Below are 144179 nucleotides of genomic sequence, written 5' to 3'. Positions count from 1 at the left end.
AGTTGCTGCCCCAGTGACGCTATCTGCCCAGCAACCTCCGGCAGCCTCGGGCTGGATCTTACAACAGCAGTGAGCATCACCTTGATTGACAACCGCCCAGTCCCTATTGCCACCTCCATGAACGGCCCATTAATGATAAATGGCAAGCCCACTGGCGCATTACTCCTGGGAAGATCTTCTGCCGGGCTGAAGGGACTGATGATCGTTCCCGGGGTGATTGATGAAGACTACACCGGAATCATACAAATTGTTGCATACACTAACAGCCCACCTATCGTGGTGCCAGAAGGCAGTCGCATTGCTCAACTGGTGCCCCTGACCAACCTGCTACAGGACGTGGCCCGGGGCCGCGCCTTACCACAAAGAGGAGATCAAGGTTTTGGATCTACGGGTGGCCTAGCCATGCTGACCCTGTCCTTGACTAAACTACCACTTACATCAGCTATCATTAGTAATGGTCAGGACACAATAACCATGGACATTCTCCTGGATACAGGTGCTGATATGACCATTTTTTCCATACCTGCATGGCCCTCACACTGGCCAGCAAGCCCAGCTAAAGGCGGTATTGAAGGTGTTGGTGGAGTATCTCAGACTCTGACAAGCTCACAGCGAATCAGTATAACCATAGATGGGAGGACAGGCCACGTCTTTGCAACCATCGCGCCTCTCCCGCAAGGTGTAAATGCGCTGATTGGTAGGGATGTCATGACACAGATGGGAGTCGTGATAACTACTCCGCAGGTAATTTTTCAGCAGCAGCCACTGGATGGCAGCCGCCCATAATCAAACTCCAGTGGCTTTCTAATACACCGATCTGGATAGATCAGTGGCCGCTGCGAAAGGAATGGCTACAAGAAGCACACAAGCTCGTCGAAGAACAACTTGCTGCAGGCCATATTGTACCTTCAACCAGCCCATGGAACACCCCGATTTTTGTAATACCAAAAAAGTCAGGAAAATTTCGCCTCCTACATGACCTTCGAGCTATTAACGAACAAATGCAAGCTATGGGTGCTCTTCAACCGGGCCTGCCTTCGCTATCCGTGATACCAGAGAACTGGGAATTACTTGTCATAGATCTAAAAGACTGTTTCTTTACAATTCCACTACACCCTGCAGACTGTCAGCGTTTTGCCTTTACCTTGCCAGCCATTAATAAGCAGCATCCAGCACGCCGCTTCCACTGGGTGGTTGTGCTAGTTTGAAGCAAGCTAGAATGTTTTGGTAACAGAACTAGATAACGGGCAGTGAAATGAAAAACAATTGATGTCAACTTCTCTCACAGTCACGCTGAGAACTCTGGGAAGAAGAAAGACTTTTTCTCCATTTTGTTTCTCACTCTTGCTTTTGCCTTAGACCTGGTCACATCTCATTAACCCTGCTCCTACTAACCTTGCTCCCTAACCTCTTGGCTGCACCTCTCTTCTTCCTGAGAACTGGGGTAAGGTTGAGAGGGCCGGGGGGAGGTGTTGGGGTGGTTTGAGAGCCCCTCCTGGGGACTCAGGTTTCTGGGAGGGGAGTTGTGCTTTTGTATTGTTTATCCTTTGTATATTTCTGTATATAATTGTATATAACTGTATATATTGTAAATAGCTGCTTGTAAATTCTGCTATCTATATTCCCAGGGTCCGTCTGAGTTAGCCGGGGCAAATTCAAAACTGTGGGGGGGCGGGGTAACCCCCAAACCATCACATTTTTTTATTGGCTTTCCCAACGTGGGGCTAGATATTTTGGAGTGAGTGGAAATTAGCTCTGGGAATTAAGATGAAGCTAATCAAGCAGCTATTGTATTTGGTTGGTGCATTGCTCTGGTCTGGTTTTGTTTACTTGGCATTTAATTGGATAAAAGCTCAAATTGTTGCTTATTTCATTGATCTGGCTTATAATAAGGCTAAAGCTAAGGTTTCAGATATGTTCTGGAGCTGGGGTGATTTTATTCTTGGTTATGCTGGTTTTAATATCTCTGAGAATATTACCAAGGACATTACAGGAGCTCTGGTCAATAATGTGACAATCAATGGAAATTCTGCTTTAAATATGGCTCTAATGAGAGTTATTCAGCCTAAGACAGGAATCCCAACTGTTTGCATAGGCACATGCTCGTGTAAAACTGTTTTTCTTCTCACAGTTTTTAATATTTGCCTCATGATTTTGATATTCATATTAATTTTGGCATTATTGGTGAAAAATTCAAAACCAGCTTCTGTAAGAGCTAGGAAAAATTCTGTGTCTCAGAAGCAGTCTCTTTCACAGCAAAACAAGGGAACACAGTTATCGGCTTCCCCCTTGCCAGCCTCTGCCCCTCCTTCTCCAGGTGCTGGGAACACAGCCAGTGTTCCCGCCGCTAACATAAACACTGATAACAAAAACAACAACAATCCACAGAGTTCGGTAGGAGCCTCAGGAGCACAGGCAGGTACCCAAAATCAGAATGTTCCCAGCAAAAATGATAACACCTCAGGGTTGGCAGGCATCCCAGGAGGACAGGCAAACAATCCCACTAATGCTAATAATACTACTAATGCTGGTAACGCTAGCCCAGTCAGTCCAAATCCTAATGACACCAGCTCAGCCAATTCGAACCCCCAGCCAGCAGACCAGAACCAAAATCCTCCTGTTAAAAGCAAGGCAGATTTGAACTCACAAGCTCCAAGTCAGACCTCCAATAATTCAAATGCTCCAGGTCAGACCCCTAAGGATTCAAACCCTCCAAGTCAGACTCCTAAAAATTCAAATCCTCCAGCAGACACATCCAAGTCTGTTGCTGCTCAGGCCCTTCTGGCACCTGCTAAGGCAAAAGCTAAGACAAAGAGTGGTTCACAGGAGGATGTAAGAGAGGGGACCTCTGGTGATCAGCAGCAAGAGGAGGAAGAGGAGGCAGTTAGTCTGCGAGACCTTGTAGATGTGCTGAGACAACAATACTCAAGTGAGAGGAGCGCTGTGAGGTTAGCTGCCAAGAGAGAGGATGGTTCCAATGAGTTTAGGAATGCTATGAGGAAGATTGTGTTAGGCCAGGCACCACCAGAACAACAGGAAGAGGAGGAGGAAGATGACATCCAAGGCTCCAAGGATCCACTCAGAGAGGTCAGGGAAGTTAGGAAGGAATACACAAGGGAATCAGGTGAGCCAATCTTAAGCTGGCTAGTGAGATGCCGTGGCATTGGTGCTAATGCCCTGCAGGTAGGAGACAAGTCTGCCAAGCAGCTGGGACCACTCACTAAGGAGAGTGGAGTGGACAAACACCTGGCAAGTCCTCTTGGTAGGGTTAGCTTGTGGACACGCCTTTTGTTGGCTGTGGCTATGAGATATCCTTCCCGAGATGATTTGCCATGGGTTGCCAAGAAGTGGAACACCGTTGAGCAGGGAATTAAGCTTCTGAAGGAGTTTGCTGTGAAGGAAGTCCTTTATGGAGATCATGGCACTCATGAGCCTGATGATATTCCTTTGGGAACAGGTCTCATGAAGAAGCTGATTAAGCTTGCTCCTTCATCCTATGCTAACATCTTGGCCAGTAAGTTCCTAGCAAGGAGTGATAATGGAAGATCTTTCACTGTTGGTGAATTCACTGATCAGCTCAGGCAGATTGAGGACAGCTTGTCACATTCTGGTATAATCTGTGCCATAAAGACTATGACTACAGAGATGAAAGATAGTATTGAGAATGGCATTAGAAATGGCATGAAAGAACTGAAGGAGGATCTTGCAACCTCAATTTCCAATCTGGTAAAGGATACCATTCCTGCATCATCTGAATGGGTGCATGTTTCTGCAGTCAGGAACAGACGCCCACCTCCTGCAAGGCAATTCCAGCCCAGGAGGAGACAAATTCCACCCAGACAGCAGCAATCACGTGCGTCACTGTGGATACTTCTGCGTGACACATACGGTGAGAACATGAACAAATGGGATGGTAAACCTACTTCAGCTCTTTCAAAGAGAGTCAGGGATCTGCAGAGTGGCAGAAACAGAGGCAGCAATGCCCGAAAAGTAGCTGTCACTTCTTCAGCTCCCGAGAGCAACTGCAATTACTCCCGCAATTGCAGTTTCTCTCACAACAACACCAATCATTGTGTACACCCTACATGCCATGTTCAGCATTAGGGGTGCCCTGCCTCCAGCCAGGAGGAGGAAAGGGATAGTGGAGAGAACCGAATCTATTGGAATGTATTCATTAGGTGGCCTGGCAGTTCAAGAGTTCGGAAATACAGGGCTTTAGTTGACACAGGTGCTCAGTGTACTTTGTTGCCATCTAATTGCAAAGGGACAGAGTCCATTTCTATTTTTGGAATCACTGGTGGATCTCAAGACTTAACTAAGATACAGGCTGAGATCAGTTTAACTGGTAAAGAGTGGAAGACACATACTATTGTAACTGGTCCTGATGCGCCTTGCATTTTGGGAATTGACTTTTTGAGACAAGGTTGTTTCAAAGATCCTAAGGGTCACAAATGGGCTTTTGGAATAGCATCTGTAGAGATTGAGGATGATAAATTGAAATTGTCTGTTAGACCTGAACTTTCTGATGAATCTGCAGTTGTGGGACATCATGACATAGAGGACCGGGAAGTGCCAATTGCAACTCAAACCGTTCATCATAGGCAGTACAGAACTAACCGTGACTCTTTGTTGCCCATTCATCAGCTGATTCGTCAATTGGAGAGTCAGGCTGTCATCGAGAAAGCTCATTCACCTTTCAACAGTCCCATCTGGCCTGTGCGCAAACCTACGGGCGACTGGAGACTCACAGTTGACTTTCGTGCCCTCAACGAGGTGACACCACCCATGAGTGCAGCTGTGCCGGACATGCTGGAACTCCAGTACGAGCTGGAATCGAAGGAGGCTAAATGGTATGCAACCATAGACATTGCTAATGCTTTCTTCTCTATTCCTATAGCAAAGGAGTGCAGGCCTCAGTTTGCATTCACCTGGAGAGGAATCCAGTACCAGTTCAACCGTTTGCCTCAGGGGTGGAAACACAGCTCAACCATCTGTCACTCAGTCATCCACAATGCACTGGAGAAAGGTAAAGCTCCAGAGCACATCCAGTACATCGACGACATCATTGTGTGGGGCCAAACTGCTGAGGAAGTCTTTGAGAAAGGTAACAAAATCATTGACATTCTGTTGCAAGCAGGTTTTGCCATTAAGAGAGACAAGGTCAAAGGACCTGCCAAAGAAATTCAGTTTCTGGGAGTGCGGTGGCAGGATGGTCGCCGTTACATTCCTCAGGATGTGATCAACAAAGTCTCTACCATGGCAGTTCCCACCAGTAAGAAGGACACACTTTCTTTCCTTGGTGTGGTGGGATTTTGGAGACTACACATTCCTGGTTTCAGTCAGATTGTCAAACCTCTGCATGATGTGACTCGTAAGAGAAACAATTTCGAGTGGGGACCTGAACAACAAGCAGCCTTTGATCAGATCAAGCGAGAAGTAGTCCATGCAGTGGGCTTGGGACCTGTGAGATCTGGTCCGGACATTAAAAACATTCTGTACACGGCTGCCAGTGACAATGGTCCAACTTGGAGTCTTTGGCAGAGAGCTCCAAATGAGACACGTGGTCGTCCACTTGGTTTCTGGGGACGTTGCTACAGAGGTTCAGAGACAAATTACACTGCAACTGAGAAAGAGATTCTAGCAGCCTATGAGGGAGTGAAAGCAGCTTCTGAAGTGATTGGAACTGAATCACAATTGCTTTTAGCTCCTAGACTGACAGTTCTTAACTGGATGTTCAAGGGCAAAGGTTCATCACCACATCATGCCACAGATGCAACCTGGTCTAAATGGATGGCTTTGATAACCCAACGAGCACGAATGGGTAATCTTGACCGACCTGGTCTAGTGGAGGTGATCACCAACTGGCCGGAAGGCACAGACTGTTCCAAACCTCCAGAGGAGAAAATAACTTGTGCTGAGGAAGCTCCTCCCTATGGTGATCTCTCTGATCAGGAAAAGAACTATGCTTTGTTCACAGATGGTTCCTGTCGTCTTGTTGGGAACAAGCGAATATGGAAGTCAGCAGTTTGGAGTCCAACCAGAAGAGTTACCGAAACGAAAGATGGCGAAGGAGAATCCAGTCAGTTCGCTGAGGTAAAAGCTGTTCAACTTGCTCTTGATGTGGCTGAACGTGAGAATTGGCCTATCCTTTACCTCTACACCGACTCGTGGATGGTAGCCAATGCTCTATGGGGTTGGCTGAAGGACTGGAAGAAGCATGGTTGGCAGAGGAAAGGAAAGCCTATTTGGTGTGCTGATCTATGGCAGGACATTGATGCACGGCTGGAGAAAACTCCAGTGAAGGTGCGGCACGTAGATGCACACATGCCTAAGAGCAGAGCCAATGAGGAACATCACCACAACCAGAAGGCAGACCAAGCTGCTAAGATTGCTCAAGTTGATACCAACTCTGAACTTGACATTGACCTTGATTGGAAACATCGAGGTGAGTTGTTCTTAGCTCGGTGGGCCCATGACTCATCTGGACATCAAGGCAGAGATGGAACATACCGATGGGCTCGCGATAGGTCAATTGACTTGTCCATGGATGCTATCACCCAAGTCATCTATGACTGTGACATTTGTGCTGCTATTAAGCAGGCTAAGCGAATTAAGCCCTTATGGTATGGTGAGAGATGGTCAAAGTACAAGTATGGTGAAGCCTGGCAGATTGACTACATCACTTTACCTCGATCTCGTTCTGGTAAGCAGTATGTGCTGACGATGGTAGAAGCCAGCACTGGATGGCTGGAAACCTATCCAGTTCCACATGCTACTGCACGTAACACCATTGTTGGTTTGGAGAGACAGATCTTGTGGAGACATGGAACTCCAGAAAGAATCGAGTCAGACAATGGCACTCATTTCAAGAACAATCTTGTGAAAAATTGGGCCAAAGAGCATGGTATTGAATGGATCTATCACATACCCTACTATGCACCAGCTTCAGGGAAGATTGAACGCTACAACGGTTTGCTGAAAACCACCCTAAAAGCCATGGGGGGTGGAACTCTGAAAAACTGGGACAAACATTTAGCACAAGCTACCTGGTTGGTAAATAGTAGAGGTTCAGTAAACAGAGCAGGACCTGCACAATCAGATTTGGTCCAAACAGTAGACGGTGATAAAGTTCCTGTTGTACGTGAAAAGAATCTGTTAGGGAAAACTGTTTGGGTATTTTCTCCTTCGGGCGAAGGGAAACCTGTCTGAGGGGTGGTTTCTGCTGAAGGTCCTGGTCACACCTACTGGGTAATGCAGGAGAATGGTGAAATCCACTGTATTCCACAGAGAAATTTAACCCTAGCTGAGAGAGTTTAAATTCAGAGTGTCTAATATAAGCTGTTAGGAGTTTTCTGTTCTAGGTAACATCGGCGCCCAACACTGAGAGAAATCTACAGTACGTGAGCACGAACCCAATATCATCTGGGAGTCCCTGTTCTGAGCTTTTGAATCACCTACATCTGATTGAAGTGTGAACTGAACTTGTGTATATTGTTTTAGTGTAAATATTGGTTTAGATTAGATTGGATAATTCTCAGCGATACTCTGAGCGAAGTAGACAAGGGGTGGATTGTGCTAGTTTGAAGCAAGCTATAATGTTTTGGTAACAGAACTAGATAACGGGCAGTGAAATGAAAAACAATTGATGTCAACTTCTCTCACAGTCACGCTGAGAACTCTGGGAAGAAGAAAGACTTTTTCTCCATTTTGTTTCTCACTCTTGCTTTTGCCTTAGACCTGGTCACATCTCATTAACCCTGCTCCTACTAACCTTGCTCCCTAACCTCTTGGCTGCACCTCTCTTCTTCCTGAGAACTGGGGTAAGGTTGAGAGGGCCGGGGGGAGGTGTTGGGGTGGTTTGAGAGCCCCTCCTGGGGACTCAGGTTTCTGGGAGGGGAGTTGTGCTTTTGTATTGTTTATCCTTTGTATATTTCTGTATATAATTGTATATAACTGTATATATTGTAAATAGCTGCTTGTAAATTCTGCTATCTATATTCCCAGGGTCCGTCTGAGTTAGCCGGGGCAAATTCAAAACTGGGGGGGGGGCGGGGTAACCCCCAAACCATCACAGTGGTCTTGCCCCAAGGAATGAAAAATAGCCCAACAATGTGTCAACTTTACGTCGACTTCGCACTGCGTCCCATTCGACAGATGTGGAAAACGGCCATCATCTACCACTATATGGACTATATCCTGATAGCCCAGCCGGAGCCCTTCCTCGATACTCATCTGCAACAACTCGTGACGGAACTCCAGGCTGTAGGACTTCAGATTGCCTCGGAAAAGATCCAGAGGGAAGCTCCATGGAAATATCTAGGCTGGCACATAGCCAAAAACCTCATACATCCCCAGAAATTACAGCTGACCACCAATATTACCACACTTAAAGATGCTCAGACGTTGATGGGGGACTTGCAGTGGTTACGTCCTGTTATAGGGTTCACAAACGATGACCTACGACCCTTAAAGCCACTGCTACAAGGCACAGACCCCGCCAAAAGGGTCGAACTCTCTCACCTACAACAGGAGACTACACAGAAACTTAGTGACATGATCACCAGCAGATGGATAGAACGAGTGGACCCAAGCGTGCCTATCGACTTATCTATTATTAAGGGCGAGCACTGTATCTTTGGGGCTATCACACAGTGCAAATCTCGATCAAAGGACCAACTATCTGTTCTGGAGTGGTTGTTTACTACCATGCAGCCGCAAAAAACAATAGAGACACAGACGTATACAATAGCCCGGTTGATCAAGAAGGGCAGGAGACGGCTATTGGACATCGCCGGAACAGAACCCGATTCCATAAGACTACCTATCAAGCGGGACGACCTGGAATGGTTCTTATGCCAATCAGAGGAGCTGCAGACCAGCCTCCTGAATTTCCCAGGCCGCATTTCCATACAGACGTTGAAGTCCAACACACTCCGATGGATAAGTCAGCAAAGCTGGATAGTTAGGCCAAAGCAGTCTCTTTCCCCTTTGCAGAATGCGGTTAATGCATTTACAGATGCAGGACGGAACTCACATAAGGCTGCTGTAGTATGGCACTCAAAGACAGGGTGGCAAAAACACATTTTGCAGGGGACGGCCACGGACTCCTTACAGACCCTGGAGTTAACCGCAGTGGTATGGGCTTTAGTTAACTGGCTCAACGCCCCCTTAAATGTAGTAACTGACTCAATGTATGTAGCTGGAGTGGTGCGAAGAATTGAGGACTCTTCTATCAGAGAGGTGAAGAATCAGCGCCTATACCAACTACTATGCTCACTGTATGCAGCTATAGCCCAGAGAACGGCTCCCTACTGCATTATCCATATTCGTAGTCATAAGTGGGAGATAGGTCTGGGGGAAGGCAATGCTAGAGCTGACAGGTTAGTGGCACTGCCTGGACGGCCTGCCCCACTTGATCAGTTTTCCCTAGCCAGAGAGGCCCACGCTACTTTTCATCAGAATGCAAAAGGACTAAAACACCAATTTCAGATCTCTAACAATGATGCCAAGGGAATTGTACGTTCCTGCCCAGTCTGCAGTCATATGGGGCCAGGATTAGGATCGGGTGTGAATCCCAGAGGACTCAGGGCCTTAGAATTATGGCAAATGGACGTTACTCATGTTCCCTCCTTTGGCAGATTGCATTGCCTCCATGTTACTGTTGATACCTATAGCAAACATATGTGGGCAACGCTGCTGCCAGGAGAGAGAGCCACTCACGCTATTAAACATTTGACAGGATGCTTTGCGGTGATGGGTGTGCCAGAAAAAATTAGAACAGACAATGGCCCTGCGTACACCAGTGAGAAATTTCGGAGGTTTGTGCAAAAATGGGGCATTACTCACACCACTGGCATAGCCAATTCACCCACGAGCCAAGCTATTATCGAGCGTGCCCATCAGGTGATAAAAGGTTACCTTGAAAAGTTTCAGGACATACCCGACCCAGCTGAGCGCGTGAGCAAAGCCCTTTTTGTTATTAACCATCTGTGTATTTTTGGTGATGATCCAGGACCACCTGCAGAGGTGCATTCAGGTTTGGTACAGAAAGGAGCGCCTCCAGTGCAAATGACAGTTATGTATAAGGACCCCAAGACCGGACTATGGGGAGGCCCAGCCTCTGTAATTTATCTGGGACGAGGATACATGTGTGTCTCTACCCAGTCAGGTCCCTTCTGGGTTCCTTCACGCTGGACCAAGGCTGTACCTGGAAATTGCGATAGTGGCAACCCCCCGCCGAGTCAGACGGATGGACAGCAAACACAGCCTGGTTGATTTCTCGAGATATAGACTGGGGTCTTGATGACTATGTCGGACTCTGGGACTCTACCGTTGTTTTGACTTTAATTGTAATATATTTTGTATTTTGGACATTTGTTGGATAAGGTACTGATGCTTATTAATAGTATTGGATTTTTAGGATAACGTTAATAACGCAGTAATTCTTAGGCAGTCATGATAGAGTATAATTAGCATTTGATAGATATTATACTGATATACTATGGTAAGGCATTATATTTTATATTCATAAGTCCCTACTCACTTTTCCTATACTAAAGATAATATGGTACCATATTCTCTTTTACACACACACACACACACTTTTTTTTTTTCTTTTCCTTTTCCTTTTCTATTAGGCTTATAAGTTAAGACAGTATTATAGTTATAAGATTTTTTCTTTAACGTATAGAAATGTAGAATTTTGTCTTTTATATAGTTGCTCAAAAAAAAAAAAAAAAAAAAAAGGGGGGCGAGGTGGAAGAGGAGATAGAAAGATAAGAAGAGAGGCATGGAGAAACACTACAGCTTCTTTGGACACATCATACAAGTAAGATCAGTGGATTTATCAGCTTAGATATTGAATATGTTTGTATTATGTTTTATCACCTGTCTGTACAGGCCCTAAGGTGGATACCAACCTGAATATGATTGGTCTGTCCTTTTATGAAGTGAGCAGAAAATCTTGCTCAAATGGCAGAATTGTGGTAAGATCTTGGGAGAATCATTGAGATGATGATTGTGAGTATTTGGATTATAAGGCATTGGATCTTGGCTAATGAATTTGGGTATTTTCATGAGCTTCGGTGATTGTAGCTTAATGGAATAGATTCGGTCTGGTCCCTTTGGTGAAGGCCAAAGCCCACTTAAAATTGGCATAAGATGGCAAAGTGATTTCTTTATCTCTTGCAAGGGCCCTGCAAGGGATGAAAAAACACTGCCCCAAATTCTTGAAGTGAATCGAGAGCTGTGGGAAAAGGCCTAAGCAGAATACCCTGAAAGCAACATCTAAGACGCACTCTTGTATTGTATTTGGGGGTTGGTAGTTCCTAAGCACAATCGTCAGACGCAGCTCATAGCCGAGGACTGCACTGGGAACATCAAGATCTCTGAGAAGTATGAAGTGAACTTAAAGCTATGGAGAGATACTGAACAATTCACTCGCCCACAACATCGGCTACCACGGTGAGCTAATGAAGACGTGACAGACTTGCACTCTCCAGAAGCTGTGATGTTCGTCTGGACTTTTGGGTTTTTGAACATTTGACTCACTGTCGCTTGCAGAAATAGCTTTTGGGATCATTAGCTAAGCTTGGTGTTGGAGGTCGGAGACCGGTGCGGCGAGAGATCGGGGCACTGAGAGTCGACTCTGTGGCTTCTGCGCAGCAGTGCAATTTATTAGGGCGATACAGCGACCTTTATAGCCCCCAAAGGGGGTGTAGACAACTGACTTAGTTCAAGATTGGTACAAGTGGAGGATACAGATTGGCTCCAGGTTAAGTGTAAGGCAGAGATAGGTTAACTTACAGTAAACACCTTAAGGATCCCACCCAGGGGGGGTGGCCAGAGTCAGCCCCCTGGGCTGTGCCCACCTCAGAGGCGGGCAGATTCCACCCCCTGACAGCTGTGCGTGGGTTGCTCATAGTTGCAGGCTCAGGCCCCTGGGAGCCTCAAGGCTCCAAGGACACTTCTCATCACAGGGTCTGATGTTTACCTTTCATGCTCCGCTGCGGGAGGAAGCTTCCCACAGCTTGGGTGGCTGGTTTGCCAGATTGTTGTCACTAGCAAAATTCTTAACAAATGTATTCTCTTTACTTTAGCACCATTGACCTGCGCTCCCACCGAGCACAGCTCGTTTAAAATCAAACGTGGGTTGCTCAAAGAAAAGAAGGGGGTATTGTGGGAAGCTTTCTCCCGCAGCGGAGCATGAAAGGTAAACATCAGACCCTGTGATGAGAAGTGTCCTCGGAGCCTTGAGGCTCCCAGGGGCCTAAGCCGGCGACTATGAGCAACCCACGCACAGCTGTCAGGGGGTGGAATCTGCCGGCCCCTGGGGCGGACACGGCCCAGGGGGCTGACTCTGGCCATCCCCCCTGGGTGGGATCCTTAAGGTGTTTACTGTAAGTTAACCTATCTCTGCCTTACACTTAACCTGGAGCCAATCTGTACCTTCCACTTGTACCAATCTTGAGCTAAGTTAGTTGTCTACACCCCCTTTGGGGGCTATAAAGGTCGCTGCATCGCCCTAATATATCGCACTGCTGCGCAGAAGCCACAGAGTCAACTTTCAGTGCCCCGATCTCTCGCCGCACCGGTCTCTGTCCTCCAACATTGCCCTTGTGGGGGCAAGCAGCAACCTGGTTCAGGAACGAGACGGTGAACAGTTCTTGGCCACGCGTGACCACGGCTCACATACACTGATATGGTGGAGAACAAATGGCGTTTATTCATGTTCAGTGCAGGGTTATACAGTGTGGAAATATGCATCATTTCCATCTTCTTACATCACTACTAAATATTATTGGTTATGGCCTTATGGAGAAGGGCCCCTGTCTTTCCATACATCCCATTATCTTCCGGACACCGGGCCCTAGCTACCCACATCTCCCCCCTCCCTATGCTCAATAAGACTAGCTAAAACATAACATTTTCTTAAAAAGTATAAAATTGTAAAAAAGGTATAAAATTCTATATAAAAGAGCACAGAAAAATAGTCACAGTATCAAAAGATCTTAACAGTAAACTTCAGTAGTAAGGCACTTTAAATGAGGTACCATTGAGAACAATGTAGTGTAGTTAGTGTATAAGTATGAGATGAGAACATTCTTCACATTATCATTAGTAAAAACCCAAAGTGCTCATACCCATCAAACATGAAAATTCCCTAAATATATTTCTAAGTCAGCTGCCATATATTGTACTATCCCTATCTTCTATAACTATTTTCTTCACAGTATAACATTCTTTGGTGCAAACCTAAGCTACATTGTGCAAGATAGTAGTAATACTGAAGGTATCTTAGAGCAGATCTCACTGCTCTACAAGCATGATGTCTATTGTCTGCAACCTACTTCTAACAAATGATACAAACTTGTTCAGTAAGCAGGGTCCAAAAACTAGAGTCAACACGATCATCGTGATCGGTCCCATCAGGGAGGATTACAGGGTGGTTAGCCATGGTGATCGATTATACCATAATTCAAACCATCCTTGTTGGGCTTCCCTATCCTTTTTCCTTTGGGCCAATCTCTCTCTTAATTTAGCCATCGAATCTCTAGCTACTCTGGTGTGATCTGCGTAAAAGCAACACTCCTCCTTCAAAGTGGCACAAAGACCTCCTGACTGTGTGAACAGAAGGTCTAACCCTCGTCAGTTCTGTAAAACAACTTCTGAAAGTGATGAGAGAGATTCTTCTAGGGAGGTCATGGAATTTTCTAGTCTTTGCAGGTCCTCATCGATGACGGTCTGTAGGTGGGATAGGCCCTTTTGTTGGGTTACCAAGGAAGTCGCTCCTGTTGCTGTACCGGCTATTCCCAGACCGAGTAGGGCTGCTATCGTCACTGCTGTTAGAATCTCCCTTTTGTGACGTTTGCCGTTATCTTCTCCCCAATAGTAATACATCTCGTCTTCTGGATGGTATAGGACCCTGGGAACCATTACAATCTGAACACAAAGATCAGCAGAAGCATTAAAGCGTTCAAGGGATACACAAGGTCTTACTCCTAACTGATGGCAAATCCACATTGCAGGTATAGATGGGATAGCCCATTTGTGTTTTTTATTGACCTTGGTGGTTTTCACGCAAACTTCCTTTCCCCAGTCGAATAGTGAGGTGTTACCAAAACATACTCCCTGACCCCTTACCTGAGTGCGGCCATTTGAGCTGATTCTCTAGCTCAGACATAGGGGAAAGACGAACATTCCAGGGATAGGCCACATAAATGGCAACAATAGATAAATTAATATAATTTCATTGGAGCATCAAGAGCTTAATGTCTAGAAGCACAGCTTGTTCTCCCCCTTCTCCCGCTGGCTTCTGCTGCTTCAGCTTCGCCTGTCTTCCCCGGCTGCTGTTTTGGCTGCTGCTGCTTCTGCTGCTTTGCCGCCGCTTGACCCCTCCCCCATCTCCCTTAAGGTTATTGTATTGTTTTTTTTTTCCTTCCTTCTCTAGTTATTATCTCTCTTTACATATACTATAAGAAATACAATTTCATCTTTCCCTGACTTTTCAAAAATGGTCTGTGTTGTGGTGAGTTTATTTCTCCCCGGGGGAGGGATCTGCCCTAACCCGGTGTGCTAGTTTGAAGCAAGCTAGAATGTTTTGGTAAAAGAACTAGATAGTGGGCAGTGAAATGAAAAACAATTGTGTCTCCTTCTCTCACAGTCACGTTGAGAACTCTGGGAAGAAGAAGTAAACATTCTCCATTTTGTCTTTCATTCTGCCTTTGCCTTCAGACCTAGTCACATCTCATTAACCTTGCTCCCACTAACCTTGCTCCCTAACCTCTTGGCTGCACCTCTCTTCTTCCTGAGAACTGGGGTAAGGTTGAGAGGGCAAGGGGAGGTGTTGGGGTGGTTTGAGAGCCCCTCCTGGGGACTCAGGTTTCTGGGAGGGGAGTTGTGCTTCTGTATTGTTTATCCTTTGTATATTTCTGTATATAACTGTATATATTGTAAATATCTGCTTGTATATTTGCTGCTGTAAAATAAATTGCTTCATTTATATTCCCAGAGGCCGTCTGAGTTAGCTGGGGCAAATTCAAAAGTGTGGGGGGGCAGGTTAATGCCCAAACCATCACACTTTCCCATTCCCTTCCATGCGCAGGCCTCAGGCCAGACCCCCAGTAATTCAGACCCACTACAGCGAACCTCAGCCCGGTTTTTCCTGGCCCCAGTCAAAGCCTGGTGTGCTAGTTTGAAGCTAGCAAGAATGTTTTGGTGAGAAGAACTAGATTGTTTGGAATGGTAGGACTTCTAGTGCTGTACAGCTGCTTGATCTTGACACACTGGAACATAAGCCATGGGTTCAGAATGTATAAGTGGAAAAGTACTGAGTAAAGAAAAACAGAGGGTCGAAAAGACCTAAGAGAATGTTGCAACAGATGAAACAGATGAAATGTAAAGCATGATCTTGCGTTTTTTTGTTAATCCTTGCTTATCTAGTTGCTAAGATACGAGGTCTGTCTTGATGTCTGTATTGAGGTCTGTACTGAGGTCTGTCTGTAATGGTTTGGGTGTTCCCCACCCCCCCCCCACTTTTAGAAATCACCCAGACTAGACTCAGCCGTCTCTGGAAATATGAAGCTTATATTTACAGCTAGCACAATATACAAACAGATATTTACAGTACGTACAGTTAAATACAGAAATATACAAGATATAAAGGTAATACAGAAACACAACTCTCCTCCCAGAAACCTGAGTCCCCAGGAGGGGCTCTCTACCGCCCCTTCACCTTCCCCCTACCCCTCTCAACCTTACCCCAGTCCCAAGGAAGAATAGAGGTTTGGCCAGGGGGTTAGGAAGCAAAGTGGATTAGTCCAAAATGGAGGGTGAGGTTAGAGAATAAGATGTAGCTCAGCCAGCAGCCCCAGTGAGAGTGATTATCTAATGTTTTTATTTCTTGTTGCTATACATCTCAGCAAGCCTGTAAGCAAAGTAGACATCACCATTGACTTCCTTCCACAGTGTGTAATCTAGTTCTTCTCACCAAAACATTCTAGCCTGCTTCAAACTAGCACACTGTCTTAATGACCAATTAGGATTTGGCACGATCTTTTAGCTTGTGTGTTAAGGTATATAACCAAGTGCTGAAAGTGCAATAAACAGAACTTAGCTTGCATCAATTTGCTCCCTGTCTCTTCATCATGGGAAATGGTGATCCCAAAGTGACATGGGAAAGAAGACCACCTAAGCTAGGCACCCGGCCATGAGTCCCTTGGAACTTGGAATCAGCTGCTGAAAGGATGCAGGATCGGACCCGAATTCATCGCCTTTCCAGGAGAGGAAGGTGAGCCGAGGGAAACTATGGGTAATCAAGCCTCCTCAACAGAAAGAGACGTTTATCAACTTATGAAAGAGTCTCTTAAAAAGCATGACAAAGCTCTTTCTGGACATGACTTGAAACTGGTCATGAAGTGGGTACAAGTTAAGACCCCTTCCATTTCTGCCTCTAATATCTTCGCTACAGAGATATGGGATCAGGTGGGGGTAATGCTGTGGGATGCAGCCACAAAAGGTGATATTGAGGCACAAAAACTTCTCCCTGGGTGGTGAATTATTTTTGTAACATTGAAAACCCAAGAAGGGGGAGGGAGAACAGAGGGGACAAAGGACTCAGATGAGTCATCCACAACACCTGCAGCCCCCTCTCTGCTCCTGGAATCTAAACTGCAGCCACAGTGCTCAAAGTTGTGCCTGAAACCTAAGCCTCATTCAAAGATTGTTGTTACTGCTGTGAAAAGATGCCCCCCCTGAGGAAGATCCCTTTGATCTGGGTACCTTTGATCCTGCAAAGGAGCCTGATCATTATCCCCCTGAGCCACATGAAGCATGGGCAAACATTAAACGACAGGCTCTTAAGGAAGGAGATATGGAAATAGCTAATCTGATTGTCGCTCCGGTAATATACCCTGGGCGAGGGGGTAACCCGAAATGGGAAGCCCTCTCGTTTTCAATTGTTAAGGAGCTCCGTCGCATAGTGATGGAACATGGTCTCTCATCTCCCTACTTCATGAGTCTCCATACTTCTGTTTGCGATGTGCATATTATGACTCCCTATGATCTTAGATCCTTGGCTCAGCTCCTCCTTACGCCTACACAATTTACGTTGTGGGAATCACAGAGGAGACAGGGACTCCAGGCGTTACACCTTACTTTTGTGGGTCACAACAACCCAGCGATGCAGGCTTTAACGTTAGACCACCTCTCTCTCAGAGAGTATGCACGTCAGCGGGGACAGTGCCGCGTCCATTTCCATTGTGGCCGTACCTGTTCACTCAGAGTGCCCAGCCGTGGCACTGAGTTTCTGGCTATCGCCCCCCTTGGGTGACACCCTCTGGTCCGGTGTCATCGGCTGACATTACTTTTCGGCAAGAAAATGTCCACAGGGTGGTCGGCCCATTTGCCAAACCCAGCTCTCTTGAACGCGGTCCTTCCTGCTGCCTGCCATGGTCTGACCCGCATGCCTGATTCACTGTTCAGGCGCCATTTAATAATGCCGGTGGAGCACCTGGGTACAATGACTCTTTGTTCACCAATATGGTTAGATGGTCATAGTCCGCTTTATTTCCGTGATGCAGAGACTTAAATGCATTCTTGCAAGAGGCATGCTCCACCAAGATTGGTTACATATAGAGGGTACAGGGTTACATGTAAGGCATGGATAGGTCAGTATACCATAACAATCTGAGGGTCAGCCTCTGGGGCTGGCTAACTCTGCCCACATGCAGCTGGCACTCCACCCCGTGCAGTGGCATGTGGGGGGTTGCTACCCAGTGCCTGGTATCTTAACTCCCAAGATGGATTCAAGGATGCTCCCAGCACGGGTTGCTCATGTTTATCATTTTCTGTCCTCTGCTAGCAAGAATCTCTCCAACAATTCACCTCTGAACCTCTGCAGCTTCGACCCCAGAAACCAAGTGGACGACCACGTATCTCATTTGGAGCTCTCTGCCAAAGGCTCCAAGTTGGACCATTGTCACTGGCAGTCGTGTACAGAATGTTCTTAATGTCCAGACCAGATCGCACAGGTCCCAAGCCCACTGCATGGACTACTTCTCGCTTGATCTGACCAAAGGCCGCTTGCTGTTCAGGTCCCCACTCAAAATTGTTTCTCTTATGAGTCACATCCTGCAGAGGTTTGACAATTTGACTGAATCCAGGAATATGTAGTCTGCAAAATCCCACTGCACCCAAGAAAGATAGTGTCCTTCTTATTTGTGGGAACTGCCATGGTGGAGGCTTTGTTGATCACATCCTGTGGAATGTGACGTCAACCAAACTGAATTTCTCTGGCCGGTCCTTTGACCTTGTCTCTCTTAATGACAAAACCTGCTTGCAGCAGAATGTCAATGATTTTGTTGCCTTTCTCGAAGGCTTCCTCAGTAGTTTGGCCCCACACAATGATGTCATCGATGTACTGGATGTGCTCTGGAGCTTTACCTTTCTCCAGTGCATTGTGCATGACTGAGTGACATATTGTTGAGCTGTGTTTCCACCCCTGAGGCAAACGGTTGAACTGGTACTGGATTCCTCTCTAGGTGAATGCAAACTGAGGCCTGCACTCCTTTGCTACGGGAATAGAGAAGAAAGCATTAGCAATGTCTATGGTTACATACCATTTAGCCTCCTTCGATTCCAGCTCGTACTGGAGTTCCAGCATGTCCGGCACAGCTGTGCTCATGGGTGGAGTCACCTTGTTGAGGGAACGAAAATCTTCTGTCAGTCCCCAATCTCCGTTAGACTTACGCGCAGGCCAGATGGGACTGTTGAAAGGTGAATGAGCTTTCTCGATGACAGCCTGACTCTCCAGTTGACGAATCAGATGATGAATGGGCAAAAAAGAGTCACGGTTAGTTCTGTACTGCCTGTGGTGCACAGTTTGAGTAGCAATTGGCACTCCCAGATCCTCTATGTCATGATGTCCCACAACTGCAGATTCATCAGAAAGTTCAGGTCTAATGGACAATTTCAATTTACCATCCTCAATCTCTACAGATGCTATTCCAAAAGCCCATTTGTGACCCTTAGGATCTTTGAAACAACCTTGTCTCAAAAAGTCAGTTCCCAGAATGCAAGGCACATCAGGACCAGTTACAATAGCATGTTTCTTCCACTCTTTACCAGTTAAACTAATTTCAGCCTGCAACTTAACTCTTGAGATCCACCAATGATTCCAAAAATAGATATGGACTCTGTCCCTTTGCAATTGGATGGCAACAAAGTACACTGAGCACCTGTGTCAACTAAAGCCCTGTATTTCTGAACTTTTGAACTGCCAGGCCACCTAATGAATACATTCCAATAGATTCGGTTCTCTCCACTATCCCTTTCCTCCTCCTGGCTGGAGGCAGGGCACCCCTAATGCTGAACATGGCATGTAGGCTGTACACAGTGATTGGTGTTGTCGTGAGAGAAATTGCAATTGTTGGAAAAATTGTTGGGGAGCTGAAGAAGTGACAGCTTCTTTTCTGGCATTGCTGCCTCTGTTTCTACCACTCTGCAGTTCCCTGACTCTCTTTGAAAGAGCTGAAGTAGGTTGACCATCCCAGTTGTTCATGCTCTCACCGAATTTGTCTCGCAGAATTACCCACAGTGACGCACGTGATTGCTGATGTCTAGGTGGAATTTGTCTCCTCCTGAGGTGGAATTGCCTTGCAGGAGGTGGGCATCTGTCCCTGATGACAGAAACATGCACCCATTCAGATGATGCAGGAATGGTATCCCTTACCAGATTGGAAATTATGGTTTTAAGATCATCCTTCAGTTCTTTCATGCTGTTCTTAATGCCATTCTCAGTGCCCTCTTTCATCCCCTTTATCTCTGCAGTCATAGTTTGTATGGCAGAGACTAGGGCATAATGTGACAAGCTGTCCTCTATCTGCCTGAGCTGGTCAGTGAATTCACCAACACTGAAAGACCTTCCGTTATCACTCCTTGATAGAAACTTGCTAGCCAAGATGTAAGCATAGGATGAAGGAGCAAGCTTAATAAGCTTCTTCATGAGACCTGTTCCAAGAGGAATGTCATCGGGCTCATGTGTGCCATGATCTCCATAAAGCACTTCCTTCACAGCAAACTCCTTCCGAAGCTTAATTCCCTGCTCAATGATGTTCCACTTCTTGGCAGCCCATGGTAGATCATCTCGGGAGGGATATCTCATAGCCACAGCCAACAGAAGGCGTGTCCACAAGCTAACCTTACCAAGAGGACTTGCTAGGTATTTGTCCACTCCACTCTCCTTAGTGAGTGGTCCTAGCTGCTTGGCAGACTTGTCTCCTACCTGCAGGGCATTGGCACCAACGCTACAGCATCTCACTAGCCAACTTAGGATTGGTTCACCTGATTCCCTTGAGTATTCCTTTCTTACTTCCCTGACCTCTATGAGAGGATCGTTGGATTCCTGGATGTCATCCTTCTCCTTTTCCTCTTGTCGATCTGGGTGTCCCTGGCCTAGAAACAGAACCTTCCTAAAAGCATTCTTAAACTCATTGGAGCCATCCTCTTTCTTGGCAGCCAACCTCACAGCACTCCTCTCATCCAAGTACTGGGATCTGAGCATGTTCGCCAGGTCCCGAAGACTAAATGCCTCCTCTTCCTCCTCTTGCTCACAAGAGGTCCCCTCTCTTACATCCTCTTTTGAATCACACTTTGTCAAAAGTGTCATTTTAGCTTTCGCTTTAGCAGGTGCCTGTGGGTAGCTAGGGCTCAGTGTCCGGAAGATAATGGGATGTATGGAAAGGCAGGGGCCCCTCTCCTTAATGCCATGACCAATAATATTTAGTAGTGATGTAAGCAGACGGAAATTATGTATAATTCCACACTATGTAACCCTGCACTGAACACCAATAAACGCCATTTTTTCTCCACCGTATCGGTGTATGTGAGCCGTGGTCACACGTGGCCAAGAACTGGTCACCGTCTCATTCCTGAACCAGGTTGCTGCTTGCCCCCACAAGGGCAACAAGTGGTGCCGAAACCCGGGAAAACACCTGTGTTCCAGGAACGGCTGTTGGAGCTGCTGGACAAGCTTGGCAGGTGGAGGAGAAGGGGGGACTCCCCTGGGACCCGCAAGAAGGATGGAAGCTCTTGTGAAGGTCATATCTCAATTACATAAACAGTGGCATATAGATTGTAAGGTTAAGGATTTTACTCTCGCCATTGCAAGACTTTTACAAATTGGGGTCATTGACCAGCTGGTGGAGATTCTCCACCCAGAGGTGTGGGCTAAATGCACCGTGGCATTGGCGGAAGAAACAAAATCCGCCAGGTGTGCAAAACATCTAAAGGCTTGGGGCAGAGTCGAGCAGGTTCTGAAAAAAGCCATACAGCTGAAGGAAACTTGGAAGGTGGCTAAGGAATATCTGTTAGTCACTCTGAAAGTTGGAGTCGGGGCGATCACGCAGACCTCAGACCCCCTGGGAGAGAGCAGTCTTGCTGAGACAAAAGATCGAGAGGGAAATGTCCCTCCGCATCCCCCCCCTCAACCTCCAGACCCACCAAAGGAGGAACAGGTGCCAGCAAAGTCCCTCTGGGGCGAGCTGATCTGGGAGGCAAGAAAAGTGGCGGCGGCGGGGGGGGGTTGGAAGAAACCTGGACAAAGCTGCTGCCACCCTATGCACCTAAAGATGGCGCGGAGTGGCAAGTTGAAGGGCGGGGTGAAGGTGCGCGCGGCGGGGAGAAAGGGGAGGCAGATGAGTTGGAGTCGGACAATGAGAGTGAAGACATGGGGGGAGCACACACGGGCAGGAGGCAAAAAGCCAATCAGAATACACACAAGTGGGACACCCCATCCCGCATCAGGTGGAGCGAGTCGGACAAAGAGAAGGCATCCACCTGTAAGAAGAAGGGGTGGAAACAGAGCCTGAGCAAGGGGCGGGGTGGGCAGAGAAGGAGGGAGCTGGCAAACAAAGAAAGAGGGCGGGCTCGGAGCTCAGCGAAAAGCAACCGAGACCAGGAAGCGAGCAGTCACTCGGCTTCCAGCTTGGCATCAGACAGCACCAAGGGAGAGTGGAATGGCGATTCGAGCTCAGAGGAGGAGGAGATGGAAGCAAATAAAAATAAACAGCAAGAGACTTTTAATAAAAATAAAAAAGGGTTGTTAGGGAAACAACTCTCTCTCACAAACTGGAGAGAAGTGAACGCGGCATGTGCCGAGTGGGTCCCACCGTCCAAGCTAGCTTACCCGGTCCAAGCGACAGGGGAGGGGGAAGCGACATACTCTCCGGTGAATCCCAAAGAGGTGCAAGCGATTGTTAAAGCGATCGCGGGAAAAGGGCTTAACTCGCCCTTGGTGTCCACCCTCTTAGACAGTCTCTTTGGGAATGATAATTTGATTCCATTTGACATCAGGCAAATTTGTAAAATGATGCTTGATGGATCAGAGATGATTGTTTTTAGACAAGATTGGGAGGAAAACTGTACAAATAAAATAGCTGAAATAACAGGGGCAGACCACCCACTACATGGCTCCAGTGTACTAAGGCTGATGGGCAAGGATCCAGCAATGCTGTCCCCTCTGCTGCAAGCTGCAGGCATGTGGCCTCATGAAATCCTGACAACTACCCATTCAGCCAGAGCTGCTCTCCGCACAACTTTTGCAGCTGTCACAGAACCACCACCATGGACCACAATAAAGCAAAGTGAAAATGAAAGTTTCAAAAAATTTGTGGATCGCCTGCAAACTGCAATCGATTCCTCAGCCCTACCCACAGAAGCAAGAAGTCAAACAATGACAGAATGCATGTGCCAACAGTGCAATCCAGCAACCAGAGAGATACTGCGGACACTGCAAAGAGGAGCAGGCATTGCAGACATGATCAGGCACGTTGTGAAAGAAGAAGACCTTCCAATCCAAGAGGTTGTCTGCTCTGCAATGGCTAAGACACAAGAAACAGTGAATGCTATGCATACCACAGTAGCCAATACAGATGTGGCCTGATGGGTCATCTAAAAGCAAACTGCACCCAAAAAAGGGAAACACCAGCAGCACCTCCCCCATGCACTAGCTACTTTAGGGGGATATTCTGGGTCTGTGGAAAGAAGGGACATTTTGCTAAAGACTGTAGATCAAGGAACTCAGGAAATGGGGGAGGGAGGGGGCACCCAGGCTGCATCCAGCCTTCTCCCAGTTGGAGTATGAGGCGGCCCAACTACACCTACCCAGCATGGGATGAGACATATCCCAGCTCACCTATCACATACCCGCCCCCCAAGAAGCAACCAGTTTCACAGCTCAGCCAACAACCCAGCCAGATCTGCCCTCACACCAGAGGCAGCCAGAACCACAAACTGGGGGAGGGATCCTCGGGTGGCATTGGTAATAAAATGTAATAATCGACCAGTGGTCTGGGGAATGTGTTCTCTTCACAACACTCCGAACAGTGTTACCACCAATGTCCCTTTCCTAATCCATACAGGAGCAGATGTTATGGTCATCCCAGAAGCAAATTGGCCACCAGATTGGAAATTAGTAGAGGCCCCCATGTTAGGAGGAGTGGGGGATGTATCAAAAGCTAGAAAGAGCGTGGGACTGATAGCAATAACGCTTTACACTGAGACAGGGCCAGAGAAAACTATCACCCTCTTTCCATATGTCATATCTGGAACCCCACCTTTGCTGGGAAGAGATGCCCTAGTTTTGCTAAAAGCCAGGGTGACAAATTTACTGTGAGGGCCACTGCCGCATTACCACTCCCACCAATCAGGCTAACATGGAAATCATCAGATCCAGTGTGGATTGAGCAGTGGCCCCTATCAAAGCCTTGAATGGATGCTCTTTTTGAATTAGTCGATTGTGAACTGCAACGAGGCCATAGAGAGCCCTCTACCAGCCCATGGAACACCCCAGTTTTTGTAATATCAAAAAGGAGTGGCAAAGGATTTCACCTTCTGCATGACTTGTGCGAGGTAAATAAAAGAATACAGCCTATGGGACCTGTCCAAACGATGCTGCCTATGAATTCAATGATTCCAAAAGAACAACCCTGTGCCATCCTCGACATCAAAGACTGTTTTTTCTCAATATTAGCATTAAATCAGTTCCCGAGAGAGGAGGAGATGAACAGCCCTTCCCAAAAACATTGGGCCACTCAGGCATTAGAAGAGGGCCCGTCATTCATAGTTAGAAATGAGTTAGGAGAATGGGAATCAGGATGGAAACTAGCTTTAACAGGGCGTGGATATGCCGCAGTCAGAAAAGATGGCAAGGTCAACTGGTGTCCACTTAAGTTTATTAAACCAGACCTCCAGAATAAAAACTGATGAAAACTGTGAGTTTTTGTCCACAGGACCTCTTGATTGGATGCCCTCGTAATGCATACTTCCCAGTGGCAGAGGATGATGACAACCCGAAAAGCACTTCACCACCACACATGGCGGAAAGCGTCACGCCAACAAGATCCAAGCAATGGCAAGAAGGCCCTTGAAAGGGAGGGTTGCGATGTCTCTGTGTGATTCTGATTCTGGGTATGGTAAGACCGTCCAATGCCTTGTACGAACACCAACCATGGGAATGGGTGCGGATGAGGTGGGAGGATCAAAAGGTAATACAGAAGAGGATTACCTCAGGATCCCCTAGCTTTCATGTTAATTTGTGTGAGTTAATTCACAGTATCACAGTATCACCATGGTTGGAAGAGACCTCACAGATCATCAAGTCCAACCCTTTACCACAGAGCTCAAGGCTAGACCATGGCACCAAGTGCCACATCCAACCTTGCCTTGAACTGCCCCAGGGACGGCGACTCCACCACCTCCCCGGGCAGCCCATTCCAGTGTCCAATGACTCTCTCAGGGAAAACCTTTCTCCTCACCTCGAGCCTAAATCTCCCCTGGCGCAGCCGGAGGCTGTGTCCTCCTCCTGGCCACAACCACCCCTCAGGTAGTTGTAGACAGCAATAAGGTCACCCCTGAGCCTCCTCTTCTCCAGGCTAAACAATCCCAGCTCCCTCAGCCTCTCCTCATAGGGCTTGTGCTCGAGACCTCTCACCAGCCTCGTCGCCCTTATCTGGACACGCTCAAGCATCTCAACGTCCCTTCTAAACTGGGGGGCCCAGAACTGAACACAGTACTCAAGGTGTGGTCTAACCAGTGCAGAGTACAGGGGCAGAATGACCTCCCTGCTCCTGCTGACCACACCATTCCTGATGCAGGCCAGGATGCCAATGCCTCTCTTGGCCACCTGGTGTCATGAAGAGTAGCAAAAGCTCTCTAAGCTTTTGCTATATTGTGTAGTTTCTAATGCCTCACATTAAAAGCCAGGAGCATCGAAAAACCAAAACAATCTTTCAGTCCCATGGGAAGATTTCTCCCTAGGGTAAGTGAAAGGTAAACACTGGCCATGTTTCCCTTTCACTTGGCCTTGCTTTCCAGACAACAGGGTATTGTTTTGGTTAGTAGAAACGACTATCTTAGGCCTGCCCAGCACCTGCAGGTGGGCTGGCCTGAGGAGTGGTCTTTATATTGTTTAGGTAATGTTATCCAATTGTATAAGTTGCTTACTGTTTTTTACCAATGTATGTGAACAACGTAAAAGTGGTCCGAATTGTGGGCTAGTCCTATTTTGGAACATTATAAAAATGGTGGACAGGCCAGGATCGAGGCCCTTGCGCCCTTGCGCCCTTGCCCTTGCCCTTCTGGGTTTTTCCAGCCTTTCTGGTTTTTTTTTCCCTTCTGGACCTCACCCTCGTCTTGTCCTTCCTCGGACTTCTAACGACAACAAACTGCTTGCCGATTTAGCCTTGCCTCGGGCAGACACGCTGAGCCGCAGAGGCTGGAAGCCTGCATATACCTGGACCCTCACCGGGAGAAAGGGACTCCCTACCAAGCTACAGACTGTGAGTAGCTGACGAACTGTTAACTCAAACCTCAGAGACACAAAAGAACTCTCTTTAAACATCATAGACTCTTTAATTTGCCATTCTCTGAAATGTTATTTCGACCTCAATCAAAAGAATTCACAGTGGTGGTGTAGTTTCGGGAAGAGGGAATTCGCATTCTTTGCAATAAATCACTTGATAAAATAGTCAACGCCTCGCGTATTTCCCCCATAAATTCTGCCGCGAAACTGCGTTCCACGACACCTGGGCACACTGCTGGCTCATGTTCAGGCGGGTATCAATCAGCACCCCCAGATCCCTCTCTGTCTGGCTGCTCTCCTGCCACTCCGACCCCAGCCTGTATCTCTGCATGGGGTTGTTGCGGCCAAAGTGCAGCACCCTGCACTTGGAGTTGTTGAACCCCATCCCATTGGACTCTGCCCATCTGTCCAGGTGGTCAAGGTCCCGCTGCAGAGCCCTTCTGCCTTCCAACTCAGTCACATCTGCCCCCAGCTTGGTGTCATCTGCAAACTTGCTGATGACTGACTCGATGCCCTCATCCAGATCATCTATGAAGATGTTAAAGAGGATGGGGCCCAGCACTGATCCCTGAGGGACACCACTAGTGACTGGCCGCCAGCTGGATGTGGCACCATTCACCACCACTCTCTGGGTCCGGCCCTCCAGCCAGTTCCTAAGCCAGCACAGAGTGTTACCATCCAAGCCATGGGCTGACAGCTTAGCCAGCAGTTTGCTGTGGGGGACAGTGTCAAAGGCCTTGCTGAAGTCCAGATAGACCACATCCACAGGCCTCCCCACATCCACCAAGCGGGTCACCTGATCATAGAAGGAGATCAGGTTAGAAAGGCAGGATCTGCCCTTCCTAAACCCATGCTGGCTGGACCTGAGCCCTTTGCCATCCCTCAGGTGCGCTCTTCTCACCCCCAAGATAACCTGTTCCATCAGTTTCCCTGGCACTGAGGTCAGGCTGACGGGTCTGTAGTTCCCAGGTTCCTCCATCCGACCCTTCTTGTGGATGGGGACCACGTTGGCCATTTTCCAGTCTCCTGGGACCTCTCCGGTGAGCCAGGACTGCTGGAAAATGATGGAGAGAGGCTTGGCCAGCTCAGCTGCCAGCTCTCTCAGCACCCTGGGATGGATCCCATCTGGTCCCATGGACTTGTGGGTGTCCAGATGACTCAGCAGGTCCTGAACTAATTCTTCATGAATTTCCAGGGGAACACACCGCTCCCCGACCCCATCCCCCAGTTCAAGAGGCCACTTGCCCTGAACTCCTCCCTCCTTACTGTTGAAAACTGAGGCGAAGAAGGCATTCAGGACCTCAGCCTTTTCTACATCATCAGTTATAGTATTCCCCTCCTGGTCCAGTAAGGAGTGGAGGCTCTTCTTGCCCTTCCTTTTAGCATTGATAAATTTATAAAAGTGCTTTTTATTATCTTCCACGGAAGTGGCCAGCCTAAGTTCTAGCTGGTCCTTAGCCTCTCTCATTTTTCTCCTGCATAATCTGGCTATCTCCTTAAACATGTCAGGAGAAGCCTTCCCCTCCTTCCAGAGGTGATACACCCTTATTTTTTCCCCCAATTCCAGTTATACCATGTCACCAAGAGACGAGCTTCTGTTTGTCCCAGCTCTAATCCAGGAAAACCCTATTGTAATCTTCCTGAGCATCACTTTTGTGCTCTCTGGGGGTGTGAGACTATAGCTACAGATTGGGCACCGGGATCGGGACCGGATAGATTCTTGATAATAGGCCGAGGACCTCATGGATGCACCCCTCCTCCTAAACGTTTCTATAGAAGGTGGAGAGTTGCGTCAGCCTATGGCGGACCCAAAAGCTGGTGTGGGTACCACACATTAAATGTGACCAGAGAGGATGACCTGAGATGGACCATTGACAAAATTTGGGGTCTAAGATTCTGGGAGCCAGGCCAAGATAGAGGAGGACTATTCTTTATCAAAAAACAGGAAGTAAAGAGCAGTATACCGATTGGCCCTAATGCTGTAATTAAGAGTGACAATCAGCAGAAAAAGGAAAGTGTACCTCTGTGGTGGTCTGGGTGTTATCTGCCCCCCCACACTTTAGGAGCACCTAGCTAGACTAAGTCGGGCTCTGGGAATGTAAATGAAGCTATTTATTTACAGCTAGCACAATATACAAGCAGATATTTACAGTATATACAGTTATATACAGAAATATACAAATGAAAAGGTAATACAGAAACACAACTCGCCTCCCAGAAGCCTGAGTCCCCAGGAGGGGCTCTCAACCACCCCTGCACCTTCCCCCTGCCCCTCTCAACCTTACCCCAGTCCCAAAAAAGAATAGAGGTTCAGCCAAGAGGTTAAGAAGCAAAGGTGAGTGGCAGGTGAGGTTAAAGATATGCAGCTCAGTCAAAGCCCAGCCCAAAAGTGTAGGCAAAAATGGCGAGAGAGTTATCTAATGTTTACATTCTTCTTCAGCGAGACTCTGAGGGAAGTAGACATCACCATTGTTTTCCTTTTTCACAGCCTATGGTCTAGTTTTTCTCACCAAAACATTCTACCCTGCTTCAAACTAGCACAAAACTCGCAACGAGTCTCAAACAATAAAACACGAGCCCCACAAATAAACTAGATGTGAAACTTGACCACCCATCGGAGCAATTGTTCCTTGATGTGCTAAATGCATCCTTTACGTCCCTGAATCAGTCAAGCCCAAATCTCACCAAAACTTGTTGGTTATGCTATGATGTGAATCCTCCTTTTTATGAGGGTGTTGCCCTCAACACCTCTTTTGGCTATTCTTCAAATAGTAATCCAACACAATGTTGGTGGAACACACCGCGAAAAAGAATTACCCTAACTCAGTGTCCCGGGTTAGGGCAGATCCCTCCCCTGGGGAGAAATAAACTCACCACAACACAGACCCCTTTTTTGAAAAGTCAGGGAAAGATGAAATTGTATTTCTTATAGTATAAGTATAGCAACGTAAAGAGAGCTAATAACTAGAGAAGGAAGGGAAAAAAAAACAATAAAATAACCTTAAGGGAGATGGGGGAGGGGTCAAGCAGCAGCGAAGCAGCAGAAGCAGCAGTAGCCAAAACAGCAGCCGGGGATGATAGGCGATGCTTGAAGCAGCAGAAGCCAGCGAGAGAAAAGGGGAAGAACAAACTGTGCTTATAGACATTAAGCTCTTGATGCTCCAAAGAAATTATTGTCGCTGTTAGGCGCTGTTAGCATGCTGACTGTTCCCAAAGTTGAGGAAATGGACTTACAGAATCCAATATGGATTGTAAATGTAAGACGTTTAATACACAAATCAGAAGGCTTTTTATACTATTACAGGATTACATGTCGATTTCTAATTGGTCCATGCAATACATTTTTGTGGTTTAAAGCATAATCATTAGTAGATACAAAAAGGTATTTTTATAAGCAGTACGTGTGCTCATATATCAAACCCTACATTTCCAGATGTGCAGATCCTTTGTTCTAAGGTATATTCATGACTGATTCATTACTTGTTTTACTTTGCACAGCTGTATCACAAGGACGCAACATCCTCAGGCCAACTCTGCTTTTTTTCATAGAAAGCACGAAGCGGACACAGTGTCCTTGGGCTGACCGGTGTCTTACCCGCTGTGTTCCAATCGCCTACATATCGATTGCAAAGCAACAGCCCCTACAAAATTCCCCACATCTCCCCCTTTCTTTTCAAACACTGTAGCAGCAATCCGATGCATCTGCCAGGATAGACATCGGAAGATGCAGGGTCCTAAAAATAACACAACAATAACAATAAGTAATACTATTCCTACAGTTTTGATTAACTCTTTTGCCCAAGCTGAAATTCCCCATGACATTAGCCAATCATCAAAGGGGTTATGATTCGTTGTAATTTTCTCTGTATGATGCTGAAGCCAGTCTACCTTTTTATGGATTGAATCACTATGATCAGACAAGTTAAAACAACACATTCCTTCTACATCTTCACAGCCTTTTCCTTGTACTAAAAGCAAGTAATCTATAGCTGCTCTATTTTGCAGGGTAGCCTTTCGCAAACTATTTTGATCTACTGCAAGCTGAGAAATAACACTAGTAGTAACATTAGCTTGTTTTGCTGTCCAACATGCTAATCTCTGAATGGCTGACAAGGCATGTGCTGTTCCTATAGGAGGAAACAATGCTCCAAAAACTCTTGCTGTATGAGACCAAAGTTCCACTTCATCACTACAATCAGAGGTTAACATTTCTACATTTCTACGATTTCTTAATAGAGTTGCACTACTTGCAATATGATTTCGGATAAATTCTGAAGTAGGAGTTAGCAAAGAAAGGTGACCAATGTAACATGGCCCTCCGTTACTTTCTTTTGGGATTCCGGGCCACGCTCTTCTACCACAAATCAGGAACACATTTCTAGGCAATCTTAAGGCTTTGGTAATGTTAAGGCACATACCATTTGTGTTCCAACCATAAACCGTGTCTTTAACACAAAAATCAGAGGTACTCCAATAAGGAAAATGATAGGATGTTAGATCTGTTATTTGACGATTCGTCAGATTGTACGAGCCAAATATCAGACATCCTGACTGATTTGGCATTCTACTTCCTAACAGGTTGAACTCTTGAGGATCCCATGGTAAAGGGTCATTGAGGCTTGCAACTATTAATGCCATACAATGACTTATACTTTTTGCTGTAGAACAATCTTGATGTGTGAGAGATGAAAAGGAGGCTACCAAAGTGCGTTGATCATCAAATGGCAACCCTATCAGGCATGTTTTAAATGGGTCTGTGGCTGCTGATAAGTGTAAGCAAAAGGATGGGTTATTTGTCTCCTTTGCCCAATTCACCCAAAAGTTGTCTTCACTACCCCACCCAAAATTCTCCTGCACCACAAAAATAATTACAATAGCAGATAACCAATACATATTGTTCAACATTTAGCTCAGATCAGTTGTCTCTGGTGACGTTGTGTGCAGCTTCTAAGTCAGCAATTTCTTCTATTGCCGTTTGATCATCCTCCTTGTTTTCCTTGGTTTCAGCATGTAGCCAGGGTCGCACCCACTTGGCTGGCAACCACCGCTCTCCGTCCTCACCTCATCGGCTTTCGCGTTTCCTTGACCAAATCGAGGCCAGCGCTTCCTCTGGTGGCGGCGAGTAGATCGTCGAGGCAGCCTCCGTTGTGGGGGGTCCGGTCGCTTAAGATGAGGTCTGAGCCGCGCCCCCCACGCGGCCTCCCCCGTTTCCCTGCTGGGGCACAAGAGGTGTTCCATCCTTCTTAAATCGGGATTTGCAGTCTGACGCTCTGTGTCCGAACTTGTCACACTTGTTGCAGGTTCCTGCGAATGGAGAACTCATCGGCGATACTTGGTTAGTAACAGCCTTAATTGTAGGACAATGCTTTTTAAAATGTCCCGTCTGTCCACATTTAAAACATACAGGATTTGAGCCCTTGTCCCCCTTTCCTTGTGGCGAGCATTTGGACAATGCAGCTGCTAATGCAGAGGCATGAATTCGAGCCTTTTCCTTCTCTTCTTCCATCGGGGCTCGAGAACATTGTTCTACCATTTGCAGTAAAGAAGCAGCAGGGGGTAAAGTGGCAATTAACCTCCGACATGCAGCATTGGCATTTTGCATAGCAATCTCTTTTACCAATGTCTCTTTCATGTTGGCTGGAATGTCAGGTGCCATTTCAACACCTTCTGTAATTCTGTCAACAAATGCCATAAATGACTCAGAGTCTCTCTGTTTAATTTGCAAGTATGGTTGTTTTGGAGTGCCGACCTGTGGCAAACTGGCAAAAGCTTCAAGGGCAGCCACTTTGCTTTGAGCCAGAATCCGCAAGTCTAGCGCAGCTTGCCGCTGTGGGTCAACGTACTGACCGTTCCCCATTAATTGCTCTAGGGAGGCCACCCGTAAGGGATCTCCGTGCGGCAGTGTCAAGTTATCAAGCTGTTTCTGCTCTAATCTTTCCTGCCACTTGTTAACAAACATCATATAACTCGTAGGTCCCAGCATCAGTTCAAACAGATGTTTAATGTCTGTGGGTATTAGTGTCTGATGTTTTATAAATGTTTCCATCTGTCTTCTGACCAGTCGATTGTCTATTCCATAATCTAAAATTGCTTTCTGTATTTTGGCAACTGTGGTCCAATCTATAGGCTGCCAGTTTCTCTGTCCATTATTATCAATAGTTACTGGTGCAGCTGTAAACTGAAAATCCCCAGTAATTTCAGCATTGGTTACAACTCCCTTCCACCGGTTTGACATGTCAAAGTTGGGATCTTTTGGAATGTAATCAGAATTTCTCTGTTTAGGAGTCTCCTTTGACTTTTCCTCATTCGCTTTCCCTCTCCACCACTTCCAGACATCATCCACCATTCCACTTGCTGAATCCTCTTTCCTTTTATACTGAGGATACAATGCAAACCAATCTGCAAGCTTTCTCTTATCCTCCGCAGACAGTCTCGCTTCTGAACCATACTTAGACCGCAAATACCAATCGCCCTCCTCTATGTCCATTTCACCATCTCTGATACTTTGTAACACCCGTTGACGAGCCCTTTCCACTGACATTTTACCATCTGTATTTTTCTCTTCAGTAACAGCAGCAGGGTGAACACAATTACCAGACTCAATCTTTGTTAATTGTTTCTCAATATTTTTCAGACCTTCAACAATAGACTTATGTGCCTTGCGATAACTCTCTTTAACCACCCTTGATTTGGAACCTTTATCCAACCGTTGCATCTCATTCAATAGTTTAGTCATTGCATCTGCCTGCTCATGTAAAAGAGTCTTTAACTCCTCTTCCTCAGGAGGCAGAGGGACAGTTGCAGGATCTATTTGCGGAGCTGATGGTACCGCTTGTCCCACTTCCATAGGCTCGGGGACTTGTGAACCTCCCGCTCCCTTATCGGGGTCCCAATCAGGAATAAGATAATCGTAAGGACCTTGGGTAGCAGGGCAAACAGTTTTCGTCTCAGTTTTTATCTCAGTTTTTGTCTCCGCGGCAGTTTTTGTCTCCGCCCCCGATCCCGATGTTACTTTATTTTTAGCGTCTTTCAAGATGGTCTGAATTATTGCTTCAACTTCTGCCTCCGCTCCTATTTTTTGTACTAAGAGACTGATCTGTCGATAGGTTGAAGCAAGTCTTTTTGCTTCTTTATTATCAGTCTGGACAGATTCCCATATTTCCTCCCCTATATGCTTCCACGTCTCGTCTTTAAAAACTTGTGCAGTTTCCTTGAGTAAGCCTCTACGGCGTGCCCAAGACAACAAATCTGTCACTAGAGCCCGATCCAGCGGGTCTCCAGCTTTCTGTCCAAATTTCAACAAGGCTTCAACAGAAGCTTTTTCTATTCCCGGGGCCGTATTCCCCATTCCGCGCCTTTTCCTTGCTCAAGGCAGCCGACTCACCCGCTGAGTCGAAAATCCGTGGTACCACTCACGCCTCTCTCGGACGTCCGGCCGCAGCCGCCGCGGAATTTCTTTTCTTTTTCCCCGCTTTGCAGTCAGCTCAGCTCTCTTCCCGGGTATCAGGTCTCTTGCTGATCACGTCGGGGGTCACCAGATGTCGCTGTTAGGCGCTGTTAGCATGCTGACTGTTCCCAAAGTTGAGGAAATGGACTTACAGAATCCAATATGGATTGTAAATGTAAGACGTTTAATACACAAATCAGAAGGCTTTTTATACTATTACAGGATTACATGTCGATTTCTAATTGGTCCATGCAATACATTTTTGTGGTTTAAAGCATAATCATTAGTAGATACAAAAAGGTATTTTTATAAGCAGTACGTGTGCTCATATATCAAACCCTACATTTCCAGATGTGCAGATCCTTTGTTCTAAGGTATATTCATGACTGATTCATTACTTGTTTTACTTTGCACAGCTGTATCACAAGGACGCAACATCCTCAGGCCAACTCTGCTTTTTTTCATAGAAAGCACGAAGCGGACACAGTGTCCTTGGGCTGACCGGTGTCTTACCCGCTGTGTTCCAATCGCCTACATATCGATTGCAAAGCAACAGCCCCTACAAAATTCCCCACAAATTATATTAATTTATCTATTGTTGCCATTATGTAGCCTATCCCTGGAATGTTCATCTTTCCCCTATGTCTCAGCTAGAGGATCAGCTCGAATGGCCACAGCTTGTTTTACAGCAGCACAGATATGACAGTCATGTATAACTTGTGTTATAGCGTCTATGGATATGTTGATTGCTCTATCCCGTGCCCACTGGTAGGTAGCATCTCTGCCTTGATGTCCTGAGGAATCATGGGCCTACTGGGCTAAGAACAGTTTACCTCTGTGTTCCCAATCTAAATCCAAATCGCAATTCACATTGGTTTGAAAACACCTTGGCAGCCAAATCTGCCTGAGGGTTGTGCTGATGTTCCTCAGCCGCTTTATACTTGGGCATGTGAGCGTCTATGTGTCGTACTCTTACAGGGATTTTCTCTAGACGGGTAAGCAATGTCCTGCCATAAGTCTGCAGCCCAAATTGGCTTTCCTTTCCGTTGCCAATTATTTCTTTTCCAGTCCTTTAGCCAACCCCATAAGGCATTAGCCACCATCCACAAATCAGTATAGAGGTAAAGCATGGGCCAGTTCTCACGTTCAGCCACATCGAGGGCAAGTTGGATAGCTTTTACCTCTGCAAACTGGCTCAACTCACCTTTTCCAGCTTTTGTTTCAGCCACTGCTCGTATAGGGCTCCAAACTGCAGCTTTCCATTTTCGCTTGTTTCCAACAAGGCGACAGGAACCATCAGTAAAAAGAGCATAGTTCCTTTCTTCTTCAGACAAATCACTGTAAGGAGGAGCTTCCTCAGCCCGATTTATTTGCTCCTCTGGAGGATTTATACAGTTTGTGCCTTCTGGCCAGTTGGTGATCATCTCCACTATGCCAGGTTGTTCAAAACTCCCCATGCGTGCTCGCTGTGTTATGAGAGCCATCCACTTAGACCAGGTAACATCGGTTGCCTGATGTGGCGATGACCCCTTTCCCTTAAACATCCAGTTCAAAACTGGCAATCTGGGAGCCAAAAGAAGCTGAGAGTCTGTTCCTATTACTTCTGAAGCAGCTTTTACACCTTCATAAGCAGCAAGGATCTCTTTCTCTGTTGGTGTATAGTTTGCTTCTGACCCTCTATATCCTCTACTCCAGAAACCAAGTGGTTGACCACATGTTTTTCCTGGCGCTCTTTGCCATAGGCACCAGGTTGGACCATTATCACTTGCAGACATATACAGAATGTTCTTAATGTCTGGACCAGTTCAAACAGGCCCCAAACCCATTGCATGAACTACTTCCTGTTTTATCTGATCAAAGGCTGCTTGTTGTTCAGGTCCCCACTGAAAGTTGTTCCTCTTTCGAGTTACATCATGCAAAGGTTTTACAATTTGGCTGTATCCAGGGATGTGCAGCCTCCAAAATCCAACTGTTCCCAAGAAAGACAATGTGTCCTTCTTACTTGTGGGATTTGCCATGGCAGAAACTTTATCACATCCATTGGAATGTGATGGCGACCATCTTGCCAACGAATTCCCAAGAACTGAATCTCTCTAGCAGGTCCCTGCACCTTAGAAACATAGAATCATAGAATCAACCAGGTTGGAAGAGACCTCCAAGATCATCCAGTCCAACCTATCACCCAGCCCTATCCAGTCAACTAGACCATGGCACTAAGTGCCTCATCCAGTCTTTTCTTGAAGACCCCCAGGGACGATGCCTCCACCACCTCCCTGGGCAGCCCATTCCAATGGGAAATCACTCTCTCTGTGAAGAACTTCCTCCTAATATCCAGCCTATTCCTACCCTGGCACAACTTGAGACCGTGTCCCCTTGTTCTATTGCTGGTTGCCTGGGAGAAGAGGCCACCCCCCACCTGGCTACAATGCCCCTTCAGGTAGTTGTAGACAGTAATAAGATCACCCCTGAGCCTCCTCTTCTCCAGGCTAAACAGGCCCAGCTCCCTCAACCTCTCCTCACAGGATTTGTGTTCCAGGCCCTTCACCAGCCTTGTTGCCCTTCTCTGGACATGTTCCAGCACCTCAACATCTTTCTTGAATTGAGGGGCCCAGAACTGGACACAGTACTCAAGGTGTGGCCGGACCAGTGCTGAGTACAGGGGAAGAATAACCTCCCTTGTCCTACTGGCCACACTGTTCCTGATGCAGGCCAGGATGCCATTGGCTCTCTTGGCCACCTGGGCACACTGCTGGCTCATCTTCAGCTTACTATCTATCAGTACCCCCAGGTCCCATTCCTCCTGGCTGCTCTCCAGCCACTCAGTCCCCAGCCTATAGCGCTGCTTGGGGTTGTTGTGGCCAAAGTGCAGAACCCTGCACTTGGCCTTGTTAAATCTCATCCCATTGGCCTCTGCCCACCCATCCAGACTATCCAGGTCCCTCTGCAGGGCTCTCCTACCTTCCAACAGATCAACACCTGCTCCTAGCTTGGTGTCATCTGCAAACTTACTGATGCTGGACTCAATGCCCTCGTCCAGGTCATCAATAAAGATATTGAACAGGACTGGGCCCAGTACTGATCCTTGGGGAACACCACTTGTGACTGGCTGCCAACTGGATGTGGCACCATTCACCACCACTCTCTGAGCTCTGCCATCCAGCTAGTTCTTGATCCAGCACAGAGTGAATCTGTCCAAACCATGAGCTGCCAGCTTGGCTAGGAGCTTCTTGTGGCAGACAGTGTCAAAGGCTTTGCTGAAGTCCAAGTAGACTACATCCACAGCCTTCCCCATATTCACCAGGCGGGTAACCTGATCATAAAAGGAGATCAGGTTGGTGAGGCAGGACCTGCCCTTCCTAAACCCATGCTGGCTGGGCCTGATCCCTTGGCTATCCTGTAGGTGCTTTGTGATGGCACCCAAGATGACCTGTTCCATGACCTTGCCTGGCACTGAGGTCAGGCTGACAGGTCTGTAGTTTTCTGGCTCCTCCTTACGACCCTTCTTGTGTATGGGAATCACATTGGCCAGCTTCCAGTCTTCAGGGACCTCTCCAGTGAGCCAGGACTGTTGATAAATGATGGAGAGTGGCTTGGCCAGCTCAGCTGCCAGCTCTCTCAGCACCCTAGGGTGGATCCCATCCGGTCCCATGGACTTGTGAGGATCCAAATGACGCAGCAGGTCCCTTACTGCTTCCTAATGGATTAGAGGGGGACTCTACTGGTCCCTGACTCCATCCACCACTTCAGGAGTCCAGCTGTCCTGGAGACAACCTGTCCCACTAGTGAAGATTGAGGCAAAGAAGGTGTTAAGCACCTCTGCCTTTTCCTCATCCTTTGTCACTATGTTCCCCTCTCTATCTAGTAAGGACTGGAGGTTGTCCTTGGCCCTTCTCTTGCCATTCATATATTTAAAGAAACACTTTTTATTTTCCTTGGCAGCCGTGGCCAGCCTGAGCTCCAAGTGGGCTTTTGCCTCTCTAATTTTTCCTCTACAAGACCTAGCAACTTCCTTGAACTTCTCCTGGGGCACCTCCCCTCTTTTCCAAAGGTGATACACTCTCTTTTTAATCTTTAATTCCTTCAGCAGCTCCCTGCCCATCCAGCCTGGCTGCCTCCCTCGTCAGCTTGTCTTCCGACTCAGTGGCACTGCCTGCTCCTGTGCCTTCAGGAGTTCTTTCTTGAAGTAGGTCCAACCTTCCTGGACCCCTTTGTTTCTAAGGGCTATTTCCCAAGGAACTTTCTGAATTAGTTCCTTAAATAGGCTGAAGTCTGCCCTTCGGAAGTCCAGTGTGGAGGTTCTGTTGATGCGCCTCCTGGTTTCTCCATGTATTGAAAACTCTATAATTTCATGGTCACTGGACCCCAGGCAGCCTCCAACCACCACATCCCCTACCAGGCCCTCTCTATTTGTGAGCAGCAGGTCAAGCAGGGCTGCCCCCCTAGTAGGCTCATGTAACAGGTGGGATAAGAAGTTGTCTTCCACACATTGCAGAAACCTTCTAGACTGCTTCTTCTCTGCAGTGTTTAAGTCCCAGCAGATGTCTGGTAGGTTGAAGTCGCCCACCAGAACAAGGGCAGGTGATCTTGAGGCAGCCTCCAGTTGCTTAAAGAGTAATAAATCAACCTCTTCTTCCTGGTTGGGTGGTCTGTAACAGACTCCAACCAGGATATCAGCCTTGTTGGCCTTCGCCTTAAGTCTCACCCATAATGACTCAACTTGATCATCTTTGATTTCTACCTCCATGACATCCAGAGCATCCCTAATATACAGAGCCACTCCCCCGCCCTTTCTCCCTTGCCTGTCTCTCCTGAAGAGTCTGTAGCCATTGATTACAGCACACCAATCATGTGAGCCATCCCACCTCGTTTCAGTGATGGTGACAATATCATAGTTTTCCTCCAGCACCAGAGCTTCCAGCTCCTCTTGTTTATTACCCATACTGCGTGCATTAGTGTACATGCACTTCAGCTGGGCTGCTGCTTTTACTCCTAGCTCTAGCCTACCATCCTCAATTCCCTTTGATTTATCTCTGGTGCTGTCATGTTTAACCCCCTCCCCCTTCCATTCTAGTTTAAAGCCCTCTCAACAAGCCCAGCCAGCTTATGTGCCAGGGTCCTTCTCCCCTTCTGTGATAGTTGTATCCCATCTGCTGATTGCAGACCTGTGGCAAGATGAAGTTCCCCAAGATCAAAGAATCCAAAGTTATGTTGGATGCACCAACCTCTGAGCCACTTGTTCATCAAATACGCTTTCCTATTCTTCTCTGTATTCCAGCCTGTAACTAAGGGTATAGATGAAAAGATTACCTGTGCCCCTGCTCCCTCAACTGCTTTCCCCAGTGTCTTAAAGTCCCTTTTGATAGCTTTTAGCCCTCTGTTATTAATCGCATCATTCCCTGCCTGTATAGCTAATAAGGGATAGTAATCAGAGGGCTGCCCTACACTAGGCAGCCTCCTGGTAACATCCCTGACCCGGGCTCCAGGAAGGCAGCAGACCTCCCTGTGGAAGGGGTCTGGCCGGCATATGGGGCCCTCTGTTCCCTGCAGAAGGGAATCACCAATAACAATTACCCTCCTCTTTTTCTTCTGGGTACTTGTTCTGATGCGAGGGGGCAACTGATTTGTCTCAGTTGCCCTCCCAGCCGGTGATGCTTCTGCCTGCTCCAGGATCACCTCATCCTCAACCTCTAGTGCCCTATATCTGTTATGTAAGGGCAGCTGGGGATGTGAAGATGGCTGGAAGGGTTTTCCCTTGCCCCTTCTGGCAGGCACCTGCATCCATTCTTCTTGGTTGCTCTGTTCGTCTCCCTCTGGCAAGGGGGACTGCAGAGCATGTTGCTCTCTTTTACATTCCCTTTCAGCCTTCAGTCGTTACACCTCTCCCTTGAGTTCAGCCACCAGGTTAAGCAGACTATTAATCTGCTCACACCGAATGCAGCCAATGCCTGGGTCTCCCTCGACTTCGAGTGCGAGGCTCCAGCACTCCTCACATCCAGACGTCTGGACGCCTGCATTCCTACAGGTGGGCTCTGTTTGGGTGCCCACAGTTTTTTTGGGTGTCCACAGTTTTACTAGTATTATACAGCCGGGACCTAGTTCGAACCATGTCTGCTATCCTGAAGGTCCGATTTTTTTTTTTTTTTTTTTTTTTTTTTTTTTTTTTTTTTTGTCTCGCTTTATGGCAAAACCTGCCTTCAGCAGAATGTCAATTATTTTGTTACCTTTCTCAAAAACTTCTTGTGCCGTGTTCCCCCAGACAATGATGTCATCAATGAACTGCAGATGCTCTGGAGCTCCACCTTTCTCCAATGCATCATGGATCACTGCATGACAGATCGTTGAGCTGTGCTTCCACCCCTGGGGCAAATGATTAAATGTATACTGAATCCCCCTCCAAATGAAAGCAAACTGAGGCTTGCATTCTTCTGCTATTGGAATAGAAAAGAAACCATTAGCAACATCTATGGTTGCATACCATTTGGCCTCCTTGGATTCCAGCTCATACTGAAGTTCTAACATGTCTGGCACAGCAGAACTCATGGGCGGAGTCACTTCATTTAGGCCACGGAAATCAACTGTCAGTCGCCATTCTCCATTTCCCTTTCGCACAGGCCATATGGGACTATTGAAAGGTGAAAGGGATTTTTTAATGACGTCCTGGCGCTCCAGGCGACGAATCAGATCATGTATGGGCACCAAAGAGTCACGGTTTGTTCTATATTGCCTGTGGTGTACAATTTGAGTGGCAACTGGCAACTTCACATCCTCCACATTATGCTGCCCAACAACTGCAGACTCATCTGAGAGCTCAGGCCTAGCAGACAACTTCAGTTTATCTCCAACAGCTTCTACAGTTACTATTCCAAAGGTCCACTTAAACCCTTGGGACCCTTAAAGCGCCCTTCTCTCAGAAAGTCAATTCCCAAGATACAAGGTGCATTTGGACACGTTACAATGGCATGCCTTCGCCAATCACTCCCAGTCAAACTCATGTATGCCTCTAACCTTGTCAATTCTTGAGAGCCTCCTGTAATTCCAGAAATAGTAATAGATGCTTGAAGCCTGGAAAATGACCATCTACATTACTGATGTTATCCCGAGTTACATGGAATGACTTGAAGCTGCAATGGTAAATTATTTTAAAGGGGTGGATTGTGGCCATTTGAGCTGATTCTCTAGCTCAGACATAGGGGAAAGATGAACACTCCAGGGATAAGCCACATAATGGCAACAACAGATAAATTAATGTCCCGGGTGTGATGGTTTGGGCTCTTACCCGCCCCCCCCACACTTTGTATTTGCCCAAGCTAACTCAGACGGCCTCTGGGAATATAAATGAAGCTATTTATTGTACAGCAGCAAATACACAAGCAGCTATTTATAATATATACAGTTATATACAGAAATATACAAAGGATAAACAATACAGAAGCACAACTCCCCTCCCAGAAACCTGAGTCCCCAGGAGGGGCTCTCAAACCACCCCAACACCTCCCCTTGCCCTCTCAACCTTACCCCAGTTCTCAGGAAGAAGAGAGGTGCAGCCAAGAGGTTAGGGAGCGAGGTTAGTGGGAGCAAGGTTAATGAGATGTGACTAGGTCTGAAGGCAAAGGAAGAACGAAAGAAAAAATGGGGAATGTTTACTTCTTCTTCCCAGAATTCTAAGCGTGACTGTGAGCGAAGGAGACATCAATTGTTTTCATTTCACTGCCCACTATCTAGTTCTTTTGCCAAAATATTCTAGCTTGCTTCAATCTAGCACAATCCAACCCTTGTCTACTTCGCTCAGAGTATCGCTGAGAATTATCCGATCTAATCTAAACCAACATTTACAATAAAACAATATATACAAGTTCAGTTCACATTTCAATCCGATATAGGTGATTCAAAAGCTCAGAACAGGGACTCCCAGGTGACGTTGGGTTCGTGCTCACATACTGTAGATTTCTCAAAGTGTTGGACGCCGATGTTACCTCGAACAGAAAACTCTTAACAACTTGTATTATACACTCTGAATTTAAACTCTCTCAGCTAAGGTTAGATTTCTCTGTGGAATACACTGGATTTCACCATTCTCCTGCATTACCCAGTATGTATGACCAGGACCTTCAGCAGAAACCACCCCTCGGACAGGTTTCCCTTCGCCCGAAGGAGAAAATACCCAAACAGTTTTCCCTAACAGATTCTTTTCACGTACAACAGGAACTTTATCACCGTCTACTGTTTGGACCAAATCTGATTGTGCAGGTCCTGCTCTGTTTACTGAACCTCTACTATTTACCAACCAGGTAGCTTGTGCTAAATGTTTGTCCCAGTTTTTGAAAGTTCCACCCCCCATGGCTTTTAGGGTGGTTTTCAACAAACCGTTGTAGCGCTCAATCTTCCCTGAAGCTGGTGCATAGTAGGGTATGTGATAGATCCATTCAATACCATGCTCTTTGGCGCAGTTTTTCACAAGATTGTTCTTGAAATGAGTACCATTGTCTGACTCGATTCTTTCTGGAGTTCCATGTCTCCACATGATCTGTCTCTCCAAGCCAAGAATGGTGTTGCGTGCAGTAGCATGTGGCACTGGATAGGTTTCCAACCATCCAGTGCTGGCCTCTACCATCGTCAGCACATACTGCTTGCCAGAACAAGATCGAGGTAATGTAGTCAATCTGCCAGGCTTCACCATATTTGCGCTTTGACCATCTCTCACCATACCATAAGGGCTTGATTTGCTTAGCCTGCTTAATAGCAGCACAAATATCACAGTCATAGATGACTTGGGTGATAACGTCCATGGACAAGTCAATTGACTTATCACGAGCCCATCGGTATGTTCCATCTCTGCCTTGATGTCCAGATGAGTCATGGGCCCACCGAGCTAAGAAGAGTTCACCTCAGTGCTTCCAATCAAGGTCGATGTCAAGGTCAGAGTTGGTATCAACTTGAGCAATCTTAGCAGCTTGGTCTGCCTTCTGGTTATGTTGATGTTCTTCAGTAGCTCAGCTCTTAGGCATGTGTGCATCTACGTGCCGCACCTTCACTGGAGTTTTCTCCAGTCGTGCATCAATGTCCTGCCATAGATCAGCACACAAATAGGCTTTCCTTTCCTCTGCCAACCATTCTTCTTCCAGTCCTTCAGCCAACCCCATAGAGCATTGGCTACCATCCATGAGTCGGTGCAGAGGTAAAGGATAGGCCAGTTTTCACGTTCAGCCACATCAAGAGCAAGTTGGACAGCTTTTACCTCAGCAAACTGACTGGATTCTCCTTCGCCATCTCTTGTTTCGGTAACTCTCCTGGTTGGACTCCAAACTGCTGACTTCCATATTCGCTTGTTCCCAACATGACGACGGGAACCATCTGTGAACAAAGCATAGTTCTTTTCCTGATCAGAGAGATCACCACAGGGAGGAGCTTCCTCAGCACGGATTATGTTCTCCTCTGGAGGTTTAGTACAATCTGTGCCTTCCGGCCAGCATGAGCTCACCTCCGTGAGACCAGGTTGATCAAGATTACCCAATCGTGCTCATTGGGTTTTCAAAGCCATCCATTTAGACCAGGCTGCATCTGTGGCATGATGTGGTGATGAACCTTTTCCTTTCAACATCCAGTTTAGAACTGGCAATCAGGGAGCTAAAAGCAGTTGTGACTCAGTTCAAATCTCTTCAGAAGCTGCTTTCACTCCTTCATAGGCTGATGGTATTTCTTTCTCTGTTGGGGTGTAATTTGTCTCTGAACCTCTGTAGCTACGACCCCAGAAACCAAGTGGACGACCATGTGTCTCGTTTGGAGCTCTCTGCCAAAGACTCCAAGTTGGACCATTGTCACTGGCAGCCATGTACAGAATGTTCTTAATGTCGGGACAAGATCTCACAGGTCTCAAGCCCACTGCATGGACTATTTCTCGTTTGATCTGAACAAAGGCTGCTTGTTATTCAAGTCCCCACTCGAAATTGTGTCTCTTACGAGTTACATCATGCAGAGGTTTGACAATCTGACTGAAACCAGGAATGTGTAGTCTCCAAAATCCAACCACACCAAGAAAAGAAAGTGTGTACTTCTTATTGGTGGGAACTGCCATGGTACAGACTTTTTCAATCACATCCTGAGGAATGTAATGGCGACCATCTTGCCACCGCACTCCCAGAAACTGAATTTCTTTGGCAGGTCCTTTGACCTTGTCTCTCTTAATGGCAAAACCTGCTTGCAACAGAATGTCAATGATTTTGTTACCTTTCTCAAAGACTTCCTCAGCAGTTTGGCCCCACACAATGATGTCATCGATGTACTGGATGTGCTCTGGAGCTTTACCTTTCTCCAGTGCATTGTGGATGACTGAGTGACAGATGGTTGAGCTGTGTTTCCACCCCTGAGGCAAACGGTTGAACTGGTACTGGATTCCTCTCCAGGTGAATGCAAACTGAGGCCTGCACTCCTTTGCTATGGGAATAGAGAAGAAAGCATTAGCAATGTCTATGGTTGCATACCATTCAGTCTCCTTCGATTCCAGCTCGTACTGGAGCTCCAGCATGTCCGGCACAGATGCACTCATGGGTGGCATCACCTCGTTGAGGGCACGAAAATCAACTGTGAGTCTCCAGTCACCATTAGCTTTGCGCACGGGCCAGATGGGACTGTTGAAAGGTGAATGGGCTTTCTCGATGACAGCCTGATCCTCCAGTTGATGAATCAGCTGATGAATGGACAACAAAGAGTCACGGTTAGTTCTGTACTGCCTGTGATGAACAGTTTGAGTAGCAATTGGCACTTCCAGATCCTCTATGTCATGATGTCCCACAACTGCAGATTCATCAGAAAGTTCAGGTCTAATGGACAATTTCAATTTACCATCCTCAATCTCTACAGATGCTATTCCAAAAGCCCATTTGTGACCCTTAGGATCTTTGAAACAACCTTGTCTCAAAAAGTCAATTCCCAGAATGCAAGGCGCATCAGGACCAGTTACAATAGTATGTGTCTTCAAACTGATCTCAGCCTGTATCTTAGTTAACTCTTGAGATCCACCAGTGATTCCAAAAATAGATATGGACTCTGTCCCTTTACAATTGGATGGCAATAAAGTACACTGAGCACCTGTGTCAACTAAAGCCCTGTATTTCTGAACTTTTGAACTGCCAGGCCACCTAATGAATACATTCCAATAGATTCGGTTCTCTCCACTATCCCTTTCCTCCTCCTGGCTGGAGGCAGGGCACCCCTAATGCTGAACATGGCATGTAGGGTGTACACAATGATTGGTGTTGTTATGAGAGGAACTGCAACTGTTGGAACAATTGCAGTTGCTCTCGGGAGCTGAAGAAGTGAGAGCTACTTTTCTAGCATTGTTGCCTCTGTTTCTGCCACTCTGCAGATCCCTGACTCTCTTTTAAAGAGCTGAAGCAGGTTTACCATCCCATTTGTTCATGTTCTCCCCGTACGTGTCACACAGAAGTATTCACAGTGACGCACGTTATTGCTGCTGTCTGGGTGGAATTTGTCTCCTCCTGGGCTGGAATTGCCTTGCAGGAGGTGGGCGTCTGTTCCTGACTGCAGAAACATGCACCCATTCAGATGATGCAGGAATGGTATCCTTTACCAGATTGGTAATGTTTTTAAGATCCTCCTTCAGTTCTTTCATGCTCTCTTTGATGCCATCCCTAATACTATCCATTATCCCTTTCATCTCTGCCATCATAGTTTTTATGGCAGAGATTAGGCCAGAATGTTACAAGCTGTCCTCAATCTGCCTGAGCTGGTCAGTGAATTACAGTATCACAGTATCACAGTATCACCAAGGTTGGAAGAGACCTCACAGATCATCAAGTCCAACCCTTTACCACAGTGCCCAAGGCTAGACCATGGCACCAAGTGCCACATCCAACCTTGCCTTGAACTGCCCCAGGGACGACGACTCCACCACCTCCCCGGGCAGCCCATTCCAGTGCCCAATGACTCTCTCAGTGAAGAACTTTCTCCTCACCTCGAGCCAAAATTTCCCCTGGCGCAGCCTGAGGCTGTGTCCTCTTGTTCTGGTGCTGGCCACCTGAGAGAAGAGAGCAACCTCCCCCTGGCCACAACCACCCTTCAGGTAGTTGTAGACAGCAATAAGGTCACCCCTGAGCCTCCTCTTCTCCAGGCTAAACAATCCCAGCTCCCTCAGACTCTCCTCATAGGGCTTGTGCTCGAGGCCTCTCACCAGCCTCATCGCCCTTCTCTGGACACGCTCGAGCATCTCAGTGTCCTTCCTAAACTGGGGGGCCCAGAACTGAATGCAGTACTCGAGGTGTGGTCTGACCAGTGCAGAGTACAGGGGCAGAATGACCTCCCTGCTCCTGCTGACCACACCATTCCTGATGCAGGCCAGGATGCCACTGGCTCTATTGGCCACCTGGGCACACTGCTGACTCATGTTCAGGCGGGTATCAATCAGCACCCCCAGATCCCTCTCTGTCTGGCTGCTCTCCAGCCACTCCGACCCCAGCCTGTATCTCTGCATGGGGTTGTTGTGGCCAAAGTGCAGCACCCTGCACTTCGAGCTATTGAATGCCATCCCATTGGCCTCTGCCCATCTGTCCAGGCGGTCAAGGTCCCGCTGCAGAGCCCTTCTGCCCTCCAACTCAGTCACATCTGCCCCCAGCTTAGTGTCATCTGCAAACTTGCTGATGACTGACTTGATGCCCTCATCCAGATCATCTATGAAGATGTTAAAGAGGATGGGGCCCAGCACAGATCCCTGAGGGACACCACTAGTGACTGGCCGCCAGCTGGATGTGGCACCATTCACCACCACTCTCTGGGTCCGGCCCTCCAGCCAGTTCCTAACCCAGCACAGAGTGTTGCCATCCAAGCCATGGGCTGACAGCTTAGCCAGCAGTTTGCTGTGGGGGACAGTGTCAAAGGCCTTGCTGAAGTCCAGATAGACCACATCCACAGGCCTCCCCACATCCACCAAGCGGGTCACCTGATCATAGAAGGAGATCAGGTTAGAAAGGCAGGATCTGCCCTTCCTAAACCCATGCTGGCTGGACCTGAGCTCTTTGCCATCCCTCAGGTGCGCAGTTATTGGCCCCAAGAGAACCTGATCCATCAGTTTCCCTGGCACTGAGGTCAGGCTGACGGGTCTGTAGTTCCCAGGTTCCTCCATCCGACCCTTCTTGTGGATGGGGACCACGTTGGCCATTTTCCAGTCTCATGGGACCTCACCGGTGAGCCAGGACTGCTGGAAAATGATGGAGAGTGGCTTGGCCAGCTCAGCTGCCAGCTCTCTCAGCACCCTGGGATGGATCCCATCTGGTCCCATGGACTTGTGGGTGTCCAGATGACTCAGCAGGTCCTGAACTAATTCTTCATGAATTTCCAGGGGAACACACCGCTCCCCGACCCCATCCCCCAGTTCAACAGGCCACTTGCCTCCTCCTCCTCCCTCCTTACTGTTGAAAACTGAGGCGAAGAAGGCATTCAGGACCTCTGCCTTTGCTTCATCATCAGTTATGGTGTTCCCCTCCTGGTCCAGTAAGGAGTGGAGGCTCTTCTTGCTCTTCCTTTTAGCATTGATAAATTTATAAAAGTGTTTTTTGTTAACTTTCACGGAAGTGGCCAGCCTAAGTTCTAGCTGAGCCTTAGCCTCTCTAATTTTTCTCCTACATAGTCTGGCTACCTCTTTAAACACATCAGGAGAAGCCTTCCCCTCCTTCCAGAGGCGATACACCCTCTTTTTCTCCCCCACTTCCTTCAGGAGCTCTTTGCTCATCCAGGCTGGTCGCCTCCCCCTGCGGCTCATCTTTCGGCACGTGGGAACTGCCAGTTCTTGTGCCTTCAAGAGCTCCTGTTTAAAGTAGGTCCAACCATCCTGGACCCCTTTGTTCTCAAGGACTGCTGCCCAGGGGACATTGGAAATAAGTTCCTTGAGCAAATTGAAGTTTGCCCTCCTAAAGTCCAAGGTGTAGGTTTTGTTGAAGTGCCTCCCTACCTCCCTGTATATTGAAAACTCCACTAACTCATGATCACTACTCCCCAGGCAGCCTCCCACTATCACATCTCCTACCAGCCCTTCTCTGTTGGAGAGCAGCAGGTCAAGATGAGCTTGACCCCTAGTAGGCTCGCTTAACAGTTGGGTCATGAAGCAGTCCTCCATGCACTCCAGAAATCTCCTGGACTGCCTCCTCTCTGCTGAATTAAGTTCCCAGCAGATATCTGGCAGGTTAAAGTCACCCACAAGGACAAGATCTGAAGATCTTGAGACAGCCTCCAACTGTTTGTAAAATATCTCATCTATTCCCTCATCCTGGTTGGGTGGTCTGTAACAGACTCCAACCAGGATGTCAGATTTATTACTCCTACCTCTGATTTTAATCCACAAGGTCTCTACCCCTTCATCCCTCACCTCAAGCTCAGTGGCATGGAGTGACTCCCTAATATACAGGGCCACCCCTCCTCCTCTTCTCCCTTGCCTATCTCTCCTGAAAAGGTTATATCCCTCCAGTATAACAGCCCAGTCATGCCTGTCATCCCACCAAGTTTCTGAAATGGCAACTACATCGTAGTCCCCCTGGTGGACCAGGACTTCCAATTCCTCCTGTTTGTTACCCAAGCTGCGTGCATTGGTGTAGATACACTTCAGCTGGGCTCTCGATTCAATTGTCCTTAGTTTCCTTCCATCTCTCTCCTTCTCAGGGAGAGTAATTTCCTCACCCACCCCCTTCAGACCTAGTTTAAAGCCCGCTTAATGAGCCCTGCCAACTCCATTGCCAGGACTCTCCTGCCCTTCCTGGATAACTGCACCCTATCACAAGCCAGCAGGTCCGGCGCAGTAAAAGTTCCCCCATGGTCAAAGAACCCAAAACGCCGCCGCTCGCACCATCCCTTCAGCCATTTGTTGATATCGTAGGTTCTGCTATTCCTCTCTGTGAACTCCCTTGCCACAGAGGGAACTGAGCAGAACACCACCTGCGCTCCCGCCCCATCTATAATTCACCAACAGTGAAAGACCTTCCATTATCACTCCTTGATAGGAACTTGCTGGCCAAGATGTTAGCATAGGATGAAAGAGCAAGCTTAATAAGCTTCTTCATGAGACCTGTTCCCAAAGGAATATCATCAGGCTCATGAGTGCCATGATCTCCATACAGCACTTCCTTCACAGCAAACTCCTTCAGAAGCTTAATTCCCTGCTCAATGGTGTTCCACTTCTTGGCAGCCCATGGCAAATCATCTCGGGAAGGATATCTCACAGCCACAGCCAACAGAAGGCGTGTCCACAAGCTAACCTTACCAAGAGGACTTGCTAGGTATTTGACCACTCCACTCTCCTTAGTGAGTGGTCCCAGCTGCTTGGCAGACTTGTCTCCAACCTGCAGGGCATTAGTACCAATGCTACAGCATCTCACTAGCCAGCTTAGGATTGGCTCACCTGATTCCCTTGAGTATTCCTTTTTAACTTTCCTCACTTCTCTGAGAGGATCATTGGAGTCCTGGATGTCATCCTCCTCCTCTTCCTCCTGTTGATCTGGTTGTCCCTGGCCTAACAGAACCTTCCTCATAGCACTCTTAAACTCATTGGAACCATCCTCTCTCTTGGCAGCCAACCTCACAACACTCTTCTCCTTTGAGTATCGATGTCTCAGCACATTTGCGACGTCTCGCAGACTAATTATCTCCTCTTCTTCCTCTTGCTGATCACCAGAGGTCCCCTCTCTTACATCCTTCTGTGAACCACACTTTGTCTTAGCTTTTGCCTTAGCAGGTGCCAGAAGAGCCTGAACAGCAACAGACTTGGATGCGTCTGCTGGAGGGTTTGAATCATTAGGGGTCTGACCTGAAGCTTGTGAGTTCAAATCTGCCTTACTTTTAGCAGCAGGGCTCTGATTCTGGTCTGCTGGCTGGGGATTCGAATTGGCTGAGCTGGTGTCATTAGGATTTGGACTGACTGGGCTAGCGGTACCAGCATTAGTGGGATTATTTGCCTGTGCTCCTGGGATGCCTGCCAACCCTGACATGTTATCATTGTTGCTAGGAACATTCTGATTTTGGGTACCTGCCTGTGCTCCTGGGACTCCTGCCAAACTCTGTCCATTATTATTTACATTCCCTGCGGGAACATTGGCCGTGTTACCAGAATTTGGAGAGGAGGGTGGAGAGGCTGGCAGGGGGGAAGCAGATAACTGTGTTCCCTTGTTTTGCTGTGAAAGAGACTGCATTTGAGACACAGAATTTTTCCTAGTTCTTACAGAAGCTGGTTTTGAATTTTTCACAAATAATGCCAGAATTAATACGAATATTAAAACTACAAGAGCCAGGATAATGCACAGCAATCCCGCCACGATTTGTTTTGAGTAAAAATCCTTGCAGGGATCTGGCATTTCAGTTTGGGGCTGGATGACCCTCTGTGATGGTTTGGGGGTTACCCCGCCCCCCCACACTTTTGTATTTGCCCCAGCTAACTCAGATGGACCCTGGGAATATAGATGAAGCAATTTATTTACAGCTAGCAGAATTTACAAGCAGCTATTTACAATATATACAGTTATATACAATTATATACAGAAATATACAAAGGATAAACAATACAAAAGCACAACTCCCCTCCCAGAAACCTGAGTCCCCAGGAGGGGTTCTCAAACCACCCCAACACCTCCCCCGGCCCTCTCAACCTTACCCCAGTTCTCAGGAAGAAAAGAGGTGCAGCCAAGAGGTTAGGGAGCAAGGTTAGTAGGAGCAGGGTTAATGAGATGTGACCAGGTCTAAGGCAAAAGCAAGAGTGAGAGACAAAATGGAGAATGTTTTTTTCTTCTTCCCAGAGTTCTCAGCGTAACTGTGAGCGAAGGAGACATCAATTGTTTTCATTTCACTGCCCGTTATCTAGTTCTTCTACCAAAACATTCCAGCTTGCTTCAAACTAGCACACCCTCATGAGAGCAGTAGATAAAGCAGAATTTTGATTGATTGTAACATTATTGATAAGTGCTCCTGTAATGTTACTTGTAAGGTTTTCAGTGACATTAAAACCAGCATAACCAAGAACAAAATCACCCCCGGCCCAGAACATACTTGAAACTTTGGCTTTAGCCTTCTTATAAGCTAAATCAATAAAATAAGCAACAATTTGAGCTTTTTTCCAACTAAATGCCAATAAAACGAAACCAGACCAGAGTAACGCCCCACACAAGTACAATAGCTGCCTTATTAGCTTCATTTTAATTCCCAGAGTTAATGAACAGTCACTCAAATAAAACTAGCCTTACGTTGGGAAAGCCAATTAAAAAAATGTGATGGTTTGGACTCTTACCCGCCCCCCCACACTTTGTATTTGCCCCAGCTAACTCAGACAGCCTCTGGGAACATAAATGAAGCTATTTATTTTACAGCAGCAAATATACAAGCAGCTATTTACAATATATATAGAGTTATATACAGAAATATACAAAGGATAAACAATACAGAAGCACAACTCCCCTCCCAGAAACCTGAGTCCCCAGGAGGGGCTCTCAAACCACCCCAACACCTCCCCTTGCCCTCTCAACCTTACCCCAGTTCTCAGGAAGAAGAGAGGTGCAGCCAAGAGGTTAGGGAGCAAGGTTAGTGGCAGCAAGGTTAATGAGATGCAGCTTCGTCAAAGCCCAGAAGCAAAGTGAGTGACAAAATGGAGAATGCTATCAAATGTTTTACTTCTTCTTCCCAGAATTCTCAGCGTGACTGTGAGAGAAGGAGACATCAATTGTTTTCATTTCACTGCCCTTTATCTAGTTCTTTTACCAAAACATTCCAGCTTGCTTCAAACTTGCACAGAAAGCAAGGAGATGACACAATGTGAGTTAGCTGTCCAAGGGATCCACACTTTATTGAGAGCATCAGACTCTTGGAGAGATTCTTGCTAGCAGAGGATAGAAAATGATAAACATGAGCAACCCGTGCTGGGAGTGTCCTTGAATCCATTTTGGGAGTTAAGATACCAGGCACTGGGTAGCAACCCCCCACATGCAGCTGCACGGGGTGGAGTGCCAGCTGCATGTGGGCAGAGTTAGCCAGCCCCAGAGGCTGACCCTCAGATTGTTATGGTATACTGACCTATCCATGCCTTACATGTAACCCTGTACCCTCTATATGTAACCAATCTTGGTGGAGCACGCCTCTTGCAAGAATGCATTTAAGTCTCTGCATCACGGAAATAAAGTGGACTATGACCATCTAACCATATCGGTGAACAAAGAGTCATTGTACCCAGGTGCTCCACCAGTGTTAATATCCGACTTCAAGTTACAAAGCACATATTTTTCAGTTAGGGTGAGAAAATTGAGCGCATGCAGCATGCAACTTGGTACTGTTCACTAGCATTTGGCGCATGTAAATATTTGAATATGCATAATCTGCCCTACTTGCAGTTACTGTTGTAGCCATTTAGTGCGCCTAAGTATTGGAATTTGCATATTCCTCCTATTTCCCTCCTACTCTGCACACAGTCCCACAGAAGCTGTTTATCACAAGGCTCAAGGACAAATTCCTCTGAGCTTCTTCACACATAGCACTGTGGTTTACTGCAGTCCCAATGCCCAGACCTTACATCCAAGGTTTGATTGTACAAGCTTCTAGGGGCTCATGCCCCCCATTTTCCAGCCAGTTCCCAACACCTGTGAGTTCAAATCTGGCTTAGGGTTAGGGGTTTCTGCTGCCTGAGGAGTTAAATTAGCTGAAGAAACATTTTGAGTCTGAGCAGTTATCTCTGTTCCTCGGCTTTGTGCCATGTTATTGTTATTACCCGGGACTTTGGCAGTTTTCCCAGAATCTAGGGGAGGAGGTGCAGTGGTGACCTCCCTTGCTCTCCCTCTGAGCTAGAATTGTTTACAGTCAGACTGCTGCTTATCTCGCTCTTTAGTGAAGGATGCCCCTTTTTTTTTCTGGTTCCTTAAAGGCATCACACATGAATTTCTCTTACATAATGCCAAAATTAATATGAAAATCAATATTACAAGACACACAACAGAAATGCCATAGTCTCATGTTGTCCTGGAGTCCTGTACCCCTAAATTCCTCTCCTGCCCGGACTTCGGAGGGAAAGGGGAAAAGCCGCCTGGTTTCCCCCCCCCCTCACCTGCCCTGCAGCTGTGAAGGGGGGGAGGACCTGCCCCGTGAAGGGGGCGACTGCCCCGTGAGTTCCCGCGCTGGAGCCAGGCTGGGATTGGCCGTGTGCTTTCGCGCCTAAGGTGTGGTAACTCTGCCCTTTGTCTAGCGAAGGTTATAAATATTGGGGGTCTTCCCGCCTTTGGGGTTCCCGCTTTGGAGTTTGCCCGTGCCTGGACGTATGTGTCTGCCTGAGCTCACACACTCCCCTGTGCCTGGACTGCAGAGAGACCAAGGATTCGCTTTCCTGTTAGGCACACCTTTGTGTGCCTAACGACTCTTAACGACCCTTAACGACTCCTGCAGCCGCTGGAGAGGAAGAGGAACATAGACCGCACGAGCCAGCCTGAGTGAGTTATTTGGCTTAGCTTAATTTAGTAAGAAACCGCTATTAATTAATAGCTGAGTCCTTTTCCAACTTCTGACTTTATTCTAATATAGTCAGATTATTAATGGTATCCTTGTAGACTTAATTCTCATGCAAATGAACCTGTTTATTAAACTAAATTAATCTTTGTATATATAGTTGTGGGGGCGGGTTTTTGAGAAAATAATAAAAAAAATCTATTTTTGATAAATTCTCGACTCGGCCACGTATCGTATTCCTGCCCTCCGCAACACATGTGAATAAAATTCAGAGCAAGGATTAGGTACCTTGGTCTTAGGCAAAATTACTCTCATTAAAGCTGTTGGTAAAGCAGTAGATGAACCATTTCCTGTATTGTTGCTGGTAAAAGACCCTGTAATATTAAATCCAACATATCCAAGGATGTAATCTCCAAAATAAAAAAAATTGATGTAATCTTTGATTTAATCTTCTTCAAAATTAGATTAAACAAAAGGTAACCAATTTGGGCTTTAATCCAATTATATACCAGAAAGCAGAAAATAGGCCACGCAGTAGCCCCGACCAAGCTCTTGTGAAGGGGTTTTGTCTGCGTTTGGGGTAAGATATGAGACCAAATTTTTGAAAGGGTTTTAAATAATTAAATAATATATTGTCACGGAAGGTAGTTTGGGAGGTTGTGGGGAAAATACGTGGAGACTCACTTGTGGATTTTCAAGTGATTTATTGCTCAAACACGGAGATCCCCCTCCCGAACTAAATTCCCCACGTGAGTTCTTTTGGATTGAAGTTGTAGAATAACAGTTCAGAAAATAGCAGATAAAGGAGAGTCTGTGATTTCTTTAGAGTTCTTTTGAGTCTTTAAAGTTACTCAGTCTTTAGGTAAAGAGTTCTTTCTCTGTTTTACTCACTTTTCCGTAGTTCAGTTCAGCAAAGTTCGAAGTTTTGGGCGGTGTCCCTTTGTTCGTCAGGATCGGGCCCAAGCGGGTTTCAGGCCTCTGCGGGCCCCTCGTCGGGCAGGGCCGATCAGGAACGTGAGGTCACCGCGGCAGGAGCGAGGCAGGCAGGCAGGCTAGCGAGCGAGCAGGTAGGAGCGGGTACCAGCAAGCTCAAGCCAGCAAGCGCCCTGATCCAGGAAGGCACACCATTTTTATAATGTTCAAAAGAGGTGTAACCCTCCAGTCCAGGCTATTTTACGTTATTCTTACAGATTGGCACAAAATTACAATTAACCTATATAATTGGACAGTTCTTACCAAAACAACCTGTAGGACCACCCAAAGCTCGGCCCATCAGCAGGTGGTCAGTGTGCATGAGAACCAAGGCCGAAAGTTAGAAAACAAGGCCGATGTTTACCTTTTATCTCCTCTAGGGAGGAAACTTCTCATGGGACTAGAAGATTGTTTTGGTTTTACGATGCTTCTGGCTTAAAATGTGAGACACTGCAACTTTACAGCAGGGAGGCCTGTTAAGGGCTTCTGCTACCCTCCATGACATACATACAAAAAGAATTTCCCCCAAACTTATATACAGTTAACCCACACAAATTCTTTATATGCGGTTAGTGAAATTATTTTACAGAATGTCTATTTACAGCGGGATTAAGGAATTTGGTAGAGGTTTGGAAAGGTTTTGGATAGAGAGTCTCATGGCATAAAGTGGTAAAGTCAATGAAATTTCTTTGGTATTCAAATTGAGAGTTCAATTACTCACTAATTGGAGTCACTGTCTCTGTGGTCCCAAACACGTGTAGTGAAAGCCATGTAGTTGATCTTCGTGGATCTAAATAATTCACTTCAGATATTGGGGCATGCTCTCTGAGAAGATTCCACGGGCCTGATCGGGCTGATGCAGCAAGCTGGAGCAGCAGCGGGCTGGAGCCGGGAACACCCAAGGATTGGTGCAAAGTACCATGGGACAAAGTCATACACAGCAGATAAAGGCAGTGGCCTCAAGCGATGAAGAGATGGGAGAGGTGAGTGGAGAAGGGGTGGTGGGAGCACTGAATTGCTCTATTTATAAGATGTGGGCCGAGATTGATGGTCCTTTGTTCACAATACTGTCCAGTGAGCATCTGGCAGCAGGCCAAAACATGCCAAATAGGGAAGAGTCCATAGGTCTGGTACCCCCAAATATGGGAAGAGCACAGGTGGGCCACACGCTAGGCACGTGGGCTTATGCAACCTGTTTACATCAACCTTATGCAACCAGGGCAGGCCAGACTCTAAGGCGCCAGGCTTATTGTGCTCCTTTTGTCTGCTTAATGTGTTTTCCCCTGGTTTAGACAGAAAAACACATTTTGGCAGGAAAACATGCCCAGGCAAGCATAGGCCTGTGGATAAGACTATTTGGGCCTATGTGGCCCTCCATCACACAAGTAAAATAGCTTCATTAGCTTCATTCTGATTCTCAGAGTTAATTAGCAATCACTGAAAATTAATTTGCCCCATGTTGGGTGCCAAAATAAATGATGTGATGGTTTGGGTGTTACCTGCCCCCCCACACTTTAGAAATCACCCAGACTAGACTCATCTGGCTCTGGAAATTTGAATGAAGCTTATATTTACAGCTTAGCATAATATACAAGCAGATATTTACAGTATATAGTTATATACAGAAATATACAAATTAAAAGGTAATACGGAAAAACAACCCCCCTCCCAGAAACCTAAGTCCCCAGGAGGGGCTCCCAGCTGCCCTTCCACCTTCTCCCACTCTGCAGTCAGCAGGAAGCTGGTGGAGGGGTGAGATCCGGGTACTGACCAGTTGACTCATCAGCTAGCTATGCAGTTGTCATGGAGAGTAGCAGAAGCCCTTAGCAGGCCTCCCTGTTGTGAAAGTTATAGTGTCTCACATTAATGCCAAGAGCATCGCAAAACCAAAACAGTCCTTCAGTCCCATGAGAAAGTCTCTCCCTAGTCGAGATAAAAGGTAAACATTGGCCACTGTTTTGGTTAGGAGGAACGGCAGTTCTCGTGCCCGCTCGACACCTGGTGTGGGCCGAACTTGGGGTGGTCTTAGAAATTGTTTTGGTAAAAATTCTCCAATTGTATGGATTGATTATAACTGTGCCAATCTGTAAGAATAACATAAAATGGCCTGGACTGGTGGGTTACACCTCTTTTGAACATTATAAAAATGGTGTGCCGGCCTGGATCGGGGTACCTGCTCGCTCGCTCACTAGCCTGCTTGCCTCGCTCCTGCCCCAGTGACCTCTCGCTCCTGATCGGCCCTGCCCGACGAAAGGGCCGCAGAGGCCTAAAGCCGCTTGGGCCTGATCCTGATGAACAAAGGGACACCGCCCAAAACTTCGAACTTTGCTGAATTGAACTGCGGAACAGTGAGTAAATCAAAGACTCTTCTACCTAAAGACTGAATAACTTTAAAGACTCAAAAGAACTCTAAAGAAATCACAGACTCTCCTTTATTTTCTATTTTCTGAAATGTTATTCTACAACCTCAGATCAAAAGAATCCACGTGGGGAATTTAGTCTGGGAGGGGGATCCCCGTGTTTGAGCAATAAATCACTTGAACTATTGTGATGGTTTGGGGGTTACCCCGCCCCCCCACACTTTGTATTTGCCCCAGCTAACTCAGACGGACCCTGGGAATATAGATGAAGCAATTTATTTACAGCTAGCAGAATTTACAAGCAGCTATTTACAATATTTACAGTTATATACAGTTATATACAGAAATATACAAAGGATAAACAATACAAAAGCACAACTCCCCTCCCAGAAACCTGAGTCCCCAGGAGGGGTTCTCAAACCACCCCAACACCTCCCCCCGGCCCTCTCAACCTTACCCCAGTTCTCAGGAAGAAAAGAGGTGCAGCCAAGAGGTTAGGGAGCAGGGTTAGTAGGAGCAGGGTTAATGAGATGTGACCAGGTCCAAGGCAAAAGCAAGAGTGAGAAACAAAATGGAGAAAAAGTCTTTCTTCTTCCCAGAGTTCTCAGCGTGACTGTGAGAGAAGTTGACACCATGTTTTTCATTCCACTGCCTGTTATCAAGTTCTTTTACCAAAACATTCCAGCTTGCTTCGAACTAGCACAACTATACAAGTGAGCCTTCGCGTATTTTCCCCACAAACTCCCAAACTACCTTCCGTGACAGCAGTACACTTTATTAGGGCAGTGCAATGTCTTAAATAGTACTCAGAGAAGGCTTGCACAATCAGTTTGGGGCTGGCACAAGTGGACAGTACAGATTGGCTCAGAGTTATGTGTAAGGTACAGATAGGTTGCCCTGTATCAAAACAATCTGCGGGGTCCACCCCAGGGGGTAGGCCGGCTCAGCTCCCTGCAAGTGTGTGTGGGTTGCTCACTGTTTACAATTTAGCTTCTTTGAGCAAGCAGTAGCTCAAGGACACTTCCCAGCACGAGTTCTCATGTTTACCAGCTCATGTCCTGATAGCAGGAGAATTCTCCCACACCACTCCTCTCTACCTTACCCTAGATGCTGCCTTGTGCCCAAGAAATAATGGAGGGTTGACCAGCAGGGTCAGGAAGCAGGTGAATTAATCAGGTTAGGTTAGAGAGAGAGAAATGCAGCTCAAAGCCCAGGCAATGACCAAATGTCTTATCTATGTTTGGATTCTTGCTCTTATACATCTCAGCAAGCCTATGATTGAAGTAGATATCACCATCATTTCTCTTTCACAGTCTGTAATCTAGTTCTTCTCACCAAAACATTCTAGCTAGCTTCAAACTAGCACACCTGTTTATGTTCAAAATAGACTATGTTACTGGAGGATTTTTTTGTTTGGTTCAGCATCATGTATCAATACTGTGTAGAATAAGAGCAGTATCTTCCAAATGCAACATTTGCAAGTCACCATTTGTTATTAAATAGAACTATGTTCAAGAGATTTATAATATCCCTTAATCTCAGGACTGTTAGAAGGTTTCTGTTGCACTTTGAAGTTCTTAATTATTAATTTTGGCTGCCGAGCCGAGAGAGTGAAAAGCTCCGCGGGGGTTGCTGCTGGGTTCGGTTTTGCTGCTCCGTTCTGCTGCTCTCCGTGGTTCTGAGACACGATAAGGTAAGCAGAGGGGACGGCTGGGCTGTGGTCTCGCGATACAGAGTGAGACTGTGACGGGGCTGGTGACGTCAGCCGCGGGAGATTTAAAATCCCGCCGCGTGCCGTGCCGGCCGCCATTTTGGCTGCCGAGCCGAGAGAGTGAAAAGCCAACCTAGCTGTGGCTGGGAGATTTTTTTTTTTTTTTTTTTTTTTTCCCCTTCTCTTTCCGACTGTCAGTATCACTGTGCACTATGCCTGTCACTCGTGCTACAAAGGGCAGGAGGAGCGTGTGCACACAGACTGACGTGACCTGGGAAAGCACAGGAGTCCAGGCCACTGGATGCAGGGAGTGCTACAGCCTCTCACTTGCTGCTGAAGGGGAAGGGGAGAACAATTGCACCAGGTGTGAGCAGGTGAACTTCCTTCTCACCTTGGTGGCGGAATTGAAAGATGAAGTGGCCGAGCTGAAGGACGAAGTGTCCAGGCTCAGGTCAATAAGGGAGAATGAAAGGGAGCTGGATCTGTGGGTGCAGGCTCTGCAGATCCCCCCTGCTAAGGAATCTGCCCCTGGAAATAGTGAGGAATGGGTGCAGATCCCTGTCAGGGGTAGTAAGGGAAATCCTCCCCGGCCCTCTCCTTCTCCTCCTCTGCCCTTGCGCAACAAGTATGAGGCGCTGCATGCAGAGGGTACAGAGGGTGAGAGCAATGAGGAGCCTCCAACTGAGACATTGCCTAGGGTGAAGCAGTCACCACCAACTGTGGTGACTAGCTCCACAAAAAACAAGAAAAAGAGAAGAGTTGTAGTTGTTGGGGACTCCATCTTGAGGGGGACAGAGGGACCCATTTGTCGTCCCGACCCGTCTCACAGGGAGGTCTGCTCCCTTCCTGGTGCCCGGGTTAGGGACATCACCAGGAGAATCCCTAACCTAATCCAGTCCTCTGATTATTACCCCTTGTTGGTAATACAGGTTGGCAGCGACGAAATTGAAAAGAAGGGGACCAGGGCAATTAAAAAGGAATTTAAAGCCCGGGGGAAATTGATAGATGGGGCGGGAGCGCAGGTGGTGTTCTGCTCAGTTCCCTCTGTGGCAAGGGAGTTCACAGAGAGGAATAGCAGAACCTACGATATCAACAAATGGCTGAAGGGATGGTGTGAGCGGCGGCGTTTTGGGTTCTTTGACCATGGGGGAACTTTTACTGCGCCGGACCTGCTGGCTTGTGATGGGGTGCAGTTATCTAGGAAGGGCAGGAGAGTCCTGGCAATGGAGTTGGCAGGGCTCATTAGGCGGGCTTTAAACTAGGTCTGAAGGGGATGAGTGAGGAAATTACTCTCTCTGAGAAGGAGAGAGATGGAAGGAAACTAAGGACAATTGAATCGAGAGCCCAGCTGAAGTGTATCTACACCAATGCACGCAGCTTGGGTAACAAACAGGAGGAATTGGAAGTCCTGGTCCACCAGGGGGACTATGATATAGTTGCCATTTCAGAAACTTGGTGGGACGACAGGCATGACTGGGCTGTTATACTGGAGGGATATAACCTTTTCAGGAGAGATAGGCAAGGGAGAAGAGGAGGAGGGGTGGCCCTGTATATTAGGGAGTCACTCCTGGCCATTGAGCTTGAAGTGAGGGATGAAGGGGTAGAGACCTTGTGGATTAAAATCAGAGGTAGGAGTAATAAATCTGACATCCTGGTTGGAGTCTGTTACAGACCACCCAACCAGGATGAGGAAACAGATGAGATATTTTACAAACAGTTGGAGGCTGTCTCAAGATCTTCAGATCTTGTCCTTGTGGGTGACTTTAACCTGCCAGATATCTGCTGGGAACTTAATTCAGCAGAGAGGAGGCAGTCCAGGAGATTTCTGGAGTGCATGGAGGACAGCTTCATGACCCAACTGTTAAGCGAGCCTACTAGGGGTCAAGCTCAGCTTGACCTGCTGCTCTCCAACAGAGAAGGGCTGGTAGGAGATGTGATAGTGGGAGGCTGCCTGGGGTGTAGCGATCACGAGTTAGTGGAGTTTTCAATATACAGGGAGGTAGGGAGGCACTTCAACAAAACCTACACCTTGGACTTTAGGAGGGCAAACTTCAATTTGCTCAAGGAACTTATTTCCAATGTCCCCTGGGCAGCAGTCCTTGAGAACAAAGGGGTCCAGGATGGTTGGACCTACTTTAAACAGGAGCTCTTGAAGGCACAGGAACTGGCAGTTCCCACGTGCCGAAAGATGAGCCGCAGGGGGAGGCGACCAGCCTGGATGAGCAAAGAGCTCCTGAAGGAAGTGGGGGAGAAAAAGAGGGTGTATCGCCTCTGGAAGGAGGGGAAGGCTTCTCCTGATGTGTTTAAGGAGGTAGCCAGACTATGTAGGAGAAAAATTAGAGAGGCTAAGGCTCAGCTAGAACTTAGGCTGGCCACTTCCGTGAAAGTTAACAAAAAACACTTTTATAAATTTATCAATGCTAAAAGGAAGAGCAAGAAGAGCCTCCACTCCTTACTGGACCAGGAGGGGAACACCATAACTGATGATGAAGCAAAGGCAGAGGTCCTGAATGCCTTCTTCGCCTCAGTTTTCAACAGTAAGGAGGGAGGAGGAGGAGGCAAGTGGCCTGTTGAACTGGGGGATGGGGTCGGGGAGCGGTGTGTTCCCCTGGAAATTCATGAAGAATTAGTTCAGGACCTGCTGAGTCATCTGGACACCCACAAGTCCATGGGACCAGATGGGATCCATCCCAGGGTGCTGAGAGAGCTGGCAGCTGAGCTGGCCAAGCCACTCTCCATCATTTTCCAGCAGTCCTGGCTCACCGGTGAGGTCCCATGAGACTGGAAAATGGCCAACGTGGTCCCCATCCACAAAAAGGGTCGGATGGAGGAACCTGGGAACTACAGACCCGTCAGCCTGACCTCAGTGCCAGGGAAACTGATGGAACAGGTTATCTTGGGGGTGATAAGAGCACACCTGAGGGATGGCAAAGAGCTCAGGTCCAGCCAGCATGGGTTTAGGAAGGGCAGATCCTGCCTTTCTAACCTGATCTCCTTCTATGATCAGGTGACCCGCTTGGTGGATGTGGGGAGGCCTGTGGATGTGGTCTATCTGGACTTCAGCAAGGCCTTTGACACTGTCCCCCACAGCAAACTGCTGGCTAAGCTGTCAGCCCGTGGCTTGGATGGTAACACTCTGTGCTGGGTTAGGAACTGGCTGGAGGGCCGGACCCAGAGAGTGGTGGTGAATGGTGCCACATCCAGCTGGCAGCCAGTCACTAGTGGTGTCCCTCAGGGATCAGTGCTGGGCCCCATCCTCTTTAACATCTTCATAGATGATCTGGATGAGGGCATCGAGTCAGTCATCAGCAAGTTTGCAGATGACACTAAGCTGGGGGCAGATGTGACTGAGTTGGAGGGCAGAAGGGCTCTGCAGTGGGACCTTGACCGCCTGGACAGATGGGCAGAGGCCAATGGGATGGCATTCAATAGCTCGAAGTGCAGGGTGCTGCACTTTGGCCACAACAACCCCATGCAGAGATACAGGCTGGGGTCGGAGTGGCTGGAGAGCAGCCAGACAGAGAGGGATCTGGGGGTACTGATTGATACCCGCCTGAACATGAGCCAGCAGTGTGCCCAGGTGGCCAAGAGGGCCAGTGGCATCCTGGCCTGCATCAGGAATGGTGTGGTCAGCAGGAGCAGGGAGGTCATTCTGCCCCTGTACTCTGCACTGGTCAGACCACACCTCGAGTACTGCGTTCAGTTCTGGGCCCCCCAGTTTAGGAAGGACACTGAGATGCTCGAGCGTGTCCAGAGAAGGGCGACGAGGCTGGTGAGAGGCCTCGAGCATAAGCCCTATGAGGAGAGGCTGAGGGAGCTGGGGTTGTTTAGCCTGGAGAAGAGGAGGCTCAGGGGTGACCTTATTGCTGTCTACAACTACCTGAAGGGTGGTTGTGGCCAGGAGGAGGTTGCTCTCTTCTCTCAGGTGGCCAGCTCCAGAACAAGAGGACACAGCCTCAGGCTGCGCCAGGGGAAATTTTGGCTCGAGGTGAGGAGAAAGTTCTTCACTGAGAGAGTCATTGGGCACTGGAATGGGCTGCCTGGGGAGGTGGTGGAGTCGTCGTCCCTGGGGCAGTTCAAGGCAAGGTTGGATGTGGCACTTGGTGCCATGGTCTAGCCTTGGGCACTGTGGTAAAGGGTTGGACTTGATGATCTGTGAGGTCTCTTCCAACCTTGGTGATACTGTGATACTGTGATACTGTAATTGCATCCAGTCTTTTATGGCAGATGTCAGGTTAAATTATATAATTAAAATAAACTTCCAATAGAAATATAATGATTTTACGTGTTGCAATTAAATTTTTGAGTGTCAAGGTTTTAGAAATAACAACATATGTTTTGATTTTCTCATGATGGCATACTAGAATACTATATACATTAGACAAAATATTGATAGCTTTTTATGGAAATAATAGCTAAGCATGGTACATGTAAATTACTTATTTTCTATATATGAATCATTAAAGTGCTAATTAAATAGTTGGTATTCATCTATGCTCATCCATTATTTAGTCACATACAAATACAGCGATGTGTGTCAGCAGACATTTTAAATTGAATGTTTTCTCCCCTGTGCTCTTTGTCATGAAATGGTGGCACCACAATGAGAAAACTAGCATAAGCAAAAGACTGAAAAATGCTTAAATAATGTTTTGTTTGTGTTTGCTACACTGTTTCAGTTATCAGATGAATTAGTTTTGTTTTCCTCTGTCCCACGTTTAGAACTATAAGGGTAAAAAAAATCTTCTGGGGACTAGAAGACTGTTTTTCTATCCCATAATTCTTCTATCTCTTTATAAACTCACGGCAAGGCCAGCTTGGTCTCCTTTCCTCCCCTTCCTGCCCTGTGTCAAGCAGGAACCACTTTATCGGACAAACATGTAAGCAGTTGGCCTGTTTTGGGGCCTCCAAAGGCTTGTGTTTAGGCCTATGGATAGCTGAGGCATTGATGGGGGAGGATTGGAGCACTGGGGATTATAGATTCAGTTTTGGGCTGGGGGAAAAATTCAAGGGGGTTTGCTGTGACAGTTGTATCTGTTTCTGTAATTTCTTTTCTGTATCTCTCCAAATATAATCCTGTGTTTTTTCTCCAATTCAAGAGCTTCATTTCTGTAGGCTCTTTAAAAACCATGACATCCTCTTATAAGGATGTTATGAGTTACGGCTGATGCATGTTAAATCACATACATGAGTCATTTCTCACCTCATGTCAGGTGTCTTGTGCTGCCCTCAACGTGCCTGCATAGTCAAAGGAGGCATGAAGCATTGAATTAATTGGCCAGAACAATGGTGCTAGTGCCTATTGGCCAGTTTGATTTCAAAATTGAGTATATAAAGGGGGGATGATTTAGAAAACCATGCCTTTCTACAGCACCCTTGTCTGCATGGAGCATCTCCTCGTTTGCAGCTCATTAACAGGCGGCCACATTTTGCAGCTCACACTAGTGGCTTAGCGGCATCTCCTTCCTCCTCTGCCTGAAATATTTGTATTTTACCCCAGGATCAATGTGAATTTGAAAGCATCATTCATACAGGAGACTTAACTCAGGGACCAAAGGTGTCGTGATTATATGACAAGACTGCATAGGCATTAGTTAGGTTTTTCCTGTACTTGTGTTGTTTTCCAAGTTCTGATTGTTTAAACTGTTTAATTCTATGCAATTGCTTCCTGTCGACCGAAAACTTAAAGAACCTCATGGATTTTTCCCGATTTTTTAATATTAATAATAAAAATTAATATCGTACAGAAACTAATAGTTATAATTCATAACAAATTATTAATTTCTGACACACTGTGATGGTTTGAGTGTTCCCCACTGGTGGTGGAGGGGCAGCAGCCCCAAAACTGAGGCTTCTCTATGCCTCTACATGCCTGGACATGTTTTTCTGCCAGGGACCTATGGCAGTAAACAGGTTGTGTAGCACACACACACAGAGTCCGTGTACCCCTGGGGTCTGCCCAGGTAATCCCGTATTGGGAGGGTCCGGGCAAACAGCTACTGCCTATTGAGGTAAGGTTTGCCTTACTGCCAGCCTGATTGATCACTTTAGATGGCCAAATGAGCCACGAATCTCGTCTCAGAGTCCATAAAGAGGAGTGCAAAGGTGCATGTGCTAGTTTGAAGCAAGCTGGAATGTTTTGATAAAAGAACTAGATAACAGGCAGTGAAATGAAAACAATTGATGTCAACTTCTCTCACAGTCTCGCTGAGAGCTCTGGGAAGAAGAAAGACTTTTTCTCCATTTTGTTTCTCACTCTTGCTTTTGCCTTAGACCTGGTCACATCTCATTAACCCTGATCCTACTAACCTTGCTCCCTAACCTCTTGGCTGCACCTCTTTTCTTCCTGAGAACTGGGGTAAGGTTGAGAGGGCCGGGGGGAGGTGTTGGGGTGGTTTGAGAGCCCCTCCTGGGGACCTTGGTTTCTGGGAGGGGAGTTGTGCTTTTGTATTGTTTATCCTTTGTATATTTCTGTATATAACTGTATATAACTGTATATAGTGTAAATAGCTGCTTGTAAATTCTGCTAGCTGTAAATAAATTGCTTCATCTATATTCCCAGGGTCCGTCTGAGTTAGCTGGGGCAAATTCAAAAGTGTGGGAGGGGCGGGGTAACCCCCAAACCATCACATTTTTTAATTGGCTTTCCCAATGTGGGGCTAGTGATATATGGGAGTGATTGGAAATTAGCTCTGGGAATTAAGATGAAGCTAATCAAGCAGCTATTGTACTTGGTGGGGATTGCTGTGTGGCCTGTTTTCTGTTTTTTTGTGTACAACTGGATCAAAGATCAAATTGGTTATTTCTTGCTTCATGTAGTTTTTAAAAAGGCTAAAGTTAAGCTTTCAAACATGTTCTGGAGCTGGGGTGATTTCATTCTTGGTTATGCTGGTTTTAGTGTCACTGAGAATATTACTAGTGATATTACAAGAGTTTTTGTCAATAATGTTACAATCAATCGAGAGTCTGCTTTATCTACTGCTCTCATGAGGGTCATCCAGCCCCAAACTGAAATGCCAAATCCCTGCAAGGATTGCTACTCGAAACAGAGCATGGCAGGGTTGCTGGGCATTATACTGGCTCTTGTAGTTTTAAATTTCATATTAATTTTGGCATTATTGGTGAAAAATTCAAAACCAGCTTCTGTAAGAGCTAGGAAAAATTCTGTGTCTCAGAAGCAGTCTCTTTCACAGCAAAACAAGGGAACACAGTCGTCGGCTTCCCCCTTGCCAGCCTCTGCCCCTCCTTCTCCAAGTGCTGGGAACGCGGCCAGTGTTCCCCCCGCTAACGTAAACAATGATAGCAAAAACAAAAACAATAACGGGCAGAGTTCGGCAGGAGCCCTAGGAGGACAGGCAGGTACCCAAAATCAGAATGTCCCTAGCAAAAATGATAACACCTCAGGGTTGGCAGGCATCCCAGGAGGACAGGCAAACAATCCTACTAGTGCTAGTAATGCTAGCCCAGTCAGTCCAAATCCTACTGACACCAGCTCAGCCAATTCCACATAGCAGCACTTCAACTTGCTTAAGAAACTATAGAGAGGCTAAGGCCCAGCTAGAACTTAGGCTGGCCACTTCCGTGAAAGATAATAAAAAACACTTTTATAAATTTATCAACGCTAAAAGGAAGGGCAAGAAGAGCCTCCACTCCTTATTGGACCAAGAGGGGAACACTATAACTGATGATGAAGAAAAGGCTGAGGTCCTGAATGCCTTCTTCACCTCAGTTTTCAACAGTAAGGAGGGCGGAGGAGGCAAGTGGCCTCTTGAACTGGGGGATGGGGTCGGGGAGCGGTGTGTTCCCCTGGAAATTCATGAAGAATTAGTTCAGGACCTGCTGAGTCATCTGGACACCCACAAGTCCATGGGACCAGATAGGATCCATCCCAGGGTGCTGAGAGAGCTGGCAGCTGAGCTGGCCAAGCCACTCTCCATCATTTTCCAGCAGTCCTGGCTCACCGGAGAGGTCCCATGAGACTGGAAAATGGCCAACGTGGTCCCCATCCACAAAAAGGGTCAGATGGAGGAACCTGGGAACTACAGACCCATCAGCCTGACCTCAGTGCCAGGGAAACTGATGGAACAGGTTCTCTTGGGGGTGATAAGAGCACACCTGAGGGATGGCAAAGAGCTCAGGTCCAGCCAGCATGGGTTTAGGAAGGGCAGATCCTGCCTTTCTAACCTGATCTCCTTCTATGATCAGGTGACCTGCTTGGTGGATGTGGGGAGGCCTGTGGATGTGGTCTATCTGGACTTCAGCAAGGCCTTTGACACTGTCCCCCACAGCAAACTGCTGGCTAAGCTGTCAGCCCATGGCTTGGATGGCAACACTCTGTGCTGGGTTAGGAACTGGCTGGAGGGCCGGACCCAGAGAGTGGTGGTGAATGGTGCCACATCCAGCTGGCAGCCAGTCACTAGTGGTGTCCCTCAGGGATCAGTGCTGGGGCCCATCCTCTTTAACATCTTCATAGATGACCGGGATGAGGGCATGGAGTCAGTCATCAGCAAGTTTGCAGATGACACTAAGCTGGGGGCAGATGTGACGGGGTTGGAGGGCAGAAGGGCTCTGCAGCGGGACCTTGACCGCCTGGACAGATGGGCAGAGGCCAATGGGATGACGTTCAACAGCTCCAAGTGCAGGGTGCTGCACTTTGGCCACAACAACCCCATGCAGAGATATAGGCTGGGGTCGGAGTGGCTAGAGAGCGGCCAGACAGAGAGGGATCTGGGGGTGCTGATTGATACCCGCCTGAACATGAGCCAGCAGTGTGCCCAGGTGGCCAAGAGAGCCATTGGCATCCTGGCCTGCATCAGGAATGATGTGGTCCGCAGGAGCAGGGAGGTCATTCCGCCCCTGTACTCTGCACTGGTTAGACCACACCTTGAGTACTGTGTTCAGTTCTGGGCCCCCCAGTTTAGGAAGGACACTGAGATGCTTGAGCGTGTCCAGAGAAGGGCGACGAGGCTGGTGAGAGGCCTCGAGCACAAGCCCTATGAGGAGAGGCTGAGGGAGCTGGGATTGTTTAGCCTGGAGAAGAGGAGGCTCAGGGGTGACCTTATTGCTGTCTACAACTACCTGAAGGGTGGTTGTGGCCAGGAGGAGGTTGCTCTCTTCTCTCAGGTGGCCAGCGCCAGAACGAGAGGACACAGCTTCAGGCTGCGCCAGGGGAAATTTCGGCTCGAGGTGAGGAGAAAGTTCTTCACTGAGAGAGTCATTGGCTACTGGAATGGGCTGCCTGGGGAAGTGGTGGAGTCGTCGACCCTGGGGCAGTTCAAGGCAAGGTTGGACGTGGCACTTGGTGCCATGGTCTAGCCTTGAGCTCTGTGGTAAAGGGTTGGACTTGTGTCGTGGAACGCAGTTTCGCGGCAGAATTTATAGGGGAAATACGCGAGGCGTTGACTATTTTATCAGTGATTTATTGCAAAGAATGCGAATTCCCTCTTCCCGAAACTACACCACCACTGTGAATTCTTTTGATTGAGGTCAAAGTAACATTTCCGAAAATGGCAAATTAAAGAGTCTACGATGTTTAAAGAGAGTTCTTTGAGTCTCTGGTTCGAGTTAATAGTTCGTCAGCTACTCACAGTCCGTAGCTTGGTAGGGAGTCCCTTTCTCCCGATGAGGGTCCAGGCATGCAGGCTTTAGCCTCTGCGACTCGGGGTCCGCCCGAGGCGAGGCTAGATCGGCAAGCAGTTTGTTGTTGTTAAGTCCGGGGAAGGACAGGAGCGAGGGTGAGATCCAGGGCAAAAGAGCAAAAGGCAAAAAGCCTCGATCCTGGCCTGTTCACCATTTTATAATGTTCCAAAACAGGACTATCCCACAATTCGGACCACTTTTACGTTGTTCACATACATTGGTAAAAAACAGTAAGCAATTTATATAATTGGATAATATTACCTAAACAATATAAAGACCACTCCTCAGGCCAGCCCACCTGCAGGTGCTGGGCAGGCCAAAGATAGTCGTTTCTACTTAACCAAAACAATACCCTGTTGTCTGGAAAGCAAGGCCAAGTGAAAAGGAAACATGGACAGTGTTTACCTTTCACTTACCCTAGGGAGAAATCTTCCCATGGGACTGAAAGATTGTTTTGGTTTTTCGATGCTTCTGCTTGAATGTGAGGCACTAGAAACTACACAATATAGCAAAAGCTTAGAGAGCCTTTGCTACTCTCCATGACAACTTGATGATCTGTGAGGTCTCTTCCAACCTTGGTGGTACTGTGATACTGTGATACCTGCTTGCATGGCCTAGACACAGGATCAGGCCTCACTCTCTTGCAAACATTACTGAGGCTCAGCCCTCTTGAGTTGATCTCAGGGCGCAGTTAAGCTGTCTGCGAACCCTTTGAGAGGCAGAGTACATGCACGCCTGCACTTCATACATATATGGGGAGCCGTGAGCCCCCTGCTTAAGCCTAGAGCAGCCGTACATACTAGGTTGCTATCTTGCATTTATCTACGGAGCTCAAGTCTCCCTTCAGCCCAGCAGAACCTACTTGCCAGCTGTCCTGTAAGCCTGGAAAATTCTAGGCCCAGCAGACCTTCAGACTGTCTGCTAACCTACAAACACAGCCTGCTAGCTGTGAGACTGACTGTGCTAAAAGCTACATGGACAAATCCTTCTCCTGCACCTGGAAATCATGCCAGCTGATCATCCCTGGACACTGGCATCCAGAAGAAGCAGAAGCACCAAGGCAGAGACCACTTCACTCCAGGAGAGAAGGTTAGAGAAATCCTGTTTACCCCAGAGACTGGGAACACTTATCATTCACCTGCAAGCCAGGACAGATCCCAGCTTCACCAAGACCCGAATACTGGGCACATGCTGTGACAGAATCCCGGGAGGGTGATTAATAATTGATACTTAAGAGCAACACATCTAAGCAAGCTTTAATTCCTTTGTAATATAAGTTACCTCTGTCTTAAGAGCACACAGTCTCAGCCCTTGGTGGGCAAACAGTATAGTTGTTAAGAGGCATTAAGCCTAAGGGAATCAGGGAATCTTTCTCTCTGTCTATAGTTGTTGATAATTTGATATTTCCATTTAATAATCCAATCCCTGTAAATATATATCCCAACTGTTTTCATGACTTTGCACATAACAAACTTGATTACATAGTGGTTGGGGGTGGTACAAATTTGTAAATATTAATTTTGATAAATAATTTTATAAAATATTAATACCGCCTCAAATTAATTTCTCACCTCCCCCTAACAGGGGAGGAATAAGAGAAATCCCTCCACGACACCGCCCCCCCACAATTTATGAATCGCCCATACTAGACTCAGTTGGCTCTGGAAGCATGAATGAAGCTATTTATTTACACCAGCACAATATACAAACAGATATTTACAGTAAATACAGTTATATACGGAAATATACAAGGTAAAAGGTAATACAGAAACACAACTTCCCTCCCAGAAACCTGAGTCCCCAGGAGGGGCTTTCAATCACCCCTGCACCTTCCCTCTGCCCCTCTCAACCTTACCCCAGTCCTAAGGAAGAATAGAGGTTCTGCCAAGAGGTTAAGAAGCAAAGTGGGTTAGACCAAATGGAAGGTGAGGCTAGGGAGTAAGATGTTTCTCAGCCAGCAGCCCAAGCCAGAGTGAGATAAAAATGGCGAGAGTGTTATCTAATGTTTTCATTTCTCCTTCCCAAACTCCTCAGCGAAACTCTAAGTGAAGTAGACATCACCATTGCTTTCCTTTCACAGCCTATTATGTAGAATGTGATAAGCTGTCCTCTATCTGCCTGAGCTGGTCAGTGAATTCACCAACAGTGAAAGACCTTCCATTATCACTACTTGATAGAAACTTGCTAGCCAAGATGTTAGCATAGGATGAAGGAGCAAGCTTAATAAGCTTCTTCATGAGACCTGTTCCAAGAGGAATGTCATCAGGCTCATGTGTGCCATGATCTCCATAGGGCACTTCCTTCACAGCAAACTCCTTCAGAAGCTTAATTCCCTGCTCAATGGTGTTCCACTTCTTGGCAGCCCATGGCAAATCATCTTGGGAAGGATATCTCATAGCCACAGCCAACAGAAGGCGTGTCCACAAGCTAACCTTACCAAGAGGACTTGCTAGGCATTTGTCCACTCCACTCTCCTTGGTGAGTGGTCCTAGCTGCTTGGCAGACTTGTCTCCTACCTTCAGGGCATTGGCACCAATGCTACGTCATCTAACTAGCCAGCTTAAAATTGGCTCTCCTGATTCCCTTGAGTATTGCTTTCTAACTTCCCTGACCTCTCTGAGAGGATCGTTGGAGTCCTGGATGTCATCCTTCTCCTCTTCCTCTTGTTGATCTGGCTCTCCCTGGCCTAGAAACAGAACTGTCTTAAGAGCACTCTTAAACTCATCAGAGTACTGGGATCTGAGCATGTTCGCCAAGTTCCAAAGACTATATGTCTCCTCTTCCTCCTCTTGCTCACCAGAGGTCCCCTGTCTTATGTCCTCTTTTGAATCACACTTTGTCAAATGTGGTGTCTTAGCTTTTGCCTTAGCAGGCGCCAAAGAGTCTTCCTGCACAGCGACAGACTTTGACGAGTATACTGGAGAGTTTGAATCATTGGGGGTCTGGCCTGTGGCCTGTGAGTTCAGATCTGCCTTAGAGCTGGAAGGGTTCTGGTTGTCAGCTGGCTGGGGATTCGAACCTGCTGAGTTTGTGTTACTAGTGCTATTAGTAGAGGGAACATCCTGGCTGTGATGGTTTGGGTGCTCCCCGCCCCTCCCCCACTTTAGAAATTACCCAGAATAGACTCAGACGGCTCTGGGAATATAAATGAAGCTATTTATTTACAGCTGGCACAATATACAAGCAGATATTTACTATATATATACAATTATATACAGAAATATATAAGGTAAAACACAACTCCCCTCCCAGAAGCCTGAGTGCCCAGGAGGGGCTCTCAACCACCCCTGCACCTTCCCCCTACCCCTCTCAACCTTAAGCCAGTCCTAAAGAAGAATAGAGGTTCAGCCAAGAGGTTAAGAAGCAAAGGTGAGTGAAAGGTGAGGTTAGAGAGCTACAGCTCAGTCAGAAGCCCAAGGCAGAGTGCAATAAAATGGCGAGAGTGTTATCTAATGTTTTCATTTCTTCTTCAGCAAGACTCTGAGGGGAGTAGACATCACCATTGGTTTCCTTTCACAGCCTATGATCTAGTTTCTCTAACCAAAACATTCTACCTTGCTTCAAACTAGCACAATCCACCCCTGTCTACTTCAATCACGAGTATCGCGGAGAATTATCTGATCTAATCTAAACTAATATTTCCACTAATGAATATTACAAGTTCAGTTCACACTTCATTCCAGCTATCTCAGATGTAGGTGATTCAAAAGCTAAGAACAGTTTGTCTCCTCACAGATGAGACAAGAACAGGGACTCCCAGGTGACGTTGGGTTCGTGCTCATGTAGATTCTTTCATCGTTGGATGCCGATGGTACCTAGAACAGAAAACTCCTCAGAGCTTGTATTATACACTCTGAATTTAGACTCTCTCAGCTAAGGTTAGATTTCTCTGTGGAATACACTGGATTTCACCATTCTCCTGCATTACCCAGTAGGTATGACCAGGACCTTCAGCAGACAGCACCCCTCAGATAGGTTTCCCTTCGCCCGAAGGTGAAATACCCAAACAGTTTTCCCTAACAGATTCTTTTCACGTACAACAGGAACTTTATCACCGTCTACTGTTTGGACCAAGTCTGATTGTGCAGGTCCTGCTCTGTTTACTGAACCCCTACTATTTACCAACCAGGTTGCTTCTGCTTAATGTTTGTCCCAGTTTTTCAGAGTTCCACCCCCCATGGCATTTAGGGTGGTTTTCAGCAAATCGTTGTAGCATTCAATCTTCCCTGAAGCTGGTGCATAGTAGGGTATATGGTAGATCCACTCAATGCCATGCTCTTTGGCCCAGTTTTTCACAAGGTTGTTCTTGAAATGAGTGCCATTGTCTGACTCGATTCTTTCTGGAGTTCCATGTCTCCACATGATTTCCCTTTCCAAGCCAAGAACGGTGTTGCATGCAATAGCATGTGGAACTGGATAGGTTTCCAGCCATCCGGTGCTGGCCTCTACCATCGTTAGCACATACTGCTTGCCAGAACGAGATTCAGGTAAAGTGATATAGTCAATCTGCCAGGCTTCACCATACTTGTACTTTGACCATCTCTCACCATACCATAAGGGCTTGATTCGCTTAGTCCGCTTAATAGCAGCACAAATGTCACAGTCATGGATGACTTGGGTGGTAGAGTCTATGGATAACTCAATTGACCTATCGCGTGCCCATCGGCATGTTGCATCTCTGCCTTGATGTCCAGATGAGTCATGGGCCCACCGAGCTAATAACAGTTAACCTCAGTGTTTCCAGTCAGGGTCAAGATCAGAGTTTGCATCAACTTGAGAAATCTTGGCAGCTTGGTCTGCCTGCTGGTTGTGTTGATGTTCCTCACTGGCTCTATTCTTGGGCATGTGTGCATCTATGTGCCGCACCTTCACTGGAATTCTCTCCAGCCGTGCATCAATGTCCTGCCATAGATCAGCACACCAAATAGGCTTTCCTTTCCTCTGCCAACCATTCTTTTTCTAGTCCTTATCCAACCCCATAGAGCATTGGCTACCATCCATGAGTCCGTGTAGAGGTAAAGGATAGGCCAATTTTCACGTTCAGCCACATCAAGTGCAAGTTGGACAGCTTTTACCTCAGCAAACTGACTGGATTCTTGTCCCGGGTTTGGGCTGATCCCTCCCCCAGGAAGAAAATTCACAACACAAACCCCCCTTCTTTTTTGAAAGTCAGGGAAAGATGAAATTGTATTTTCTTATAGTATAAGTATAACAATGTAAAGAGAAATAATAACTAGAGAAGGAAGGAAGGGAAAAAAAAAAACCAATAACCTTAAGGGAGATGGGGGAGGGGTCAAACTGCGGCGAAGCAGCAGAAGCAGCAGTAGCCAAAACAGCAGCCGGGGAAGATAGGCGAAGCTGCAGCAGCAGAAGCCAGCAGGAGAAGGGGGAGAACAAACTGTGCTTCTAGACATTAAGTTCTTGATGCTCCAATGAAATTATATTAATTTATCTATTGTTGCCATTTATGTGGCCTATCCCTGGAATGTTCATCTCTCCCCTATGTCTGAGCTAGAGGATCAGCTCAAATGGCCACAATCCACCCCTTTAATATAATTTACCATTGCAGCATCAAGTCATTCTATGTAACTAGGAATAACATCAGTATCGTAGATGGTCATTTTTTCCAGGCTTCAAGCATCTTTCTTCAATTTTCGGACATTCATCTTCTTATTTCTGTCTGCCTTAGGCATTGGCTAGCTCAATGTTTTTTTTCAATGAGTGGAACAGAGTAGGACTCTTGGCACTCTCAGGGCTCATGCTCATGGGTAGCGGGCTATTCAGGGCTTTCTTGGACACCACAATCATCTGCAAAATAACTCATAACAACATATCTACATTCTTTCTGCCAATGTCAGATTCTTTTGTGGCACACATTGTATTTCACCATTCTTCTGCATAACCCAATATGTATGACCAGGTCCTTCAGCAGAAACCGACCCTCGGACAGGTGTAGCCTCCCCCAAAGGGGAGAATACCCAAACAGACTTGCCCAACAAATTTTTTTCACGAATGACAGGAACCCTGTCACCTTCTACCTTTTGTAAGACCTCTGAATGAGCTGGGCCAGCTCGGTTGGTGGAACCTCTACTATTCACTACCCAAGTGGCTTGGGCTAGATGTTTCTCCCACTTCTTTAAGGTTCCTCCCCCCATTGCCTTTAAAGTTGTTTTCAGCAAGCCATTGTAACGTTCAATTTTGCCTGAGGCGGGTGCATAGTAGGGGATGTGATAGATCCACTCAATGCCGTGCTCTTTGGCCCAAGATTTTATGAGATTGTTTTTAAAGTGGGTACCATTATCTGATTCAATTCTTTCTGGAGTGCCATGTCGCCACAGGATTTGTCTTTCCAAGCCCAAAATGGTGTTACGTGCAGTGGCACGGGAAACTGGATAGGTTTCCAGCCATCCGGTGCTTGCTTCCACCATGGTCAGCACATATTGCTTTCCAGTCCGAGAACGAGGTAGAGTGATGTAATCAATCTGCCAGGCTTCACCGTATTTGTACTTTGCCCATCGCTCACCATACCACAAGGGCTTCAGACGCTTGGCTTGTTTAACAGCAGCACAAATATCACAGTCATGTATAACTTGTGTTATAGCGTCCATGGAGATGTTGATTGCTCTGTCCCATGCCCATTGGTAGGTAGCATCTCTGCCTTGATGTCCTGAGGAATCATGGGCCCACCGGGCTAAGAACAGTTCACCTCAGTGTTCCCAATCTAAATCCAAATCACAATTCACATCGGTCTGAAACACCTTGGCAGCTAAATCTGCCTGATGGTTGTGCTGATGTTCCTCAGTAGCTTTACTTTTGGGCATGTGAGCGTCTATGTGCCGTACTCTTACAGGGATTTTCTCTAGACGGGTAGCAATGTCCTGCCATAAGTCAAGAGCCCAAATTGGCTTTCCTTTCCTTTGCCAATTATTTCTTTTCCAGTCCTTTAGCCAACCCCATAAGGCATTAGCCACCATCCACAAATCAGTATAGAGGTAGAGCATGGGCCAGTTCTCACGTTCAGCCACGTGAAGAGCAAGTTGGATAGCTTTTACCTCTGCAAACTGGCTTGACTCACCTTCTCCAGCTTCTGTTTCAGCCACTGCCCGTATAGGGCTCCAAACTGCAGCTCTCCATTTTCTCTTGTTTCCAACAAGGTGACAGGAACCATCAGTAAATAGAACATAGTTTCTTTCTTCTTCAGACAAATCACTGTAAGGAGGAGCTTCTTCAGCCCGACTCATTCGCTCCTCTGGAGGATTTATACAGTTTGTACCTTCCGGCCAGTTGGTGATTGTGATGGTTTGGGGGTTACCCCGCCCCCCCACACTTTTGTATTTGCCCCAGCTAACTCAGACGGACCCTGGGAATATAGATGAAGCAATTTATTTACAGCTAGCAGAATTTACAAGCAGCTATTTACAATATATACAGTTATATACAGTTATATACAAAAATATACAAAGGATAAACAATACAAAAAGCACAACTCCCCTCCCAGAAACCTGAGTCCCCAGGAGGGGCTCTCAAACCACCCCAACACCTCCCCCCGGCCCTCTCAACCTTACCCCAGTTCTCAGGAAGAAAAGAGGTGCAGCCAAGAGGTTAGGGAGCAAGGTTAGTAGGAGCAGGGTTAATGAGATGTGACCAGGTCTAAGGCCAAAGCAAGAGAGAGAGACAAAATGGAGAAGAAGTCTTTCTTCTTCCCAGAGTTCTCAGCGAGACTGTGAGAGAAGTTGACATCAATTGTTTTTCATTTCACTGCCCGTTATCTAGTTCTGTTACCAAAACATTCTAGCTTGCTTCAAACTAGCACAGTGATCATCTCCACTATGCCAGGTCGTTCAAGGCTCCCCATGCGTGCTCGCTGTGTTATGAGAGCCATCCACTTAGACCAGGTAGCATCGGTTGTGTGATGTGGCGATGACCCCTTTCCCTTAAACATCCAGTTCAAAACTGGTAATCTGGGAGCCAAAAGAAGCTGAGAGCCTGTTCCTGTCGGGGTACGGAGGCTGGCGAGAGGCGAGATCGGGGTACTGACGACTCGAGACAGCAGCTTCTAGGCATCTGTGCATCAGTACATCAGTACAACTTTATTAGGGTAGTGCAGCGTCTTATATAGTGCTCAGAGGAGGTGTTTCCAGCCAGCCTGGGGCTGGCACAAGTGGACAGTACAGATTGGCCCCAAGTTATGTGTAAGGCAGAGATAGGTTACTTGTGGTAAACAACCTGTGAGTACCACCCAGGGGGGCTGGCCAGGGTCAGCCCCCCTTGGGGCTGCGTCCGCCCCGGGGGCCGGCAGATTCCACCCCCTGACAGCTGTGCGTGGGTTGCTCATAGTTGCCGGCTCAGGCCCTGGGAGCCTCAAGGCTCCAAGGACACTTCTCATCACAGGGCCTGATGTTTACATTTCACGCTCCGCTGCAGGAGAAAGCTTCCCACAATACCCCATTCTTTTCTTTGAGCAACCCACGTTCGATCTTATACAGGCCGTGTTTGATACAGGTATGGATGATACAAGTGCAGGTTAACAATGCTAAAGTTAAGAGAATGCATCTGTGAAGAACCCTTTTGCTAGTGGTAATAGTCTGGCAAACTAACAACCCAAGCTTAGCTAGCAATTCCAAAAGCTATTCCTGTAAGCGACAGTGAGTCAAATGTTCAAAGCCCAAAAGTCCAGACGAACATCACAGTCACTGGAGAGTGCAAATCCGTCATCTTCGTTGGCTCAGCGTGGCAGCTGATGTTGTAGAGCTGCAGCTGCACCAAGCTGTCCAGTATTTCTCCTCAGACTCCCACAGTTCTGGATTCAGTCTGTAGTTCTCAGAAATCTTGATGTTCTAATCACACCTCTTCGCTGTGAGCTGCGTCTGTCCATTGTGCTTTAAGAACTACTAGCCTCTAAATATAGTACAAGGATATGCCTTAGATGTTGCATTCAGAGTATTCTGCTTAGGCCTTTTCCCACAGTTCTTCATCTACTTTAAGAATTTAGGGCAGTGTTTTTTATCTCTTGCAGGGCCCTTGCAAGAGATAAAAGGTCACATTGCCATCTTATGCCAATTTGAGTGGGCTTTGGCCTTTACAAAAGGATGCTAAACTGAATCTATTCCATTAAACCACAATCACTGAAACTCATGAAAATACCCAAATTCACTGACCATGATCAGACCTCATCATCCATAGACACATACAACCATCATTTCAGTACTCCTTTCAAGATCTTACCACAATTCTGCCATCTGAGCAGGATTCCTGCTCACCTTAGGAAAGGACAGGCTAATCATACTCAAGCTGGTCCCCATCTTACAATGCCTGTGAAGATAAGGGATCAAACACAAACAAACACGGAGACAAATGCAAGCGAACAAATACAGAAACAAATACAGAAACAAACACAAACATATTGAGTGCCTAGGCTGACAAATCCATTGATCCTGTCTGCAGAATTTTGTATACCTGCTCCCTTGTCTTTCTACCCCTTTTTTCCCCCTCTTTTTTTTTTTATTACAGAAAAAACCCAGATATACGGAAAGAACCCAAAACCAGAACATCCCATGATTTCCCCATATCAAGAAATCCCATAATTGTTATATTACAAACTCTGAGCCTTAACTATACTATTTTAACAGCTCAAAGATCTAGGAAATGAAGGAAATAGGAGAAAAAAAAAAAAAGGCAAAGAAAAATTCAAGGTGTGGTACCACAGGAGAGTCAGAATCAGAACAGAGGGGAAAAGATCTTCCTAGAAATTCTGATACAATTAATAATCATTTAACATCCTATTCAGTACACTCCTAACCTGTAATATCCAGTACACTCAAAAAAAAGCATTAATACTGACGTCAGTAGTTCATATAGGTAGCAAGATACAACAATACGAGTTTGTTACAGTAAGAACTAAGCTGTTCGTTTCTCGCTGAGGAAGTGCAGGAGGGGGGGGTGAGCCAAGCTCGCCGCCCGTGCCAGGGGAGGGAGGCGGGGGAAGAGGGGGGGGGGGAGGAGAGGTGGGGGGTGTGTCCCGTGACCTGCGGAGCCACCGCCATTTTCAAACTTTCCAAGCCGGGACGGGAAAGGGACCCTGCCGAACTCTGCCGCCGGCCGGGGGGCGAAAGGGGAGGGCGGCTCGGACTTCCAGATGACTTCTCGCTGATCTCCACAGGCTGGTCTTCGAGCCCGGTCCCCCAGAGTCTTTCTGTTCGTCCGTCTGTCTCTTTGGTGTTCTCATGTCCTGTACCCACAATCGGTGGGGGGCACGGGGGGGGTTGGGTTCCGCCGGGCTCCGCAGTTTGTCAGGGGCGTTTCCCGCCGGCGGCGAGACTCGGGAAGCGCGGGCACTGCTGCCGTTTCTGCTTTCTCTGTCTGCTTTTGTTCTGTCCGTATCGGGGCCGTGGTGGTGGGGGAGCTGCCGTCCTGATGATGGAACGCAGAAGGAATGCGCCGTAGCGGCTGGCAGTGGCGGCTGGAAGCAGCCGCTTTGGACGGCAGTCCCGAAAAACTTTTACAGGCTGAGAAACTTTGGCAGTTTGCCGCCGCCGGACGGCCCTCGGCAATCGCCATCACGGGGTGGTGGGAGCGGCTACCGGCGCTGCGCGGTCGCTATTCCGCCGAAAGTAAAAAAAAAAAGGGAAGGGGGGAAGGGGATGGTCTGCTTTCCGGTGGCAGCTGCTCCGGGGGGACCTGACTATGCACGATCACCGCCCCCAGAAGTGCCCATATGTATGGTCGCACCCATCGTCATGACAGTTGCCGTTATTAAAGTCCCCCATATCTATGAGGTCAATCTTCAATAAGCGCCTATCTCTATAGGCCGCCCATACCAGCAGACGCTGTCCCCCGCGGTTAGGGACGGGATAAAAAAAAGGAAAACCAGCGCACTTCCCCGGAAAAATTCCGTAAGCGAGAAAGAGGGGGGGTGGGGGGGATGGGTGTGTGTTCCTGCCTTCCGGCAATAACTGCTCCGGGGGGGACCTGACTATGCACGATCACTGCCCCCAGAAGTGCCCATCTATATGGTCGCACCCATCGTCATGACAGTTATTGTTATTAAAGTCCCCCATATTTATGAGCGGCGTTATTCTTTAATAAATGCCTATCTGTATAGGCCGCCCATATCAGCAGACACCTATCCCTCGTGGTATAGTAATGGGTTTAGCGAGGGGGAAGAGAGAAAAAAGAGAAAAAAAAAGAGGAAAACAGCGCATTTCCCCAGCAGGGGGTATAGTACCGTCTGATCTCTTACGGTTCTGCCAGCTCCTTACACACGGAGGTGAAGCGATGTCTCGGCCCCTCGGGGCCCCTGCGGCTCAAGGGCCGGCTTAGAGATCTGTCGATCGCGGCCTGGAGGCCTGACGGTGGTCATGATGCAGGCCTCAGTGCCTGGCCGCAGCGATACGGTGGTTCAATTAGCCTGTTCGAGCGCCATTTGTCGGGGTACGGAGGCTGGCGAGAGGCGAGATTGGGGTACTGACGACTCGAGACAGCAGCTTCTAGGCATCTGTGCATCAGTACATCAGTACAACTTTATTAGGGTAGTGCAGTGTCTTATATAGTGCTCAGAGGAGGTGTTTCCAGCCAGCCTGGGGCTGGCACAAGTGGACAGTACAGATTGGCCCCAAGTTATGTGTAAGGCAGAGATAGGTTACCTGTGGTAAACAACCTGTGAGTACCACCCACGGGGGGCTGGCCAGGGTCAGCCCCCCTTGGGGCTGCGTCCGCCCCGGGGGCCGGCAGATTCCACCCCCTGACAGCTGTGCGTGGGTTGCTCATAGTCGCCGGCTCAGGCCCTGGGAGCCTCAAGGCTCCAAGGACACTTCTCATCACAGGGCCTGATGTTTACATTTCATGCTCCGCTGCAGGAGAAAGCTTCCCACATGTTCCTATTACTTCTGAAGCAGCTTTCACACCTTCATAAGCAGCAAGGATCTCTTTCTCCGTTGGTGTATAGTTTACTTCTGACCCTCTATATCCTCTACTCCAGAAACCAAGTGGTCGGCCACGTGTTTCTCCTGGGGCTCTCTGCCATAGGCACCAGGTTGGACCATTATCACTTGCAGCCGTATACAGAATGTTCTTAATGTCTGGACCAGTTCAAACAGGCCCCAAACCCATTGCATGAACTACTTCCTGTTTTATCTGATCAAAGGCTGCTTGTTGTTCAGGTCCCCACTGAAAGTTGTTTCTCTTTCGAGTTATATCATATAAAGGTTTTACAATTTGGCTGTACCCAGGGATGTGCAGCCTCCAAAATCCAACTGTTCCTAAGAAAGACAATGTGTCCTTCTTATTTGTGGGATTTGCCATGGCAGAAACCTTATTTATCACATCCATTGGAATGTGACGGTGACCATCTTGCCAACGAATTCCCAAGAACTGAATCTCTCTAGCAGGCCCTTTCACCTTGTCGCGCTTTATGGCAAAACCTGCCTTCAGCAGAATGTCAATTATTTTGTTACCTTTCTCAAAAACTTCCTGTGCCGTGTTCCCCCGGACAATAATGTCATCAATGAACTGCAGGTGCTCTGGAGCTCCACCTTTCTCCAATGCATCATGGATCACTGCATGACAGATCATCAAGTTGTGCTTCCACCCCTGGGGCAAATGATTAAACGTATACTGAATCCCCCTCCAAGTGAAAGCAAACTGAGGCTTGCATTCTTCTGCTATTGGAATAGAAAAGAAAGCATTAGCAACATCTATGGTTGCATACCATTTGGCCTCCTTGGATTCCAGCTCATATTGGAGTTCTAACATGTCCGGCACAGCAGAACTCATGGGCGGAGTCACTTCATTTAGGCCACAGAAATCAACTGTAAGTCACCACTCTCCATTTCCCTTTTGCACAGGCCATATGGGACTATTGAAAGGTGAATGGGTCTTTTTAATGACGTCCTGGTGCTCCAGATGATGAATCAGATCATGCATGGGCACCAAAGAGTCACGGTTTGTTCTATATTGTCTGTGGTGTACAATTTGGGTGGCAACTGGCAACTTCACATCCTCTACATTATGCTGCCCAACGACTGCAGACTCATCTGAGAGCTCAGGCCTAGCAGACAACTTCAATTTGTCTCCAACAGCTTCTACAGTTGCTATTCCAAAGGTCCACTTAAAACCCTTGGGATCTTTAAAACGCCCTTCTCTCAGAAAGTCAATTCCCAAGATGCAAGGTGCATTTGGACCCGTTACAATGACATGCCTTCGCCAATCACTTCCAGTCAAACTCATCTCTGCCTCTAACCTTGTCAATTCTTGAGAGCCTCCTGTAATTCCAAAAATGGTAATAGACTCCATTCCTTTACAGTTTGAAGGCATCAATGTGCATTGTGCACCCGTGTCCACTAGAGCCCTGTATTTCTGAATTTTCAAGGTACCAGGCCATTTAACATATACATTCCAGTATATTCTGTTGTCTTCCTGGTCCCTGGCCTCTGCCTGGTAAGAGGCAGGGCCCCCCTAATGTTGGCCATTACAATTGCAGTTGGCACAGTGTTTAATGGTGTTAGCTGAATCATTGCCAGAACCATCTGAGTCATGTGGGGAAACTGAGGTGACTACTCTTTTAGGCTTCTCACTCTGTAACTCTCTCACTCTTTTTAGGAGAAGAGAGGTAGGTTTTCCATCCCATTTATCCATGTTTTCACCAAACTGGTCACGTAGGATTAACCAAAGAGACCCACGTGACTGTTGTCTATTTTTTAGTGAGTTAGGTTGAATTGGTCTTCTAGGAAGACGCCTATCCCTGATGGCTGAGACATGTACCCACACTGAGGGTGAAGAAGAAAGTTTACTGTCCTTTGCCAACTGGGATAGGGAGGATTTAAATTCCTCCTTGAGTTGTTTCATGCTATCTTTAATCTCTTCAGTCATAGTACTTATGGCTGACACCATAGCATTAACCGTAAGGCTATCCTCCATTTGCCTCATTTGATCAGCGAATTCACCCACAGTCATAGAAGTTGTTGCATCATCTTTCCCCACCATCTTACTTGCCCATGTATGGGCATAATTAGAGGGGGCAAGCTGAATAAGTTTCTTTAGGAGAGCTCAGCTCATTGGTATCTCCTCAGGGTTCTCTGTTGTATAATCTCCATAGATTAGCTCTCTTATGGCCATCTCTCGCAAGCACTGAACCCCCTGTTCAATTGTATTCCAGCGTAAGGGTCTCCAGGGTAAATCATCCCTGTTAGGGTACCGCAGTACTACAGCTGTCAATACACGTGACCAGAGGTTAAAGTTGCCACCGAGATGTCCTAAGTGCTTATCTATGCCATTGTCTCTTGAGAAAACTCCCAACTGCCTTACTGTCAGAGGGTTTATTTTTGTGGTGTCCATGCCTCCATGCCAGCATCTGTTCAGCCAACTCATCAGCAGTTCTCGCTCTTTCCGGGCATAGTCTTGCCTAATGTGCCTGACCTCCTTCCTTGGCAACGGGGCTCCCTCCTCATCATCACTATCGTCACTATCATCCGTCTCCTGAATATGTTTTTCCTTTGCTTTAGCCTTTCCACTCCTTGTGCCCACAAGGGTACTGGCCTTCACACCAGCCGATGTACCTTCTCCTGGATCCTCTTCCTTTTGTTCACCCTGCTCTGGTTTATCCCCATCGTCTTCTGAACTATCTCGACCCCCAAGGCTAGCTGCCATTTTTCTCCTCATTTTAACCGGAGCAAGGGAGACCTTATCTAAGGTAAACTCTTTCTTACTCTGGGAGGTGGTTTTCACTGAATCATCTGAGTTTTGTTTGTCTGCCTGGCTCTGTTCCACACGTGGTAGTGGGGCTGAGGCTGAGGCAGAAGGACCCTTCCCCACAGCAGCAACAGCAGCCGGCTCAGCAGAGGCAAACGGGGTGAAGGCAGGAGCAGTGGCATTAGCAGGCTCGATGGCGTTAGTGGGTTCGCCTTCCGAGGACCTCGCCGCCTCCCCCGGGACCGCTTCCGGTCCCCTGGTTGCAGGTGAAAGAATCTTTGCCTCAGCAGCCTCTCTGCTGGCAGAGGCTCTGGTGTCAGCGACCCTCCTACAGATCAAAACATTCGAGCCGCATTTTCCACAAACCAGTTCCTCAACTTTATCTGTCCGAGGAACTTTGCCGTAGCCCACACCGTCTGCAGCCAGATCTGCCACTGCCGCAGCAGCTCTTTGTGACTGCACTTCTGCAGGGGTTCCATCGCGTCTACCTTTACTTTCCTCTGTTCTATTAGGTACGAATGGGACCCAGACTGTTTCCTACCTCCATGCTTCAGGGTCAGTGGGGTACGGGCCATGTCCAACCATTTTTCCTCCTCTCAAAGGCTCCGAGGCAGGACGTTTCACTGCTCTGCGAGCAGTCCGTCTGCCTGGTGCAGTGGCCCTCCCTCCCCCGCTTCAGTTGCAGACTGTTTCTTTAACCCTTAGCTCCCTGCTATTGCCTCTGGAGAAGGTAAAAACCTCACTTACAGCCTGTTTGTTCCTGCATTTCTCTCATCTCCACACTATAACCAGACCTACAATAGCAGCCAAAAACATCAAGTTCACACATATTAGGCATGCTACTGGGTAGCTCATCTCTTCCAAATAACTCCTAGTCTCTGACACCAATGTCACATACGGCACACCCTCAACAACATTCCTCAACCCTAAAATATTCCTAACAACACCTCCAACCTTCGTTAGCACAGCTTTTACCGAGTCCCAGACCATCTTAGCAAAGAATGAACACACCTGGTAGTGCACCATAGCTGTAAAACACTGCTGAACTGATAAAGTCAGAATTGAGGCAATAATAGGCCAGAATATATCAAACAACTTCATTTTTCCCTGGTGTTCTTATTCTGATTATCAATCAACAGGGGGAAAGAAAAAAAAAACAACAAGCCAAGATCGTGCCCCACTTTGGGCGCCAAAAAAAAAGAATCCTGTCCCGGGTTTGGGCTGATCCCTCCCCCGGGAAGAAAATTCACAACACAAACCCCCCTTCTTTTTTGAAAGTCAGGGAATGATGAAATTGTATTTTCTTATAGTATAAGTATAACAATGTAAAGAGAAATAATAACTAGAGAAGGAAGGAAGGAAGGGAAAAAAAATACAATAACCTTAAGGGAAATGGGGGAGGGGTCAAATGGCGGCAAAGCAGCAGAAGCAGCAGTAGCCACAAAAGCAGCCAGGGAAGATAGGCGAAGCTGCAGCAGCAGAAGCCAGCGGGAGAAGGGGGAGAACAAACTGTGCTTCTAGACATTAAGTTCTTGATGCTCCAATGAAATTATATTAATTTATCTATTGTTGCCATTTATGGGGCCTATCCCTGGAATGTTCATCTCTCCCCTATGTCTGAGCTAGAGGATCAGCTCAAACGGCCACAATTCTCCTTCTCCATCTCTCGCTTCGGTAACTCTCCTGGTAGGACTCCAGACTGCTGACTTCCATCTTCGCTTGTTCCCAACAAGACAACATGAACCATCTGTGAACAAAGCATAGTTCTTTTCCTGATCAGACAGATCACCATAGGGAGGAGCCTCTTCAGCATGGGCTATTTTCTCCTCTGGAGCTTTGTTACAGTCTGTGCCTTCCGGCCAGTTGGTGATCACCTCCACCAGACCAGGTCGATCAAGATTCCCCATTCGTGCTCGTTGGGTTATCAAAGCCATCCATTTAGACCAGGTTGCATCTGTGGCATGATGTGGTGATGAACCTTTGCCTTTGAACATCCAGTTTAGAACTGGCAGTCTAGGAGCTAAAAGCAATTGTGACTCAGTTCAAATCACTTCAGAAGCTGCTTTCACTCCTTCATAGGCTGCTGGTATTTCTTTCTCTGACGCGCATGCCTGATTCATTGTTCAGGCGCCATTTAATAACGCCAGTGGAGCACCTGGGTAAAATGACTCTTTGTTCACCAATATGGTTAGATGGTCATAGTCCGCTTTATTTCCGTGATGCAGAGACTTATATGCATTCTTGTAAGAGTCGTGCTCCACCAGGGTTGGTTACATACAGAGGGTACAGGGTTACACATAAGGCATGGATAGGGTAATACACCATAACAATCTGAGGGTCAGCCTCTGGGGCTGGCTAACTCTGCCCACATGCAGTTGCCACTCCACCCCGTGCAGCTGCATGTGGGGGGTTGCTACCCAGCGCCCGGTATCTTGACTCCCAAAATGGATTCAAGGATGCTCCCAGCACGGGTTGCTCATGTTTATCATTTTGTGTCCTCTGCTAGCAAGAATCTCTCCAATAATTCCCTCTCTTTCTTTTGAGCAACCTGGGCATAATCTTTCAACTTTACATAGGCTGTTCAACACAGGGGTAAATGATACAGCTACAAATCAATAGTGCTAAAATTAGAAAGAGAATAAACCTGTTAGAGCTTTCGCTAGTAGCATTAGTTTGGCAAGCCAACAACCCAAGCTTAGCTAACAATCCCAAAAGCTTTTTCTGCAAGCGACAGCAAGTCATTTGTTCAAAAGACCAAAAGTCCAGACGAATCATCACAGTCACGGGAGAGTGCAGGTGTGCCACGTCTTTATTGGTTCTGTGTGGCAGTCGATATCATAGATTTGAAGATGTATCAGTTGTCCAGTATTCCTCTTCAAACTCCCATAGTTCTAGATTCACTCTGATGTTCTCAGAAATCTTGATGTTCTCATCACACTCCTTAGCTATGAGCTGCGTCTGTCCATTGTGCTTAAGAACTACTAATTTCTAAATGATACAAAGATATGCCCTAGATTTTGCTTTCAGGCTACTCTATTAGGCCTTTTTCCCACAATCCTTTATTTGCTTTAAGAATATAAGGCAGTGTTTCTTATCTTTTTGCAGGGCCTTTGCAAAAGATAATAACCACATCACCATCTGTGCCAATTAAGTGGGTATGGCCTTTACAGCAGGTGCTATTAAATCTCGTGAAAATATCCAAATTCGTTAACCATGAACCAAACCTTATGATCCATACACATATAATCATCGTGTCAGTACTCCTTTCAAGTTCTTTCCACAATTCTGCCATCTGAGCAAGACTTCTGCTCACTTTAAGAAAACAGGATGGTCATAACCAAGCTGGTCTCCATTAAGGCCTGTGAAGATAAATGGTCAAGTGCACAAGGAAATACAAAAACAAATGTAGACATATTCATTTCCTAGGCTAACAGATCCATTGGCCTAGTCTGTATGGTGTAATTACAGAAATTTGGAAAAAAATTTACTTCTGCTATCCTACTTTCCTCTCTATCCCATTTTCTCCCTCTTTTTTTTTTTTTTGGTGATCCCAGTGATGCCCAGATATACAAAAAAAAAACCACAAGAAAAAACATCCCATGATATCCCTATATCCTAAAATCCCACAATTGTCATATTACAAACCCTTATCCTTAACTTATCTTACCCTAAAAATCTATCAGCTGAAGGAAATTTGAGAAAAATCAAAGAAAATTCAAGAAGATAATACCATGGTATTCTCAGAAAAAAAAGAAACTCAGAATTATCACAAGACTCATCCCATTGCAATTAACAGCTTCTCCAGTAAAGTCCTAAACTCCAAAATATGTTACCATCAAAAAGGCTTTCAAAATACAGGACTGTCTTTATCTGTTTGAACACATTTATTGGGGGAACGAGCTGACTGGCACTGGCCTATCAGCTCTATCGTTCCCTTCTCCTAGTCCAGAATCTGGTTAGTGACTAGTAATCCCTTGCACAACCATCGTGATCAGTCTTACAAAACATGGAATGAGACAGGGTACAATTACTACCACAGTCAGCACTCCCCCTCCCACCAAAGCCAATTTAGTAAACCCATCGCTTACTTCCACCAGTTCCCTAAGTTTATCCCATTCCAGGTTTGTACCGGGACGTGAGCAATTTTCTTCATCTCTTTTACCAGTTGGTTAACAGCATTTCCTTCATCATCTATTTCCAGGCAGCAGTTAGTTAGGTTGAATTTCCCACACACACCCCCTTCATGACCTAGTAAATAGTCTAATGCTAATCTATTTTGATACATAGCAGTTAACATTTGAGTATTTTGCTTCGCTACCAGGTTCAAGGCATCTCCAGTTTTGTTTACAATTAGTTCTACTACTGCTTGCAGTCTAATTATCCTATTAAACATATATGTTGGAGTTCGATAACCCCAAGATCCATCTTCTGCCCGTGTTGCAGGATTATAATAGGCAATGATTCTTTCGGGAGGCCACTTGTTGTCTTTCCAGTTTCCTATTCCTCCTGGCCCTTCTTAACTCATCAGTGTGGAAGAATTTCTCACCAGTCGAGGACATAAAGTCATCAACATGGGTAACTTGCGCTGAGAACGTCCTTGGTTCCCAGCGAGGCCAGGAAACCGAGATGTAAACAACTGAGCACCCCACACACAGCTGCAGTGGGCAGAGACTAGATAACCAAGGGGGCTGGAGTGGGTGGTGTCATGGAGAGTAGCAAAAGCTCTCTAAGCTTTTGCTATATTGTGTAATTTCTAATGCCTCACATTCAAGCAGAAAGCATCGAAAAAAAAAACAACAAAAAAAAACCAAAACAATCTTTCAGTCCCATGGGAAGGTTTCGGCCTAAGGCAAGTAAAAGGTAAACACTGGCCATGTTTTCCTTTTACTTGGCGTCAAAGTGGGATGAGAGTGGCCTTGCTTTCCAGACAACAGGGTATTGTTTTGGTTAGTAGAAACGACTATCTTAGGCCCGCCCCACACCTGCAGGAGGGCTGGCCTGAGGAGTGGTCTTTATATTGTTTAGGTAATGTTATCCAATTGTATAAGTTGCTTACTGTTTTTTACCAATGTATGTGAACAACGTAAAAGTGGTCCGAATTGTGGGCTAGTCCTATTTTTGAACATTATAAAAATGGTGAACAGGCGAGGATCGAGGCCCCTTCTGGGTTTTTTCCAGCCTTTCTGTTTTTTTTTCCTTCCTGGACCTCACCCTCGTCTTGTCCTTCCTCGGACTTCTAACGACAACAAACTGCTTGCCGATTTAGCCTTGCCTCGGGCAGACACGCTGAGCCGCAGAGGCTGGGAGTCTGCACATGCCTGGACCCTCACCGGGAGAAAGGGACTCCCTACCAAGCTACAGACTGTGAGTAGCTGACGAACTGTTAACTCAAACCCCAGAGACTCAAAAGAACTCTCTTTAAACATCATAGACTTTTTAATTTGCCATTCTCTGAAATGTTATTTCGACCTCGATCAAAAGAATTCACACGGGTGGCGTAGTTTCGGGAAGAGGGAATTCGCATTTTTGCAATAAATCACTGATAAAATAGTCAACGCCTCGCGTATTTCCCCCCATAAACTCTGCCGCGAAACTGCGTTCCACGTCAGAAATGGTGTCAGAAGTGGGATTGAGGTACATGTAAATACAGCAGAGTTAAAAATTTAAAAATGGCTCAGTTCGGAAGGAGTTCTCCCGCAGCAGGAGATGCCAGACTGCCAGATACCGCAGACGCCCTGTATGCCAGGTTTGCTTCCGCTTTTGAATCGGCAAGTCTAAGGAAAGCTATGACGGCAACGGCGAGTGAGCCTTTAGAGCAGATAAATGCTAGATCAGCTGATATAATCGTGTCTCTCTACGAAGCTTTTAAAGATGTCGAGGAAGTTGACAAAGAAAGTTTTTTAAAGCTGGGTGTTGGCGTGTTCAGGTCTCAAGTTGATATAGAGGCTTGTAAACATGAGGTTGATGTTTGGAAGTCAGAGGTCAAAAAGCTGAGCGCAGAGAATGCCCGGCAAGAATTGCATTTGGAGAAGGCGCGGCAAGAAATCAAGTCGCTGCAGAGCGAGAGAGAGGCGATGTTGAAAGACGCTGTCAGGCAAAACTTGGGTTTTCGCGCAGAGCCCGCTGTGACTGAAGACAGGATGAGAAATATGGAGGAAAAGTTAGACAGGTTACTAAGACGAAAGTCGCGGTCCGGGAGCAGTTCAAGTACTCCGCGAACGCAGTCAACCGTTAGTTCCCGCGCGGACACGCCGCAGCCGCGGTCGCGTATCGGGTCTCGGACAGAAACTCCTCAGCCCTCGACCCGAACCCGGGAGTCAACCGGTTACTTAGGCTTGCCAGCTTTTACCCCGATATATCCTGAGAAGTCACCGCAGCCCGTGGTTCGTCAGAAAGAGCCGGGGGCTCACTGGGGTTCGGTAACTACCCCCTCTCAGGCCCAAGAGACGCAACTCTTGGGCTCTCCGCCCAAGGTCTCTCGCACCGGTACGCCTTCCCGCGAGCCCGACTTCCTTAAAATGTCGCCGTCGTGGCATCTTTCTTTGCCACTGCCTCCCCAACCAGCGGCAGAGCTGCCCTTGTTGCCGCTCAAGCCATGCGGCTCGGCGCCGTGCCCGCAGGAGGTGCCCAGACAGCCTACCTCGCCGACGCCGGTCCAGCCAGCCGCCGCTTTGCCTTCGTCGCCGCTGGCGCCGCTTCAGCCACAGCAGCCGGCTCAAGTCCCGGTGATTCCGCCGGCGGAGCCTCTGACGCCTCCGCAGATGCCGGCACCCCAGCCGCCGGCAGCGCCGTTACTAACAGTAACGGAGCCGATAGCCCAGACACAGCCGCGGCCAGCGCCGCCGCAGCCACAAGTCCCGCAGCAACCGCTCGCAATGCCGCAGGCAGCGGCTACAGTGCCGCTTTCCCCGGCACAACCGTCTCCTCAATCTCAGTCCGTTCCAGCTTCCCAGCAGGTCCCGATGCCGTCTCAAGCCCAGCCGCCGGCAGCGCCGCCGCAGCCGCCATCTTCCCAGCCATCTCCACAACAACCGCCATCTTCTCAACCGCCACGCCCCGAGCAGCCAGCGCTGAGCAGCACGCCTGTGCAGCACCACGCCGCGTCGCAGCCTGCAGCTACGTCTATTGATAGCGACACGGAAGTGGAAGAGGTGCACGGCAAACTGACAACCTACTCCGTGAATCCTCTCTTTGCGTCTGAAACTACGCAAGGACCGAAAGGAGGCAAAACAACAACCACGAAAATCAAACCGTACACAGCAACACAGATAGATGATTTTAGGGAAACTTATTCCCGCATGCCTAATGAACCTATAATAGAGTATGTGTATCGCGTGGTGCAAAGGGGGGCGGAAGCAATTGTCTTATCTCGTGAAGAGGTGGGGAGAACTAACTGGGGACCCGAGGTATTTCTTGGGGATGGTCCTGAGGGAGACCTTGCATTGAGTGCTAGGATCTTTCACTGGGCTAGTGCTTATGAGCCTTTAGACAGGGGTGAGCCTACAGAGTTTTGGATTAGATCCCCTGATGAGTTAAATGAAGCATTTACTGTGGTTGCTGTATCCAAGCTGTGAATCATAAGGGGTTATATGCACATGCAATGGATGCCCCAGTAGAGCCACAAAGGCTTGGGCCCCTGATAAGGGGTATGCCTGGCTTCATAAAGGCTGAAGGCATTAGAATAAGGAAACAAATTGAGGATGCGATGCAACAGAATAGAAAAGAGTTACAACAATTGTTGGGTACTCTGGGTTACTGGAGGAAACACATTCCAGGTTTCTCAGTAATTGCCCGTCCTCTGTATGATTTGCTTAAGAAGAACAAGCATTGGGATTGGACTCCAGAACATTCTGATAGTCTGAGGTTTCTCAAGGATGAACTAAAGGCATATCAGAAGTTGGGGCCCTTACACCCAAAAGATGCCCTGAGGGCTGAATGGGGTTTCTCCGTGGATGCCTCATACTGTGGAATTTTTCAGAGAGGACCCAATGGTCCTAGTAGAGCCCTCATGTTTTCCTCAACAGCATTCAAAGAAGCCGAGATTCGGTACTCGGATTGGGAAAAGGGACTTCTTTCCCTAACTCAAGCTGTTAAGGAAGCGGAAAAGCTTCGTACTACACAAGATGTTGTAGTGCAAGGCCCATTTCCTCTGCTAAAAACGATCCTTAAAGGATCTCCTCCACCAGAAGGAATTGCCCAAAAGGCTACTGTTAGAAAGTGGTATGCCTACTTAGAGGGAATTTCACAGCTGATGCCGCTGAAAGAGGGACCTACAAAGGTATCCAAACTTCAGCAACCCATAAATCCTGATAAAGCTCTGCTTGGTCAGCCATATAAGCCTTCTCCTATTCAGGTAGCCCTAGAGATGACCGCAGACTCTGACAAATTGGGAGTGTGGTTCACAGATGCATCCTGACGTGGAACGCAGTTTCGCGGCAGAATTTATGGGGGAAATACGCGAGGCAATCAGTGATTTATTGCAAAGAATTCGAATTCCCTCTTCCCGAAACTACACCACCACTGTGAATTCTTTTTGATTGAGGTCAAAGTAACATTTCCGAAAATGGCAATTTAAAGAGTCTATGATGTTTAAAGAGAGTTGTTTGAGTCTCTGGTTTGAGTTAATAGTTCGTCAGCTACTCACAGTCTGTAGCTTGGTAGGGAGTCCCTTTCTCCCGATGAGGGTCCAGGCATGCAGGCTTTAGCCTCTGCGACTCGGGGTCTGCCCGAGGCAAGGCTAGATCGGCGAGCAGTTTGTTGTTGTTAAGTCCGGGGAAGGACAGGAGCGAGGGTGAGATCCAGGGCAAAAGAGCAAAAGGCAAAAGGCAAGGGAAGAGCGCAAGGGCAAGGGCCTCGATCCTGGCCTGTCCACCATTTTTATAATGTTCAAAAATAGGACTAGCCCACAATTCAGACCACTTTTACGTTGTTCACATACATTGGCAAAAGACAGTAAGCAACTTATATAATTGGATAACATTACTCAAACAATATAAAGACCACTCCTCAGGCCAGCCCTCCTGCAGGTGCTGGGCAGGCCCAAGAAAGTCGTTTCTACTTAACCAAAACAATACCCTGTTGTCTGGAAAGCAAGGCCAAGTGAAAAGGAAACATGGCCAGTGTTTACCTTTCGCTTACCCTAGGGAGAAATCTTCCCATGGGACTGAAAGATTGTTTTGGTTTTTCGATGCTTCTGCTTGAATGTGAGGCACTAGAAACTACACAATATAGCAAAAGCTTAGAGAGCTTCTGCTACTCTCCATGACACATCCTCTCGGAGGGTGGGGGCGAAGTGGCACTACAAAGCCGCTGCCTTGGAGATTGCTACAGGCCGGACCATCACTGAAGAAGGTGATGGCAGTGCGCAGGTAGGGGAGTTGCGTGCTCTCATGCTAGCAGCTGAGCATGGAGCAACAACTATTTACACTGATTCTTATTCCACGTTCAAAGGCGCCACTGAGTGGATTTGCCAGTGGGAAGCGAATCAGTGGACGATATCAGGTGCGGAAGTCTGGAGAGTCGAAGACTGGAAAAGGCTATTAGAGATTGGCCGATCCAGACCCCTCAAGGTTGGTTGGGTAGAAGGGCATTCCAAAAAGCAAACACCAGCTACCACCTGGAATAATCAAGCTGTGGTTTAGTGTCTTGCCAATGCCAGAGTACATCCAAAGTGATAATGGATCTCACTTTACAGCATCTTCTGTACAAGACTGGGCTAAGGGTGAGGGGATTACATGGGTGTTCCATACTCCCTCTTATCCTCAAGCTAATGGTATTGTAGAGAGAACAAATGCTTTGATTAAGAAACATGCCATGGTATCCAAAGGTAACTGGGATAAACGCTTATCATACGCAGTTTTCATTGTGAACAACAGATGGGGTAATTATGGTAGTCCTAAAATAAGGGCATTTTGTCCTGACAATCCAGTGGAGAATGTTAGTCATCCACCAGATAAATCTCAGCACTCTCAACAGTCATTACACAAATTACAGGTGGGACAGCCAGTAATGGTAAACTTACCTTCAATTGGAGTTGTGCCTATGACCCTGACAAAACCAAATGGGTTGTATGCTTGGGAAGCAACTGATGTAAGTGGGAAAACTCATCGTATCAGTGCACGATGGATTCTCCCAGACTTCTGAACTGCTTTTGCATATACCAGGTTTTCTGCTTTGTAAATATTCAATAAAGCTTTGTTTATTCAGGGGGGTGGGCATAAGTATTAAGTTAGTTTAAATTAGAGTTATGCTTATGTATTAGTTATGTTAATGGTTAAGTATAAGTAGTATTTCATTTTTGCTTTTTCGATTCTTGGCTTAATGTGAGCCAGGGGGTGGAGTATGTCATGGAGAGTAGCAAAAGCTCTCTAAGCTTTTGCTATATTGTGTAATTTCTAATGCCTCACATTCAAGCAGAAAGCATCGGAAAAAAAAAAAACAAAAAAAAAAAACAATCTTTCAGTCCCATGGGAAGGTTTCGGCCTAAGACAAGTAAAATGTAAACACTGGCCATGTTTTCCTTTTACTTGGCGTCAAAGTGGGATGAGAGTGGCCTTGCTTTCCAGACAACAGGGTATTGTTTTGGTTAGTAGAAACGACTATCTTAGGCCCGCCCCACACCTGCAGGAGGGCTGGCCTGAGGAGTGGTCTTTATATTGTTTAGGTAATGTTATCCAATTGTATAAGTTGCTTACTGTTTTTTACCAATGTATGTGAACAACGTAAAAGTGGTCCGAATTGTGGGCTAGTCCTATTTTTGAACATTATAAAAATGGTGAACAGGCGAGGATCGAGGCCCCTTCTGGGTTTTTTCCAGCCTTTCTGGTTTTTTTTCCTTCCTGGACCTCACCCTCGTCTTGTCCTTCCTCGGACTTCTAACGACAACAAACTGCTTGCCGATCTAGCCTTGCCTCGGGCAGACACGCCGAGCCGCAGAGGCTGGGAGCCTGCACATGCCTGGACCCTCACCGGGAGAAAGGGACTCCCTACCAAGCTACAGACTGTGAGTAGCTGACGAACTGTTAACTCAAACCCCAGAGACTCAAAAGAACTCTCTTTAAACATCATAGACTTTTTAATTTGCCATTCTCTGAAATGTTATTTTGACCTCGATCAAAAGAATTCACAGTGGTGGTGTAGTTTCGGGAAGAGGGAATTCGCATTTTTGCAATAAATCACTGATAAAATAGTCAACTCCTCGCGTATTTCCCCATAAACTCTGCCGCGAAACTGCGTTCCACGTCAGGTGGTCTGAGAGGCTGACCCTTAGAATGTTGTGATAAGTTAACCTATGCACACCTTACATGTAACTCTGGACCCTCTGACTGTAACCAATCTTAAGCTGAGCACGCCTCTTGCTAGAATGCATTTAAGTCACTGTATCACGGAAATAAAGTGGATTTGACCATCTAACCATATTGGTGAACAAAGAGTCATCTTCCCATAGCGCTCCACCAAACGTGTTCTCCAACACATCAGTCTCAGTATACAGCTCTACACCTAATCTTTCTCCCTTGTAGATAAGTAACAAGAAGAAGATCACAGTATCACCAAGGTTGGAAGAGACCTCACAGATCATCAAGTCCAACCCTTTACCACAGTGCCCAAGGCTAGACCATGGCACCAAGTGCCACATACAACCTTGCCTTGAACTGCCCCAGGGACGACGACTCCACCACCTCCCCAGGCAGCCCATTCCAGTGCCCAATGACTCTCTCAGTGAAGAACTTTCTCCTCACCTCGAGCCAAAATTTCCCCTGGCGCAGCCTGAGGCTGTGTCCTCTTGTTCTGGAGCTGGCCACCTGAGAGAAGAGAGCAACCTCCTCCTGGCCACAACCACCCTTCAGGTAGTTGTAGACAGCAATAAGGTCACCCCTGAGCCTCCTCTTCTCCAGGCTAAACAACCCCAGCTCCCTAAGCCTCTCCTCGTAGGGCTTGTGCTCAAGGCCTCTCACCAGCCTCGTCGCCCTTCTCTGGACACGCTCAAGCATCTCAGTGTCCTTCCTAAACTGGGGGGCCCAGAACTGAACGCAGTACTCGAGGTGTGGTCTGACCAGTGCAGAGTACAGGGGCAGAATGACCTCCCTGCTCCTGCTGACCACACCATTCCTGATGCAGGCCAGGATGCCACTGGCTCTCTTGGCCACCTGGGCACACTGCTGGCTCATGTTCAGGCGGGTATCAATCAGTACCCCCAGATCCCTCTCTGTCTGGCTGCTCTCCAGCCACTCCGACCCCAGCCTGTATCTCTGCATGGGGTTGTTGTGGCCAAAGTGCAGCACCCTGCACTTTGAGCTATTGAACCCCATCCCATTGGCCTCTGCCCATCTGTCCAGGCGGTCAAGGTCCCGCTGCAGAGCCCTTCTGCCCTCCAACTCAGTCACATCTGCCCCCAGCTTAGTGTCATCTGCAAACTTGCTGATGACTGACTCGATGCCCTCATCCAGATCATCTATGAAGATGTTAAAGAGGATGGGGCCCAGCACTGATCCCTGAGGGACACCACTAGTGACTGGCCGCCAGCTGGATGTGGCACCATTCACCACCACTCTCTGGGTCCGGCCCTCCAGCCAGTTCCTAACCCAGCACAGAGTGTTACCATCCAAGCCGCGGGCTGACAGCTTAGCCAGCAGTTTGCTGTGGGGGACAGTGTCAAAGGCCTTGCTGAAGTCCAGATAGACTACATCCACAGGCCTCCCCACATCCACCAAGCGGATCACCTGATCATAGAAGGAGATCAGGTTAGAAAGGCAGGATCTGCCCTTCCTAAACCCATGCTGGCTGGACCTGAGATCTTTGCCATCCCTCAGGTGCGCAGTTATTGGCCCCAAGAGAACCTGCTCCATCAGTTTCCCTGGCACTGAGGTCAGGCTGACAGGTCTGTAGTTCCCAGGTTCCTCCATCCGACCCTTTTTGTGGATGGGGACCACGTTGGCCATTTTCCAGTCTCCTGGGACCTCTCCGGTGAGCCAGGACTGCTGGAAAATGATGGAGAGTGGCTTGGGTCTAATTGTTCCCAATACACATGATCCTACCCAATTTTTGGGTAAGTGAACATAGGTTACTCTCCCACATATCCAATAAAATCCACCCAGGGCTGACCACCCATTTCCAAATTCCCTATAGATTGACCAGCAGCTCCCTCCAATTTTACTGGTTTGTAGGACCCACTGCTGCTTTCTGTTACCCCTCCACTTTCCAGGTGTTAGAATCAGAGATGTTCACTTCCATTGATTTCCAGGGCCATCGATCTCCTTGATTGGTACCTCCACAGACATAACAATTGGTTACATTCAATGATTTTGCAATATTCTCAGCCAAATTTACAAAAAGGTTTTTAGCAACTGGTGGAATTTCATACTTAACTCCTGATTCTATTTCATGATAAAATGAATGGAATACCAAATGTTGTGATATTCCCTATGATACTGGCAGCATTGGCCAGGATCTTCTGGGCAAATGTATTTTTCTTGCCCACTATAATAACATCTCCACCCCATATTCCCACAATTTGAAGAACCATCATTGTCAATAGCCTGGCAAGCATCAAAAGTGACCCACAGGGGTTGGCTGTGGTCAGTGGCCATTTGGCTTTTTCCTAACAATTCTCCTTTCCCATCATTTGCCCTTATTTCTACCCACCATAGATAGGCTACTTCCTTTGGATCATAACAAGTGGTTTTTCCCTTCTCATCACACCTGGCATATTCTGTTTGGTTTTGATAACAGGGATCTAACTTTTGTCCTTTGCACTCATAAATTGTATGGTACACCAGTGTTTGAGACACAATTTTGCTCCTCTGAGTTGCAGAAATGCAGTCACTGCAATTCTGGGCTTATCCCAGGGCTATGAGGCTTAACCCAAATATGCACAGAAGAGGTCCGGTCAGGGCCATGTTACTCAGCGGTCACAGCCCAGAGGGGTTGCAGGCCTTGGCAGACCTTCTTCAGCCGCAGCACTGGTTCCCACTCCGGTCTTGCCCTCTTTTTATTTCCTTGAGTGCCTCTCACTGCCCTTTTGCTTTTTTTGAAATATGTGTCTCAAATTAAAATAAAATCTTAAACCAAACAACCAAACAACAAAACCAAATAAACAACACAAAAAACCCACAAAAAAATCTAAACCAAACAAAACAAAATCCTCCAATTTTTCCCCAATAAACAATCCCTCTTGTTTTTAACAATTTCAACACCTTTTGTCAGTTTTGAGTATTGGTTCTGAAGTCCCAATTAGTCCCCTAGGAGTAGGATGTGTTTAGAAATTCCACCAGTGCTTATCTTATTGCCTCCTTAGTGTCACTTTTGTTTCTTCTGGGTCCGAAGTCTCTTGCCACTCCTGGACAGGTCCTTTCACTCACGAGGCGTGTGTCCACCCTCTTTCTGCTGTTCTGATGGCCGTTTCTGTGGTGAGCAACACAAGAAAAGGGCCTTCCCACATAGTTAACAAAGTTGGGTTTTTTTGTTCCCAAGTCTTTATCAGTACCTTATCACCAGGTTTAATTTTATGGATTGCAAACCTCAGAGGTGGAGTTTGATCTAGCATCCCCCTATTTCCGGATGTTCTCATCATTCGTTCAACCTTCCCTGAACTCTGGGGGTGCCACGGAGTGCGGTATTCCCATGAAATACCTAAGATTTCTGATAGTTTCCTAATTATTTTTGAATTAAAATGTGTCCCTTGATCTGAATCAATATGTTCCACTACTCCATACCTTGGTATTATATTTTCCAATAATCATAGAATCATAGAATCATAGAATCAACCAGGTTGATACCACCATATGTGCAGTTGCTCTGCTCACTGGGTAAGCTTCCACCCATTGGGTTAGGTGATCTACTATAATAAATATTTTATCCTTCCTGCTTTAGGTAATTCTGTAAAATCTATTTGCACTCGTTCAAATGGTCGATATGCTGTTTTTCTCCCTCCCCAAGCTTTTTGCTTAAATCCTGCCTTGTTTACCCTTTTACAGATTAGCCATCCTTGTGCGATCTGTTTTGCTATATTGTGTATCCCTATACACTCATACTGTTTCAGGAACTGGTCTCCTAATGCTTTGGTTCTCCAGTGGGTCTGATTATGCAGTCTTTGAAGAGTTTGTTGGCTACATGCCTTGGGCAAAATCTCCCTCCTGTCCGGGAGCTGCCACTTCCCATCTTTAGACTCCGCTCCTATCTCCTTACTCTTTTCCTCCTCTTCTGCTGAAAACTTTTTTCCCATAAATGTGTTAATTTCCTGATCTTGGTGAAGTGTATAAGTCTCACAAGGCCCACCTTCACCTTGAACTGCAGCCTTTTGGGCCTCTATATCAGCCCTGTTGTTTCCCTGAACTCGTAAATCAAATCCTTGTTGGTGGCCCTTTATATGTACTACAGCAACCTCCTTTGGTCCCCTTAATTCCTTTAATATCAGGGTTATCAATTCTTGATGGATCAATCCTTTCCCTTGGGTATTTAGGAGTCCTTTTTCTTCCCATATTTTCCCAAATGTATGCACCACTCCATAGGCATATTTAGAGTCTGTGTAGATGGTTCCTGGTTTGTCCTTTAATAATTTAAGAGCCCTGTAAAGGGCGTACAACTCACAGGCCTGAGCTGACCATGACGGATTTAGGGACCCTGATTCCCCACTGGCTCTAACTCCCCATTAATTGTCACATCTCTTGCTTTCCATTTCTCTTCTATAACTCTAGAGGATCCATCCACAAACAATTTTCCCCCTTTATCTAATTCACTCTCCTGAAGGTCTGGTCTGACCTTCGTCTGAGTTTCTATAACCCTTATATAGTCATGTTTCAAATTGTCTGGGGGTTTCCCATATAAGAATTGAGCAGGATTCTGAGCAGGTGTTATCTTTAATTCCAAATTCGGAGAGTCAATGAGTATGGCTTCATATTTCAGTACTCGGCTGTCTGTGAGCCATCTTTCTGCTTTCTGTTGTAACACTCCCCTCACATTGTGAGGGATGTAAAATGTCAATTGAGCATATAGGGTTATTCTTCTTGCTTTCTCAATTAATAAAGCTGTGGCCATCCTCTGCTTACCAGGTCCAATAATTTTGAACAATATGCCACTGGTTTCTTGCTCCCTGCCCAATCTTGAGCCAGGCCTTCCAAATCTGGTAAGCTCAAAACAGGGGTTTGCAATAAAACATTTTTAAGGTCGCTCAACCTCTGCTCATCTTCTTGAGTCCACCTGGGACGTTCATGTGTGAGTTTTTCATATAGAAATTTTACCTTTTCACTATATCCTTCTATCCATTGTGCACAATATCCAAGAAGTCCCAATAACTGTCTGACTTCCTTCTTATTGTCTGGAGTCTTCATCCCCAAGATCCCAGATATTCTTTCAGGGTCTAGTTTCTTTTCCCCTTTGCTCAACCAGTGTCCTAAATACTTTACTTCTTGTTCCACAAATTGTAGCTTTTGTTTCGATACCTTAAGTCCTTTTGCTCAAAAAAAAAATTTAGAGTCTGTATGGTGGCTTCTCGGACTGCCTCTTCAGTTTTTCCTGCTATCAATAAGTCATCCACATACTGCAACAATTTTGTCCCCTCTGGAAACACCAGCTGTTCTAATAGCTTCTCCAATGTCTGACCAAATAAGTTGGGGAACTCTGTAAATCCCTGTGGTAATACTGTCCACTTTAACCGTTGCCTTCTCCCTGTCTCTGGATCTTCCCATTCAAAAGCAAAGTAATCCCTTGATTCCTCCTTTAGTGGACAAACCCAGACTATGTCCTTCAGGTCTATTACACTGTACCACTGAAATTCTGGAGGTAGATTGTTTCTTTGTAGGTTATGCTCTGCCTCCAGTAATAATAACAAATCATTTAGACAAATTTTATCTTCTGTTTCCATTTCTACTTCCTTTAAAACAGTTACTTTAAATGGTTCTCCTTTAGCTCCTATGACCATTGTGTGATTCTTCCCTTTTTGTACCCCTGTTGGGAGTTTTTTAATGGTGGTTTTCTCAGCTCCTGTGTCCACTAAAATTCCACTTCCTCCTTATGGGGACCTATTAATAAATTATCCAGGGCTCAGTAGATGGTGGGGTCCCCAAAAGATACAGCTCCTGACTCCCCTAGTCCTCCTTGAATAATTTCTCATCCTGTGTCCTTTTGCAGCACTATTGCTGGATATGTCCCTTCTTGTTGCAACAGTAACACACAGGAGGTTCCCTTTCTCTTGCACTCTGATTCTCCAGATGCCCCTTGGGCCCTGTCCCTTTTAATTCTTTAGTTGTAGCTTGTACTTTCTGACTCTCCCTTTTACTATTCCTCGTTCTAGTAGCTGGGGGTTGATCATCCTGCAAAGGCGGCACTGGGGCTGAAGCTGTGGCGGCAGCAGCGAGGGGGGGAGGGCTGAGGCAGCAGCCACAGCGGGGGGGGGGGAGCTGAAGCGCGGCGGCGGCAAGGGGCAGAGGGGGAGCTGAGGCAGCAGTGGCGGCGAGGGGCAGAGGAGGGGCTGAGGCAGGCGGTAAGTTATCTAAGGGCTCCCATTCCTCCCCCTTCTCCCTCCTTCCTCCTTCTGCTGTTAGAGCATACAGTGCTGTAACTTTTCTTTCTGCTGATAGCTCCCAGAGCTCAGCAGATTCACCTTCCTCTGGGCTAAATATTTTCCTGTTTCTGGCACATTCTACTAAGGCTTCACAAACCCAGTCCTCAGAAGACCCAAACATAGGCCAATGCACATGTGGCCATACTGGTTCCTTTGGCCTTATTCTCATACAATAATGGACTAATTTCATTTTTGTTTTCCCTTTTCTGGAGCCCCTATCATTCCAATATTTAATCATTAATCTGGTAACTTTGTTTCGCTCCCTCTGTTAGGGTCTTGGGTCCTCAACTTAGTTTGACCCATCTCTCATGACTGCCTAAAGAACGTCTTGCAGGGGGTTAAATGACCCTCCCTTAACCCACCCACGAATCCTTCACCGGCCAAGTCCCTCACGTGAGTTTGGAACCGCGGTTATCGGACTTCCACACTCAATTCGGAGTCAGACTCCGTCTCAAACACGCTCTTTCATACCAGGCAATTGAATCCCACCCAACCGAACGGATTCTGCAATACTCACGACTCTGTCGCCTTCGCTCGGGTCTCTGTGCACAGAATTAAGGGTCTATAAAAGCGGCTGCGGCCTCATCAGGGAGCTCAAAAAAAATGTATTGGTTGATTCCGTCTGGGTTCAGGGTCTCACCAGCCCCGACCAGTCCTTCCCCAGGGAGCCACCAAGAGGTGGGGGCGCCCCTCCCTAGGTGAACCTCCAGGGTCTGGTGATATCCCGGATGAGCCCCCAAGTTGTCATAAATAACAGGCATAAACTTGCATTCATGCAAAATAAGGCTTTAAGAGAGTTGCAGGAATCAAGCAATGTACAGGCCTGGGTGCGCAGGGAGGCTCTGCTCTGCCCTATCACACACCTTTTGTTTTCAGTCTTCTCTTTTTATATCCTATTCTATTACATATTCATTACTAATTCTAAGAAAAGGTTGGGTTTTGCTTATCAGTTCTAAGAATGGGAGGTGTCTCTTCCACGCATTTCTCTTTTTACTCGGTGGTCCCTCTGGTGGTCTTCAGGGATGAAGTAAGGGATCTTCCTCAAGTGTCCGCTCCGTGAACTCCAAACTAGTCCTCTGTATGCTCATGCGCAAAGGCTGTCTCTTCCACCTGCCTCACTCCTCCACCAAGCTTTCTGGCTTCTAATTATTTATTGCTGTTATCTTAAGCCAAGTGTATGCTTTTGTGATGGTTGTGCAAGGAGGAGTGCAGCTCCATTCAAACCCCCCCTTCCTCCCTGTCTGTGGCCTCTTGCCACGAATTGATCGGATCAATTATATATTTCTCACAGGCTGACCCTCAGATTGTTATGGTATCACAGTATCACAGTATTATCAGGGTTGGAAGAGACCTCACAGATCATCAAGTCTAACCCTTTACCACAGAGCTCAAGGCTAGACCATGGCACCAAGTGCCACGTCCAACCTTGCCTTGAAGTGCCCCAGGGACGGCGACTCCACCATTCCTGATGCAGACCACACCATTCCTGATGCAGGCCAGGATGCCATTGGCTCTCTTGGCCACCTGGGCACACTGCTGACTCATGTTCAGGCGGGTATCAATCAGCACCCCCAGATCCCTCTCTGTTTGGCTGATCTCCAGCCATTCCCACCCCAGCTTGTATCTCTGCATGGGGTTGTTGTGGCCAAAGTGCAGCACCCTGCACTTGGAGCTATTGAATGCCATCCCATTGGACTCTGCCCATCTGTGCAGGCGGTCAAGGACCCACTGCAGAGCCCTTCTGCCCTCCAACTCAGTCACATCTGCCCCCAGCTTAGTGTCATCTGCAAACTTGCTGAGGACTGACTCCATGCCCTCATCCAGGTCATCTATGAAGATGTTAAAGAGGATGGGGCCCAGCACTGATCCCTGAGGGACACCACTAGTGACTGGCCGCCAGCTGGATGTGGCACCATTCACCACCACTCTCTGGGTCCGGCCCTCCAGCCAGTTCCTAAACCAGCATATAGTGTTGCCATCCAAGCCGCGGGCTGACAGCTTAGCCAGCAGTTTGCTGTGGGGGACAGTGTCAAAGGCCTTGCTGAAGTCCAGATAGACCACATCCACAGGCCTCCCCACATCCACCAAGCGGGTCACCTGATCATAGAAGGAGATCAGGTTAGAAAGGCAGGATCTGCCCTTCCTAAACCCATGCTGGCTGGACCTGAGCTCTTTGCCATCCCTCAGGTGCGCTCTTATCACCCCAAAGATAACCTGCTGTCCTGGAGTCCTGTACCCCTAAATTCCTCTCCTGCCCGGACTTTGGGGGGAAAGGGGAAAAGCCGCCTGGTTTCCCCCCCCCCTCGCCTGCCCTGCAGCCGTGAAGGGGGGGAGGACTGTGTTTTGGGTTCAAATGCAGGTTCCCAGAGACTCTTATAAATTTAATAGACCCAATGACAATTTATAGAATTTATAGAGTGCCCTCCCCTCTTCCCCCTCCTTTCCCCAAAGACAGGGAGAGAGATAAAGGTAGGGACACCCAAATAAATCAATCTCACTCAATTTGGAAGTTAAAAAGGAAAAGTTTAACAATAACTTAGAAAAGGTACTGGAGGTAGGGGAGTTTACAGAGGATAAGGAAGGGAAAAACCGCAAAATACAAAAAGGGATGGATACAACCCGAGTAATGTGATGGTGTCTCTGCCTTGTGGCTGCCACGTGGTGTTCTGGTATGCAGTATCAGTGTGTGTGTGAAGAGTGAATGCAGGAAAAGAGGAAGAGACAGGAAACTCCTCTGTCTTTTATACCACAGGAAGTGGGGGGAGTGGGCTAACCATCACCTGGAGTGTGGCCCACCCCTGGGGAGGGGCCAAGACCCCTAGGGTCAGGTTCAGGGTTACTCCCCCAGGAGTGTTAACCCTATACATTCCACCCCTTGGTTAGACCACTTCCATCTTCCTATGAACAGTCTTCTTCTCCAAAGATGGGAAAAAAAGTGTCCATGGGTCAAGAGTTCGTGAAGTCCTTCTCGGTCCCCGGCTGTATCCCAAGGCGATGTGCTCCTCTGGTCCGGTGCAGGTTGGTGAGGTGTGAGCAGGACAGGAACGGAAGAAAAGTCAGTGAAACAGGAACAGTTCTTGTTGGAACTCAGGAAAGTCTTTTCCCTCTGTGGAGAAAAACATCAGGAACAGTCTCTTGGTGTCTGGCATCAGGGGAACAGGTGTGGATGAGATGGCTGCAGATATCCTCTGGAGGGAAATCAGGAACAGTCTCTCACTGCAGGGCATCAGTGACGAATCAGATGCAGGGTTCTGGTTAGATGCCGTGGTGTGGTGTGATGCTGTAGGACTCTGGATAGCTGCTGCTGTGATTTAGGTTCTGTTGGACGCCATGTAGTGGTGAGGGTATAACTACAAAAACAACTTGTAACCCCTTATGAACTATAATACAAGTATCACACAACTATGATACAACTATTATACAACTATAATACAAGATAACCTCAAATATCTGGAACACATGGAATCAACTCTGAGATTTCAAAACCTTTTCAGCTAAAGAGAGATTTCTCTGAGGGACACACTCAATAACACCAGTTTCCATCATCACCCAGTATGTGTGACCAGGACCCTCTGCAGATACCACCCCTTTGATAGGTTTTCCCCCACCAGAGGCAGGAGCAACCCACACAGTCTTTCCCAGTAGATTCCTTTCACAGACTACAGGAACTCCATCTCCCTCAACTATGGGCAGTAGGGCAGACTGAGCAGGACCAGCTCTGTTAACTGATCCCCTGCCGTTCACCAGCCAAGTGGCTTCTGCAAGGTGCTTCTCCCAGTTCCTGAGAGTTCCACCTCCCATAGCCTTCAGGGTGGTTTTCAGCAGGCCATTGTGTCGCTCAATCTTTCCTGCAGCCTGTGGGTAGTATGGGATGTGGTAAACCCATTCTATCCCATGCTCTTTTGCCCAGTTGCTTACAAGGTGGTTCGTGAAATGGGTTCCGTTGTCTGACTCAATTCTCTCTGGGGTACCGTGTCTCCACAGGATGTGGCTCTGCAGGCCCAGAATGGTGTTACGGGCAGTAGCATGAGGTACTGGGTAGGTTTCCAGCCACCCCTGTGCTTCCCTCCACCATGGTTAACACATACTGCTTGCCACTGCGAGACCGAGGCAGAGTGATGTAATCGATCTGCCAGGCCTCCCCATACCTGTACTTTGACCACCGTCCCCCGTACCACAAAGGCTTCATGCGCTTAGCTTGCTTTATGGTGGCACAGATGTCACATTCATGGATAACCTGAGTTATGGCCTCCATGGATATGTCCACGGATCTGTCTCGGGCCCATTGGTATGTGGCATCTCTTCCTTGGTGGCCAGAAGAGTCATGTGCCCACCGAGCTAAGAACAGTTCACCTTTGTGTTTCCAGTCCAGGTCAATCTGGCAGATGTGGGCAGCCAGGTCAGCTTGGTGGTTATGCTGCTGTTCTTCAGTGGCTCTGCTCTTTGGGATGTGAGCACTGATGTGTCGGATTTTAACTGGTAGTTTGTCCAGGCGTGCAGAAATGTCTTGCCAGAGATCAGCAGCCCAAATAGGCTTCCCTTTTCTCTGCCAACCATTTCTCTTCCACTCCTTCAGCCACCCCCATAAGGCATTTGCTACCATCCATGAGTCGGTGTAGATGTATAGCATTGGCCACTGCTCTCGTTCTGCAATGTCCAGGGCCAGCTGGATGGCTTTCACCTCAGCATACTGGCTGGATTCACCTTCTCCATCTCTTGCCTCTGCAACCCTGCGTGTGGGGTTCCAGACGGCAGCCTTCCATCTCCGCTTGCTGCCTACCAGGCAGCAGGATCCATCTGTGAAGAGAGCATATGCCTTTTCCTCCTCAGGGAGGTCACTGTATGGGGGGGCTTCCTCGGCACGGGTCACTGCCTTCTCTTCTGCTGGTTTTCCAAAGTCAGTGCCCTCTGGCCAGTTGGTGATGACCTCTCCAATGCCTGGATGCTCGAGAGTCCCCATCCTAGCCCTCTGAGTTATCAGAGCCATCCACTTACTCCAAGTGGCATCTGTGGCATGGTGCGGAGTTGAACCCTTCCCTTTAAACATCCAAGTCAGGTCTGGAAGCCTTGGAGCTAAAAGGAGTGGTGACTCCATCCCAATCACCTCAGAGGCAGCTCTGACTCCCTCATAGGCAGCTAGGATTTCTTTCTCTGTGGGGTTATACTTGGTCTCTGAGCCTTTGTACGCCTTACTCCAGAACCCGAGTGGGCGGCCTCGTGTTTCATCAGGAGCTTTCTGCCATAGGCTCCAGCTAGGACCATTCTCGCCAGCTGCTGTGTAGAGAATGTTCTTAATCTCTGGGCCGGTTCGAAATGGTCCCAAGGCCATGGCATGGACCACCTCTCGTTTGATCTGGTCAAATGCCACCTGCTGCTCAGGTCCCCACTCAAAGTTATTCCTCTTTCTTGTAACGTCAAAGAGGGGTTTCACAATTTGACTGTACCTGGGAATGTGCATCTTCCAAAAGCCCACAAACCCCAGGAAGGATTGTGTCTCCTTCCGGTTAGTGGGTTCCACCATAGTGGCCACTTTATTCACCACATCCATAGGGATGTGGCGTCGGCCATCCTGCCATCGAACTCCCAGGAACTGGATCTCTCTGGCAGGCCCTTTCACTTTGCTTCTCTTAATGGCAAAACCAGCATCCAACAGGATATTAATGATCTTCTCACCCTTCTCGAAGACCTCCTCTGCTGTCTCACCCCATACAATGATGTCATCGATGTACTGCAGATGTTCCGGAGCTCCACCCTTCTCCAGTGCAGTCTGGATGATGCTATGGCAGATTGTAGGGCTGTGCTTCCACCCTTGAGGCAGTCTGTTCCAGTGGTACTGGACTCCTCTCCAGGTGAAGGCAAACTGTGGCCTACATTCTTCTGCAATGGGGATGGAGAAGAAAGCATTAGCAATATCGATTGTGGCATACCATTTGGCCTCCTTCGTTTCCAGTTCATACTGCAGCTCCAACATATCAGGCACGGCTGCGCTGATTGGAGGAGTCACTTCGTTCAGGCCTCGGAAGTTCACAGTCAGTCTCCATTCCCCTGTCTCCTTTCGCACTGGCCATATCGGGCTGTTGAAGGGCGAGTGGCTCTTGCTGATTACAAGCTGCTGCTCAAGGCGGCGAATCAGCTGCTGTATGGGTAGCAGGGAGTCTCTGTTGGTGCGGTATTGCCTGCGATGAACTACATGAGAAGCAATAGGTAACTTGACATCTTCCACCTTGTGGGTACCAACCACGGAAGGGTCATCTGACATGCCAGGCATGATAGACAGCTGCTCTTTGTCTGCAGTCTCTACAGCTGCTATGCCAAAAGCCCACTTGTTCCCCTTCGGATCTTTAAAGTACCCTTCCCGGAGAAAGTCGATCCCCAGGATGCAAGGTGCATCAGGGCCAGTTACTATGGAGTGCTTCTCCCACACATTCCCGGTGAGGCTTATCTCAGCCTGCAGCACAGTCAACTCCTGAGACCCCCCTGTGACTCCTGCAATTGTAATACTTTCTGTCCCCCTGTGGCTGGAGGGGATCAGAGTGCATTGGGCACCGGTGTCTACCAACGCTCTGTACTTCTCGGCTTCAGAAGTGCCAGGCCATTTCACAAACACGTCCCAATATACTCTGTTATCCCTGGCCTCCGCCTGGCTGGAGACAGGGAACCTCTAATGCTGAGCAGTGTGACCGCATGAGGCACATGGACCTGAGTTACTTGCTTCACCACCCCTTGGGCGAGAGGGCTGCCTGCGGGACACTGGGGCAACCCCTCTTCTGGAGGAGTTACTCCCTGTGTTTGTCCCCTGCAGTTCCCTTACCCTGGCCGATAGAGCTGAGGTGGGCTGGCCATGCCATCTGTCCATGTTTTCCCCATGTTCACACAGTGTTCTCCAGAGTGAACCCCTGTGTGTACCCTGTCTGCTCAGGGCTGGTCTCCTACGGGGAGGAGGAGGAGCACGGCGGCGTGTGTTCCTTACAGCTGAGACTTGCACCCATTCTGAAGGGGAAGAGCAGTCATCCTCTGCCTTCTGCAGTTCAGAGAAAGAGGCTTTTAGCTCATTCACTTCTTGGGTGAGGGTCTCTACAGTGGCAATTAAGGTTTTCCTCGACAAACTGTCTTCAAACTGTCTTAGGTCATTCACAAACTCCCTGATTGTGGGAAGGTTGTTGGTGTCTCTGCCCAGCAGATGTGCTCCCAGTGTAGGGGCATATGTGGAAGGGGCACACTGGGTCAGTTTCTTTAAGAGGGCTGGCTTCATGCGGACATCATCAGGGTCCGAGAGCATCTGGCCAGCTCCATAGATTATCTCCTGTACAGCCATTTGCCTCAGGTATGAGATGCCCTGTTCCATATCTGTCCATTTAAGGAGATGGAAAATCATGTCATCCTTAGTCGGATACCTGTACCTGACGGCAATGAGAAGCCTGGCCCAAAGTGAGTGGGTACCATCCAGTCTTCCCAGCTCTTTATCTACACCCCCATCCCTCGACAAGGATCCCAGCTGCTTTGCCTCCCTCTGATCTAGGTCCACGGTTTCTGCTCCTGCATCCCAACATTTCAAAAGCCAGGCTAAAAGGGACTGTCCGTTTGCCCTTGCATACTCCTGCCTTGTGTGTCTGATTTCCTTTCTGGGCGTGGAGCTGATAAGGATAACTCCATTATCAGGTCCATTTCCAGCTGATTGCTGTTGCTGGGGGGTGCTGGTTCCCGAAGAGGTCCCTTGCCCTGGATCTGTGTCTGTGGGAGGGTTCGGGTTTGATCTGACTTGCCGCGTGGTAATGGGGGCGAGTTGGAAGGGGCTGGGCTGTGGGGGCAGGGTCCGGGGGGCTGCCCTGGGTGGGACCGGGGGCGGAGTTCGGGGCGGAGCCACGCTAGGGGCGGTGCCTGTGCTCGGGGCTGCCTGACCTGTCGGACCGGTCTGACCTGTCACCCACCCCCCGCAGCTGCAGCCAGGGCAGTGAGAGCCACCCCTCCCCCTAAGCATCCTAATGGCGGCGCCCACCCGGGGTCTCCACGTGTTCCAGTTCAGAGCTACAAAGTAAATTCCCAAAACCACATTTAAACACAGTGAAATCACTGCTATCCAGTACCATTTCTCCCCCAAAATATCTGGAGCTTCTGTGTCCCAATGCATATACTCAGATTGATTCCATGTTCCAGAAACATTTCTAAACACAGTTAGATTACTAACAGAATTCAGGAAATAGGCATAGACTCGGACAGGCAAATGCTTAGAATATTCCCAGACCATATCAATGACAATCCAGAAGACATGGTAACTTATGAACTTTAACACCCAGGATCAAAACAGCCATGCAAAAGCATGAATGATTAAGACTCTCAGAATATCCATTTTTTAACTTCCAAATTTTCTCTGAAAAGAATTCTTTCTACCTAGCCCCACGTTGAGACGCCAAATATATTGTCTTGGGTTAAAATGCAGGTTCCCAGAGACTCTAATAAATTTAATAGACCCAATGACAATTTATAGAATTTATAGAGTGCCCTCCCCTCTTCCCCCTCCTTTTCCCAAAAGACAGGGAGAGAGAGAGAGGTAGGGACACCCAAATAAATCAATCTCACTCGATTTGGAAGTTAAAAAAAGGAAAAAAAGTTTAACAATAACTTAGAAAAGGTATTGGAGGTAGGGGAGTTTACAAAAGATAAGGAAGGGAAAACAGCAAAATACAACAAGGGATGGATACAACCCGAGTAATGTGATGGTGTCTCTGCCTCGTGGCTGCCACGTGGTGTGCTGGTATGCAGTATGAGTGTGTGTGTGTCAAGAGGTAGCCAAAGGAAAAAGAGAAAGAGACAGGCAGCTCCTGTCTCTTTTATACCACAGGAAGTGGGGGGGAAGTGGGCTAACCATCACCTGGAGTGTGGCCCACCCCTGGGGAGGGGCCAAGACCCCCAGGGTCAGGTTCAGGGTTACTCCCCCAGGAGTGTTAACCCTATACATTGGGGTAAACAAGTTAAGGGGGACAATGGGACACAATAGCCTTGGTGCCTTCCAGTCTGGGTTGCCTCCTCGAAGGTTGAAGTAAACACGTTACATAAGCTCACGCACTCAGGGTGGAGAATCCACCCTAGTCCTCTCCTTATTTGGGGGTACCGGACCCTCGGACTTCACCTTATTTGGTATGCTTTGGCCTGTTGCCAAGCCCTCATTGGACAGAATTGTGGCCCAAGGACCATCAATCGCTAGGTCAAAACTCATAAAAGGGGACAATACAGTGTCCCTGCTACCTACCTACCTACCTTGCATCTTGCCTCTCGCTCCTTGCCACCCTCTACCATGCATCTGCTGCTCCTAGCCGCTTCTAGCTGCTTTTGGGGACCACCACCGCTGCATGACACCAGCCCATGGCACCAGCCCAGGGAAACTGACTAAGGCGCTCCTGGCCAGCCACCATTCCAGCCACCGCTCCAGCCGCTGTTCCCAGCTTGACCGTGCCCGTGGAAGCTCCAGACAACGTGCCCAAATAACCCCTGAATTATTCAAACCCACGATATTTGGGACCATCAAAACTAACTACCGCCAGTGAGTAACTGAGAAACCCGATTTAAGCCAGCATAAACTCTCAATAGCTTACCCGTGGCACTTTCATGCCACAGACTCTCTTCCTAAATCCTTTCAAACTTTTGCTAAATTCCAATTTGTTGTACATAGTCGTTCTGTAATATAATCTCGGAACCGCATACAAAGAACTTGTGTGGGGTAGTTGTAAATAAGTTTGGGGAGGGGGGATTCCTTGTGTATATAATATTATATTATTTAAACCCTTTTAAAATTCGGCCTCATATTTCATTCTCCCAAAATCCAGACAAACTTCTCCATGACACCCGGGTTGCTCAAAAGAAAAAGAGGGATATGTTGGAGAAATTCTTGCTAGTAGAGGACACAGAAATCATAAACATGAGCAACCTGTGCTGGGAATGTCCTTGAGCCCATCCTGGGAGTTAGATACCAGGCACAGGGTGGCTTCCCCCCACATGCAGCTGCAGGGGGTGGAGCGCAGCTGCAGGTGGGCAGAGTTTAGCCAGCCCCAGAGGCTGACCCTCAGATTGTTATGGTATACTGACCTATCCATGCCTTACAAGTAACCCTGTACCCTCTGATTGTAACCAATCTTGGTGGAGCACGCCTCTTGCAAGAATGCATATAAGTCACTGTATCACGGAAATAAAGTGGATTATGACCATCTAACCATATTGGTGAACAAAGAGTCATTTTTCCCAGGTGCTCCACTGGCTTATACGCCAATACTGAACAGTGGGATTTGACCCCTTGGGCACACGGAACCATGAGGCTTGACCTTCCTCCGCAGCTGTAAATTCTCCTTGTGAGGATGTGGAAGAATGCTGATGAGAGAGAAGGGAGCGGGAGGATCTGCTGTATTGATCCCTGCCCTGGGGATCGGGTTAAGATGTGCACGCATCCAGAGATACTCCAATCCTACCCCCTATCAAGGTAGGGGTCCACGCTTGGAGAAGCAGTGGTAGAAGGCCCCCCAAAGGAAGTCTCTATGAGACGTTGAAAGCTCTATTTTGCTGGCCAAAAGGAGCGATTCTTGATCCCTGTACATGTGGCCTTTTGAAGCAGCCATCTAGGAGATGATGGGAAAAACCCTGAAAAGAGACGTAAATGTTATTTCTATAGACTCTTTGATTTGCCTTAAAGTCAGACTGGGGAGAGTAATAGAAGCCACAGAGGTATTTCAGGAATTCCTTGCCGCTATCCAGAGACTGGTGTTTGCAACTGTTTGCTGATAAGCCGAATCCCAGCTAAGTGATTAACTGCCAGCTGAAGTGTCTCAAAAGTCCGTTCAAGTTAACTTTTCTGAAGTTCGAGAGGAAAAGCAGAGACCAAGAAGAAGCGACTGAGTCCACATCAGAGAACGCTTCATCCTCCTCTGGACACCCACTCTTGCCATCCCCCACACTTCATAAGATCGCCCCAAGAAAGACGGAGCCCCGCAGGTCGAAGCGTCTGAAAGATCTTCCTGAGACGGCTGAGTATACTGACTGTGGGACCTGTGAAATGCTTCCATCCAGCATTTCCTGTGGTTGCAGCCGATCCATCACAGCCGGGGGCAGTGGGTTTGCTTTGGGGAGGTGCTGGGTCTCTGGTCTTCAGAGAGCTGGGCTGTTTGCATTCAATAGGTTGGATGGCTGATAGAGTTTTATTTTCTTTGCCTTTGGAACTTGGGGCTGCAAGATGGAGGACGGGTCGTGGCGTCTCTTTGCCGGATTCGCCAGCTGCACGCCCCGCCCCGTGCCACCCGAAGCAGCGCGCTCGCTCGCCTCCCTCCTGGCGCCGGCTCCGCGGACACATGCACCCCCCCGCCCCTTCCCTCCTCCTTCCCTGCGGGACTGAGAGGCCCCCCCGCCTCCCTCCCCCGGCGCGCGGTGAGCGCAGCTCACCTACACCCCCCCCCCCCCCTGAACTTTCTCAGCGGAGAAGGGTGGCTTGATTCTTTAAAGTGACAGATTCGCATTTCTGTATCTTGCTGCCTGTATGGTACTTACGTAAATCTTGATAATGTTTTTATCCTTTTGATTGTACTGGATCTTAGAGGTCACTGGGTAAGATGTTAAGTGCTTGTTAAATTGTAATGGTATATTGGAGTAAGTATGTTAAGTTTACTAGGGTGAAACTGATAGATTAACATTTTTTTCTCCCTTTTGGGATTGACTGACCTAAAGGTTTCTCTTTTTTTCTTTCTACATGCCATGGCCTTATCACTTTATATTTTTTTTCTTTTTTTTTTTTTGACAGCACTACGTAGTGTAACAATTATTTTTTAATTTTTTTTCCTTTGGTTTTCTTATTTTTTCTGTATTTGGAATCGATTCCAGGGTTCAACATTTTTTCCTTTGTCAATTTTTAGCATTAATATAGTTAAGGATTATATAGTTTATGATAGGTATATTGTAGGATATTTTTTTCCTTTTTAGGATTTTTCATTTAAGGGTAAGAATCACGTGGAAGCAAAACACAACAAAGCAACACAGAGAGGTAACATGGTTATGATTTTGGCAAGGTTACTATGGCAAAGATTTTTGGATCCAGTTTCATGCCAGCTTAGGCACTCACTGCAATTCTACTATCACACTTATGCTGATCGCGCACCATGGCGCTCGCAAAACATACACACAGAAAAAAAAAAGGGGGCGGGGTAAAAAGAGGGCAAATGTGCCTGGATTTTTGGTTTGATGGATGTCAGCTTGTATGCTCAGCCTGTTTTCTCAGTGGTGTTATAAGTAACAGGCATAAACTGGCGTTCATGCAAAATAAGGCTTTAATAGAGTTGCAGGAATCAAGCAATGTACAGGCCTGGGTGCGCAGGGAGGCTCTGCTCTGCCCTACTGCACACCTTTTGTTTTCAGTCTTCTCTTTTTATATCCTATTCTATTACATATTCATTACTAATTCTAAGAAAAGGTTGGGTTTTGCTTATCAGTTCTAAGAATGGGAGGTGTCTCTTCCACGCATGTCTCTTTTTACTCGGTGGTCCCTCTGGTGGTCTTCAGGGATGAAGTAAGGGGTCTTCAGGGATGAAGTAAGGGGTCTTCTTCAAGTGTCCGCTCCGTGAACTCCAAACTAGTCCTCTGTTTGCTCATGCGCAAAGGCTGTCTCTTCCACCTGCCTCACTCCTCCACCAAGCTTTCTAGCTTCTAATTATTTATTGCTGTTATCTTAAGCCAAGTGTATGCTTTTGTGATGGCTGTGCAAGGAGGAGTGCAGCTCCACTCAACCCCCCCCTTCCTCCCTGTCCTGGGCCTCCTGCCACGAATTGATCGGATCAAATATATATTTCTCACAGTGGTGAGCAAAGACTTTTGCTCAGATGACTGTGTATTGGAATGTATACTGAGATATGGTTAAGCTTTTGATCACGCTTAATGATTTAGGTTCCTGCTTCACAAGCTTCTAGCAATGCTATTTTAATGAGTAGGCAACTGCAAAAGTAGAGTTGCCAGCTTGACCCTCTGTTATTAGAGTGCAGAAGAACCTACGCGTTGGATGAGATAAGGAGCAGCTGCCTTTGTTAGCAGTGTTTTAGAGGTGCTGTGTTTTTCATTTATTTTGCAAAGGGCCCTGCAAACTGGATGAGAAACGCGACCTCCATTTTTAAGAAGAACCAGAAAGGGGAGATGTGGGAATGCAGAATGCAGAAGAGTTGTGGGGTGCAGGAGAGATGTGGGAACGGAGTGAAGAGAAATGACAACAGACAGATCCTTGTAATAACAGACCTTGGTTCTCACATGCAGCTGGCCACCTTATCTCAGAAGGGGTAGATAATGGACCTTCACTAACGAGAATAACATGGTGTGTATGTATGCAGATGTGGTGGGCCAGCCCTGACTAATTATGCTAATGTGTAGATGTGTGCTGGCTGAGTGTATAAATTCAGGCTGTTATGATCAATAAATGGGCTTCTGCATAATTCATAGTGAATCATCTGAAGATTCCCTCACGGCAGGCCAAACACCATATTGGTCTATGAGCTTGTTTACTGTGGCCAGCAGCAAGCAGAAATAGCAGGCAGCGCAGCCTGCAACAGTGAGCTATACGGAGATTCATGTGGTTATTTCTGAGGGGGGGGGAAGAAGGAGGAGGAGGAGTTGGTTTGGGAGTCTTCTGGGCAGTCTGTTTCAGGAGGGATTTTGTGTTTCTGCCTTACTTTTAACTTGTATATAACTGTAAATATCTGTGTATATTGTGTATCTATACGCTTGTAAATTGTGCAAAGCTGGTTAATCTGGGGGGGGGGGGGGGGGGGACGGACGACTCCAAAACCACCACACAGCTAGATAAAGATCTGTTGTGAAATGGAAAAAGTACTGTGCATACACTGCAAACTTAAGATAGCTATGCTGTCTACATGATGATTATAACCCAGTCTAAAAATAGAATTTGCACAAGATTAAACATCCTTAGAATCATAGAATCATAGAATCAACCAAGTTGGAAGAGACCTCCAAGATCATCCAGTCCAACTTATCACCCAGCCCTATCCAATCAACTAGACCATGGCACTAGGTGCCTCATCCAGTCTTTTCTTGAAGACCCCCAGGGACGGTGCCTCCACCACCTCCCTGGGCAGCCCATTCCAATGGGAAATCACTCTCTCTGTGAAGAACTTCTTCCTAATATCCAGCCTATACCTACCCCGGCACAACTTGAGACCATGTCCCCTTGTTCTGTTGCTGGTTGCCTGGGAGAAGAGGCCACCCCCCACCTGGCTACAATCATAGAATCATAGAATCAACCAGGTTGGAGGAGACCTCCAAGATCATCCAGTCCAACCTATCACCCAGCCCTATCCAGTCAACTAGACCATGGCACTAAGTGCCTCATCCAGTCTTTTCTTGAAGACCCCCAGGGACGGTGCCTCCACCACCTCCCTGGGCAGCCCATTCCAATGCCCCTTCAGGTAGTTGTAGACAGTAATAAGATCACCCCTGAGCCTCCTCTTCTCCAGGCTAAACAGGCCCAGCTCCCTCAACCTCTCCTCATAGGATTTGTGCTCCAGGCCCCTCACCAGCTTTGTTGCCCTTATCTGGACATGTTCCAGCAACCTTGACAAGTTGAAAGAGCTGTGGTTGTTGTCATGGAGAGTAGCAAAAGGCTCTCTAAGCTTTTGCTATATTGTGTAGTTTCTAGTGCCTCACATTCAAGCCAGAAGCATCGAAAAACCAAAACAATCTTTCAGTCCCATGGGAAGATTTCTCCCCAGAGTAAGTGAAAAGGTAAACACTGGCCATGTTTTCCCTTCCACTTGACCTCGCTTTTCAGACAACAGGATATTGTTTTGGTTAAGTAGGAACGACTATCTCAAGTCTGCCCAACACCTGCAGGTGGGCTGGCCTGAGGAGTGGTCTTTATATTGTTTGAGTAAAATTATCCAATTATATAGATTGCTTACTGTCTTTTACCAATATATGTGAACAACGTAAAAGTGGTCCGAGTTGTGGGCTAGTCCTGTTTTGGAACATTATAAAAATGGTGGACAGGCCAGGATCGGTGCCCTTGTGCTCGTGCTCGTGCTCTTGCCCTTGTGCTCGTGCTCGTGCTCTTGCCCTAGCCTTCTAGTCTGCGTCTTACACTTCTGGGTTTTTCCAGCCTTTCTGGTTTTTTCCCCGGACTTAACAACAACAAACTGCTCGCCGATCTAGTCTTGCCTCGGGCGGACGCCGAGTCGCAGAGACTAAAGCCTGCATGCCTGGACCCTTATCGGGAGAATGAGAGACTCCTTACCAAGCTACAGACTGTGAGTAGCTGACTGACGAACTATTAACTCAAACCACAAAGACTCAAAAGAACTCTCTTTAAACATCATAGACTCTTTAATTTGCCATTTTCGGAAATGTTACTTTGATCTCAATCAAAAAGAATTCACAGTGGTGGTGTAGTTTCGGGAAGAGGGAATCCGCATTCTTTGCAATAAATCACTGATAAAATAGTCAACGCCTCACGTATTTTCCCCATAACTCTGCCGCGAAACTGCGTTCCACGACAGATTTGGTGTCAGAAGTGGGATTGAGAAACTGAAGTAACAGCCGAGTTTAAAAAATGGCCCAGTTCGGAAGGAGTTCTCCCGCAGCAGTAGATGCCAGATCGCCAGATCTCACAGACACCCTGTATGCTAGAGTAGCTTCCGTGTTTGAATCAGCTAATTTTAGGCATGTTGCAGACGCATGGAGGCTGGAGGCAGAGGCGCATAAACGTGAGGTTGAGGCTTGTAAACGTGAGGTTGATGTTTGGAAGTCAGAGGTCAAAAAGCTGAGTGATGAGAATGCCCGGAAAGAATTGCGTTTAGAGCAGGCGCGTCAAGAAATCAAGTCGTTGCAGAGTGAGAGAGAAGCTCTGTTGAAAGACGTTGTCAGGCGGAACTTGAGCTTTCGCGCAGAGCCCGCTGTAACTGAGGACAGGATGAGAAGTATGGAGGAAAAGTTAGACAGGTTACTAAGCCGAAAGTCACGGTCCGGGAGCACTTCCCGAACGCAATCAGCCGTTAGTTCCCGCGCGGACACACCGCAGCCGCGATCGCATATCGGGTCTCGGACAGAAACTCCGCAGCCCTCGACCCACAGTCGGGAGTCAACTGGTTATCTAGGCTTGCCAACTTTTACTCCGATATGTCCTGAGAAGTCACAGCAGCCCGTGGTCCGCCGGAAAGAGCCGGTAGCTACCCCCTCTCAGACCCAGGAGTCGCAACTCTTGCGCCCTCCGCCTAAAACCCCTTACGTCAGTACGCCTTCCCACGAGCCCGATTTCTTTAAAATGTCTCCGGTGAGGCATCTTCCTCAGCCAATGAATCCCCAACCAGTGGCAGAGCCGTCCCTGTTGCCGCTAAAGCTATGTGGCTCGATACCGCGTCCACCGTTTAACTCACCAATGCCGGTCCAGCCGGACGCCGCTTTGCCTCAGCCGCAGCCGGTTCAAGTCCCGGTGATTCCGCCGGCGAAGCCTCTGACGCCTCCGCCGATGCTGGCACTCCAGCCACCGGCAGCGCCATTACTAAAAGTAGCGGAGCCGATAGCCCAGACACAGCCTGCTTTACCGCCGAACGCCGTGTTATCTTCACAGCCGCAAGCGGTAGAATCGAATCCGGTCCCGCAGCAGCCGGCTCAGGTCCTGGTGATTCAGCCGATGCCGCTAACGCCTTCACAGCCGACTCTGCTTCAGCAGCCGATCTTGCCGACAACCCCGTTTCCGACGGTGCAGCTGCCAGCACAGGAGCTTCAGACGATCCCTCAGGTCCCGCAGCCGCAGTCGTCCGCAATGCCGCAGGCAGCAGCTACGGTGCCGCTTGTCCCGGCACAACCATCTTCTCAATCTCAGTCCGTTCCAGCGTTCCAGCAGGTCCCGATGCCGTCTCAGATTCAACTATCGGCAGCGCCGCCGCAGCCGCCATCTTCCCAACCTTCTTCACAACAACAACAGCCGCCATCTTCTCAACCGCCACGCCCTGAGCAGCCAACGCCGAGCACGCCTGTGCAGCGCCACACCGCGTTGCAGCCTGCAGTTGCGTCTATTGATAGCGACACGGAAGTGGAGGAGGTGCACCACAAAATGAAGTCCTACTCCGTGAATCCTCTCTTTGCGTCTGAAACTTCGCAAGGACCGAAAGGAGGCAAAACAACAACCACGAAAATAAAATCGTATACAGAAATGCAGATAGACGATATTAGGGAAACATATTCCCGCATGCCTAATGAGTCCATAATTGAATATGTATATCGTGTGGTACAGAGGGGGGCGGAAAGGATTATCTTATCTCATGGAGAGGTGGGAAGAACTAACTGGGGACCCGAGGTATTTCTTGGGGATGGTCCTGAGGGAGACCTTGCGTTAAGTGCTAGGATTTTTCATTGGGCTAGTGCTTATGAGCCTTCAGATAGGGGTGATCCTACAGAATTTTGGATCAGATCCCCTGTTGAGTTAAATGAAGCATTTACTATGGCTGCCTGTATCCAAGCTGTGAATCATAAGGGGTTATATGCACATGCAATGGATGCCCCAGTAGAGCCACCGAGGCTTAGACCCCTGATAAAGGGTATGCCTGGCTTCATAAAGGCTGAAGGCATTAGGATAAGGAGACAAATTGAGAATGCAATACAACAGAATGAAGGGCAAAGTTCACAAAGTGTAGTACATCATCCTACGTGGAGGGAAGTGCTTACAGAACTAGCCACTCTAGGGAGAGAAATGGGTTATCATGATCCTTTATCTGTGCCAGAATCTGTCTTTCAGAAGGAAAAGCAGTCTGGAGGCAGGAGCAGCAGCTCTGCATCACGAGGAAAACACCAAGTACGACATGCCTGGACATCTGGTAACCCTGACGAGAGTCCAAAATCGAGTCCACGATCAAGTCCCAGGGGGAGCCCTGAGCTTAATCGTCGCTCTGAATCTGGAATAATGTGGGTACCGACTTCTCAAGGTAGAGGTGTACTCCCACTGCAGGAGCAGAAGTATGCAGTGAAACCTCGTGATGTGTTTCAGAGGAAACAGGTAGAGCGTGATCCTGTGAAGAGTGAGCTCAGTACTATGAGTAAGTCCATGTCTGATATGAGTAAGTCCATGTCTGACATGAAAGGACTGCTAGAACAGGTACTGAAAGGCAATGGTAACGAAAAGGTGAAGCAGAACCGTAAGAGAGGCTCTGCAAACACGTCTCCTACCAAGTCAGGTTCTCCTGATCGGGAAGGAGATAAGAGCAAATCAAAAAACTAAGTGTGGCGGTGAATGATTCAGGCCACACTCATCGCTCTGTTTCTGAATATCAATGGTCTGACAAACCTGAACCCTATATCATGATTCCTACTGGACCAACTAGAACTGCTGTCAAATACCTAATAGATACAGGTGCACAAATTACAGTGCTAAATGCACAATTAGCACAGCATCTGAAAATCTTGCCATCCCGGAGAAAGGTAAACATAACAGGTGTTACAGGACAACCTGAAACATGCTATTTAGCCAAAGCACAGCTGTGGCTACCTGGGGAGAAAAGAGGTACCCTGGTAGAGTTAGCATTGGCTTCGTGTAAACATAATATCCTTGGGTTTGATGTTCTAGCAGGTAGAAGATGGCATCTTCCTGACGGAACATTATGGAGCTTTGGTGCTTATGAGGTGAGGAATAAGAGGCAAAGGTTAGTCCGTGCTTGTGTTCGCTTATTGCAAACAGCTCCTCCATTGCCAAAGTCACATGTTACTTGTGTTGCACAGTATCCATTGCCAGCTGCAGCTAAGCAAGGTATCACTGAGGTGATAGCTGATCTTGAGAAGAGACAGATTATCATTAGAACTCATTCTCCTTACAATTCACCTGTTTGGCCAGTCCGAAAACAGAATGGCCGATGGAGATTGACGGTAGATTTCCGGAAGCTAAATAGTAACACTCCTCCTCTTACTGCAGCAGTTCCTAGTCTTTCATCCACAGTGACAGCAATCCAAGCGGCTTCTCACACCTGGATGGCGACTCTAGACGTGAAGGACATGTTCTTCATGGTGCCGTTGAGAGAAGAGGACAAACCACAGTTTGCTTTTACCTGGCAAGGTATTCAGTACACATTCAACCGTCTTCCACAAGGGTACAAACACAGCGCAACCATTGCACACAATGCACTTGCAGCTTTGCTTGACACTGTTCAACTTCCTAAGGATGTTAAGATGTACCATTACATTGATGATATCTTGGTGGGAGGGAATGACAAGGAGCAAGTTGGTGCAGTGGCTGAGAATATCCGAGAGCTGTTGACCAGCCAAGGTTTGACCATTCCAAAGGAAAAGTGTCAAGGTCCAAGTCAAGAGGTAAAATTCCTGGGATCATGGTGGATAGCAGGTGCAGTGTCTGTGCCAGATGACACTCTTCAGAGCATTGAAAAGGGCCAAATACCCCAAAATAGAAAAGAGTTACAACAGTTGTTGGGTACTCTGGGTTACTGGAGGAAACACATTCCAGGTTTCTCAGTAATTGCCCGTCCTCTGTATGATTTGCTTAAGAAGAACAAGCATTGGGATTGGACTCCAGAACATTCTGATAGCCTGAGGTTTCTCAAGGATGAACTAAAGGCATATCAGAAGTTGGGGCCCTTACACCCAAAAGATGCCCTGAGGGCTGAATGGGGTTTTTCCGCGAATGCCTCATACTGTGGAATTTTCCAGAGAGGACCCAATGGTCCTAGTAGAGCTCTCATGTTTTCATCAACAGCATTTAAAGAGACTGAAATTCGGTACTCGGATTGGGAAAAGGGACTTCTTTCCCTAACTCGAGCTGTTAAGGAAGCAGAAAAGCTTCGTACTACACAAGATGTTGTAGTGCAAGGTCCATTTCCTCTGCTAAAAGCAATCCTTAAAGGATCTCCTCCACCAGAAGGAATTGCCCAAAAGGCTACTGTTAGAAAGTGGTATGCCTACTTGGAGGGAATTTCACAGCTGATGCCGCTGAAAGAGGGACCTACAAAGGTATCCAAACTTCAGCAACCCATAAATCCTGATAAAGCTCTGCTTAGTCAGCCATATAAGCCTTCTCCTATTCAGGTAGCCCTAGAGATGACCGCAGACTCCGACAAATCGGGAGTGTGGTTCACAGATGCATCCTCTCGGAGGGTAGGGGCGAAGTGGCACTACAAAGCCGCTGCCTTGGAGATTGCTACAGGCCAGACTATCACTGAAGAAGGTGATGGCAGTGCACAGGTAGGGGAGTTGCGTGCTCTTATAATAGCAGCCGAGAAGGGAGCAACAACTATTTACACTGATTCTTATTCCACGTTCAAAGGCGCCACTGAGTGGATTTGCCAGTGGGAAGCGAATCAGTGGAAGGTATCAGGTGCGGAAGTCTGGAGAGTCGAAGACTGGAAAAGGCTATTAGAGATTGGCCGATCCAGACCCCTCAAGGTTGGTTGGGTAGAAGGGCATTCCAAAAAGCAAACACCAGCTACCACCTGGAATAATCAAGCTGATTTCCTGGCAAAGATCAACATAGTGGATGAGGACAAAGGAGAATGGTGGAGATTAGCTGAGTGGCTTCATATTAAAAGAGGTCATTCAGGAAAAGCAGATCTTTACTTCGAGTGTAGGTCTAGAGGGTGGCCAGTTTCTATGAGTACCTGTAAGGAACTCATTTCATCTTGCCCACAGTGCAGAATCAGGCTTAAAGCAAATCATCCCAATCTAGCTCCAGCACAGCATATCAGAGAGGACAAAAGGTTATGGAGCACATGGCAAGTTGACTATGTGGGTCCTTTAAAGCCCTCACACGGGAAGAAATACATACTGTTGGGGGTGGAGGTGGTTTCAGGATTAGTCATGGCTACGGCAACTAGTGCTGCCACAGGAGCTCAAACTATTGAGGTCTTGAAGCAGTGGTTTAGTGTCTTGCCAATGCCAGAGTACATCCAAAGTGATAATGGATCTCACTTTACAGCGTCTTCTGTACAAGAATGGGCTAAGGGTGAGGGGATTACATGGGTGTTCCATACTCCCTATTATCCTCAAGCTAATGGTATTGTAGAGAGAACAAATGCTTTGATTAAGAAACATGCCATGGTATCCAAAGGTAACTGGGATAAACGCTTGCCATACGCAGTTTTCATTGTGAACAACAGATGGGGTAATTATGGTAGTCCTAAAATAAGGGCATTTTGTTCTGACAATCCATTGGAGAATGTTAGTCATCCACCAGATAAATCTCAGCACTCTCAACAGTCATTACACAAATTACAGGTGGGACAACCAGTAATGGTAAACTTACCTTCAATTGGAGTTGTGCCTATGACCCTGACAGAACCAAACGGGTTGTATGCTTGGGAAGCAACTGATGTAAATGGGAAGACTCATCGTATCAGTGCACGATGGATTCTCCCAGACTTCTGAACTGCTTTTGCATATACCAGGTTTTCTGCTTTGTAAATATTCAATAAAGCTTTGTTTATTCAGGGGGGTGGGCATAAGTATTAAGTTAAGTTTAAATTAGAGTTATGTTTATGTATTAATTATGTTAAGAGTTAGATGTAAGTTGTATTTCATTTTTTGCTTTTTCCGATTCTTGGCTTAATGTGAGCCAGGGGGTGGAGTATGTCATGGAGAGTAGCAAAAGGCTCTCTAAGCTTTTGCTATATTGTGTAGTTTCTAGTGCCTCACATTCAAGCCAGAAGCATCGAAAAACCAAAACAATCTTTCAGTCCCATGGGAAGATTTCTCCCCAGAGTAAGTGAAAAGGTAAACACTGGCCATGTTTTCCCTTCCACTTGACCTCGCTTTTCAGACAACAGGATATTGTTTTGGTTAAGTAGGAACGACTATCTCAAGTCTGCCCAACACCTGCAGGTGGGCTGGCCTGAGGAGTGGTCTTTATATTGTTTGAGTAAAATTATCCAATTATATAGATTGCTTACTGTCTTTTACCAATATATGTGAACAACGTAAAAGTGGTCCGAGTTGTGGGCTAGTCCTGTTTTGGAACATTATAAAAATGGTGGACAGGCCAGGATCGGTGCCCTTGTGCTCGTGCTCGTGCTCTTGCCCTAGCCTTCTAGTCTGCGTCTTACACTTCTGGGTTTTTCCAGCCTTTCTGGTTTTTTCCCCGGACTTAACAACAACAAACTGCTCGCCGATCTAGTCTTGCCTCGGGCGGACGCCGAGTCGCAGAGACTAAAGCCTGCATGCCTGGACCCTTATCGGGAGAATGAGAGACTCCTTACCAAGCTACAGACTGTGAGTAGCTGACTGACGAACTATTAACTCAAACCACAAAGACTCAAAAGAACTCTCTTTAAACATCATAGACTCTTTAATTTGCCATTTTCGGAAATGTTACTTTGATCTCAATCAAAAAGAATTCACAGTGGTGGTGTAGTTTCGGGAAGAGGGAATCCGCATTCTTTGCAATAAATCACTGATAAAATAGTCAACGCCTCACGTATTTTCCCCATAACTCTGCCGCGAAACTGCGTTCCACGACAGTTGTTTAGCCTGGAGAAGGCTCCAGGGAGACTCAATTGCAGCTTTTTCAATACTTTAAGGGGGCTTATAGGAAAGATGAGAACAGACTTTTTAGTAGGGCCTGTGTGGTGGTTTGGCTTCTATCCGCCCCCACACACTTTTAGAAATGCCCCAGCTAACTCAGACGGGCTCTGGGAATATAAATGAAGCTATTTATTTACAGCTAGCACAATATACAAGCAGATATTTACAGTATATACAGTTATAGACAGAAATATACAAGGTAAAAGTAATACAGAAGCACAACTCCCCTCCCAGAAACCTGAGTCCCCAGGAGGGGCTCTCAACCACCCCTGCACCTCCCCCCTGCCACTCTCAACCTTACCCCAATCCTCAGAAAGAAAAGAGGTGCAGCCAAGAGGTTAAAGAGCAAGGTTAGTGGCAGTGAGGTTAAGGAGCTCCAGTTCAGTCCGAAGCCAAAAGCAGAATGAGAAAATGGCGAGTGTTATCTAATGTTTACTTTCTTGTTTCCATACTTCTCAGCGAGACTGTGAGGGGAGTAGACATCACCAATGTTTTCATTTCACAGCCAATTATCTACTTCCTCTCACCAAAACATTCTAGCCTGCTTCAAACTAGCCTGTAACAACAGGACAAGGGGTAGATTCAGACTATATATAAGGAATACTTTTTTTTTTATGATGAGTGTCATGTTTTTTAAAGATAACTGTCAGAAATGAAGCTCTCAAATGAAATTGGAGAAAAAATACAGAATTATATTTGGAGAGTGTCACGGAAGGTAGTTTGGGAGGTTGTAGGGAAAATACGTGGAGGCGCACTTGTGGATTTCAAGTGATTTATTGCTCAAACATGGAGATCCCCCTCCCAAACTAAATTCCCCACGTGAGTTCTTTTAGGATTGAAGTTGTAGAATAACATTTCAGAAAATAGCAGATAAAGGAGAGTCTGTGATTTTCTTAGAGTTCTTTTGAGTCTTTAAAGTTATTCAGTCTTTAGGTAAAGAGTCTTTCCTCTGATTTACTCACTGTTCCGTAGTTCAATTCAGCAAAGTTCGAGGTTTTGGGCAGTGTCCCTTTGTTCATCAGGATCGGGCCCAAGCAGGTTTCAGGTCTCTGCGAGTCCCTCGTCGGGCAGGGCCGATCAGGAACAAGAGGCCACCTCAGCAGGAGCAAGGCAAGTAGGCAAGCAGGCAGGCAAGCAAGCTAGCAAAAGCTAAAAAGCTCTAGTTCTACTTTTAGTTTTAGTTTTTCGATCCAGGAAGGCACACCATTTTTATAATGTTCAAAAGAGGTGTAACCCACCAGTCCAGGCTACTTTACGTTATTCTTACAGATTGGCACAAAGTTATAATCAATCCATACAATTGGAGAATTCTTACCAAAACAATTTCTAAGACCACCCCAAGTTCGGCCCACACCAGGTGTCGAGCGGGCATGAGAACTGCCGTTCCCCCTAACCAGAACAGTGGCCATTGTTTACCCTTTATCTCGACTAGGGAGAGACTCTCTCATGGGACTGAAGGATTGTTTTGGTTTTGCGAGGCTCTTGGCATTAATGTGAGACACTATAACTTTCACAACAGGGAGGCCTGCTAAGGGCTTCTGCTACCCTCCATGACAGAGAGAGATACAGAGAAGACATTACAAAACAATTACCGCATCCCTGGCAAACCCCCTTGAATTTTCCCCCCACCCAAAAAGTAAATCTATACTGCCCAGTGCTCCAATCCTCTCCCCCCCCACCAATGCCTCTGCCATCCAAGAGGCCTAAACACAAGCCTCTGGAGGCCCCAAAACAGGCCTACTGCTTACATGTTCTTCCCGATAAAGTGGCTCCTGCCAGACACAGGGCAGGAGAAGAGGAAAGGAGAACGAGATGGCCTCACTCTAAGTTTATAAAGAGATAGCAGAATTATGGGATAGAATAACAATCTTCTAGTCCCCAGAGGACTTTTTTAACCCTATAGTTCTCAACCTGGGACATTGAGCATGGTGAAACACTGGAAGACATTGGCTGGAGAAGTGATAGATACCCCATCCCTGGAAATATTCAAGGTCAGGTTGGACAGGGCTCTTAACAACCTGATCTAGTTGAAGATGTCCGTGCTCATTGCAGGGAAGTTGGGCTAGATGACCTTTAAAGATCCCTTCCAATCCAAACCATTCTGTGTGTAACAGGTTACTGCACGGTAAATGGGTTAACCTGCCTGTCTCCCCCGCAACATAGAAGTGAGGGAAAAGTAGCACACAAAAATAATCCAGGTTGAGATAAAAGAATTGAGATAAGAGTTTACTGAGAAAATGAGATAATAACAATACAAATGCACAATTATCTTGGTCTGTTTGCAGAAAAAAAAGCACAGTAGAAAGCAGCAGCAAGCAGAAGCAAGTGAGCTAAAAACCCAAGCCAGGGAGCTACTCCCTCATCCCTCCACATTCATCTTAGTGGAAAGAGAGCCAACACCCAAAGCCTGGAACCCAAAAGCAGCAACTGGAACAAGAAGCTTCTCATGTTACAATCTGAACTTCAAACTCCTTAATACTTTGTTCCTGACAGCACCTTCATTTTGAAACTAGCATGATGGCAGCATGCTATGAATAACAGCAGCAAATACTCAACCCATGACACTGTGCTTTTATGGCGTACAGTTAAATGACCTCCCTGAAAGCCATCTAGTACTGCTAATAATCACCAGGCAGTTTGCTGAGACTTTTCCCATTTAGTATTCAATACTAGGTTTAAAACACACATAGCCCATAATTTTAATTCTGCAGTGTTTATTTATCTCTGACTCTCACTGCTAAATCTGTAGCCACTAAAATTTTGCCAGTTACTATTTCTCAGTGCAAGGTAAAAATGTTATTCTTATTGTTATATATACACTCACCTCCCACCCACATTAATTGTTCCTTTCCTGAATTTGTGTTAATAGAATCATAGAATCAACCAAGTTGGAAGAGACCTCCAAGATCATCCAGTCCAACCCATCCTCCAGCCCTATCCAGTCATCTAGACCATGGCACTAAGTGCCTCATCCAGTCTTTTCTTGAAGACCCCCAGGGACGGTGCCTCCACCACCTCCCTGGGCAGCCCATTCCAATGGGAAATCACTCTCTCTGTGAAGAACTTCTTCCTAATATCCAGCCTATACCTACCCTGGCACAACTTGAGACCATGTCCCCTTGTTCTGTTGCTGGTTGCCTGGGAGAAGAGGCCACCCCCCACCTGGCTACAATGTCCCTTCAGGTAGTTGTAGACAGCAATGAGGTCACCCCTGAGCCTCCCCTTCTCCAGGCTAAACAACCCCAGCTCCCTCAGCCTCTCTTCATAGGATTTGTGTTCCAGGCCCTTCACCAGCTTTGTTGCCCTTCTCTGGACACGTTCAACATCTCTCTTGAATTGAGGGGCCCAGAACTGGACACAGTACTCAAGGTGTGGCCTGACCAGTGCTGAGTACAGGGGAAGAATAACCTCCCTTGTCCTACTGGCCACACTGTTCCTGATGCAGGCCAGGATGCCATTGGCTCTCTTGGCCACCTGGGCACACTGCTGGCTCATCTTCAGCTTACTATCCATCAGTACCCCCAGGTCCCTTTCCTCTTGGCTGCTCTCCAGCCACTCAGTCCCCAGCCTGTAGCGCTGCTTGGGGTTGTTGTGGCCAAAGTGCAGAACCCTGTACTTGGCCTTGTTAAATCTCATCCCGTTGGCCTCTGCCCACCTATCCAGCCTGTCTAGTTCCCTCTGCAGGGCTCTCCTACCTTCCAACAGATCAACACCTGCTCCTAGCTTGGTGTCATCTGCAAACTTACTCAATCCCCTCGTCCAGATCATCAATAAAGATATTGAACAGGACTGAGCCCAGCACTGATCCTTGGGGAACACCACTAGTGACTGGCTGCCAACTGGATGTGGCACCATTCACCACCACTCTCTGGGCTCTGCCATCCAGCCAGTTCTTGATCCAGCACAGAGTGAATCTGTCCAAACCATGAGCTGCCAGCTTGACTAGGAGCCAAGAAATTATATCTGTCAATCAACATATTTTTTAATTGATAGCATGGTCACAATAAGAATGCAATCCATGTAACAATATCAGTAATTCAAACAAAAATTATATTTAATGAAGAGGAGAGGGGACTTTTTTTTTCCATATCAAAGAGCCAAATGCTGGCACTAAGTCCAAAGATAGACATTTGTTTTCCCCGAACAACTCTTCTTATACTTTAAATAAGGCAAATTACTGATAATTTCTCATGGTTATTCATTTGTGAAATTAATTCTGACCTAGTGTCTTTTTCCATACTGATGTACAAACTGGAAGTGGAAAAGCCAAATAGAAGGTAGTTCCTTACCTAAATCTTTTCTACTGGCAGTTTCTTTAGTTTCTGTGTCAGAGGTGGCTGGTGGTCCTGCTCACTGCTGTGACTTTACTCATATGGTTTTCAGCATCATGAAAGCCATAATAGTCTACAAAACATTAAAGAAATTAAGACAACCTGTGTTGTTATCATGTTGCACTTTAACATAGACATTTAAATAATCAGTATTTAGACTAAAGATCAATTCATCATTAGCTTTCAATGTTACATGCCTCATTTTTTGGTAAGAGCTCAAGGAAATGAAGAAAGATGTTCTCACAAAAGGCAAGAAAACATTACACCTGGAGGAACAACTGCAATATTGCCCTGAACTCTATGCATCCTGTGATTATGTCTACATTAAATACATGTGTGTTTGCCATTCTACTATAAATTATTTTACAAATATCTCAATTTAGGTGTAGCCCAGATGAAGAAAAAAATCAAAGGCAAGAGGTTATGGTTATAAAACTGAATAACATCACAAATAGTTGGAGTAGCAAAAGTTCTTTTTCAAAATGCTACTTCTTATAAGGCACTGGAAATCTATTGATGCAGTGAAGAGCCATCACCATTTCCATTGCATCAAATTGCTTCAGTTATTTAAAGCAAAACAGTCTCATGGGGAAAAATTAGCCCTTGTTATTGGCCTATGGCAGAGCTCTAGGAAAGCAATTCTGAGATCTTTTGGAACTCCTCCTATTTACCTATGAAAGAAAAAACTTAGCAAGGCCTTGATGCTGGGGAGGGAACTTTTAGTCATTAAGATGCATTTCAGAAATGCAGCTTTGCCCTGACTGTTGATAGAGCAGTGAACTAGAAAAGACGATAGCTGGCAACTGGAACTGAGAAGTGTCTCTCTCTGACCAGATGTTCTTGTGTCATGCTTGCTCTTACTCATCATCTTCCTTGGCCTCCCTCCATACAGGCAAAAAGGAAAGTGGCAATGTGCCATACAAAGGTGGATTTAGCTCCACCTTAAAGAATTGAAGAGTTAAGACAATATTATTAACTACGCACATTTCTCTCTAATCCTTTCTGGAATTTATAGGAAGTTTAAAACTCCATGTATGGTGTTATTAGTTTGCTTTAGTAAGTACGTAAGGCTCATATTTTTTTAATAAACAACCTATGGTTAATTTCTTCTGATGACACGGTAGTCAAGAGGATTTCCTAAGGAGCCTGGGAGACTTTCCTGAGGCATGAGGAGGTGTCGTGGAGGGCCTGTAGGCCCGAAAATAGGCTTATTTATGCCTTGCCCTGCCTAGACATGTTTCTCTGCCTGCAGCAGAGGTAAACATATTAAACGAGCACAAAGGGGCATAACAGACCTGGTGTCACAAAGTCTGGCCTGCCTAGGGTCTGTGTCGTATAAGGTGTTTGTGAACATGTTGTGTAAGCCCCCACACACCCAGCTTGTGCTTCCCTGGTGTAAGCCCATGTGATCTCCATATTTGGGAAAGTCCAGGCAAGTGGCATTTGCCTATTATGGTAAGGTTTGGCTAACTGCCAACCTGATTGGTCACGCCACTGTGTTTTCAGGACTAGATCCTGCATTGCCTGCCTTTACCTATGGAGCTCAGACTCCCGAGCAGCCATGCACACCTTGCATGCCCACTGCTTTATTACTGCCTGGTAAGTGCCACTGCCGCTGAGTTAACCAGGAAGCAGACTCTGGATTGTCTGCACACGATCGGCCTGCAAGCCATGTGAGAATTGTGCTGAGACAGTACGACATTCTACTCCTGCACCTGAGATCCTGCCTGCTAAGAATCCCTGGACAGAGCATCCAGAAGAAGCCAGCAGCACAAAGGCAGAGATTGCATCCTTTGCTAGGAGAAAAGGTCAGAGACTGTCTTTCCCTAGAAGCCAGGAAGATTCTCCTTTCCCCTCAAGCTGGGAGGATTCCAGCCTCAAAGTCCATGGGCAGAGATCCCCTGAAGTTTGGACACTAGGAACAGGCTGTGACGTAGCTCCGGAGGGTGATTGATAATTAATAAGAATTGTGAGTAAATGCTTTAATGCCTCTGTAAATATCTGTTGCCTCTTCCATAGAGCAGAATCAGTTTCCAGCCCACTCTGCTGGGCGAATAGTGTATAGACCCCAAATTGCATTAAGCCGCGGGGAAAAATCCTCTCTCTGTTTATAGTTTGAATGTTTGCTAGTTATTAATAAGTTATACTGTAGGTATTTATCCTAGAATGTTTTCATGACCGTGTAAGAATCCATTTTAATATTAATATACAGTGGTTGGGGGTGGCAAGAGTCCAGAACATTAAGTTTAATAAATATATATTTTTATAGAATATTATCTCGCACCAATTAATTTCTCCCCTCCGCCAAAATCGACGCAGGCGACAGAATACCCCTCCGTGACAGAAGGGAAAGGGGGCAGGAAGAGGCTCCAAACTCCCTCCCCTCATTGCCAGGTTGCGATGATGCAAACTTGCATGCCAGAATCGTTAATGGCTGCTAGTGTCTCCCTGGGCGCTTTGCTCGAGTAGACCTTGCAGGCCTCACAGTTGAGTAGCAAGGTGCCCCAGGCATGGGGCAGTGACACAATGCTCAAGCTGAGGGACGGTCACCTGCCTGGAGAGTTTTTATTTTATTCACAGGAGGAGCTTTCCAGATGCAAATGAAAGCATTTGACATAATAACAAATTAATGTACTAACTTAATTACTTTGCAATATGGTACTTGGTGGGAGGGGATTCACTGTTTTTATATATTGTTCATGTGATCCTGCAGACACAAATGACTGCTGCTTAGTAAAGGAAGTGCAAATAAATAATAATAATCACTAAATGATTAATAGTTCCAATTAATAATGCACACTTTGTGACCCAACAGATCACAGAATAACAGAATACATTTGGTTGAAAGACATCTTCAAGATCATTTAGTCCAACCTTCCATCCAGCACTGCACGGTCAACACTAAACCATGTCCCTAAGCACCAGGTCCACACACCATTGTCGTGGAAGGTAGTTTGGGAGAATTGTGGGGAAAACACGCGAGGCTAACTTGTAAAGATCAAGTGATTTATTGCTCAAACACGGAGATCCCCCTTCCGAACTAAATTACCCACGTGAATTCTTTTGATATGAGGTTGCAGAATAACATTTCAGAAAATGGCAAATAAAGAGAGTCTGTGGTTTTTAGAGTTTTTGAGTCTTTGAAATTATTCAGTCCTTAGGTAAAGAGAGTCTTCTGGTTTACTCACTGTCAAGCAGTTCACTTCAGCTGGATTCGAAGCTTTGGGCATTGTTCCTTCCTTTGTCAGGATCGGGCCCAAGCGGGCAATTCATCCATCACGGCCTTTGTATTTGAGCAGGCCTATGGCCTGGGCCAAAGAGCATGGTATTGAATGGATCTATCACATACCCTACTATGCACCAGCTTCAGGGAAGATTGAGCGCTACAATGGTTTGCTGAAAACCACCCTAAAAGCCATGGGGGGTGGAACTCTGAAAAACTGGGACAAGCATTTAGCAGAAGCTACCTGGTTGGTAAATAGTAGAGGTTCAGTAAACAGAGCAGGACCTGCACAATCAGATTTGGTCCAAACAGTAGACGGTGATAAAGTTCCTGTTGTACGTGAAAAGAATCTGTTAGGGAAAACTGTTTGGGTATTTTCTCCTTCGGGCAAAGGGAAACCTGTCCGAGGGGTGGTTTCTGCTGAAGGTCCTGGTCACACATACTGGGTAATGCAGGAGAATGGTGAAATCCAGTGTATTCCACAGAGAAATTTAACCTTAGCTGAGAGAGTTTAAATTCAGAGTGTCTAATAGAAGTTGTTAGGAGTTTTCTGTTCTAGGTAACATCGGCGCCCAACACTGAGAGAATCTACGATAGAATCTACAGTACGTGAGCACGAACCCAACATCACCTGGGAGTCCCTGTTCTGAGCTTTTGAATCACCTACATCTGATTGAAGTGTGAACTGAACTTGTATATATTGTTTTAGTGTAAATATTGGTTTAGATTAGATTGGATAATTCTCAGCGATACTCTGAGCGAAGTAGACAAGGGGTGGATTGTGCTAGTTTGAAGCAAGCTAGAATGTTTTGGTAAAAGAACTAGATAACGGGCAGTGAAATGAAAACAATTGATGTCAACTTCTCTCACAGTCACGCTGAGAACTCTGGGAAGAAGAAAGACTTTTTCTCCATTTTGTTTCTCACTCTTGCTTTTGCCTTAGACCTGGTCACATCTCAGTAACCTTGCTCCTACTAACCTTGCTCCCTAACCTCTTGGCTGCACCTCTCTTCTTCCTGAGAACTGGGGTAAGGTTGAGAGGGGCCGGGGGGAGCTGTTGGGGTGGTTTAAAAGCCCCTCCCGGGGACTTAGGTTTCTGGGAGGGGAGTTGTGCTTTTGTATTGTTTATCTTTTGTATATTTCTGTATATAATTGTATATAACTGTATATATTGTAAATAGCTGCTTGTAAATTCTGCTAGCTGTAAATAAATTGCTTCATCTATATTCCCAGGGTCCGTCTGAGTTAGCTGGGGCAAATTCAAAAGTGTGGGGGGGCAGGGTAACCCCCAAACCATCACACCGATCTGGAGCAGGAGCGAGGCAGGCAGGCAGGCTGGCAGGCTAGCGAGCGAGCAGGCAAAAAGTGCTCCCGATCCATGCAGGCACACTGTTTTTATAATGTTTTAAAAGAGGTGTGCCCGAGCATTTCAGGTAATTTTACATTATTTTTACAGATTGGTACAAAGTTATATGTGGAAGAATTTCTCACCAGTCGAGGACATAAAGTCATAAACATGGGTAACTTGCGCTGAGAACGTCCTTGGTTCCCAGCGGGGCCAGGAAATCGAGATGTAAACAACTGAGCACCCCACACACAGCTGCAGTGGGCAGAGACTAGATAACCAAGGGGGCTGGAGTGGGTGGTCTGGGAGGCTGACCCTTAGAATGTTGTGATAAGTTAACCTATGTGCACATTACATGTAACCTTTCAATTATCACCTGTAACCAATCTTAAGCTGAGCACGCCTCTTGCTAGAACGCATATAAGTCACTGTATTACGGAAATAAAGTGGATTTGACCATCTAACAATATTGGTGAACAAAGAGTCATCTTCCCATAGCGCTCCACCGAACGTGTTTCCCAACAGTTATAAACAACCTGCATAATTGGACAATTTTACCAGAACAATTTCTAAGACCACCCCAAGTTCAGCCCACCACAGGTGGTCAGCATGCATGAGAACCAAGGCCGACAGTTGGAAAAACAATGGCCAATGTCTACCTTTTATCTTCACTAGGGAGGTAACTTCTCATGGGACTGGAAGATTGTTTTGGTTTTACGATGCTGTTGGCATTATAATGTGAGACACTGTAATTTGCACAACATGGGGGCCTGCTAGGAGCTTTTGCTACTCTCCATGACAACCATTTAAACACTTACAGAGACAGTGACTCCACCACTGCCCTGGGCAGACCATCCCAATGTTTGATAACCCTTTTGGTGAAGAAATATTTCCTAATATCCAGCCTAAATCTCCTCTGGTGCAGCTTATATCCATTTACTCTAGTCTTGACACTTGCTATTGGGGAGAAAAGGCTGAACCCCTCCTTGCTCCAACCTCCTTTCAGAATGAACAACCCCAGCTCCCTCAGCTCTGAACTCCTTGTAGGCTATGTGCTCTAGGCCCTTCGCAAGCCTTGTTGCCCTTCTCTAGACACACTCCAGCACTTCTATGTCCTTATAGTGAAAGGCCCAGAACTGAACATAATATTCAAGGTGTGGCCTCACCAGTGCTGAGTACAGGGAGACTATCACCTATTTCCCTGTTCATGATGGCCACAGTGTTTCTAATACAAGCTAGGATGCCATTGGCCTTCTTGGCCACTTGGGCACACTGCTGACTCATATTTAGTCAACTATCAACCGATATTCCCAGGTCTCTTTACAAGGTTGCAGCTTTCCAACCACACATCCCCAAGTCTATAGCTTACCATGGGGTTCTGTAATGGGTTTGACTAAGATGGAGTTAATTCTTCCCAGAGCATCTTTCATAGTGCTATGTTTTGCAGTGATGTAGCTGGGCATTAATGACACACCAGCCAAGCACCCAGGCTGTTCTTTTCCAACATTCCCTCACCTCCAGAGTACACCGAGGGGTGGGCAAGATCTTGGGAGGGGACACAGCCGGGCCAGTTGACACAAACTGACCAAAGGTTTATTCCATGCTATATGACATCAGCTCGGATATATAAACTAAGTGGCAGCTGTCCTCCAGAGAAAGCGCTATGCATATTGGAGCCCTGTTTCCTGGGAGTGATTCAACATTGTCTGCTTGATGAGAAGTAGATAACATCTTTGTTTGCTTTTGCTTCTGCACATTGCCTTTGCTTTGGCTTTGTGTTTTATTAAATTGCGTTTATTTTGACTCCTGCACTTTTGTTATATTTTCCCTTTCCCTTGTACATCTAAGAAATGGAGTGATAGAGTGGTTTTGGTGGGCATCTGGCCCCCATTTAGGCCCAAACCACCACAAGTTGTTATGACACAAGTGTAGGGCCTGGCACTTGACCCTGTTGAACCATATACAACTAACCTTGTCCCATCTATCTAACCTGTCTAGATGCCACTGTAAAGCTTCCCTACCCTCTAGCATATCAACACAGACACCCAGCTTGGTGTCATCTGCAAACTGACTGAGGGTGCATTCAATCCGCACATCCAGATCATTAATAAACATATGAAAGAGGACAGTCCCCAGTACTGTACCCTGGGGAACATTGCTTGTGACCAGACACCATTCGGTTTTAACTCCATTCACTACCACTCTTTTGGTCCAGCCACTTTTTTATTCAGTGCAGAGTACAGTTATCCAAGCCTCGTGCCTTAAGTTTCTGAAGGAGAATGCTGTGGGAGACAGTATCAATGGCTTTACTAAAGTCCAGGTAGACAGCATGCACAGCCCTTCCCTCATCCACTAGGTGAGTTTTCTTGTAGGAAATCAGATTGGTCAGAAGGGTCCTTAAGTAACCAAGGGTGGATCCCATCCAATGAATTTGTGCACATCTAAGTGACACAATAGGTCACTGATCATTTCCTCCCAGACTATGTGGCCTGCATTCTGCTCCCCATCCCTGTCATCCAGTTCTGGGAGCTGGACTATAAAGTGTTGCCCTTGTGGGGGCAAGCAGTGACCTGGTTCAGGAACGAGACAGTGACCAGTTCTTGTCCACTCGTGACCATGGCTCACACACACCAATGCGGTGGAGAACAAATGGCGTTTATTCGTGTACAGTGCTGGGTTACATAGTGTGAAGTTATACATCATTTCCATCTGCTTACATCCCTACTAAATATTATTGGTTATGGCATTAAGGAGAGGGGCCCCTGTCTTTCCGTACATCCCGTTATCTTCCAGATGCCAGACCCTCACTACCCACATCTCCCCCCTCCCTATGCTCAATAAGATTAGCTAAAATATAACATTTTCTGAAAAGTATAGAATTGTAACCTAACAACTCGCACCGGACCTTCGGGATAGCAGACATGGTTCGAACTAGGTCCAAGCTGTATAATACTTGTAAAACTGTGGGCACCCAAACAGAGCCCACCTGTAGGAGTGCAGGCGTCCAGACGTCTGGATGTGAGGAGTGCTGGAGCCTGGCACTCGACACAGGCAATGGCTGCATTAGGTGCGAGCAGATTGATTGTCTGCTTAACCTGGTGGCTGAACTCAAGGGAGAGGTGGAACGACTGAAGGCTGAAAGGGAAGGTACAAAAGAGCAACATGCTCTGCAGTCCCCCTTGCCAGAGGGAGACAAACAGAGCAACCAAGAAGAATGGATGCAGGTGCCTGCCAGAAGGGGCAAGGGAAAACCCTTCCAGTCATCTTCACATCCCCAGCTGCCCTTACATAACAGATATAGGGCACTAGAGGTTGAGGATGAGGTGATCCTGGAGCAGGCAGAAGCATCACCGGCCGGGAGGGCAACTGAGACAAATCAGTTGCCCCCTCGCATCATGTGATGGTTTGGGGGTTACCCCGCCCCCCCACACTTTTGAATTTGCCCCAGCTAACTCAGACGGACCCTGGGAATATAGATGAAGCAATTTATTTACAGCTAGCAGAATTTACAAGCAGCTATTTACAATATATACAGTTATATACAATTATATACAGAAATATACAAAGGATAAACAATACAAAAGCACAACTCCCCTCCTAGAAACCTGAGTCCCCAGGAGGGGCTCTCAAACCACCCCAACACCTCCCCCCGGCCCTCTCAACCTTACCCCACTTCTCAGTAAGAAGAGAGGTGCAGCCAAGAGGTTAGGGAGCAAGGTTAGTGGGAGCAGGGTTAATGAGATGTGACCAGGTCTAAGGCAAAAGCAAGAGTGAGAGACAAAATGGAGAAAAAGTCTTTCTTCTTCCCAGAGTTCTCAGCATGACTGTGAGAGAAGTTGACATAAATTGTTTTCATTTCACTGCCCATTATCTAGTTCTGTTACCAAAACATTCCAGCTTGCTTCAAACTAGCACAATCCACCCCTGTCTACTTCGCTCAGAGTATCGCTGAGAATTATCCAATCTAATCTAAACCAATATTTACACTAAAACAATATATACAAGTTCAGTTCACACTTCAATCAGATGTAGGCGATTCAAAAGCTCAGAACAGGGACTCCCAGGTGATGTTGGGTTCGTGCTCACGTACTGTAGATTTCTATCGTAGATTCTCTCAGTGTTGGGCGCCGATGTAACCTAGAACAGAAAACTCCTAACAGCTTGAATTTAAACTCTCTCAGCTAAGGTTAGATTTCTCTGTGGAATACACTGGATTTCACCATTCTCCTGCATTACCCAGTATGTATGACCAGGACCTTCAGCAGAAACCACCCCTCGGACAGGTTTCCCTTCGCCCGAAGGAGAAAATACCCAAACAGTTTTCCCTAACAGATTCTTCTCACGTACAACAGGAACTTTATCACCGTCTACTGTTTGGACCAAATCTGATTGTGCAGGTCCTGCTCTGTTTACTGAACCTCTACTATTTACCAACCAGGTAGCTTCCGCTAAATGTTTGTCCCAGTTTTTTAGAGTTCCACCCCCCATGGCTTTTAGGGTGGTTTTCAGCAAACCATTGTAGCGTTCAATCTTCCCTGAAGCTGGTGCATAGTAGGGTATGTGATAGATCCATTCAATACCATGCTCTTTGGCCCAGTTTTTCACAAGATTGTTCTTGAAATGAGTACCATTGTCTGACTCGTTTCTCTCTGGAGTTCCATGTCTCCACAAGATCTGTCTCTCCAAACCAACAATGGTGTTACGTGCAGTAGCATGTGGAACTGGATAGGTTTCCAACCATCCAGTGCTGGCTTCTACCATCGTTAGCACATACTGCTTGCCAGAACGAGATCGAGGTAAAGTGATGTAGTCAATCTGCCAGGCTTCACCATACTTGTACTTTGACCATCTCTCACCATACCATAAGGGCTTGATTCGCATAGCCTGCTTAATAGCAGCACAAATGTCACAGTCATAGATGACTTGGGTGATAGCGTCCATGGACAAGTCAATTGACCTATCACGAGCCCATCGGTATGTTCCATCTCTGCCTTGATGTCCAGATGAGTCATGGGCCCACCGAGCTAAGAACAGCTCACCTCGGTGTTTCCAATCAAGGTCAATGTCAAGTTCAGAGTTGGTATCAACTCGAGCAATCTTAGCAGCTTGGTCTGCCTTCTGGTTGTGTTGATGTTCCTCAGTGGCTCTGCTCTTAGGCATGTGTGCGTCTACGTGCCGCACCTTCACTGGAGTTCTCTCCAGCCGTGCATCAATGTCCTGCCATAGATCAGCACACCAAATAGGCTTTCCTTTCCTCTGCCAACCATGCTTCTTCCAGTCCTTCAGCCAACCCCATAGAGCATTGGCTACCATCCACGAGTCGGTATAGAGGTAAAGGATAGGCCAATTCTCACGTTCAGCCACATCAAGAGCAAGTTGAACAGCTTTTACCTCAGCAAACTGACTGGATACTCCTTCGCCATCTTTCGTTTCGGTAACTCTCCTGGTTGGACTCCAGACTGCTGACTTCCATATTCGCTTGTTCCCAACAAGACGACAGGAACCATCTGTGAACAAAGCATAGTTCTTTTCCTGATCAGACAGATCACCATAGGGAGGAGCTTCCTCAGCACGAGTTATTTTCTCCTCCGGAGGTTTGGAACAGTCTGTGCCTTCCGGCCAGTTGGTGATCACCTCCACTAGACCAGGTCGGTCAAGATTACCCATTCGCGCTCGTTGGGTTATCAAAGCCATCCATTTAGACCAGGTTGCATCTGTGGCATGATGTGGTGATGAACCTTTGCCCTTGAACATCCAGTTAAGAACTGGCAGTCTAGGAGCTAAAAGCAATTGTGACTCAGTTCCAATCACTTCAGAAGCTGCTTTCACTCCCTCATAGGCTGCTAGAATCTCTTTCTCAGTTGCAGTGTAATTTGTCTCTGAACCTCTGTAACAACGTCCCCAGAAACCAAGAGGACGACCACGTGTCTCATTTGGAGCTCTCTGCCAAAGACTCCAAGTTGGACCATTGTCACTGGCAGCCGTGTACAGAATGTTTTTAATGTCCGGACCAGATCTCACAGGTCCCAAGCCCACTGCATGGACTATTTCTCGCTTAATCTGATCAAAGGCTGCTTGTTGTTCAGGTCCCCACTCGAAATTGTTTCTCTTACGAGTCACATCGTGCAGAGGTTTGACAATCTGACTGAAACCAGGAATGTGTAGTCTCCAAAATCCCACCACACCAAGAAAAGAAAGTGTGTCCTTCTTACTGGTGGGAACTGCCATGGTAGAGACTCTGTTGATCACATCCTGAGGAATGTAACAGCGACCATCCTGCCACCGCACTCCCAGAAACTGAATTTCTTTGGCAGGTCCTTTGACCTTGTCTCTCTTAATGGCAAAACCTGCTTGTAACAGAATGTCAATGATTTTGTTACCTTTCTCGAAGACTTCCTCAGCAGTTTGGCCCCACACAATGATGTCGTCGATGTACTGGATGTGCTCTGGAGCTTTACCTTTCTCCAGTGCATTGTGGATGACTGAGTGACAGATGGTTGAGCTGTGTTTCCACCCCTGAGGCAAACGATTGAACTGGTACTGGATTCCTCTCCAGGTGAATGCAAACTGAGGCCTGCACTCCTTTGCTATGGGAATAGAGAAGAAAGCATTAGCAATGTCTATGGTTGCATACCACTTAGCCTCCTTCAATTCCAGCTCGTACTGGAGTTCCAGCATGTCCGGCACAGCTGCACTCATGGGTGGTGTCACCTCGTTGAGGGCACGAAAGTCAACTGTCAGTCTCCAGTCGCCCATAGGTTTGCGCACAGGCCAGATGGGACTGTTGAAAGGTGAATGAGCTTTCTGGATGACAGCCTGACTCTCCAGTTGACGAATCAGCTGATGAATGGGCAACAAAGAGTCACGGTTAGTTCTGTACTGCCTATGATGAACAGTTTGAGTTGCAATTGGCACTTCCAGGTCCTCTATGTCATGATGTCCCACAACTGCAGATTCATCAGAAAGTTCAGGTCTAATGGACAATTTCAATTTATCATCCTCAATCTCTACAGATGCTATTCCAAAAGCCCATTTATGACCCTTAGGATCTTTGAAACAACCTTGTCTCAAAAAGTCAATTCCCAAAATGCAAGGTGTATCAGGACCAGTTACAATAGTATGTGTCTTCCACTCTTTACCAGTTAAACTGATCTCAGCCTGTACCTTAGTTAACTCTTGAGATCCACCAGTGATTCCAAAAATAGATATGGACTCTGTCCCTTTGCAATTTGATGGCAATAAAGTACACTGAGCACCTGTGTCAACTAAAGCCCTGTATTTCCGAACTCTTGAACTGCCAGGCCACCTAATGAATACATTCCAATAGATTCGGTTCTCTCCACTATCCCTTTCCTCCTCCTGGCTGGAGGCAGGGCACCCCTAATGCCGAACATGGCATGTAGGGTGTACACAATGATTGGTGTTGTTGTGAGAGGAACTGCAACTGTTAGAACAATTGCAGTTGCTCTCAGGAGCTGAAGAAGTGACAGCTACTTTCCTGGCATTATTGCCTCTGTTTCTGCCACTCTGCAGATCCCTGACCCTCTTTGAAAGAGCTGAAGTAGGTTTACCATCCCATTTGTTCATTTTCTCACCATATGTGTCACGCAGAAGTATCCACAGTGAATCACGTGATTGCTGCTGTCTGGGTGGAATTTGTCTCCTCCTGGGCTGGAATTGCCTTGCAGGAGGTGGGCATCTGTTCCTGACTGCAGAAACATGCACCCATTCAGATGATGCAGGAACGGTATCCTTTACCAGATTTTTGAGATCCTCCTTCAGTTCTTTCATGCCATTTCTAATGCCATTCTCAATACCTTCCTTAAGCTCTGTAGTCATAGTCTTTATGGCACAGATTATACCTGAATGTGACAAGCTATCCTCTATCTGCCTGAGCTGGTCAGTGAATTCACCAACTGTGAAAGACCTTCCATTATCACTCCTTGCTAGGAACTTACTGGCCAAGATGTTGGCATAGGATGAAGGAGCAAGCTTAATAAGCTTCTTCATGAGACCTGTTCCCAAAGGAATATCGTCAGGCTCATGAGTGCCATGATCTCCATAAAGCACTTCCTTCACAGCAAACTCCTTCAGAAGCTTAATTCCCTGCTCAACAGTGTTCCACTTCTTGGCAGCCCATGGCAAATCATCCCGGGAAGGATATCTCATAGCCACAGCCAACAAAAGGCGTGTCCACAAGCTAACCCTACCAAGAGGACTTGCTAGGTGTTTGTCCACTCCACTCTCCTTAGTGAGTGGTCCCAGCTGCTTGGCAGACTTGTCTCCTACCTGCAGAGCATTAGCACCAATGCCACGGCATCTCACTAACCAGCTTAAGATTGGCTCACCTGATTCCCTTGTGTATTCCTTCCTAACTTCCCTGACCTCTCTGAGTGGATCCTTGGAGCCTTGGATGTCATCTTCCACCTCCTCTTCCTGTTGTTCTGGTGGTGCCGGGCCTAACACAATCTTCCTCATAGCATTCCTAAACTCATTGGAACCATCCTCTCTCTTGGCAGCTAACCTCACAGAGCTCCTCTCACTTGAGTATTGTTGTCTCAGCACATCTACAAGGTCTCGTAGACTAACTGCCTCCTCTTCCTCCTCTTGCTGCTGATCACCAGAGGTCCCCTGTATTACATCCTCCTGCGAATCACTCTTTGTCTTAGCTTTTGCCTTAGCAGGTGCCAGAAGGGCCTGAGCATCAACAGACTTGGATGTGTCTGCTGGAGGATTTGAATCTTTAGGAGTCTGACTTGGAGGGTTTGAATCCTTAGGGGTCTGACCTGGAGCATTTGAATTATTGGAGGTCTGACATGGAGCATTTGTATCCTTAGGGGTCTGACCTGGAGCTTGTGAGTTCAAATCTGCCTTGCATTTAACAGGAGGATTTCGGTTCTGATCTGCTGGCTGGGGGTTCAAATTGGCTGAGCTGGTGTCATTAGGATTTGGACTGACTGGGCTAGTGTTACCAGCATTAGCATTAGCATTAGTGGGATTATTTGCCTGTCCTCCTGGGATGCCTGCCAACCCTGACTTGTTTTCATTTTTGCTAGGAACATTCTGATTTTGGGTACCGACCTGTCCTCCTAGGGCTCCTGCCGAACTCTTCCCGTTATCATTGTTTACGTTAGTGGCAGGAACACTGGCCGTGTTCCCAGCACTTGGAGAAGGAGGGGCAGAGGCTGGCAAGGGGGAAACCGATGACTGTGTTCCCTTGTTTTGCTGTGAAAGAGACTGCTTCTGAGACACAGAATTTTTCCTAGTTCTTACAGAAGCTGGTTTTGAATTTTTCACCAATAATGCCAAAATTAATATGAATATTAAAATCATAAGAGCCATGATAATGCACAGCAACCCCGCCACAGTCTCTTTCCTGTAAAAATCCTTGCATGGACTTGACATTTCAGTTTGGGGCTGGATGACCCTCATGAGAGCAGTAGATAAAGCAGACTCTCGATTGATTGTAACATTATTGACAAAAACTCTTGTAATATCACTAGTAATATTCTCAGTGACACTAAAACCAGCATAACCAAGAAAAAAATCACCCCAGCTCCAGAACATGTTTGAAAGCTTAAGTTTAGCCTTCTTATAATCCAGATCAATGAAATAAGCAACAATTTGACCTTTTAACCAACTAAATGCCAAGAAAACAAAACCAGACCAGAGCAATGCACCAACCAAATACAATAGCTGCTTGATTATCTTCATCTTAATTCCCAGAGCTAATTTCCAGTCACTCAAAAATATCTAGCCCCACGTTGGGAAAGCCAATAAAAAATGTGATGGTTTGGGGGTTACCCCGCCCCCCCACACTTTTGAATTTGCCCCAGCTAACTCAGACGGACCCTGGGAATATAGATGAAGCAATTTATTTACAGCTAGCAGAATTTACAAGCAGCTATTTACAATATATACGGTTATATACAATTATATACAGAAATATACAAAGGATAAACAATACAAAAGCACAACTCCCCTCCCAGAAACCTGAGTCCCCAGGAGGGGCTCTCAAACCACCCCAACACCTCCCCCCGGCCCTCTCAACCTTACCCCAGTTCTCAGGAAGAAGAGAGGTGCAGCCAAGAGGTTAGGGAGCAAGGTTAGTGGGAGCAGGGTTAATGAGATGTGACCAGGTCTAAGGCAAAAGCAAGAGTGAGAGACAAAATGGAGAAAAAGTCTTTCTTCTTCCCAGAGTTCTCAGCGTGACTGTGAGAGAAGTTGACATCAATTGTTTTCATTTCACTGCCCATTATCTAGTTCTGTTACCAAAACATTCTAGCTAGCTTCAAACTAGCACACATCAGAACAAGTACCCAGAAGAAAAAGAGGAGGGTAATTGTTATTGGTGACTCCCTTCTGCAGGGAACAGAGGGCCCCATATGCCGGCCAGACCCCTTCCACAGGGAGCTCTGCTGCCTCCCTGGAGCCCGGGTCAGGGATGTTACCAGGAGGCTGCCTACTGTAGTGCAGCCCTCTGATTACTATCCCTTATTAGTTATACAGGCAGGGAATGATGAGATTAATAACAGAGGGCTAAAAGCTATCAAAAGGGACTTTACGACACTGGGGAAAGCAGTTGAGGGAGCAGGGGCACAGGTAATCTTTTCATCTATACCCTTAGTCACAGGCTGGAATACAGAGAAGAATAGGAAAGCATATTTGATGAACAAGTGGCTCAGAGGTTGGTGCATCCAACATAACTTTGGATTCTTTGATCTTGGGGAACTTCATCTTGCCACAGGTCTGCAATCAGCAGATGGGACACAACTATCACAGAAGGGGAGAAGGACCCTGGCACATAAGCTGGCTGGGCTTGTTGAGAGGGCTTTAAACTAGAATGGAAGGGGGAGGGGGTTAAACATGACAGCACCAGAGATAAATCAAAGGGAATTGAGGATGGTAGGCTAGAGCTAGGAGTAAAAGCAGCAGCCCAGCTGAAGTGCATGTACACTAATGCACGCAGTATGGGTAACAAACAAGAGGAGCTGGAAGCTCTGGTGCTGGAGGAAAACTATGATATTGTCACCATCACTGAAACGAGGTGGGATGGCTCACATGATTGGTGTGCTGTAATCAATGGCTACAGACTCTTCAGGAGAGACAGGCAAGGGAGAAAGGGCGGGGGAGTGGCTCTGTATATTAGGGATGCTCTGGATGTCATGGAGGTAGAAATCAAAGATGATCAAGTTGAGTCATTATGGGTGAGACTTAAGGCGAAGGCCAACAAGGATGATATCCTGGTTGGAGTCTGTTACAGACCACCCAACCAGGAAGAAGAGGTTGATTTATTACTCTTTACGCAACTGGAGGCTGCCTCAAGATCACCTGCCCTTGTTCTGGTGGGCGACTTTAACCTACCAGACATCTGCTGGGACTTAAACACTGCAGAGAAGAAGCAGTCTAGAAGGTTTCTGCAATGTGTGGAAGACAACTTCCTATCCCAGCTGTTACGTGAGCCTACCAGGGGGGCAGCCCTGCTTGACCTGCTGCTCACAAATAGAGAGGGGCTGGTAGGGGATGTGGTGGTTGGAGGCTGCCTGGGGTCCAGTGACCATGAAATTATTGAGTTTTCAATACATGGAGAAACCAGGAGGGGAATCAACAGAACCTCCACACTGGATTTCCGAAGGGCAGACTTCAGCCTATTTAAGGAACTAATTCAGAAAGTTCCTTGGGAAATAGCCCTTAGAAACAAAGGGGTCCAGGAAGGTTGGACCTACTTCAAGAAAGAACTCCTGAAGGCACAGGAGCAGGCAGTGCCACTGAGCCGGAAGATGAGCCGACGAGGGAGGCAGCCAGGCTGGATGGGCAGGGAGCTGCTGAAGGAATTAAAGATTAAAAAGAGAGTGTATCACCTTTGGAAAAGAGGGGAGGTGTCCCAGGAGAAGTTCAAGGAGGTTGCTAGGTCTTGTAGAGGAAAAATTAGAGAGGCAAAAGCCCACTTGGAGCTCAGGCTGGCCACGGCTGCCAAGGAAAATAAAAAGCGTTTCTTTAAATATATGAATGGCAGGAGAAGGGCCAAGGGCAACCTCCAGTCCTTACTAGATAGAGAGGGGAACATAGTGACAAAGGATGAGGAAAAGGCAGAGGTGCTTAACACCTTCTTTGCCTCAATCTTCACTAGTGGGACAGGTTGTCTCCAGGACAGCTGGACTCCTGAAGTGGTGGATGGAGTCAGGGACCAGTACAGTCCCCCTCTAATCCATGAGGAAGCAGTAAGGGACCTGCTGCGTCATTTGGGTCCTCACAAGTCCATGGGACCGGATGGGATCCACCCTAGGGTGCTGAGAGAGCTGGCAGCTGAGCTGGCCAAGCCACTCTCCATCATTTATCAGCAGTCCTGGCTCACTGGAGAGGTCCCTGAAGACTGGAAGCTGGCCAATGTGATTCCCATACACAAGAAGGGTCGTAAGGAGGAGCCAGAAAACTACAGACCTGTCAGCCTGACCTCAGTGCCAGGCAAGGTCATGGAACAGGTCATCTTGGGTGCCATCACAAAGCACCTACAGGATAGCCAAGGGATCAGGCCCAGCCAGCATGGGTTTAGGAAGGGCAGGTCCTGCCTCACCAACCTGATCTCCTTTTATGATCAGGTTACCCGCCTGGTGAATATGGGGAAGGCTGTGGATGTAGTCTACTTGGACTTCAGCAAAGCCTTTGACACTGTCTGCCACAAGAAGCTCCTAGCCAATCTGGCAGCTCATGGTTTGGACAGATTCACTCTGTGCTGGATCAAGAACTGGCTGGATGGCAGAGCTCAGAGAGTGGTGGTGAATGGAGCCACATCCAGTTGGCAGCCAGTCACTAGTGGTGTTCCCCAAGGATCAGTGCTGGGCCCAGTCCTGTTCAATATCTTTATTGATGATCTGGACGAGGGCATTGAGTCCAGCATCAGTAAGTTTGCAGATGACACCAAGCTAGGAGCAGGTGTTGATCTGTTGGAAGGTAGGAGAGCCCTGCAGAGGGACCTGGACAGGCTGGATGGGTGGGCAGAGGCCAATGGGATGAGATTTAACAAGTCCAAGTGCAGGGTTCT

This window comes from Pogoniulus pusillus (assembly GCF_015220805.1).
Source record: "Pogoniulus pusillus isolate bPogPus1 chromosome W unlocalized genomic scaffold, bPogPus1.pri SUPER_W_unloc_1, whole genome shotgun sequence".
In the NCBI taxonomy this organism is placed as follows: domain Eukaryota; kingdom Metazoa; phylum Chordata; class Aves; order Piciformes; family Lybiidae; genus Pogoniulus; species Pogoniulus pusillus.
The sequence above is the reverse complement of the archived record's forward strand: the minus strand, read 5'-3'. Positions refer to the sequence as shown.